Genomic DNA, 144,179 nt, shown 5'->3' on the forward strand with positions numbered 1-144,179 from the left:
GACCAGATTTGAACTCAGGTTGTCCTGACTTCAGGCCTGGTGTTCTATCCACTGTGCCATCTAGCTGCCCTGATCAACCTTTTCTTAATAGTAAAAATCACAGATTCATTTGAGTGTAAGATAATCAGTTAAGGTAAGAAAAATTAGGAGATTTTTACAAATTTGTCTGGAAACATTTTAAAAGGCATTTTTCCCATGTAAAACATTTGGCCTACTAAGTAAGATATAAAGCTATATTTAGAATAAATAAAACTCCTCTCATTTGTTTCAAAAAATTTATTCAGCAACTACAGATGAAAAAAAGCATAATTCATTGTTTTGTCTTGCTGTGATAACACCCATCCATTTATGTAGATATATAACAGGGGTCCTCAAACAATGGCCTGTGGGCCAGATGCGGCAGCTGAGAATGCTTATCCCCCTCACCCAGGGCTGTGAAGTTTCTTTATTTAAAGGGCCACAAAACAAAGTTTTTGTTTTGACTATAGTCCGGCCCTTCAACAGTCTGAGGGACAGTGAACTGGCCCCCTATTTAAAAAGTTTGAGGACCCCTGCTAGATCATGAAGCATCAATGGTTCCTTATCTGACCAGCTGCTATCAGTTATAAAATCTAACCAACTTGGTGGGGGGGGGCACTGACTGCCACTGACAATGGCTATTTGAAGTATGACAGAAACCACACTTGATAAGGTAGTGGAGGTGACAGAGCAAAGTAGGAGAGAAGGAAGAATAGATATCAGTACCTGACATTACTCTCACTTCAATCCAGGTAACACCAGGAAAACAGAGAGAAAAAGCCCCAATTTTCAAAACTATCACACAAAAATACTGGCCCAGAGCCAAAAAGTAACTCTAATTGACCACCACTCCTATTTGTAAAAGGGCCTTAAGCCACAACGCAAGCAAGTACTGGGAGTTCTGGTGCCGTTCCTTACAAGGCCTTACAACAAATGACCTTTTGGTTCCCACTTCTTGAATTCCAGTCCAGCTCTGATCAGATCAATGCCCATAGGAAGAGGCTTGGAGGCAACAAGTAATAGGCCTCTATTGTTTGTTTCCAAGCATCTCCCCTCTCCAGGCCCTTTTAATGAAACCGAACCATATCCATTCGGAATCAAGACGACATTAGTTCAAACAGTAACAGAGCCCGGAGTCATCTTTCCCTGATGTTTCACACATGTCATCAAGAGCTCTATGAACATATTTTTCTGTGTCATCAAAGTAGCCCAGCAAGCTTAAGAGTTAGGAAAGCTTTGGAGATGGGAAGCCACCGTTTATTATTAGCTAAATGGCATAAATTATAATAGCACCTATCTCCTGGAACCCAAGTGACCAGGGGAGTGTGGGAAAAGCATGATTGTGAGAGAAGTACACCTGAGTAATGACTGAGCTAAGGGAAGCCTTGGCAGAAGCCCAAAAAAACTGAAATGCCTTACTTTGCAAACGACTTAGTGCAGCTCCATGGGTCACTCAAGATTCAGAAGCTTGCTCCATCTGTCTGCATGACAGAAACAAAGCCTCAGTGCACAGATGCTACACGGAGGCTAAATAAGTTGTCTTGTCTGATATTCTGGAAAGAGCTTGGCGAAGAATGAATTTCACTTGTTAATAAGAAATGAGCGGCAACCTTGCTATAGCACAGCAGAGACAAAACTGTCTCAGAGTCAGGAAGACCGGAGTTCAGGTCCAATCTTTGCCACCCTTTTCAACATCCCAGACAGCTCTGGAAAATATAAACTGCAGAGAGGTACTAGATGGCGATGCAATGGATAGAGGATAAGGCCTGGAGAATCTGAGTTCAAATTTGATCTCAGACATTTACTAGTTGCGTGACCCTGGGCAAGTCATTTAACACTGATTGCATAAATATAATAATAATAATAACAACAACAATAACTCATTAAAAAAACAAAAGTGAAATCCTATTTTAAAAAAACAACAACAATCAAACAGGCAGTTTGGTATATTGCACCCTGGGTAAAGAAAAGATTCCAGTTTTTCACCAGCCCCAGAGCGGGCTCTGTGACTTTGGGCACATTTTTTCACCTCCCAGAGCCCCAGACTTTAAGGTTACATATCTGATCATCCCAGCTACTTTGCATGACAAGGGGTCATGCAAATATTATTTTCCCCACTTGCTAGATGATGAAGTTGAGATTTATATATGAGATTTATAAGAGTCCACATGCATCTGAAAAAAAAGAGCTAGACACAGACCTCCTAACTCAAAGTCCAGTGCTCTCTGCAGTACACACGCTGAGCTCACTACCCCCTCAGCCTTAAGAGAGAATGTTCATTGCTATTCTATTTGCTTGGCTCACTTCTCTACGACTGCTTCCTTTGATAGCTCCCTGCTTTGTGTGTGAGGCCCTGGGCATACAGGAGGTAACTAACTAAAGGAACTGGGACTGCAGGGGTGCTCTAATCCTCACTGATCCTGGCAAGGGCAGAAGAAGTAGCATTAATAAGGACGTTCTTACAAGACATACACGAAAGCATAAAGAAATACACAGAGCAAGTCGCCAGATGTGAATGCTCCAAGATTGAAGTTCTTAACCTTTGTTGTATCCTAGACCCCTATGGCAATTTGACAAAACCTAGAGAACACGTCTAAGAAAACTGTTTTTAAAATGAATAATATAAAGCACATAATATTTCCAAAGAAATAGATTATGTTGAAGTTCTGTTACCAAAATACCAAAAAAAAATACACTTCAGGTCTATAGACCTGCTAGAGATGGCCAAAGATGGGGGCAATCAATACTGGGGAAGGTTTCATGACTGTCGTAGGGCCTGAAAAACATCTAAAAATCCCAATAGAGAGGTGTAGGACTCAGGGAGCACAGGGAGAAATACATATTGGGACGTGACCAACATAAAGATTTGCACTGCTTTGTATAATTGTTGCAATGGTATGTTTTTCTTTCTTTTTCATTGAGTAGGGAGGTAAGAGCAAAAGAAGAATACTTATGAATTGAAAAAAATAAAGTATTTTTCTAAAAGAAGATTTTATAAAGGATGGACAGAATTTCAACAAGAAGAAAAAGGGGTAAGCCTACAATGAATAATGGGAGAGAAAATGGTAATGAGCATTACATTTTCAGAAACTGGTTGTAGTTAAAAGTCAAAACGGTGACAGGATGATACAGGGTATGCTCAACACTGGCCAGTTACATAATTGGAATTGAGTTTTCAACTGACGTACCAGTCATTCAAGACATCTGCCTGTGTAACACTACATGCACTCCTCTTATATTTGTCATTGCATGAAGCCAAAATTGTCCACGTGGTTCAAGTCCTTTTCCTAATCTAGGGACATATCCTTGGGGCAAGTTTTAAGATAGAGAAATTGAAGCACTATTCACTAAGGGACTGTGACAAAGATCTCAGCCTGGGACACTTCGCTTAAGCTTCCAAACTGAGATGAGTCATCTACTTTGGGGACAGAAAACAAGTAAGAGAAGAAAATTCTGTCACTCACCTCACCAAGTTTTCTGAGGACGTTGGATTGCTCAGTTGAGGTTCAGTTTTGTCATCTATAAAATGGCAATCTAGATCTAGTATTTGTATAATGTGTATCTTACACTGATATAATGTAAGTACTTAACAAATGCTCTATCATAATGTTTCCATGAATGCTCCTCTTTATCAGTATTTGTAAAGAAGTAACAAGTATTTCCTATACCATAAAACAGAATACAAGAGATATAATTGCCCAATGAGTACTTTTTTTAAACAGAGTTCACAATGTCTCTTAAACATAAGAGGAGACTGAATTTCCAGTCACCAAAAGAAACCTTCACCCATAGGTATGGGAGGGCCTGAGTGGTGTCGGGTACCATGCCAAGTTCTTTGTAGAGATGCTGACCCATTCCAATTAAAGTGAGTTTTCAGAGACATTGTTTCAATGGGATACTTATTTGACCCCTAAAGTTAAAGCAAAACATAAAAAAGAATTCTTCAGAATTGTCTGAATGCCTTCACTTGCAATTGTCTTATTGAAGTGGAAGCTATAATAGAGATAATTGTCATGAGATGCCGTACATTCACCAAAAATTGAATTAACTGGCCATTTTAGTCACTGAAGAAATACTGTTGACTTTAAGAAGCGATTCAAAAGACTAAGGACATGGAAGGGGTCGAAGATTCTTAATTCTCACTACTGAGGACTAGGAAGCCTTTAAGTTCACAATGAATAACAAAGTCAAGTTTCCAAAAAGACTGATTTAGTCCGGACCCCTAGGCTGAAGGAAAAAAAGAATAACTTCAATACTGTGATTCCAGATGACTAACGATGGAAAATTCTACCCACCTCCTGATCAAGTGGTGATGGGCTAAGTACACATAGATTTTCAGATATGGACAAAGTAGGAAATTGTTTTATTACAAGGACTTTGTCACAATAATTGGAAAAGATGAGGGAACTGAGAGTAAGATTTTAAAATGTTTGTTAATTGAAAATAAAACATTTTAAAAAGAAGTTGAATAGAAGTAAATCCAAAATCTTTCACAGGAGTTCCAAATATCAGTTTCCTAAATACAATATGGGTAAGGAGGCTTGGCAAGACAACAAATCGTCTAGAAAAGATCTGGTGAGATCATGTAATCCCAGGATTCCTGTTGAGTCATCCCAAGTATTCCAGGAATGGACCTACGAGGATGATATGGAGTCAAGGAAGCTAAAATAATCTCAGGCTTTGTTAAGAAAGGCATCATATTCAGGACAAGAAAGATCACTGTCCCATTTAGACCACATCTGAGATATTATGTTCAGTTCCGGGACCCCATTTCAAGAAGGATACCGATAAGCTGGAAAACATCCACGGCATGGGAATGCACAAAGCATTCACCAAGTGTGTCAACACATCCCAAAACAGCATTTCCACTGGCCTTTTCCCTACAGGAAAGTATCATTCAAAAGGGTACTCTTGAAATTTATGGAAACACACCAAATTCATTCCCTGCTAAAGTCCACGATCCAGAGCTATTGAAAAGTCCAGTGCCCAGGACTCAGTATATTGTCCACCAAAGAGTAAATGTTTAATAAATGTATGTTGACCTAATGGGTTATTATCAGGAGGTAGTGAATTTTCTCATTATTGGCGGTTTCCTTGAGTTTTCTGTAAAGTGAAATTTTTTCTAGATTGCTACAGAACAGCTTTTCAGTTCTGCAATTTTTTGAAATTCTGTAAAAAAAAAAATACACAAATCATATACTCAATCACGACCAGTTTGATTTGTAAAACCAAAACTTTGGAGCTTGGACTATAACATATGACATAACCAACACTCTGAGATCAGACCAGCAAATTAAAATTGCACTTAAAATGGAACATAACTGAGAATACACAAGCATACTAATACATTGTTGATGGAGTTGGGAATTGGTCCAAAATTCTGAGAGAATATTTGGAATTATGCTTTTAAAAAAAGATTAAAATGTCCATAATATCAGAAATATTGTTACCAGACCTAAAACCCAAGAAGGTCAAAACTATAGTATAGTATACTATACTAAAATATTAATTTCAGTGTTTTTTTTATGATGCCAAAAAAATAGAAACAGCAAGTACCTGTCAAGTATAAAATGGCTAAGCAAATTGTGACACATAATCATAATGAAATATACTTAAATTATGAGAATTAATGACTATGAAGAATTCAGTAGGAAAGAAGACATATCAAATAATGCACAAGAAATTAAGCAGAAAAAGGATGGCAAAATATACAATGACTACAATATAAACATTATAATAACCACACTTGGCTCTGGAGACAAGTTAAGAAATTATACCTCCTCCTCCCTTAATTGCAAAGGTGGGGGAGGTATGGGTGTGAAATATCTTGTATACTGTCAAACAGAGTTGAACATGATAAACTGTTTTGTTTTCTTTATTAATCTTTGTAACAAGGGAAGTTTTGCTGAGTAGGGGAGGGAGGAGAGATATATTCAAAAATGACAATGTTGTAAAAAGAAAAGACATCGATAAAAAATTAAACACACTATTAAAAATAAAAATAAACATAGAGGAAAAAAAGATTAAAAAAAAGAGCCAAATTCTGCACAGCATGAAAATTCAGATCCTCATCATACTGGAAGAAGGGGTCTCCAAGAACTCCATCTGACATTTCAGGAGCTTCTTCTCCAACGGACTTGAGCACACAGCAAATAACAGGAGATAACACCTTCTAGGGGAATAGAGGGCAGCATATCTCAGACTCTGGGCTAAGTCATAGTCATTACTATCATTTATTATTTACACAGAGCCTTGAGCAAAAATAGTGACTCACAAGACATGAAATAAAGGTCTCTCTCTACAGGGGCTAGCCTTGAAATTTAAAAGAAAAAAAAAAAAAAACAGTGAGCCCAGGTAATGATTAAGCAACTGGTCATAGAGGCCAGAAGAACTAATTTTCAGTAAAATTTAAGAATGATGAACTATCCAAAAGTTTCGGAGGATGAGGTAAATAAAGAGGGAAAGGAAAGGGAAGAAGAGTACAATGTCATAGAAACTCAGGCTCAGATCTCCTTTCTCCCAAAAGAAGGTAAGCTCCTTGAGGGCAGGCATTGATTTATTTTTATCTTTCTATCCCCAGAACTTAGCATGGTGACTGGGACATAGTCACTTAACAAATGCTTTTCCACTAATTTAGTCCTCCAGGAAAAATTAAGTGGCTTCTTAGAAGGAAGCCAAAGATCCCCAAATTACCCACAAAGCCTCACTGGAAGTACTCAGATTACTACGGCAAGAAGGGTACAACAAGAATATAGGTAACATCTATATTCTTGGTGGGAGCTGTCCTATGATGGGTCCTATGTAGTAAGGACACCTCAAATATCCCTCCTTTTACCACAGCTGAGGTCAATGTTGTTCAACCAAGTGAAAAGGGAGAATATAGAAGGGGCCAAGAAAACCACCGGGTCAATTCACCAAATAATAAGCATTCAATGTGGCCCTAAGATCACACAATTTTCCCAAGTGCCCCAGCCTCATGTGTTCCATTACAAATTGTAATCTCAGTTACTAGCGAAGGGTGGCCTCCCACTTGTAAGGGCAAAGGCCTCTGAAATGGACTTAAATCTAGGGATCACACCAGGAATCCCAAGCATCCTTAAGGAAGTCTGTATCTTTAACACATAGTGCAGAAAGTTTCAAATAAATTCTCACCTATTTCAAGGTATTTAATAAAAGAAGAAAAGAAAAAAGAGTAAGAGTCAAGTACAATCTCCTCCCCCTCCAAAATACAAAATCTTTTTTTCATATACTCAGAATAGCCTTCTCCCCCAAGGCAATTATGCTTAGATAAATGAGTTATGAAATATATATGACACTTCTAAGTCAATTTTCCATATACGCCATTTTTCCATGAAGAAGAAATTCTTATACATTTTGATCCCAATTTGTCAGCTAAATAGAATTGGGGAAATATGTTGATATTATTAAGCAAATGCTTTTTCATAAATACATTTACCAAATTACACTACAAATGGTCAGAGGACAGTGAGCTAAGTCATAAAGAGTAGAGATAGATATTGCTTATTAATGTCACTCTCTTCACATATATTTTAAATACCTTTGAGCCTATTACCGTCTGTGTATCTTCTACTAATGAGCTGCCGCTTTCCCCAAGAAGGTCAGTCACTTAGCATTGATTAGTTAGATGGAGACTGCTTAATTTCGAAGCCATTAATGAGGCGCTCTCTCATTAACTTGAATCTTCCTCTTGTTAGTGCTAGTAATCTATTAATGAGCCTTTAGCGAAGTCCTGGTGATACTCACTTGCAATTCTAGTCACAGTAGTCAATGCCAGATTAATTGGCAATAACATGGCACTTATACATACATATATTTTTAAAATACTGTGCTTCTGTTACAAATCACTTTCATTAAATTGGGATGAAGGCGTGGAAGGATGTGGAAGAAGACCTGCCTCCCCATTTGGCCATACTGGATCCCAGGAAAATCATTCCGACCCGCTACCCAAATCAAACTTCCTGGAACATCTGGTTTTACCTTCACTTTCAGTTTTTTAAGAATAATCTCTTCCTCTCTCTTTCCCAACAGAACCTCAATGGGACAAAGAAATCCAATAGATTGACTGGTCAGCGCCCAGTGCTAGATCAGCAACCAAGGTCATAGATTATATTTTCATGATGACCACATACTTGCAGTTGGTTTTCATGGCCACTGATGGTTAATCCAACCTTCCTGACCATTATGCCAGTGGGTACCACAGGTCATGAGGGGACTCATGTCAGAGAATCTAGTTAAATTGGAACCAATACATTCTTACCACTAGGAAAAGAACTCACAAGGCATACCCCCTTGAACTTATTCATTTTAGAAACTTTATTTTCATGAATAAAGAATGACATGTTATATTTAACATGCATGGGATTACCTGCCACCTGGGGGAAGGGGTAGGGGGAAGGAGAGGAAAAGTTGGAACAAAAGGTTTGGCAATTGTCAATGCTAAAAAATTACCCATGCATATAACTTGTGAATAAAAAGCTATAATATAATAAAAAAAGATAATAGTAAAAAAAAGGACATGTTATCTCTTTGCTAAATTTCGTCAGATGTATCTAAACAACTTCTACGAAAAAGGCCCTTCTTCCATTTTTTCATATCACACAGGTGCCCAATGAAAGCCAGTTGCCTCCACTGACAATAGCTGAACTGATATGTTACACATACACTTTTAGTTGATCATTTACTTAACAGAGCTTCTAGATGAGGACCACAAACCCTGGTGTTCCACAGATAGATTTCATGAAGTCCATGAACTTGAATAAGGAAAAAAAATAAATCTTTATTTTCACTGACCTTTATTTTTTTCATTGAAATCTATCAATTCCTTTAATTCTAAACAAAAAACGATTCTGGGAAGGACGTCATTAAGTGTCACATGAGTGCCAAAGGCATTGAAGATGCAAAGGGGTTAAGAATCTCTACTCTAAAAGGTAAAAGGCCTAATGCAACCCCACAGTACCTTTCTCCATGTCTCATTGGTTAAATCCAGTTCTCATTACAACCAGCTTAAGGTCAATTTGGCAAATCTTATACTAAAATCTGGAATATTCTTGGCCTTCTCTCTACACCCTTTCAAAGCTCTCACCAATTCAGTTGTCTGGATTACTCACTCTTGTGCCATCTGTTTTATTCCATTGTGAAAAGCTATTTTCATTAATTATCAAGTTCTTACATCTTTCTAACTTGTCTGTGATTATATCAATTGTTCTCCTGTTTTTGCTCATTTCTCTCCAAATCACTTCACACAAGATTTTCCATGTTTCTCTAGAACCATTCCTTTGGCCATATCCTACCTAATAGTATCCCTTTATCTTCACATGAGACACACGTTTTTAGACAATGCCAAAATGAGAGTTTGATGATCCATGCTTGCCAGAAGAGTTGTGTTTTCTTTTTTCTGCTCTACCTGGGGGCAGGAGGATGGGGTAGTACAGAGGTAGAAAAGAGAAAAATAAATGTGTTCAATGAAAGAACTAAATTTGATTAAAGAGAAGAATCCATTTATCACAATCATGATCATGATGATAATGATGATGATGATGATGATGATATTCCCTCTCATCCTCATTCAGTGATCCGTTAACTAAGCTAGTGAGCATATGGTGCTTCTAAGGCCTAAGCCATAAATTCTATCCTTAGGTGAGGTTATTAGCATCTACTTTCAAGGGGCCACAGGCCACATTCCTGATCGTAACCAGCTAGTGAGACTATAATCAGGAGTAAATATGGGCAAGGACATCGCAAGAACCAAACAAAGGAGTTCCAAATCCTTCCTTGTTTGCTTGAGGAGACACATATCATGGCTGGTATATCAATGTAACAGCACTAGTAGGTTCTATTGTGTATCTATAGTTCTGCTATACTGTGTGTCAAGTTCTACTGTGTATCTAATCCATAATTGAAGCAGTCTATGGCTGGGAAGCTCAGGCTTACTAATCTTGATTCCAGTCAATAAAATAGAAGCATTAAGAAATGCTCGCATTTCCTAAGTGCAGTACTGAATGCTGGGGATGCAAACACCTTTCCAGCAATGAGCTTCCATTCTAATTAAGGTGGGAGAGATGATACAACATGTACCCAGATAAGAAAATAAATGAGATATATAGAGAGTTAATATAAAGTCATTTCAAGGGGATAGGAGAGCATGAAGAACTTGATGAGATTGATCACAAAATAGAAAAATTTGATTATATCAAATTGAAAAGTTTTTGTACAAACAAAACTAATGCAGACAAGATTAGAAGGGAAGCAATAAACTGGGAAAACATTTTTACAGTGAAAGGTTCTGATAAAGGCCTCATTTCTAAAATATATAGAGAACTGACTCTAATTTATAAGAAATCAAGCCATTCTCCAATTGATAAATGGTCAAGGGATATAAACAGACAATTCTCAGACAAAGAAATTGAAACTATTTCTAGCCATATGAAAAGATGCTCCAAGTCATTATTAATCAGAGAAATGCAAATTAATCAGAGAAATGCAGAGAAATGCAAATCAACTCTGAGATACCACTACACACCTGTCAGACTGGCTAGAATGACAGGGAAAGATAATGCGGAATGTTGGAGGGATGTGGGAAAACAGGGACACTGATATATTATTGGTGGAATTGTGAATACATCCAGCCATTCTGGAGAGCAATTTGGAACTATGCTCAAAAAGCTATCAAACTGTGCATATCCTTTGATCCAGCAGTGTTTCTACTGGGCTTATATCCCAAATAGATCTTAAAGAAGGGAAAGGGACCTGTATGTGCAAGAATGTTTGTGGCAGCCTGTGATGACCGCATATTTTAAAATCAGCCAGAGTCAGGAATTCAGGTTAAGGGAAAATCTTCGATCTTTATTCTTTTTGAGGTGAAGGGGGATTGCGATAGCAATGTGAGCAGCTGCGACAAGAAGCCAGCCAGCAGTCTCTCCCCGCCTCTCTTCCTGCCCCTCTGCCTCCACCCACCAAAATCGTCATTTCCTATATAACACATCAGGACTTGCACAAAGAGTGGGCGGGGCCATTCTTTCTCCAAGCATATATATTAATAGAGTATAGCCCAATTACTATTTAGCCTCATGTGCTTGGGAGCTCAGTGCATCAACTCGAGCTTCAGCCCATTACAACAGCCCTCTTTGTAGTGGCCAGAAACTGGAAATTGAATGGATGCCCATCAATTGGAGAATGGCTGAATAAATTGTGGTATATGAATATTATTGCTCTGTAAGAAATGACCAGCAGGATGATTTCAGAAAGGCCTGGAGAGACTTGCAGGAACTGATGCTGAGTGAAATGAGCAGAACCAGGAGATCATTATATACTTCAACAACAATACTATATGATGATCAATTCTGATAGACATGGCCCTCTTCAACAATGAGATGAACCAAATCAGTTCCAATAGAGCAGTAATGAACTGAACCAGGCACACCCAGGGAAAGAACTCTGGGAGATGACTATGAACCACTACAGAGAATTCCCAATCCCTCTATTTCTGTCCACCTGCACTTTTGATTTCCTTTACAGGCTAATTGTATAATATTTCAGAGTCCGATTTTTGTACAATATTTTCATAGTCTTTTTGTCCAGCAAAATAACTGTTTGGGCATGTATACATATATTGTATTTAACTTATACTTCAACATATTTAACATGTATTGGTCAACCTGCCATCTGGGGGAAAGGGGGAAAAAGTTGGAACAAAAGGTTTTGCAATTGTCAATGCTGAAAAATTACCTATGCATATATCTTGCAAATAAAAAACTATAATAATAATAAAGAAAGAAAGAACTTGGTGGGAGGCCAAGGAATGATGGGGAAAGACTTCCTATAGGAAGTGGTACCCAGGCTCTGGTTACCTTAAAGGAAGCTGGGAAACAAAATAGGAGAGAAGAGGAAGGGCATTCCAGGCATGGAGCAAAATCTGTACAAAGACATGGAAGAAGGGGATGGAATGCTACGTTCAGGTAACAGCAAGCAGCTCATTTTGCCTGAATTATAGACTGTGTAGGGAGGAATAATGTGCAATCAGTCCAGAAAAATCGCTTGGAGCCATACAATAAAAGGCTTTAAATAAGAAGCAGAGGAGTTTGTATGTGATCCTAGAGGCAAGCAGAAATACCCGATGCTTCCTGAACAGCAGGGAGTAACATGGTCAGCAAGTACTTTAGGAAAAACAATTTGGCAGCTGTAGATTGGAAAAGAAAAAGTGTAGAGGTTGGAAGACCAATTAAGAGGGTCATTTCATAAATCCAGCCAAGAAATGATGAGGGCCTGAATTACGAGAAGTAAAAGGGTTGCTGTGTGAGTGGAGAGATAGGGGAGAGAGAGAAAGATTTCATGGAGGAAGCCCTGCTAGGATTTGACAAAAGACTGGAGGAAGGGGATAAAGAATAAGGATGACACTGAACTTGTAGAACTGGTTTCTAGAAAGATAGTGGTACCCCTGAGAGAAAGACAGAAATCTGGAGATCAGGTAGGTTTGATATAAGATATTTAAGCATTGTGCCACTCACCTGAGAAACAAACACAAGTTCCTTCTTTCCAGCACCCCACATCAATAACAACATTAATTCTGCTATTACTACCAACACCTAAGTCAATGCCATCACCAACACCAACACCCCAATGCCATCAGCAATACCCCAATGCCATCATAAACACCCCAATATCATCACCAACACCAACACCCCAGTGCCATCAGCAATATCCCAATGCCATCACAAACACACCAATACCATCACCAACACCAACACCCCAATGCCATCAGCAATACCCCAATGCCATCACAAACACCCCAATACCATCACCAACACCAAGGCCAAGGTCAATGCTGTCACCAACACCAACACCCCAATATAAACACCAACACATCAACTGAAGCAACCAATGCCAGCATCAATACTACATAAAGAACAGATGGAAAATAAGGGTCAAGGGAGAAGCAAGAGAAGTGTGAGTCAGTCTATAAATGAAGTGCAACATGAATGAGATCCCTCCAGAAAGGTAATTCCCAATTAAGAGAGTGAGGTCTTAGCTTTCTCTAGGGTGTGCAGGTAGAACAGAAGAATTCCTTCCCAAGTCTGGTAAGTTGAGTCAAGAGGTTTTTAGGGGGAATGATGAGTTCTGGTTTGGACGTACTGAATTGGAGATGCCTAAAGAACATCTAGTAGGAGGTTAAAGATGGGAGCTCAGGAGAGAAGGACTAGGACTACATTTACAGATTTGGAAGTCAAGATAAGTCATTTATTAGGCACTTTAGTAGGTGACTGAGGAGAAACAGAACATCTCCTCACATAGACCCAAGGTAGTGCCAGGTTTGATAAGTATCTTTTGCCTGATTACAAGTGACCAATTTTTGCCTATTTACTAGCAATAATTACTATTACTAAAACACTATTTACTAGTATTAACATGTACGCCTATCTTGGATGTCCTCAGAAAAGAAAGGCAAGACTTAGAAATGCTATGAAATGGAAGTAGAAACAGATGCTCCACATACTTCTTGGGGCCCGTTTCCTCATTTGCAAATAAGGAACATGGCACTTGTACTGGAACAGATCATTTCACAGAAACTCTGAGTCTGAAAGCCAACCTGCACTCTAATAAGCTCCCCTCCCCAACAAATCACCATCCAATCACTCTATTTGAAGATACCTGGGAATCTTAATCCCCTGGCAAATTAAACCACTGCTAAAAATGAAGAGAGAAAGCCCTGGAGCATAAACAAGTCAATTTCACAGTTGACCCTGCCCCTCTAACTCCTAATGGTCAACCGCTATCAGTGACTACCTGAAAATTAAATATAAATCTTGCCAAGTCATCTTTTTTTTCCTTTCCTGATTCATCTCCAGAGTAATATATAGCTCATCTTCCCATTAGCCTATTAGAAACACTAAGCATGCTTAGAAGAGTAAATGATCGATGGGGTTTGAAAGGGTGAGAGACAATAAAATGATAAACTGTACACCCTAGGGGTGACTCAGTTACGAGGATCAATTTAACTCTCAGTGCAAAGACAAGCAATCATTTCTAGAAGATCCAGCTCTGATCAGAGGAAATGGGAGGAGGAAATGGGAGGGAAGTCGTAACAACAGTCTTACCTAGGGCACTAGACTGACTATATATAACAGTAATGGCAATAACGAGAATAATAAAGTTCATGCTGAGATGGTGACTTATTGTTTACAAAACCATTTTCACAAAACGGTTTCATGGGATAAGGAGTACAAGGATGCTTACATTGGAATTTTACAAAGGAGGAAACGTGGGCTTGGAGAAGGGTGACTTGTGTACGATCACACCAAGTGGGAAGATTAGGATGTGAAGTTCTATCTTTCAATACCAAGTCCAATAATTTTTTTGAGCTAGCACAGAGATCTTGTGATGAAGAGAGCCATCTAGATCCAGAGAGAGGATTGTGGGAACTGAGTGTGGATGACAACATAGTATTTTCACTTCTTTTGTAGTGGTTTGCTTGAATTTTATTTTCTTTCACTTTTTTTCCTTTTAGATCTGATTTTTCTTGTGCAGCAAGGTAAATGTATAAATATGTACACCTATATTGGATTTACACAAATATATTTACCATGTTGAAGATATATTGGATTACCTTCCATTTAGGGGAGGGGGTAGGAGGGAAATTGGAACACAAGGTTTTGCAAGGGTCAATGGTGAAAAATTATCCTTGCGTATGTTTTGAAAATAAAAAGCTTCAATAATTTTTTAAAAAGTTAACATACAAGCAGCAGTGCACTAGGGAATTTAAATTCTTAGCAGCCCACAAGAGCCAGTTGTTACATTTTCAGTGGGAGACTTTAAACTTCAGATATTGGCAAACAACAAATCAGGGGATTGTTTACTGTTTTGCTGATTATCTAGATTTAAAAGAAAGTGATGGAGAAAATGTTAATGATGCATGTTAGATGGATTATAGGGCAGTCAGGTGGCAGAGTCAATACATTGCCAAGCTTGGAGTCAGGAAGAGAGGATTTCAAATCTGGCCTTAAAAGCGTATTGGCTAAGTAACTCTGGGCAAGCCATTTCACCCCATTGCTGGAGAAAGAAATGACAAACTGCTCCAGTTCTGGTTTTGGGGGATTTTTTTGCCAAAAATCCCCAAATGGCATCACAAAGAGTCAGCCATAACTGAACAACATGTATACAAATTTTTGAGAGCTTTCTGTTGAATACCCTCATCTCACACTTCTACTTTATTTCCCAGCACTCTCTAGCCATCTAGTAATCCACACGGTCCATCTCACCTTCAGCCTGCCATCCTTGGCCTCCCAACCTAAGTAGAACAATATGGAAAGATTTATTGGAGTTCCATCCATCAGCAAGCTGGAGTAAGCAGAATTTTTGCACTATTGTGACAATGCAAAATAAGGCTCACAATAATGATCTTCAGCTTCTGGAAAATTAAGAAATATTTTTTTGAATCTTGAAGCTAAGAGGCATTGAAAATAGTTGAGGTTATAGGCAGAAAAAACTCAGGATCCAAGAGATCTGGGTTCCAATTCTAGGTCTCAGTAGCTTTGGCCAAATGACATTTTAGAACAATATCCTCACCTGTGCAAGGTAAAAATTACACTAGATCCCACGTTCTTAAACGGTGCTTTACAATTCCATATCGGGTCTCATAATTAAATGTGAGAATGATGAATTGTGATTTATCATCAGGAAATGTTTGAATTGTGTGTGTGCATATATATAGATATATGTGTGTGTGTATGTATGTATGTGTGTGTGTGTGTGTGTGTGTGCGCGTGTGTGTGTGTGTGTGTGTTTGTGTATAAAATTTTATCTACCTTTGCGTTCAGGGTCATGTAAAAATTTCTTGAGTAAAAAGGGATTGTGTGAGAGAAAAAGTTCTAAAAGTCCTGCATTAGATGACTCCCCTCGTCCTCATTCAGACTTATCTAAACTCTAATCTTCTAAGATTATAATTCTTAGAACACTGGTAGTTTACATGTGGCACATGAAGTGTGACTACACATTAATGAGGCTGAAAGAAACAGGAGAATTTAAGCTTCAAAATGTGTGTTGTTCTTCCAAGTAGTCAGTGTGATAGGTGACAGATCATAGGATCCGAAAGCTAGACGTGTAAGGCCTTCGTTTTACAGAGAAGGAAACTGAGAGCCAGGTAGGTGAAGAAGTGAGTTGCTCAAAGTCGCATCTGTGATCAAAACATTAGAGAAGTAAGGGACCTCAGGGGTCATTTTATATATGAGGAGACTAAAACATAGCAACATGAAATAACTTGTCTAAGCACATAAGCAGTAAGCACAGAGACAATATTTGAACCATGTCCACAGCCCCCAGGTGGATCTCTATTGGGTAGAAGTCTGGAATAGGAATCCAAAAGACCCATCTTCCTGAGTTCAAATCTGACCCCAGACACGTGCTAGCTGTGTGATTCTGGGCAAGTTTGTGTCCATTTCCTCATGTTGAACATGACCTGAAGAAGGAAATGGCAAACCACTCTAATAAATAGCTCTACCCAAAATTTTTAAATTAATAAAAATACCCAAATGGAGTCATGAAGACTTCAACATGACTGAACAACCAAGAGCACCTTTCCATCCATATTTAGTATTTTTCAACTATATTATAAAATTTCTCAAATTAATTTATCAACCTCCTGACACCCTCCACCATCATCACCACTTAGGTGATCCACAGTCATTCTTCTTCCTCTAAGCTTTGTTTGTAACTAAGATGGATTTCCCATCTAGGCTACTTGACCAGATAATGAAATCTGTTTTCTCATCTCCAAAATCAAAAGAAGTAATAAACTGGATGCTAAAATGAAAGATCAGACATTTAAAAAATCTATTTGGATCAACATACACTTAAGCCAAATTGGCCCACTGACTGTTTATTAAGCCTTTATCCATTATCAAGCCTTTGTATGGGTTATACCACATGCTGAGAATATACTACCTGCTCTTCTCTCTCCAAGTTGCCTTAAAGTTCAGCTGCCATCTTTCAAGAAAGGTAGAATAGGTTAGATACACACAATACAATAAACAAGGCCTATAGTAATCTAGTACTTCATAACCCCTCAAACTCCAGCTTCTGGAATAAACAACTCGCTATTTGACAAAAATTGCTGGGGAAACTGGAAAATAATATGTCAGAAACGGCACAGATCTACATCTCTCACGCAAACCAAAATAAGGTGAAAATGGGTACATGATTTAGGCATAAAGGATGATACCATAAACAAATCAGGACAACAAGGGGTAATTAATCTAACAAACCTTTGGAGAAAGGGGGAATTTATGACCAAAGAACTAGAGAACATTATGAAAGGCAAAATGAACAACTCTGATTACATTAAATTAAAAATGTTTTGCACAAACAAAACTAACAGAAACAAGATTAAAAGAAAAAGAGAAAAAAACTCTTTATAGCCAGTGTTTCTGATAAAGGTCTCATTTCTAATATATATAAAGAACTATATCAAATTTTTAAGAATACAACCCATTCCCCTAATTGATAAATGGTCAAAGGATAGAAACGATTTTCTGGTGACAAAATTAAAGCCATCTATAGTCATATGAAAAAATGCTCTAAATCACTATTGATTAGAGAAATCCAAATTAAAACTCTGAGCTACTCTGAGGTACTACCTCACACCTCTCAGACTGGTTAAGATGAGAGGAAATGTTGGAGGGGATGTGGGAAAACTGGGACACTAATACATTGTTGGTAGAGTCGTAAACTGATCCAACCATTCTGGAGAGCAATTTGGAACTATGCCCAAAGAGTTATCAGACTGTGCATACCCTTTGATCCAGCAATGTTTCTACTGGGTCTTTATCCCAAGGAAATCTTAAAGGAGGAAAAAGACCCACATGTGAAAAAATATTTGTAGCAGCACTTTTTGTAGTGGCAAAGAACTGCAAAACGAGTAGATCCTCATCAACTGGGGAATGGCTGAATAAGTTGTGGAGATAATGGAATATTGTTCTGTAAAAATTGATGAACAGGCTGATTTTAGAAAGGCCTGGAAAGATTTACATGAACTGATGCTGAGCAAAACAAGGAGAACCAGGAATACATTGTCCACAATAACAGCAAAATGATCAACTCTGAAAGACTTGATTCTTCTTGGCGGTCCAGTGGTCCAAAGCAATTCCAATAGACTAAATAGAAAAACACCATCTGCATCCAGAAAAAGAACTAAGGAAACTGAATGTAAATCAATACATTCTAGATTCACTTCTTTTTACTGTTTTTTTTTCTCTCTCATGGTTTTTCCTTTTTGCTCTGATTTTTCTCTTTCAACATGATTCATAAAGCAACGTGTGTTAAAATAAATTTTTTTAAAAAGAAAAGGGCTAGCGAATATATGATCTAGTACCTGGAACAGAGTATGTGCTTAAATAATTAAAAATAAGATATACAGTAACCTTTTCATACTTTGATTTTTTTTCCCTGAAACTCCTCACTAATATTTTCTTTCCCATCAGACCTTGTAGTTTATAGTGCTTTGTTGCATAGGCAGATTGCTTTATTTTGAATTTCAATTTCATGTTTTCACTGAAGACGATGCAAAATCAATCTGCAATCATAGAATAACTGACTTGAAATAAATTCGCATGATAATTTAAAAAAATTGGACCGAATGCTTAATAGTCACTTTCTTCAAATATCTGAAAGGATATCACATAGAGATATGATTAAATGTATTTTCTCTTAATTCCTGAAGTGATTACTACCATCAATGGGTAGAAACAACAGGCAGATATATTTTAGCTCCATATAGGGAAAAGCCTTTAAAATTGGTTAATTCCAAAATTAAATTAAAAGGGCAGCTAGGTGACAGTGGATAGAGCACTGGCTCTGAAGTCCAGCTTCACACAATAGCAGTATGAGCTTGGGCAAGTCCCTTAACCCTCTTTGCCTCAGTTTCCTCATAGGTAAAATGATCTAAGAAGGAAATGGGAAACAATTCCAGAATCTTTACTAAGAAAATTCCAAATGGGGTCACAAAATAACCGAAAGGAATAATCAACAATTCCAAAGAAGGAATGAACTCCCTGTCAGTAAGTCTTCAAGCAAACGTCAAATGATCATCACTCAAATGTCAGAGTTTGGATAAAAGATTAGCTTAAATGGCTAATGGTCATTTCCAACCCGGAATATGAGAATCTAAAAAAAGTCCCACAATCCCATGGTTTCCTATGAGTCTCTCCTCTAAGAATGGCCACGGCCCAAAACATTTAGCTTGACTAAGGTGGCTTAAGACATCCCTGATTTATTTCACTTTGCATGACAAGTCCTGAGTTGAATTTTTTGAATGCTTGGGTCTATGTAAATTAACCTGTAATCCATGGGTTTCTAGAAAATCAACATGGTAATTAATGCAAAGTGATGCAAAATAATGTATCTCCTGAGTTATGGTGGGAAAAATCTGGTAGCCTTCCCAAGCGGACGTTCAAAGCCACATAAATAAGATAGACTGTGAACGTGGTGGGCCAGAGCAGTGACGCCTGACAAGTGGTGATGACGACTGTGCTAAAATAATGGCTATGTGGAACCCTGCCCCAAGACACTTGTGGACCGATCGGTCCGCACTGGCAAAGTCCTCAAATGCTACTGAGACAACAAGCTGTCACTGAGAGCTGGAGACAAAGGAATAAAAGGTGTCCATGGCTACACAGAAAAGAGGCCAAAAGGCAGGTCCACGAGCTGTCTCTTCTCTCCCCTGGCTCACCTGGAGGAGGAGGAGTGGCAGACCGGGTCAGACACCAGCTGGGCAGCAAATCACTTCGAAGGTAACATTTGGGCCTTGGCCAAGGAAACAAAAAAGACCCCGGCAGATAGAAAACCTAATTCCCAAACAAGTCTTATTTCTGACAACCAATGATCAAAGGCCCTAGATTGTTCCAAGTCCAACTTCCTGGCTCCAACAGGGCAATTAACTGCACCCCTGGTCACCGCCGCTCTTGGAATGGTGTACAATGCAAGGGCTCACCTTGAAATACAAAATTACGGGGGAAAGAGAAACAGTTGACTGTTGGACTTAGAATAAATACTTCCAGGGGAACCCTTTCACCATATGGGAGTTTTTCACCTTGTGTTCAATATTTAATCCAGTTTTCCACTCAGTTAAATCTCTTAAATCCTCAATTCAAATTAACAGTGTTTTCGCTCAACTATGGCATTAAGAGAAACAGAGCCAGGCCAAATCAAAGGCTTTGCCAGGGAAAGCGCAACAACAATTCCAGCCAGAAAATATCCAAAGAGAACCACAAGGCAACCAGGGTGATTGGGGATTTGGGGGGAAAGGATTCTGGGATGATAGGAATAGGAGTGAGGGGGCCTCAGAGCCAAGCAGAAGGAAGATATCAAAGCACTGAGGAACTAGGAGGAAGCAAGAGATAAAAAAAAAATATTATGGCTGTAATAAGCATTTATTAAGTACCTACTATGTATCACATGAAAAAGCAAAAATGGGTCCTGCCTTCAAGGAACATAAATTCTAATGGGGGAGACAATAGTTGCAAACCATAAAGATACAGAATGATGGAAGGTACAACTTCCACACTGTGGACAACATAAGCAAAAGTAGGGGGAAAGGTCAGACGAAAAGTAACCTCCAGCCCATCCCCAGCTGCTAGTGCTTCTCTTTCCCCAATTACCTTGGGGTTTTTTTTTTTTACCCCGTATACTTGTTCTAAGCAAGTATACAGTATCTCAGTAGTTGTATATCTACATGTTTATGTACACTCAGATGTGCACCTGGTATCCCTGCCCATAGAATGGAAGCCCTCTAAGAGGGGACAGTTTCGTTGCTGTTTCAGTATCACCAGCCCCTATCCTAGGGCAATACCTGGCACAAAAAATGTAGAAATCCTTACTGATAATCATCACATTCTACCTAGCACATCATTTGGCTTTATATTCGACCCCAGAATGAAGTACAAATCTATCCTCATAGTCCGAGGCACTTAAGATATGGCCAATTAGGCAGGATCACAGGATTTACAATCGGAAGGGATTTAAAAGGCAGCTGTTTCAATGCTCTCATTTTAACGTTGAGACTGCTAAGGCCTAAAAAGAAAAATGACTTGGCAAAGGTCATATAAACAATGGCATTGAGTAACAGAGATGCTTTAATGTGGTGAGAAGAGGAAGTGAGTTCTTAACCCTATATGGGGAAATTTCTTCCTCTGTAAAGTAAGGGGGTTAAACTAGATTTCCAATGAGGTTCCTCCCAGCTCTAGAAGCACAGTTCTATAGCACTGATGATATTAGAAATTAAGAAGCAGCAATAGGCGTAATAATAATAATAATAATATTAATAATAAGCACAAATAGGTTCTTGCCCTATGGAACAGGCAGCCCCAAAACTGAACCTTTGACCAGAGGAACAAATCCACAATAACTTCCTCCAAAGTGAACGCAGAAGATGGCTGGGGGAAGAAGACCTGAAGACCACAGATGGTTTAGACTTTATTTTCTAATAATGAAACATACAATTGTCTGATCACGAGGTTGAGAGTTGGAAGGAAGTGGAGAAGCCATTCAGTCCAAGGCAACTGGCATTTGGCTTCTTCAACTCACAGTCCTATTAAGCAGGAGCAGTTCTCCACTTGTACCATCTGACATAGTGCTACTGCTTAAAATTAAAAAAAAAGTGGGGTAAAGGAGAGAACAGCAATACAAAATTATTCTTCGTTCCAGCCTTAGAAACAATCAAAGCACGAGAGAATCTTATGGAAAAGAAGAATAATGTTCTGTAGACAGGCAGGGGACAGTCCCAGAATAGGCACTCAGCAACAGATGGCATCCATTTGTCTCTGGCCCCGTGACCTACGATGGACCCCATGATTATAAAGAGCTCCTAAGAAACTACATGGACAGCTGGCTGACAGCGAGTTTACCTTTGCAAGCCAGAGAAAGAGACCATCAGGACGAAGCTGATGGCATTACTTGCAGCCTGCTCTAAATGAGGATATGAGCAGGTTATGATGGGCTGCAATGAGAGAATCAGGGGCTCTGGAAATTGGGGCCCGGGGGCTAGAAGATCAAAAAAGGCCTACTCGAAGATCCTTGAAAAATAAGTCAATCTCCATCCTTTTTTTGGTTTAATATCAGGGCCATTTGGACAGATTCCTGCCTGCGGAGGAAGAAGGAGAAAATAACAGACACATTCTATTTACCCTGGGCTCTCTTTCTTGCTGGCATTCTCTGTTCTTTTGTGCTTTGCCACTATAGATCATGTGAGGAAATCTTCACCCTCTGAGTCTTAGAACTTCCAAACAGAGTTAAATAGTGGAGAGTTAGTAGATTAGCTGAAAAGAGTACCATTTCTAGAGGTGGTACTTAGGTAAAGTCATTTAAGCAAGTATATTTGGTCAACAGACCCAAGACCGATGATGTACACACATGTTCCTAATGAGGTGTTGTGGATAGATAGATAAAATGTTCCTGGAAGAAACAACAGCTACCCAAAATATCTCCACAAGCTAGAAGATATCGCCATGATAGGAAAGGGACTCACATGGGCAAAAATGTTTGTGGCAGCCATTTTTGTAGTGGCCAGAAACTGGAAATTGAGTGGATGCCCATCAATGGGGGAATGGCTGAATAAGTTACGGTATACGAATGTTATGGAATATTATTGTTCTATAAGAAATGATGAGCAAGATGGTTTCAGAAAGGCCTGGAGAGACTTACATGAAGTGATACTGAATGAAGTGAGCAGAACCAAGAAAACATGGTACACATTAACAATAACTCACACAGCCAGGAAGTGCCAAGTGTCTAAGGGCAGATTTGAACTCAGGTCCTCTTGATTTGAGGGCTGGTACTTTATCCACTGGGCCACCTATCTGCCCCAAAACAAAGGATTTCTATGCAATTTAGTGATCCAAGAAAATCCCCATAGACTTGAGATGGAAAATACCATCCGCCTTCAGAGAGAAAACTATAGAGAATGAATGAGGATGAAAGCATATTATTTTCATGATTTTTTAATTGTTTTTTATTTAATTTCTCCTGGTTTTTTCCTTTTCTTCTGATTTTTCTTTCACAACATAATTAATATGGAAATATGTTTAAGATGACTTTTCATGTTTAACCAATATCGATTGCTTGCTGTCTCAGAAAGGGAAGAGGTATGGAAGGGAAGGTGAAAAAAAATTGGAACTCAAACGTTACAAAAATGAATCTTTACATGTAATTGGAAAAAATTTAAAATACTATTAACCAAAATAAAATAAAATAAAAATAAATGCAGTAAAAAAAGATATCTTCATATTCTTCCATTGAAAGGCAGCAGATTAGGAAGGAGCATAAATATAGATCTCCACATTAAGTAAATGATCAATTTGTTCTATTTTTTATTTGCTTCCCCATATGGACAACAAAGAATCAAAGATAAGTTCTGAGGATCATCTACATTTAGAGTATAGAATTAAAAATAAATCTGGAAGAAAGCTTAGAAGCCATCAAACCTAGCCCCCTCATTTTAAAAATAAGGAAACTGAGGTCCAGAGAGAATAAATTATTTGACTTAAATCAGAATGTCTATGGTGTGATTTAAACCTTTGTCTTCTTAGCTGTGTGTCCAGTGCTCTATGAATATGCTATTCTCTAAGAAATGATAGTCATAGAATGGCACAGTTGGAAAGGACTCCTAAAAACATTTAGTTCAGCATTTTGTAAATGAGGAAACTGAGTCTTAGACAGAGGAAGTCACTTGCCCAAGGTCATAGGGTGTCAGGTAGAGTTAAGGTCTCCTAATACCTAGACTGATAACCCTCAACCCTATGCTACAATACCTCATCATGCCATTTAAACAGTTCTCTACTTGAAATCATTCTTTATAAAATATCAAATATTTTAATCAACTCAATTGTCTGTGAATTTTCATCCTGAAAGAACTCACTGGTTAAAGAACTTAGGCTTTTGATAACTTTTGTAAAAAAGTTTTAAATGATTATTTTATTGCTGTGTCTCTTCTTTCCAGGGCTCTTCGTTTCCCTTCCACAGGTCTTTCTTGTAATAAATATGTGAAATTAATTCAATCCAATGTGTTTTTATTAAGTACCTACTGTGTGCCAGGCAATGTGCTAGGAGGTGGGAATAAAGACACAAAAGCAAAACTGCCCTTGCCAGTTAGAAAGGAAGAGCTGGGAAACAATATTTATAGCTAGTGTTTCTATTAAAATCTTCAAAAGCCTTAAAAGAACTAACTCAAAACTATAAGAATACAAGTCATTCCCCAATTGATAAATTGAATATTTTTCAGATGAAGAAATTAAAACCATTTTATTCATAGAAAAAATATTCTAGATAATAATTGATTAGAGAAATGCAAATGAAGACAACTCTAAGGTACCACTACACACTTCTCAGACTGGCCAAAGATGACAGGAAAGGATAATGATAACTGTTGGAGGGGATGTGGGAAAAGTGGGACACTGATGCATTGTTGGTGGAGTTGTGAACTGATCCAACCATTCTAAAGAACAATTTGGCACTATGCCCAAAGAGTTCCAATAGTCTCCTTATTTGGTCTGTATTCCAAAAAGGGAAACGAATCCACATGTACAAAAATGTTTATAGCATCCCTTTTAGTAATGGCAGGAACTGGAAGTTGAGTGGATGCCCAGCACTTGGAGAATGGCAGAATAAGTTATTGTATATGAATGGAATGGAAAATTATTGTTCTAAGAGAAATGACCAACAGGCTGATATCAGAGAGACCTGGAGAGACTTACATGAACTGATGCTGAGTGAAGTGAGCAAAACCAGGAGAGATCATTGTACACGGCAACAACAAGACTATACGATAATCAATTCTGATGGATGTGTCTCTTCTCAACAACCTAGTGATTCAAAGCAATTCCAACTGACTTGGGGTGGAAAGTGCTTCTGCATCCAGAGAGAAAACTTGGAGATTGCTTGTGTATCGTTGCATAGTTAATATTTTCACTTCTGTTTGGTTGGTTGGTTTTTTCTTCTCATGGTTTTTTCCCCTTTTGGTCTAATTTTTCTTGTGCAACATGACAAATATGGAAATATGTTTAAAAGAACTGCACATATTTAACCTATGTCAAATTGTTTGCTCTCTTGGGGGGTGAAGGGAGGGAGAAAAATTTTGAACACAAAGTTTCACAAAAAATGAATGTTGAAAATTATCTTTAATAAAATCAAAACCTCCAAAGAAACTGCCCTTGCTTATGAGGAACTTACCTTCTATCAGCTAAGCAAAACAAGTCCACCCATTGATGAGATGAGCCTCATTTCGCAGCAACTGTCCAATAGCTTTCTGTTGAGAGGAGCAAGACATCTGCTTCTCTGTGCTAGCACAGAGACATCTCTGAAGTCCAGGACGCTCATGGCGCACCTCTGATTTCTCAAATTCAGCCACGGCGTTTGAGTTCTAATACTGTTCCAACATCTGCTTGGCACAATGTCCTAAAAAATCTAGTTTGATGGCTGTGGATGGGTCCATGAGTGGATGGATGGCTGGGAACACACATACGTACATCCTCCCTTCTAGTCACTAGTCTCTGAACAGTTCCCCCCTTTTCTTGTATCATGCCCACTCCCACATTTCTCTATTGGAACTAAACTAGATTATCTCTGAGGTTCCTTCCAAATATAAAATCTTATCATCTAGTATTTCTCTCAGCACGGGAGGGTTCCCTTCCCTACTCATTCAAATCTACCACAGCCTTCAAGGCCCAGCTGCAGCATCTCTCCCTCCCTAATCCCCAGCCCTATGAAGTCTTTCCTGACTATTCCGATCCATACTGTTAAGAGCCTGGGCCTCAGTTTCCCCATCTGTAAAGTGAGCGATTTAGACTAGACGGTCTCTGAGGTCCCTTCCAAATCCAGATATAGGATCTTCTGAGTGGTCTTTAGGCAAGTCATTTCCCATCCCTGGGCCTCAGTTCATCTCACATGTAAAATACAGATAAGTCGTGATGGAGAGAGAGAGAGAAGAGAGAAAATATTCTCAAGAATATTTGTTCCATGAGGACGTTAAATCACAAAGAACACAATGGATACCGCAGGAAGAATATACATTTCTACTGCAGGAACATTCTGCAAAGAGCAAAAAGCAAAACAAACACTTAATGTAAACCCATCCTACACTATTCAGCAGACCTAGAAATTAACTGGTTTGCATTTTGTAGTAAGTATGAATGTGACCTGGCCCCAGCTGCAGCCCCAGTGCTGTTTCAGCTGTTTTCTTAAGCAGACTAGATGGCTGTGCTTGTAGTACACCATGTATTATGGCTCCTTTTGTTTGCGTATCTCCTGGAATCTGGAAGGTTTCCAGCAATCAGCATAAGATTGAAAAAAAAACAATTATATTCTTTTCTAAGTCATAAAACCACAAAATTACAGCTGTAGATCTGGAAGGGACCTCAGGTCATCCCGTCTGACTCGTTTGTTTATGCAGAAGGAAACTGAGGTACAGGGAAGCTAAGTGACTTGTCCAGGGTCATACACTAAATCCAAAATCTCGAAGAGATCTCGGAGGCCATCTATTTCAACCCTCTCACTTTTCAAAGGAGGAAACTGAGTTCAAGGGAAATGAAATAACACGTCCAAGTTCCCATTGGTTCTAAGTGGGATTTGAGCCCAGTTCATTGTGCTAGCACTTGACAGGAAAGGTACACTGGCTCCTTCTTCATTCATTGCTCATCAGAACCCACAAGAATCACTAATCCTGGTTATCTCAGTGATACAGATCTCTGCTTATCAAAAAGTACCCAAAAAATCCTTCAAACAGACTTCACATGTGGCTCCAGGTAATTCTAAGTTGTGATTACCCGGATCACAATCATCACCATTATTACCGACATCATTATTAAACATTCCTCTCCCAACATCCCTCAAGTTCTCCACTCACACACAGTAGGCCATCGTCTCTCACCTCAGGTACTAGAAGAGCCTCTTAATAAGACTCCCTGCCCCAAATTGCTCCCCACCTCCATCCAGTCCCAAAGGTGCTGCTGAAGGAATTTTCCTAAAAGTACGGCTCTGACTACGTCCCCTTTCTAATCAATAAACTCTGTAGGTTCTTAATTGCCTCTAAAGAAAAAGGTCTCATCTCTGGCAATTCACCATTGTTGCAACCTGGCTCCTCCCTGCCATCTTGGACTTCTTACACCTCATTCCCCATCATAAGCACTATAATCCAGCCTCAGTGCTGACCCTTGCTTAGAACACTCTGGGTTTGAGCTCATTGCCTTTCCACTGGCTATCTCTCATGATTGGGATGCTCTAGCCCAGTGGTTCTCAAACTTTTGTTATCAGTATCTTTATATTATTAAAAATGACTGAGGATCTGTCCAGAAAGTTTTTGTTTATGTAGATTATATTTACCATATTAGAAATCAAAACTAATTTTGAATTTGTAGATCCTCCAAAAGGATTTCAGAGATTCCCAGAATTCTTTGAACCACACTTTGAGAACCACTGCTCTAACCCCTCATTACCTCATTTTATTCATTTGGCTTCCTTCAAGTCAGTGCAAATCTGACCTTCTTCAGGAGGCTTCCCTTGATCCCTTCCCTTTTCAGATTATCTCCCATCCACTTTGTACATAGAGTACCCCCACACAGAGTCAGAAGAATCATCTTCATGAGTTCAAATCCATCCTCAAACATTTATAGCTGTGTGACCCCGAGTAAGTCACTGTTTGCCTCTGTTTGCTCATCTGTAAAATGAGCTGAAGGAAATGGCAAACCATTCCAATATCTTTGTCAAGAAAACGCCAATGAGCTTGTGAAGAGTCAGCCATGATCGAAAACAACTGAACAACTCTGTACCTATCACCTGTTTGCATCCTCCATAAAACTGAGCTCCTTGAGGGCAGAAACTGAGAGCTTAGCAAAGTACTTAAACACATAAAAACCACTCAATGAATACCCTTTGATTGACTGATTATGGAATATATGACTTAGCAGAGAAAGAGACAAGACCTCCACAAAGGAAAGTTGCGTAGCAGAGAACTGGGCACAGAACCGAAAAGACCGGGGTTCAAGAACCAACTCTAACACAATTCACTTACTCTCACAGAGTTCTAGGCAACTGTCTGAGCTTAGGGTTCCTCAAAGTTTTGTGTCATTGACCTTAACAGTTTGATGAAATCTATAGACACCCTTCGAAGAACAATGTCTTTAATTAAATAAGATATCTAAGATTACAAAAAAAACCAAATATACTGAAATACAGCTGTCAAATTGTTTTTTTTTTTTTAATTCTTAAGCCCCAGCTAGAGAACTCTGGCTTGACGGCTATAATTTTCAGAGAATATCAACTTGTATTGACAGAAGCAGTCGTTCCTTTTAGCACTGAAATAACATGCCCTTATCAAGGAGAATATAGATTTGTACTTAGAGCTCTTCAACTATCTGAGGCCCAGGAACCTCCCTCTCCACTGGCCAATGTGCCATATTATTTAGTGAGAGTTTTTTATTAGATGTTATTAAACATTCTTTCAAAAAGAAAATTAACTATAACACCGCAGTTACCGAATAGCACCAATTCTCCTGTGGCACAAAGCAGAAGCGCTGGGATACAAGTGGAAGGGGTATGATGGGAGGCGGCGAATCAGAAAAGAAAGGAGAAGGGAACAAAGTGACGCTTGAAGCCAATCCATTCTCGGTAACACTCCTGGGCCTCTTTTTTTTACATCTCTAGGGCTTGGAGAAGCTGAAATTCTATAATTTCACCTCCTCTCTCTTCCCAATCATAGATATCAACAAACATCAAAAACAGGGCTTGTTAAAAGAGATTTCTTCCATGACAATTTCTATTCTGAAGGGCTGATCATTCCTCACCCCACATCCTAGTCGTAGAGAAAGGACACAACCAAAAGCCAAAGATGTTCATAAACTTTCAGAGTGATATAGCAAAAAGGGGTGCTGTGAAAGTCACCTACTTTTTAAATCATACTGGGAATTCACTCTCTTTTACCTGTTTTATAATTGCTTCTCTCCCCATAAACCTAATTTTTCCAAACTATAATCTGAGTACACGGCTGGCTACTTTAATAGGGGTGTGGAGAGTTGGGAGGAAAGGGGGAGTATATATTCTATTTGAATCCAACTACTGCAGTATAAATGGCTTTTTCAATGTTTGATTCATTTTTCCTGTCTGACACTGCCTGAACCATTAGGATATAGTCAAGTGAGAAAAATGGGATCTGGTCCAATAAGCTGTATTTGGTGGTAGATAATCTCCCCAACTGTTTTATCTCAGTGATAGTCCATTCAAAGCAAGATTAAAAGTGAAAATGTTACTAGAGGAAAGGAGGCTTGGAGTAACAGCGAAGGTTGAAAGTGATAGAGAAAAATGTATTCCCTATAATATATACAAGGAAAAATGACAATATATAAAATCAAAGATACATGTATATACGAGATGAACTACCAACTGATACTCACTCCACAAGTAGGGAGAGGGAGAAGAGGGAAAGGGTGAGGGAGAAAATGGAGAGGATGAAAAAGAGAGGAGAAAAAAGGGGAGAGGAGGGGAGAGAAGAAAGCAGAGATAGAGGGAGGGAGGGAGGGAAGGGAGGAGGGAAAAAAGAAATAGAAGAGGAGAGGAAGAAAGGGAAAATGAAAAAAGGATAGGAGGCTAGGAGAGGGATTGGGGAGAGGGATAATGAAAGGGATGAGAATTTACAGAAAGGGAAAGAGAGAGAAATGGAAAGGGAAAGGGTGAGGAAGAAATAAGAGGACATGGATAAATAGAGGGAAAGGGAGCGGGAAAATAAAGAGACAGGAAGAGATGGAGAAGAGGAAGGAGAAAAGAGTAAAAGAAAAAGAGGACAGGGAAAGAGGAAGAAAAGAGAAAGGGGGAAGGGGATAGAAGGAGGAAAGGGAAGGGGGAAAAGAGTGGGAGAGAGGGAAAGAGAAAGAGAAGGAAAAGAAGAATAAAGGGAATGGAAGAAAAAAGGAAATGAGAGGGAGAAAGAGAGGGGACAAGGAGGAAGAAAGGGACAGGGAAAGAAGAGGAAGAGAGTGAAGGAAAGGGAAAAGCGAAGAAGAAGAAAGTGAATGGGAGAAAAAAGGAGATGAGAGGGAGAAATAAAGGGAAGGAAAAGGAAAAGAGGGTGGGGGATGAAGCAAAAGAAAGGGACAAGGGAAGAGTCAAGGGGGAAGAGGAGGAGAGAAGGAGGAAAAGGGAAGGGATATTTGATAGTGCAAAGTAGCGATACAATTGTGACATCCCTAATTGCTTCCCATCTGGTAGAAGAAAAGGTTTCTGATTGTTTTAAAGCCCAAAAAGCTGCTCCAGAGGGATGTGTGCAATGCCTGCAGACCATATTAGGCTGCTTCGAGTAGTCAGGATCAAGAGATCTATGTGTGCCGCATCTGTCTTTATGTCAGTGAGCAAGTGCTACCGATCCATTACCTTACCTTTACTTCTTCAGAATCACTTGGATAGCATCTAGGTTATTAAGTCCAATATATTATCAGTTAAAAAGTAATGACACACTTCAACTATTTCAATGTCCAAGCACAAAGCAAGCTCAAAGTCCCCTCAAGCATTGATCATTTCCCAAAAATATAGACATGAACCCTCTCCGCTAGATTTTGCACTTAATCAGAAAGTCGGGAGTCATATAAATTCCTTTCTGGGAGATAGTGGACTGGGAGCCAACAGCCATCTCCCTCGGAATCATCCGTTTCCACAGAATAATACATTTCTCAACGTCTTACTAGAAAGATTACAGACAAAAAATCGATTCTTAAGTTCCCGTGTATAGTTTGTAATTATAGCTAAAATGTATAATCAAAACTGAAAGATGACATATACATTCAAGTGTTATCAAACAATGATTAAGCGTTGATTGGAATGTCTATTGACTATGGCTAATCTCTTAGCCCGACCCTGGCAGTCTGCCAGACTGCCTCATCCAGAGAAATTTTTCTTCAGGCAATTAGCTAATACTGCCTAACTCAGAAGCTTTATTTAGACTGATGCCTGTTACACATTTGGGGCAAATGTGGGGAATCAAAGCTCATTTGTATTTTTCCAAGGCTTCAATGCTTCCTAGGACTACCTCTGTTCATGAATCAACAGTCAATAGGCCAGCGTTTGTTCCCATCTGAACATTAACCTCCAACAGAGCACCTTGTCTACGTAGTCACCTTGTACATAGACAAAGACCTTGTCCAAGTCCTGTGTGTTTTGGGTAGAAGCTGTGCCCTCAAAGTTCACACGTCATATGGAGTTCCCCATGGCAACTAATTTTAGCAGAATCTCAACATATCTCACCTCAAGTGGGCCATCTGAAATTTTATTTCTCGTAGGATAGCTAGAATACAAGAACTGTTGGTTAAAGACACAATTATAGAGACCGCTTCCATTCCAGATGCTCAAACAATATCCCCAGATCAAGAATGAGCAACTTACCAGAATTCCTCTTTGATACAAACTTCAGATTTGTGCTGACTACCGAACAGATCACGAGAGCTAAGAGAATTGGTGGCTTCATCTTTCATATCCGAGGGTAGCTGAAAAAAAAAGAAAGGACATGAAGTCTGTTATCACAGCTTGTTGAGTCGCCAAAACTACAGCTATATCTTCACATTTCCAAAAGACAAGCTATATCTTAACCTAGGGGTATATAGTTTTATTTTTATGCAAAGAAGGGAAAACATGAAGAATCAAAGGAACCATTTCCGAAGAACTTATACCTCTGTACCAAACCAACACCTGATCTCCTTGCCAGGGAGATACAGCAGCCAAATGAAAGACTAGTTTAAAAAGTAAACCCATTTATAAGATCTTACAAATATCAAAGATTATGAGTAATATAACTTCCTAAAACAGCTAGGAGAAATAAGCAATTTAGCAAGAAGATTGTGCAAGGCCAAATTAAGCAAGATCATTAGACATTTAAGTATGAAACCAAAATAATAACAGAGAAACCTGAGAATGGAAGATGAGGCAGTCTGGCAGACTGCCAGGGTTGGGCTAAGAGATTAGCCATAGTCAATAGCACTCATGAGTAGCACTCATACTACTTAAGTTGGGAATATTAGTATTCTTTGCAGAGAGGCAGTCCTGTCAAAGATTTAGAGAACACATCCTTTTCTCCATCAAACAACACTGGAGCCATTACAACGGTACTCAACTTCACCATCGGTGATAAGTGGCACAAGGAAGTCAAAATGCTAAGAAATTGAGATGGGAGGGCAGTTAGACAAAACCATGTGGACACAAAGGGAGTGTGAGCTGGAGACAGCACATTTCTCCTAATAGGTGGCACTTATATAGCACTTTAAAGTTTTCAAAGCTATCTCATCTCATTTGAGTCTCAGTAAGACCCAGCAAGGTATTATCCTCCCCCATTTTACAAATGAGGAAACAGGCTGAAAAAGAAGTGATTCACCCAGGATCCCAAATGTCTAAGGCAGAATTTGAACTTGGGTCTGCCTGTCCAGGACTATCACCTAACTGCTCTAAGAACAATTTCGATTGCAGTAGCAAAGTGGTTCTCAACCGAGCAGGAATAAAGAAAGATGCTAAAAACTATAGATAGTGGAAAACCATAGATGATACCACGATGAAAGAAGGTAAAAAAGAAGACAGTGATAAGTAATGAAAAGAGATAGGGTTTTTCACTGGTCAAAATTCAGAAAAAACAGTGAATTAATTTTATGTGCTTACCTTGTATTTTGGCTCAAATATGCATAGCAAGCCAAAGAGAATCATGGGAATTTTTCATTCTAAGGTTGTTGAAGACAAAAGAACCATGATTCTCAGCTCTAATACAGAGCAAAGAAGACTGAATTCTCCTGGGAATATCCTGCCCATATCTCCATGTCTTAGATGTCCTGGTACTACAAAGACAGTTTAATGCTCTTTCATAAGAATGGAACCTAGCCCAATGACTCCTGGTTTTATGAATGTCTTTTAATCACAACTGTTGCTATTAAACAGGCTTTACAACACGCACGGAGTCCACTCTAAGAATGTGAAGTATAGGACAAAGAATACAAAGACAGAGAATTAACAATGGCATGCTAGGTGGGTGCAGTGGAAAAAGTACTGGATGTGGAGTCGGGAAAACTTGGGTTCAAATATAGCCTTAGACACAATTTGTAGGTAATACTTTATAGGGTTACTGGGTCACTCAAATGAGAATATATCTTTGCAAAGCTTAAGGTGCTTGAAAAGTGCTAGCTATTAGTACAAGTATGATACCTTTGCCCAAAAGAAAATAATATTTGTCAAATACTTTGTAAACATTAAAGTGCAACACAAATACTAGCTCTTCTTATTATTCCATTAGTGATACAATGATATACCCTAGCATTCCTAAGGAAACATTTTGGAGAACCCTTTGGAACTATACTATAAATCTATGGATATATATATATATATATATATATATATATATATATATGGATTTATATATATTGACCTCTTTCTGTAGAGGTCAAGAATTGAAAATTGAGAGGATGTCTACTGTACAAGTTGTAGTTGATGATTTTGATGTAATACTATCGAGCTATGGGAAATGAGGAACATAACGCTTTCACAAAAATCTGGAAATACTTATTTGAACCGATGCAGAATGAATGAACAAAACTAGGAGAACATTATACATAGCAACAGCAATATTGTACAATGATCAACTGTGAGTGACTTACCTATTCTCATTAATACAATGATCCGAGACCATTGCAAAGGTCACATGATGAAAAATGCTATCAGCCTCCAGAAAAAGAAATGATATAGACTGAATGTAGATCAAAGCATACTATTTTTCACCTTAATTTTGTGTGGGTTTTTTGGGTGTGTTTTCTTTCACAATTAATATGGAAATATGGTTTGTCTTATTACACATATATAAGCTTTATCAAATTGTTTGCTTCTCATGGAGAGGGGTGGGGAAGCAGAACTCCACATTTTTTAAATGAAATTTTAAAATTTACACATAATAGAGAAAAATAGAATATTATTTTTAAAAAGATGGAACCTATTTGGTACTTAATTAGTAACCTTTCTTACTATGATGATCATAGGGAATTAGCAAAAAAAAAAATTGGCAACTTTAGGAGAAATAAGTAAATGAGAACACTAGTTAACAGAGAAATACCTAGAGTAGCTCATATGTCCTCAGCTGTGAAAGCACCAAGCCCAGTAACTCCAAATGCACTCATACTACTTAAGTTGGGAATATTAGTATTCTTTGCAGAGAGGCAGTCCTGTCAGCTGAATGGGGATACCTTGAAGTCTGGGCTGAAACAGGTAACAAAGCTGATACACAGGCAGCACAGAGATGAGGCAGAGAAACATGGATGATTACTGGTGAGCCTCGGGGGACCTGCTTATGATGCTACATGTACAGGAAAGTATAACACTCTGAGACTATAGGACTGGGAGTCTTTCAAAGCTAGATATTCAATTTGATAATACAGAAAGTGATGGGGACACTCATATGAAAATTCTAATGAACTCTCATGAGGAAAGAGAGAAGGCCCTGACTTTGTGTTTGGGTTGAAGAAGCTGCCACAGCGAGATGTAATCAATGGTATGTTGCCTATGGGCCACTTTGAGACTGACTCAAGATCTCTGGATTGGGACCGCACACTACAAGGATGCTGGTAGACTTTCTAGCTTACTATTTATGGAGCTACAGCCTTCAGCTTGTCAGTCAGCAAATGTTTATTAAGCACTTACCATGGCAGGCCCAGTGGTGAGTGCTGGGGATATGCAGAAAGGCAAAAGGCAGACCCCATCCCAGAGATGCTCATGGTCCAATGGGGGAGACAATATGCAAACAGTTAAAGACAGGCTAAAATGGAGATAATCGACAGAGGGAAGGCACTAAAATGAATGGGGATTGGGAGACACTTCCTGTAGAAAGCAGGACTATAACTGGGGCTTGACAAAAGCTAGAGAAGCTAGGAAAGAGACACGAGGAGTTCAATATTCACAATGAGTACATTTGCTCCTGCAACTAAAGGTAGTGTATATGAGGAAGGAGAGCTTGATGGAAGAAAGCAAAAATGGTCTCGCAGGATTCTAAGACATCTTCGCAATATGTGGCATTAAGGTCAAACAAGAGATTACCCTGGATCACTCTGATTTCACTGCAAGAATTTGAAGGAGGTCTCCTGGAAAACAGCCTTATAAGCAAAGCTTTCCCTCCTGGAAAGGAAAGTCAAGTCAACAAAGAACAGCAATGGCAAAACACAGTAAAAGATGTCCAGCAAAGTTGCCTGAGAAGTAGAAACCATGAGGTCACATGAAGTCTAAATGGATTTTAAAAGAGAATCTGCCATTACTATATAAGAATCTATTGCCACTGAACTGGTATTGAAAAATGCTGCTGAGATGGGGTGGGGTCTCAAAAGAGCTAAGTTTTATTTTACCTACTCTTCCTTGGTCCTTTCCCTCAACCTCATTCAGTTATTCCTACATTTGAAATGTAGAATATCCCCACTGTGTTCAGGTAACAGATCCTAAATGATCCTTGTATTCTACTAATCCTATGAGAAATATTTGCAAAAGGTACTTCTTCAGTCTTTCTTTAGTAGGATTAAGCTTCTGTGAATCAGGTAAGAACTGATCATATATGGGTAACACTGTTGGGAGTTTGAAGTTACTTAAGGAAATAATGAGTACTGAAAAGAGAGATACGATGACTCTAGTATGTCCAGATATATCAAACATAACAACAACTCCAAGCTCCTCAAAGTATAAGTAAAGCTACTCAAAGCTGGCTGTAGAGAGCCAGCTAGAACACAATACCTGGATGTCCTGACAATTCATGCAAAGATCTACATGAAGACTAAAGCCAATGGTGACAAAGCATCAAAGGGACAGAGAAGTTTAATTTTAGTGAGCCTCCAGAACCTGAAGAACCAATCATTTAAGGAAAACTTAGGCAGGACTAGAACACTCTCATTGTATGAATGGGAAGTACAGGCTGGTCAAGAAGCAGTCCAACTCAATGACTCAAATCTTTTTTCAAGAGTAATCATGGGAGATTTTCCTCTGTGACTTCAGAAATCATTTGAAAGAGAAATTCACCAATGAGATCACAGAGTCCCTTCCTACTAACATTAAGTCATTTCTTTTTCATCTAGTATCAGAGGCTGAGATCAGAATACTTTATCCTAACTAACTGACTTATGGTTAGAAATTCCCAAGAGTCTATTGTGTGGACAATGCAAATGAACCTGGAACAGAAAAATGGGGTCGGGTAGAGAGCCTTAAATCCAAGACTTTATTTTATATAGATATTGAAATAGATACATTTATGATATAGATATATCTGTCAGCAGACAATTCCTCCAGCTTTAATTTTGGCAACACTATTGTCTCCCTACACTCCAGATCTGTACGACTATTTATCAGCTCTATGAATCTATAAAAGAATAACTTTCACACCTATTGATGAATAATAACTCACATAGGCACAGAGTTTTGAAATTTGCAAAGTGCTATAAAATTATTTGAATCTCTCAAAAACCTCATAAGGAGACACTATTAGTATCTCCATTTTACAGCAATGAAAACTGAAGCTCAGAAAGGTTAAGTGAAAATAAGAGAAAAAAACAACAGACCTTTAGAAATTATTTTACAACATAGCACAAAATATACACCTTTGTATTATTGGAGCTAGAAGGGACCCCAGAACAAAATCCTGCCTTGTTCAACAGCTTCATCTTACAGATGAGAAAGGTAAAATTCTGAGATATTAAAGGACTTGCCCAAGGTCACAAAGGAAACAGAACTGAAATTTGAACTCGAGCCTTTTGACTCCAAACTCAACATCTTTCACACACATAATTAACAGAAAAGTGGCCAAAATACAAGATCCCATTTATTGTTTATGGACAATTTGAAAAGGGCACTGGATTCAGGACAATAAGATGCAGACCTAAAGTCACTCTTCCAACAATCTCTCTTTCTCCTATGTATGTATTAAAATCATAAAACATTCTTTGATAGATACTACAGAGATAAGTTTGTGATTAATCCAGGCAAGATCTAAAATGAGGAACGTCTGCTAGCCAAAAGTGGCATTCAGTGTCATGGAGGATATCTTAGGAGAGAGTCCAAATAGAAGAATTTGCAATAGATAATGAGTTCCACAATTTCTCATAGAGGATGGCGTGACTTCCTTAAACCCCAGACTCCCAAATGAAATCCATTATTATTCTAAATTATTTATTTACCTCAACTGTCCACTTGGGCAAAACTAATGTGTGTCAGCAGCAAATTCCCCCACGTTGGGCATAAATTCTGGCTAGTGAGATACTTTGCTGTCTTATCAGAGTTTAACTCAAATGACTTGTAGCAAAAGTGCTATGATATGTCTGTGAATGGACAGCCCAATGACCTGACTCCTCCCTTTGATTCTCATTCTCTCTCTCTCTCTCTCTCTCTCTCTCTCTCTCTCTCTCTCTCTCTCTATATATATATATATATATATATATACATATATATAATTATATAATATATAAATATATTGCATATTATAATATATTATATATAATTAATATACAATTAATTATACATAATATGTAATTAATATGATATAACACATATATTATAAATAATATATTTTATATATAATAGAAATATATATAAATATGAGAGAGCGAGAGAAAGAGAGAGAGAGGAGACAGCCACTGAAAATGAACAATAAACTGGACCCAGAAGTAAAGATGAGGAAGACAACAAGGTGGATTATTATTATTTGGAAAATTGTGAAACACTTCCAGTGACCCCAAGCTTATTTTTAAATTATTTAAATTATTTTTAAATTCAAACAAGGGATTTTTTCAACATCAATATTTTTCTGAATGAAGATGCAAATCATGGAATATAATAATATTTAAGGAATTAAAATTGAACACCAACTGAAGGAAATCTGGTGGTGATGAATACACTATCTCAAACAACTACCAATGCACTGACAAAAGAAAGCATATATAATAATATCAAAGAAATATGCAAGATTCAGAGCATTTGGCTCAGAGCCTTTCTCCCGTAAAGGCAAAAACAAAAGCTAATGCAATCTGGGCCTGCAGGAAGAAAGGCACAGGAATGATGAGGTATCAGTTCCTCTGTGGTTTGCCCTGGTCAGTCATATTGCATCTGGAATACCATGAGAAATTCTAGATCTCAGTTGGAAAGGGACATGAATAAGTTGAAGAAAATCCAGAGAAACAAAACTATAATGGCTAAGGGAAACATGTCAATGTCATGGGATGATTGGTTGAAACAACTGTGGATCTTATTCCCATTTTACAGTTGACGAAACGGAGGCAAACTGAGGAAGAAAACTACAATGGCTAACGGTCCCAAGTCAATGTCATGCAATGATTGGTTGAAACAACTGTGGATTCTTAACCTGGAGGAAAGAAACAAGCATTTATTAGGTGCCTACTATGTGCTGGGCACTGTGTTAGCACTTTAAAATATTATCTAATTTGATCCTCACAACAATTCTGTAAGTGCTATTATTCCCATTTTACAGTTGAGGAAATGGAGGCAAACTGATGTTAAGTAACTTGCCTAGAGTCACATAGCTAGTCAGTGTCTAAGATTGGATATCAGCTGAAGTCTTGCTCATTCTATCTACTGTGCTCCATAGCTGCCTCTGTTCAGTCATTTTTCAGTTGTGTCTGACTCTCCGGGAACCCCTTTGAGGTTTTCTTGGCAAACATACTGGATTCATCTGTCAAGTCCTTTTCCAGCTTATTTTACAAGAAAACTGAGGTAAACTGGGGTAAGTCAGTTGCCCAAGGTCACACAGCTACACCCTGATTTAGAGGATCATGGTAGCCATATTCAAGGTCTTGACAAACAGTCATATGGAAGAGAAATTTGATTTTATCTTGTTGGCCCTACAGAGTAGAAATAGGAGAAATGGAAACAAGTTGCAAACAGGAAAATTTAGACTTAAAGTAAGGGGAAATTCTCTAATAGTAACAGATTTGCAAAAGTACATTAAGCTGCCTAGGGAGGTCATAAGCTCAAGCAGAGACTGGATGAGCCCTCATCCAATATATGTTAGGCTTTGTAGCCAAAGAAGTCCCTTCCAACTCTAAAATTCTGATTCTTTGATGACGTCTCCTTGCGTAGAATACATTTTAGGACATTGATCTCTTCTGAAAAGTAGCAAAAACCAAGAAAACCTAGATTTAGATTGTAAAGTCTCCTCCTTCATATTTGTGACATCCTAAATCCCAATTTCTTCTATTGTGTTTATTAAATTGTGAGACCCAATATGGGGTCTCATAGCTAAATGTGGGGATCACACAATTAGGATTTATCATGAGTAATTGTTTGATTTGTATACCTATTTTATATATTTAGGGTCACGTAAAAATTTCTCAGGCCAAAAGGGGTCTGAAATGGAAAAAGTTGAAGAAGCCCTATCATAAATAGGGTTTGCCCAGAACCCAAATCATAGAAATGTCAATGATATGCAGAGGTAAAGGAATGTTAAATATATAATTATTAGTAGAGTTCAAAAACGATTCCTACCCCCTTACCTAAATGACTTTCCATTCTTTATAAAGTTAAATACTCAACATCTGAGTCTGAACCACATAATCATCATCAAAGAAGCACACAAATTAGGCCACTTTTCTCCTCTTTAGTCTGATTAGAACTAGGGTATGTTAATTACTTTGATCTGGGTAAGCATTTCACAATACTTACTTATTATGAACTTTCCTATGTAGAAGCTTATTCACTCCAAAAATATTTTTTGAGCACCTACTGAATATTCTTTTACTATGTGAGGTGTAAACCAAATGGACCGATATTGAATTCTGCTGAATTTGTTGATCTAAAAATCGATTTGTACTATCAGGGATTTTCCTCCGCAGTCAGAGAGACAAACGATATGCATATTAGAGAGCTGAGTGCAATGCTACAGGCAATGGCAAAGTCAGAATCAAGCATTAGTGTGACACACTAACATGATGAAGAGAGGACATACAGTTCCCTTTAAATCTGGGGAAACTGTCAATACAAATTGCCAAATAGATCAATATAATCCATCTCTGAGCAACATCCATCTGAAAGTCCATCAATGGGCAAGAAAAGTAATATCTGGAACCAGAGCTGAATTGGAAGGATAAGAGCTGGATTTGGAAGCACAGAATCTGGATTCTGACTTTAGATGGCCAAGAACTGTATGACTTTGGGCAAGTCATTCAACCTCTATGGACCTCAGATTTCTCATCTGTAAGAGTGAAGGTATTGAACTGGATGGCCTCTAAGGCTCCTTCCAGTTCTAAACCCAAGATCCCAACATAAAACTCCACAAATGTTTCTAAAACTCCAAATGTCTTAAGCAAAAGTCCACCGAAACCTGCTACTTCCATTTTCTGTAGTCATGGCACTGAAAAGTTACTGCTATGCGAAGAAAGTATCTGGGAATTATGTGGAATGCTTTGATTCACTTGTTTACAAGTTCTCATCGCCTTATTTTTCCCAAAAATTATTTGCTCCTAACTTGGGCAATCGTGATAAAATGGCTCTTATTCCTGAATTCCACAATTCCACTTTGGGATTTCATGCTTTTGTTGATTCCCTCGGGTTAGCATGTTCATCCCTGAAAAACTATAGAAACATCTGAAAGGAGGCAGGCTGTGTAACAATGGCTAATGAAAGCATTAGTATTCTTTTTTTCTTCACCTCTCCTGGGAGTCCCAAATCCTGAGAGGAGTTGGGCCATCTTGACAAGAGAATTCAAAAATGTAATTGAACTAAATCTTCTGACAGATAATTGTAATGATAGTGTTATGCTTTGATGACTTGATTTTCAAGTGTAGCCTTCCAAATTACTTTCCCCATTTTACTCTTTTCAGCGATATTTATTGGTCTGGGAATGTCTGACCATTGTTTCAGTGCTGGAGTGTTTTAAGTACCCAATCTCTGGGCTCTAGAAACCCAAGCAAATTTGACTCATGTAGTGATTTTGACACAGACCTGATGGAAAAGGCCAGCCATTCTACAGGCGACAACAGGTCTGATTATCTCTTTCATAACATCGTCGGAGGCCATTATTGCTTATCAGAATTTTTATACTTAAACAATAAGAATATTTTCAATTGGCTATTCATTTCTAACTACAATAAAATCTCAGTTCGTCAGAATTTCCCCTAGTATACTCCTCCCTAAGCCCACCTGTCTACTTTACCCAGTTTTGAATTACAATGCCATCAAAACCATATCAAAATCCAAACTGCAGTTCCACGAGAGGAGGAGTTGTTTCTTTTTGGCTTCATATTCCTTCCATCTAACACTGTACATGGCACATAATAGATAATTTAAAAAAAAAAAAAAAGCTCATTCAATAATAGGGAGCTTGACAAAGAAAACAAAAAGCAACCTCTAGGGAAATCTCTATGGTCAAAATATATTCATCAAATTTTCTTCTTTAATAACTGACAGATATATAGCAATAACCAAAAATACAATAAATCAATAAACAAATATGCAATTATGCTCACTGCACTCCTCTAGTGGCCCCTCAGACATCAGGCCAGGAGGAAAGGTAGGTAGCTTCCTTTCTCTCCCACTGCCACTTGTATACCCTTGTACCATCTGTCCATATATCACCCTTTCCATAGACCTATTATCTACTTGATCTCCTAGTCATTCCCCTGTCTCTTTCTTTCCTTAATGAGTTTTCTACCTCCCTTATTATCTTTCTCTCCACTCCAATCCATTCCTTTATTAAGAATATTTACATTATCAATGTTTATTTCATTATCAATATTTACAATAATGCCCAGTCAAATGCTAAACCCACCCTGCACCCCTCATCACCCTCCAAAACATCTATGCCTTTCATCCCCACTTTAGTCTTCCACAGGGGTGATCCCATCATAGACTTCAACTTCACCACTTACTTTGAATTCTGAAATTCCCCTCTCTAATCACAATCTCCTGTCCTCCCATCTTCCCCACTATTTACTTCTATCTGTTCTTTTTCATCAAGTCAACGCCCAGTCCCCCTGATAGGATGCTACAGGAGAAATGGGAGTACATCCAAGTCAAAGCTGCTAATTATTAATTAGACCTCAGGCAACAAAGGGGACATGCTGGCAATAGTAGCTAACATTCATCTAACATTTTAGGGGTACAAAACTCTTTACATATATTTCATTTTAGCTTAACAACAACCCTGAGACCTAACTGCTATCGTGATCCCATTTTATAGATGAGAGAACTGAGGAAAACAACCTGGGTCACACCACTAATAAGTATCTGAGGTCTCATTTGAACTCAAGTCCTCCTGACCCTAAGTCAAGTCATCTATATGCTATACCATCTAGTGGTTCCTAGTAATCAGTGCAATAGTAAGGCTAAAAAACTATTCCCTTAGAAGTGTATGAAGCTTGTAGTTTGTCCTTTATTGTCAGAGAAACATGACATGACATGCAAGTGAATTGGATTTCAGTGAGGGAGGACTGAGCAAGGTCACCTGCCTCAGTTTCCCCTCAGGGGAATCTGGGTCCAGTGGCAAGATATTGATCAGGACGACTAGAGATGAACCTGGATGCAGGGGAAGATCTTGGCCTTTTTAATAGGTCTTCAACAGGTCTCAGTCTGAGGAAACCCCTCACCATTCAGTGATTAAGGCTAGGTAAGAAATGAGGAAGAGAATGGCCTCTTTGACCCAGTTAAAAAAAAAATCAATCTGGGAGAGGAAGATCACCAGGGTTTCAGGGCAAAATAGAAACAATTGTCATGCGTTCATTCTGAGCTAATCAGGGCCCAAATGACCACCTAGGAGTAAGGCCTGAGGCCTATTGTGGGTCAATCAATGAGAACCAGACCAACAAAATCACTCTGTTCGAAGGAAAGAACATAGAGTAGAGAACAAAATACGAGTAGCTAACATAGGCAGGGGAAAGGTTGTGGGAAGAGTGAGACAAGAGAGAAGGTCCTGAGCTGAATACAGATAGAAATTGTGTTTGTGACTTGGAAGAGGCTTTGAACTTGTGAACAAAGTCAGAAACTGAATTTGCCAAGAAAAATCTTAGAACTTAGGAAAAATACAGTTCAAATTCATCCTTAAAAGGAGTGAGATGGCCCTTAGAAGGAGCTGTTCTAAAATAGATAAATGGTCAAAGGGGAAAAAACCTAAGCTATCAACAATCAGACAAAAAAATGTTTCAAATCATTAATAATTAGAGCATACAAATTAAAATAGCTCTGAGAGGCCAATTCTTTGTGTACAGCAAAATAACTGTTTGGACATGTATACTTATATTGTATTTAATTTATACTTTAATATATTTAACATGTATTGGTCAACCTGCCATCTGGGGGAGGGGATGGGGCAAAGGAGAGGAAACATTGGAACAAAAGGTTTGGCAATTGTCAATGCTGTAAAATTACCCATTCATATAACTTGTAAATAAAAAGCTATATTAAAATAAATAAATAAAATAGTTCTCAGGTTGTGCTTCATGTCCATAAGACTGACAAAAAATAACAAGGAAAATGGAAATTGTGGAGGGGCTGAAGAACTAGAGCATTAACACACTGGTGACAGAGCTATGAATTGTTCTAAACATTCTGGGAAAAAGTACACCCCAAAAGTCATTAAATTATGCATACCCTTTGATCTTGTAATACCACTACAAAGCTTAGGTCCAAAGATATTTTAGCATTGTTTTTTCTGTTGTGGTAAAAAAAAAATTGAAAACAACATGATTTCCACCAAATACTGGAATGGGTGAACAAAATAAGGTTGATAAATGTGATGTAATATTACTGTGTCATAAGACACAAAGACAACTTGAGAGAAATCTGGATGTGAAATGATACAAAAACGAAGAATGAATATTACTATTTATACGATGACTCCAATGCCATAAAGGAAAAATCAGCTTTAAAGACTTAAGGATTCTGATCATGGCAATGGCCAATTATGACTCCAGAAGACTAATAATAATGGATGATTTCCATCTCTTGGAAGAGGGGTCATAAGATCATCAAATTAATACTTTAAAGTCCCTCACAGGCTACCAAGTATAACTCTTTAATTTTACAGATGAATAAATTGAGGCCTATGGTGTTGAAGTGACTTGATCACATCAAGTAATAAATATGATTGACTGTCACTGCAGAGAAACACTTATAGAATGGAAGTACTGACCAATGAGTACCCAGTCCTTAGAACATGAGCAATATGCTGTGCCTAATTAACTAACCCACATGGAAGCTTCATAAGTCTTCCACCAGGATTGCAAGATGGAGAGCTCTTTCCCTCCCACTTTCTATCCCTTTGAGTATATCTTCTACATCCTGTAAATTTATTGAACTATCACCAAAAGACTTTTTAATTGGCTGCTAAGGCAGAAGGGCTATGTGTACAAAAGGCAGACAAACTCTGATTTTCCAGGAGCTGAGAAAGAAAAGATCTGCCTTTAAGTCCCTATTTTGGGGAGGAAGTAACAGCTGCCAGAGCCTGCCACTTAATCTTTTCACCCAACCACTGAATGGGTGTTGCCTCAGTCAGACTGAGACCTTAAAAAGACCAAGATTTCCCATTTCATCCAGAGCCATGTCCAGTCACCGTGATCGCTATCTGGCCACTGGAGTCAGATGGCTCTAAAGGGGAAAGTGAGGCTGGTGACTAGTGAGCCCGCCCTCACTAAAATCCAATTCACTTGCATGTCACTTCATCACCTCCCTGATGTCACGGACCTCCTCTTTAGAACAAAGGATGAAGAACATCTTCACACACAACTTTAGTGTCTGTGGTCTTCAGTCTGGTTTCTGTTGTGTTCTTTTCTGATCTAAAGTAAAAGAGTATTGGGGACTGACTTTGTGAGCTTCAAGGGATCAGAAGAATAAGCAGCCAGAGCCAGTGGCATCTGGCCAAGGGATCTGGGCTTGATCCAGTTCAACAGCCAATTGACAGAGTCCTTGTGTTCAGCAACCAAGGAAGTCCATTGCCTCTGCCATACTCAACAGCGTACTCCAAAACCAGAAGAATACTGTTCTCTACTAGCTCCCACCTGGGTTAATACCAGAGAGTTTGGGGTATGTTCTAAGCACCAGGCCCTCATCCACCAGTCCCTCTAATACACGTACTTTCTCAGACACAAACAAGATAACATTAATTTGTTTAGCATGACTGTACTTAATTGTTACAAGAAGAGGCTTTTACTTAATTGTGGGGGAAGAGAAGGGAATAATATTAGTGATGTAAAATAAAGAAAAACATGAATCATTTTTGAAAGACAAGACAAAAGCAGAAGTACATACAAGGAAATAGACAATCACGGCAATGTTGCTATTTTATAATTTACTTTAAATTAATCTTTAATTTTTATTTAATTCAGATTTAAAATTAATATTTAAAATTGCTAGTACTGCTATCACAATTTTTCTTAAGCAAAGATATGACTTTGAAGAAGACATAGCACTTCATTCTCTAACTCAGAAAACTATAGTGACTCCCTAATAACTAGGACAAAATACTTTTGAAGCCTTTCCCACCGTGGTACCACCCTATACCTTCAAGCTCATTGGACATTACTACTCTTCCTGCATGCTCTAATCCAATTAAACTGAGAATTTCTCTATGCCATAGACAACACTTCATTTCCTAGCTTTATGCTGGCCATCCCCATGGCTGTAATGAACTCCGTCTCTCTGGATAGAATCTACCATGTCTTTTCAAGATATAATTCATGCATTTTCATTGTCTTCTATCTTAACCTGAGAATCAGTAGCCAAGCAGACCTTCTTGAGAGGTTGGCATTGAACTGATTGAAGAATCCCTGTGTTCAGCTAACAAAAAAGTGACTCATCCATTGGTTATGTCCCATTCAGCAGACAACTCCAGAAGCAGAAGAATGTTCTTCTCTACTCGCTTCCACCTGGATTGGTAGCAGAGAGCTTGGAACATATTTTTTTAAAAGCTTAGGGCCAATAACCTCCCTCCCAGACTACCCAGTACTTAACCACTCTGCATTTATTCTCTTTACATTTATTCTGCATACATATATATTTATTTGTTGTCTCCCCTGTTAAAATGTCAGCTTTTTGAGAATAGGGATATATTTCATTCTTTTTACTTATCTCTCCAGCACCTGGTACATAATAGGTATCAAATAAACACTTGTTGATTTTTTTTAAAAGATGTATGCAATAGATTCATAGTGTCATTTCCAATCCTCCTCCCGATTTTCTTTTTATATGGAAATGTTCATGCTTGTTAATGATTGTCTATGTCATGATAATTTTTTCAAGTAAGCAAGCAACTACTTGTCCTCTAAGAAAAGATAGAGAAGAATCCTAATAAGGGACAGAGAATAAAGCAAAGAACATTGGAGATAGGTGACCCTCCTCAAGGATACTGAGGCAGCTCATCTGATAAGAACAAAGAGGTGGATTTCCTTTCAGAAGCATGTAATGAAGATAGCCTCCCAAGACTTAGAAAAAGAAATCATTCCCACTCTAGTAATTCACATGTATACAAATGATAGTGCCAGAAGGAGGTTAGGAACTTTACTGCTAAAAATGAGGACTCTTAGGTAACAAATTAAAGAGACAGGGTGATCTCTGAAGGCAAGGGATCCAGAAGAGGAAAAAAATAATTACTATTACATTGGGAAGTGAATAGCTGGTTTTAACTGGTGAAGGGTAAAATTGAGATTTGTATTTCTACTCAACAGCTTAAAACATCAGGAGGTGAGATTCCTGGACAGGGACAGAATCTCCCTAACCAAGGCTGGTAAGAATATTTTTGTCTGATATCTAGCAAATCTATTCAAGAAGCATTTAAAGTGAAAAGGATGAAAGAGGAAAAGAGAAAAGAGCCATATGTAATTATCAAGAAGACTACAAATGATCACACAAAGTCATTCTCAAATTAAAACTTGGGTTTCGCCTCACTCCAAGCAAATTGGCAGATGAAAAAATTGTGGGAATAGTTAATGTTGGAAGGACTATAGAAAGATGAGTCCTTTGTTAAGGAAGTTATGAAACTGTATAACAACTTTATATTTTCTCTTTGGAATTATACAAGAAAAGTCACTAAAATGGCCATATTCTTTCACCTAATGAACTGGTCTTACATCCCAAGAAAGTTAAAAGACAGAAACAAAGGCCCAATTGTATATCAAATAGCATTTTTTTTTTGTTGTAGCAAAAAGCTGGAAACAAATGAGTACCTGTTGATTAGGACATGGCTAAATTTCATTTTAATTTTTAAAAGTAGGGTAGAGGGATATGACTATTATTATAAAATAAGAAGCAATAAATTAAGGAATTCAGAGAAGCAGAAGATTTTTATATATTAACACAAAGTAAAATTAGCCAAACTGAGAAAACAATATGTAAAATGACTCTAATACTATAAACGAAACTCTCCAAGAAAAGCAGCCAAACTCTGATAATGAAAAACCAATGAAGATCCTGGAGCAGAAATAATGAAACATCTCTCTTTTCCTCAAGAAAACAAAATGGGAGGTTCAGGGGTAACAAAGGCAAAAATTATATACATTTACATACAAAGTTTCATATCAAATGTTTTTCTTCTTTTTTTGTCCCAAATTCAGTCTGAACATGTGAAGTCAAGTAAGAAACATCTAAAGGCAAAAATTAACAATTAAAATATTTTTAATGAAAATAAATGGGATGTGAAGGAAATAATTTTGTCTTCAACAATATATATATAGTATCAGCCCCATAAGAAAAAGGAAAAAAGGGATGAGGAGTTAGAGAAACAAGTCACAAGCCTGGCACAAATGCACAGTTCACTGGTAATGAGCAACTTCAGCTATTCAGACATCACCCTGGGCCAAATACAGAATGGCTACTCATTTCCGTAGATTTCTTAATGACAAAAGCCACATTTTTAAAAGTGGGAAAAAACAACAGAATCTATGCTGGATCTTCTTTTCATGAATGGGAATAAAGTGGTTACTATAGGAGAAATAATGGAAAATATTAGAAAGGACCATTCCTACCTGGAGTTTGTGATAGAGGGAAGGAAAGTCAAACACATTCTGATATATACCCCAAAGGGTAGCTAGATAACACGGTGAATAGAGTGCTGGACTAAGAGTCAGGAAAACTCATGTTCAAATCCAGCTTCATATACTTTACTACCTATAGGACTCTGGACAAATTAAACTCAGCCTCAGTTTTCTCGTCTGTGAAACGCAGATAATAAATAAAAGCACTCACTTCACAGGATTGTTGTAAGGATCCAGTGAGATAATATATGTATGTAATCAATCACCTTGTAAATTCCAAGCTACTCCTTGACAACAAGGGCTGGTTTTTACCTGACTTTGCATCCTCATCACTTAGCACAGGGTCTGACACATAACATGTACTTAAAACTTGAAAACTTGATACCCAGAAAATTGGCAAAAAGGACAAAAGAAGGAAATAGTTTGGAGGACATGTAGAAGACTAGTATATCTTCCATACAGGCCTATATACTAAAGGCTTGATGAAACTATGAATTGGTTCAATCATCCTGGAAAAGTATTTGGAATTATACAAGAAAAGCCACCAAACTGTTTAATATTAAAGAACTTTGAAGTCTTACTTCTAAACATTTACCTTAAGGCCAATAAAAAGCTTAGAAGCAATGTGGTTGTCTATCAAAATGGCTGAATAAATTATGGCATTTGACTATAATGAATTTATTGTTCTAGAAGAAATGATCAACATGGGGAATTTAGAAAAACATGGGAAGATTTGTATGAATGATACAAAAGAAACGGAATCAGGAAAGTAACATATACAATAATGAAGGTGATGGTGGATCTGTGTCCTGTGACCAATTTTGGACGCAAAGATGAAGAAATGCAATTGTGTTGGACACAGCAAGTACAGGGAATATGGAATATTGGAAACCTCAGCCATGTGTAGTCAACATCTTGGTTGGTTTTGCCATAACTGTTTTGATTTTTTGGTATTGTTTTAAATAAGATGAGATGTCCTAGGAGGGGTTTAAAGCTATCAAAATTTAAATATTAACGTTTTGAAATTTTACCAGGAGAATGATCTCATGAGATTACAGATCAAGTATCTCACTTTTAGCTGGTGAGGGGAGAGCTAAGTCAGGAAAGATATTTAGGAAGCCACTGCAAAAGTTCAAATAATGTGAACCTGAACTAGGATGCAATCTTGTGAATGGAGAGAAGGCAACCGATATTACTTACAATCTAGGACAGGAGTTTTTAACCTAGAGTCCACAGACCACCCCTGAAGGGAACTAGGAGTAGTTTTCAGGGTTTCCATGAATTTTTTAATTTAAATATTCAAATATCTGTATTTTAGTATAATCTTTTTTCTAAAATAATTTTATTTTATGTGCTTGAAGACAGTATTCAGAGGAGTACAAAGATTTTGCCAGACTTTCAGAGACCATGAGATCACAGACACAAAAAAAGTCAAAGAACCCTATTCTTGTGGTAAAATCAAGAGGATGGATGTGGTATTAAAGGAAAGGAAAGAGTCCATGATAAATCTAACGTCATAAATATGAGTGATTAAGAAGGATGGAGTATCCTTAATAGAAATAGGAAAGTTTGGAGGAGGAATAGTTTTTGGAAGAAATATAATAAGCTCCATTTTGGATGTGGTGACCTTGACATAACTACCAAATATCATGTGGGGATGTCTGGCAGACGATTTGGACTAGAGTTCAGGAGAAAGATCAGGCCTGGATAAATGAGAGTTATCTTCAGAGTAGCTAGATGGATTCTATAAAAGAAACGGAAAAAAAAACCAGACAGAAATGAATCTAGAATTAGAGTTAGACAGAATCTCAAGGGCCATCTAGTCTCACTCATTTTATAGATGAAGAAACTGAGATTTAGGTGGAGGAAGGGACTAAATCAAGGTCAGACACAGGATCATGAATCTAAAGGTGAAAGGGATGTCAGAGGTCATGAAGTCTAACTTCCTTATTTTACAAAGAAGGAAACTGAGTGAGACTTATCCAAAATCATACAGATAGTAAACAAGAGGCAAGACTTTAAGCTAGATTCAATGACTCCAGAGGAAGTACTCTTCCCACTATATCATTCAGGGAAAGAAAAAACAAATAGATAGTCAGGGAAAGCCAGCCTAACTTCCTCCCCTGTATTCCTGCTTTTCCTCCAAGAGGGAAATGATATTGTCAGTCTTTTTCTAACAATCTTCAGGGGAAGTTAGAGCTTGCATTTTTACTGAAGTGAGTCAACACTACATTGCCAGGTTACTGTGTAGAATGCCAAAAACTCTAGGTGGTATCTCATAGCAAATGCTGACAGTTCATACTGTAACCTGGCCTCAGGTACCCACCCAATGGAGAGAGACAGGGAGTCTATGAAGAAGGAGGACATTTCTACTTCCACTTCTTGAAGGCAGTTTAAAGTTGGTTCAGCCCATACTTTCTGACTGGTCCTCCCTTCCTCTTCTTAGTCTGGAACATTCAGCCCTAATATAGTTATCTAACCTTTTCTCTCTAGCCCCATTCCAACCAGGCAATGGACCTACCAAAAAGGCATCCCCCTCAACCAAGCTGTCCCAAGATAAGCATGACATGGCTATACCAAGATTGGATCTACCCAGATCAAATCTCTAAGCCTAGAGTGGAACATATGCTGGTTCATTAAATTTGTTCTTCCTCTTGTTTGATGTTTTGCCCTTCCTTATGGACTCATAGACCTCTACTGTTTGCCCAGACTTGGAACCTCTGACCTCTTCTGATCAAAAGTACTAAGTGCCACCCCTGACCACCAACCACCACTTCTTGTTTTGGGTCTGGTTCCTGGCCGAGCTTCTCTCTTCATGGATGTCCTGGCTTTGGCTGTGACTTTTGATAGCAAGAGCCTCTACTCTGTGCTGCCAACCTAGCCTTAGCCTATCCATAAATGACTGAATGAGCATTCATTAAGCACTTGCCACAGGCCAGATCTACTTTGCTAAGGGCTAAGGATGCAAATACAGAAACGACGCAGTCCCTGCCCTCAAGGAATATACATTCTAGCAAGAGGAGACAACAGAGAAAGGAGTGATGGCCAGGGAAAGGGAATGTGCTCTAGAGAGATACAGGAATGATATGTGAAGTCCTAAGAAAATTAATTGGTATATTCTCTACAGATATAATGGCGATACTTATTTGATTACCGTGCCCTAAGCAAAAGGTAGAGGAAGAGAAGGAATTATACACAGGGTAGAGCAGACAACAAAATGACAGGGGTGAGGGGATGGATATATTAACTCCCCTAGGGAACAGAGGGCACAGTCTCTTGAAAGTCTGTTACAGATAGAACTCTTCCAAGTGGGGTGGGGAGAGATGAGAAAGCAAATTATTTTAGATGGATGGATAGGAAGCATGGTCTGGGGGCTGTTAGGTATACTAAATGAGATGAGTTTACACACTCACTCATCAATCATTACAGCTCAGCTCCAGGGCCCGCTTCCAAAGCTCAGTGGATGAACTTCCCCAGGGAACTCAGCATGGTCTCTGATGGTCTGGTTTACAGGCTACTGTTCTAGGTGGGGAGTAGGGGACCAATAGCTAACTTCTTATTCAACAGTTTCTCTTTTGTCCTTCTCCCCTCCTCCCACCCCATCATTCTGCTTCCATTTCCTTGATCACAGCTCTATAATACCCACAAGTTACTAATAGAGTGCTGGTGCTGATACAGAAATTTCTATTCACAAATGAAAGATCAACCAGGCAAGTGACCTTAATGTTTGCTTTCATTGAAAGGAGGTAGGGGGAGGGCATGATCTCTAAAGGTCTGATCCAGAGGGATTTTTTCTTCCAAGTGGGGAGGAGAAGGTTAATGGATATGATTTCTCCCTAAAACAGAAAACCCTCTTAAATTAACTTGGATAACTAATCTATTGACTCTGCATTAGTTTCCCCACCAAAAGGAGGAGACTTAGTAGTTTTACTTACTCCAGGATCGTAAAACATCGTGAGAACTTTGCCAAAAGATATGTTTTGGAAATTATCTCCATAATTTAGAAAGCATTGTAAAACTAAGGGCAGATGTTTATCTCAAAAACTGAATATACCCAAAAGCAGGTGTCCACATAATTCTTGAGGGATTCTTTTCTTGTCTCCCCCCCTAAAAAAAAAGTAAAAATGTAATCTATGGAAACAACCATCTTCAACATCACTGACTGCTTATTTACACAGTGTTTTGACAATCAGGACTCTAAGGGAATATGTGGATTTGGGCCGAATTCACATTCAAACTATGGGCTCCTGCCAGGGAGATGGGCCACTTACTGGAGTACACTCAAGTAAAGGACTTCTTTTGTTCATCCAGTTCCTTTGCCATGAATTGACAGGAAAGCACTTGTTTGGTAAATTGTTCCAAGGACAAAAGATTGCATATGCCTTATTTACAGCAAATGGCTAGCACCTGGAACAGGCCCACAAACATGGCAGAGAACGCCCAATCCTGTTGCTTCATTCTGTCAACCGTTGAGCTGCTTCTGGCCTAACTTCAAGAGCAGATTCCCACTGGCTCACTGCCAGGCCAGCTCCATTTTTAAGGACTCCAGGGAGACTACAGCAGTTTGAGATATGGCAATTGCCCCCTCTACCGGTGGGTAAGAGTCAAGATAGCCAACCTGAAGGTCAGAGGGATGACATGAAATGGCTTGTGTCAGATTGATTCTTTTGTGAAGTCAAACTAGGCCATCTTTTGCCTCAATTCTTACCCGCCTTTAATCACCAAATGAGCATTGCTTTGGACAAACTGAGTCCTGTTAAAGATCTTAGCTTAATAAGATCGAGGCCTCCCACTGCATCCAGGGCCAACTTCAGAGAGCTTGATCTATGTTTTGCCACCAGATTCAGAGAATTCCACAAAGAGTAAAGTTGATGACTTTGTACTGCCCTCCCTCACGTAAATCCAACTCACTTGCATGTTATAGCATCACCTCTCTGATATCATGTTCCTCTTCCGGGATGAAGGACAAACAAGAACTGCAATTCCCACAACTTTTTTGACCTTTTTTTCCTTTCTGGGTCCCAGGATTCCAATAAGTAAACATTTACTTCAAAGTTAGTATGTGTCGGGCACCATAGTAAGTATTGGGGATATAGAGAGAGACAAAAAACCCAGACCCCCCCTCTCAAGGAACTCATTGTCTAATGAGGGAGACAACAAGCCAACAGCTGGGCACATATTCTCTACAGATGTAAGGGCCATACTTATTTGATTACTCTGCCCCAAAAAAAGGTAGAGGAAGAAAAGGAATTATACATAGGGTAGAGAGGACAGCAAGATGGCAGGGGGTGAGAGGATGGACATATTAACTCCCCTAGGGAACAGAGGGCACAGTTCCTTGAAAATCTGTTATAAATGGAACTCTTCCAAGTAGGGTGGGGAGAGAAGAGAAAGCAAATTATTTTAGATGGATGTATAAGAGTAGATGGAAGGCAATTTCAGAAGGGGAGCACTAGCAGATAACACAAATTAAGAAAAGCTTTCTGCAGAACGAAGAGAAGAGAGAGCACTATAGGCATGGGGGAGGCAATCATTGCAAAGTTCAGAAATGGTAAATGGATTATTTTGTATAAGCAATATCAAAAAGGCCAGTGAATTGGCTCAGAGTACACGGAAAAGACTTGGGAGAAGGAAGACTGGAAATGTAGGAAGGCACTAAGTAAACTATGAGGAGTTTTAAAAGCCAAATGTAATTAGAGTGACATGGTTAGGCCTGCACTTTACCAACTAAATTGAGGATGGATTAGAGTGCGCAGAGTTTGGAGAAAGAGAAACCAATTAGAAGGGTGTTCCAGTAGCCCCAGCATGAAGTGATCAAAGCCTGTCCTAGTGTGATGGCCATGTGAGTGGAAAGAAAAGGACCAACCTATACAAGAGATCTTATGAAAGTAAAAACGATGAAATTTGAAAAGAAACTAGATTCACAGGGTGAGTTTGAGTGAAAAAAAAAATGGAAAATGACACTCAGGTTGTGAACCTGCAAGAATTATAGCGCCCACAACAGTAATAGGAAAGCTAGGATTTTGGAGGAATGATGGTAGCATACGATGGATATTCTGGAAAGCTTCCAAAAGTAGATTTGGAATTGAAGTCATGTTGGAGCAGAGATTTAAAATCTGAGAGGCCAAACATTTCATTTTACAGATGAAACAACTGAGACCCAAAGAGAGGAAGTAACTTTGATTTGCCCAAGGTCACATATAGCTTACTAGATCAAGAGCTGAAAAGGAGTTCAGAGGCCACCTACTCCAACTCCCTCAGATTGCAGAAATGGAAATTCAGACACAGAAAGAATAAGTGAATTGTTCAAGGTCATATAGGTAATAAGCATCATGGGTGGGATTTGAACCCAGATCCTGTGACTCAAAAAACAATAACCTTCCACTGAACCACACTAGATATAAGAAGTCAAAGCACTACGGAAATGGCCCAGTTAGGGGGAAGGGAGCCTCAGGCCACTGCAGCTCCTTAAAAGTGGGGAAAGCTTCCAAGCTTAGAGAATATAAAACAAATAACAAAAAGAACTAATTATACCATCCTCAGCATTGGTTAGAAACAAACAAGATAACTGTGAAAAGCTGCTTCCAGGAACTACAAAGACCAAAACAAAAGGGGCTTCTTGTGCTTAATCACCCAGAAAGTTGTCATCACCATTTGGGTTTTGTAGGATTTAGGATTCAGAGTTAGAGGAGATCTTAAAAGTAAAATAGTCTAATCTTATCATTTTTACACAGGATTTAACCAGTGACTTGGATTCTAGGCCAAGCCATCACATTCTTGGTTTTTTTGTCCTTTGTTTTCAAAGAGAACCAATGACATCATAGGCTTGGTGATGTCTAGAAATGCACATGAATTGGACTGAAGGGAGGCAGTTACACAAAGCCATCCACCTCACTCTTTCTTCCAGGGTCACAGAAGTCCAGTGGCAGGACAAAGATCAAGATGACTGGAGATAACCCAGGATGCAACAGACGAGCTGGGTATCTTCAATGTCTGAGCAATTGCTAAACAATCAACACTTGTTTATTAAGTTGTACTATGTGTGCCAGTCACTAAAGCTACAAACACAGAAAGGCAATAATCACTGCCATCAAAAGCTTTCGTTCTATGGGGAGGGGTGGGATATATACATATTGAAATATATAGAAGTAAAGGCAAGGTAATTTGGGGAGAGAAGGCACTAGTGGATGGTAGGATGAGAAGAAGTCTCAGCAATACAATTGATACATGTGCTGAAGAAAATAAGGGATTCTAAAGAGGTACAGAATATTCTAGTCCTGGGGGCCAGCCTACAGAGGAAAGTCATGAATATGAGAGATGAAAAGGCACATATAAAGAACAAACAGAAAGAAGACCAGAAAGAGAGTGGGGAAAATAATATAAAATGAGTTCAGAAGGCTATGGAGAAATATTGAAAGGAGAATAGATTTTTAAAAAGTGAAGGAAAAGAATAGATGGACACTAGAGTGTTCCATTATCTGGAAATATACAAGCACAGCAGAAGAATATTATCAAAAAATAGGCCTTACTTACAAGGCAAAGCTTGGAACTATCCATAAATTTTTTTGTCATTTCCCAAACAGAATCCAAACTGTTCTCATCTCATTCAATTCTGGCCCAAAATCATCCATTTGCAATGTCTGTACAAAACATATATACAGTGATAGATGATTTTTATAGATTAGGTCGTCCATCTAATTGCATATCATAAGACAATGGATAATCTTTATCCCACTTGGTTGATTCCAGGCTCATTGCTCTATCCATTGTGCTTCTTTGCTGCCCCATCTTCCACATAACAGTCATTCAAATACTCCAAGACAGTGATTATGTTTATCCCCACCTTCTCCTTCATCAATCTTCCCCTCTCAATGCTAAATATCACCTGTTCCTTCAAACAATTTTCATGTAACAAACTAAAATCCTTCATCATTCTGGTTGCCATCCTTAAAAATATATATATATATATATATATATATATATATATATATATATGTGTGTGTGTGTGTGTGTGTGTGTGTGTATGTATGTGTGTGTGCATACACACACATACATACATACACACACACATACATACACTATACTTTGGGGATATGTCACATAATTATCATTTAGTATTCCACCACTTAGAACATATTGTTTTTTTTTTTTAAATCATAACATTTTTCTGCTTCCCACAAGCAACAATTAAAACAAACAAAAAACCCTCAACACTTTAACAATAAACTGGCACAGATGAATAAAGAAATGCCCACACTGTAAATGTCCAAATATTTGCGATTCAGTCCCTCAGACTTGTGGTTTATCAAGATATTAATCAAAGTTCTAAAGTTTTTCCAAATTATTCTTATTCATAAATTCGCTGTTCTTTCTGCATCACATCATAGAGATTTTCCCAGTTTCCTCTAAAGCTATCTATTTTGTCATTTATTGTGGCACATTAATATTCTAAGACATTCATATGCAGCAATTTTCGTAAACATTTCCCAGTAAGTACTCACTCCCTTAGGTCCCAGTTTGGGGCTGCTATGAAAAGAGCTGCTATAAATATTTTTGGATACATGGACCCTTTTTCTCTTCCTTTGGTCTCTTTGGGGCATAGGCTCTTTGGGGCTCTAGCACACTTTAGTCAAAGGATCATACGGTTTAGAAATTTGGGATACACGGTTCCAAATTACTTTCCAAAATGGCTGTAGAATTTCACAACTCCCCCACAAATGCATTAATGTACCTCTTTTCCTGCCGCTCCTGCAGTATTAGTCATTTTCCTCCTTTGTCATCTTTGCCAATTAATTGTTGATGACTTGGAGAATTTTTATATAATTATTGATAGTCTGAATTTCTTCCCTTAAAAACTGATTGTTCATGTTCTTTGGCTTCTTCATCTTATAAACGTGAATCATTCTTTATATAAATTGGATGACACCTTTATCACAGCTACTTAATGCAAAAATATTTTTAGTTACCCATTTCCTTTCTAACTTTATTTTGTTTGTGTAGAACCTTTTAAAGTTTATATGCTCAAAAGTATCCATTTTATTTTGTGATCCTCTCTATTGCATATTTATTCATGAACCTTATCCATTTTATCTTAAAAGTAATTTCTTCTTGCTTCTCTCTTTTCCTTATGATGTCACCCTCAATGTATCCATTTGGAGTTTATCTTGGTATAAGGATATAAGATGTTGAGCCATACTCAGGGATTTACTGTTAAATATATTACAATAGGCTCTCAAAAATATGCATGATGTACTTTTGTTTTTTTATTAAACCTTTTGATTTTCAAAACAAAAGTTTAGATAATTTTCAACATTCACCCTTGTAAAACCTTGCAAATGTTTTCCTTCCCATCCCACACCCCTTCCCCTAGATGGCAAGTAATCCAATATGTGTTAAACATGTATAATTCTTCTATACATATTTCCACAATTATGTACAACATACTTTTAAGTTTAATCTAAATTGATTTTTCTCCATCACCTTCTTACAATCAAGAAAACAATAAATCAAGCTCTGAGTTATAGCATATGCTGGTTTCCAGGGTGCAAATGCTAACACTAAAAATTTAATTATCAGCTCTTATGAACTAGTTTGAGCTAGCTCCAGCATACCCCTTGGTATTCCCAATTTCTGTCAAACAGTTTTCCAGTGTTCCCAGCAGCTGTTTTCAAATAGCAGGTATCTCCAATTATTTAAGGTCATTTGTTTCTTCAAAGAATATTTCACACATGGATTCATATAGTTAGTTTCTGGATATATCTCGGAAGAAACGATGCCAAGTAATTTATTTCTTCTATAAGTATTTTGAGCAGAATTTCTTCTTCTATTTTTTCCTATTGGTTTTGTTGGTAATGTACAGGAAGGTTGATGATTTATATGAATTTATTTTATATCCGATGACTTTGCTGAATGTATTGTTTCAATTAATTTTCTGTTGGATCATTTCTCTAAGTAAATCATCATATCATCTGCAAAAGAGACTATTTTAGTTTCCTCTTTGCCTATACGTATTCCTGTTGTTTCTCTTTCTTACTTCATTACCACTGTGAGCATATCCAGCCCTATGTTAAAGAGTAGCAGTGATAATGAACATCCTTGCTTTATCCCTGACTTTATTAGAAAAGCCTCTAACTTTTCTCCATTCCAGAGAATGTTAGCTCTTGACTTTAGAAAGATATTATTCACTAAATTAAGAGGAAATGTTCATTCATTTACTACTATGTTTTCTTGTGTTTTTTTAACAGGAATGAGCACTGGATTTTGTCAAATCTTTTCAACATCTATTGATATAATAACATGCCTTTTTATTCATAATATTAGCATTATTTATACTTTAAAATCTTCCTTCTGTTGAGCCACCTTAGAATTTTTAGTTTAATTCCAATCTACTCATAGTATATTATCCAATATATTGTTGTAGTCTATTAGCTAATATTTTATTCTAAGTTTTTGCATCAGATATTTATAAGAGATAGAGGCCTATAATTTTCTTTGTTACTTTGTCTTTCACTGACTTAGTCATTAAGATAATATTTGTATCATAGAAAGATATTGAAAGAGTACTTTCTTTTCCTATTATTGCAAATAGCTTGTGTAATATAGTGAAGTTATCAAAACATTCTTTGAATGCTTGATGGAATTCACTTGTAAATCCATCTGGTAAGAGAAAATATTTTTCCCTTTGGGGAATTCATGTATGGCTGGTCCACTTTCTTTTTCTAATACTGGATTATTTAAATTGTCTGCTTTTTATTTCATTGATCTGGGTCTTTTAATTTTTTTCTACATATCCATCCATTTCCTCTAAATAATCAGTTTTGTTAGCATACAACCGAGCAAAACGCTTTCTGATACATTTATTTCCTTTTCAAATGTTGTCAATTCTCCTTTTTTTCATTTTTTATAATGAACAATTTGGTTTTTTCTCTCTTTCCTGATTGTCTTTCTTTGAACATCCTCCAACTTATAAATTTCTTTCTTGAAAGTTGCCCCCCATAATTGAAACAAACTCCAGATATGTGCATAGGATGGAATAACATAATCTTGAGGAAAGCAGGTTGCCTCTCTGTGATTTCCAATTCCTTTTATCAATGTTCACTATCCATCCCTTTATCAATTTTCTGACCACGAACTCCCTCGTCCTGAACGCTATGAGTACGCTTAGGTAGCCTAAGAATGCACTGGATTTTTTTTTATTTGTTATACTATCACTCATTTGACTTACAATCCATGAAATACCCCCCCCTCTTTTTTCCCCATCGATAAATCAGCCCACAGATCCACACACAAAGGAAAGACTAAAGGAATAAGGAATATCTGTTATCCAAATTTCAACATGCACCTCAATGGATACTTCATAGACGTTATACATAAATCAGAGACAAACAATGCAGTTGGACTATGAAATGGGCCCAAAGTTGAAAAGACAAAAGTGATCAGGAAATTTCAAAGTACTCTTACTAACCTTAAATTTCCCATAACAAAGGCCCATCTTTTTTAAAACATTTTGCCAATATTACTGCAAGCAAGATGCAGAACACTACTACCTCCAAAGATTTAAAGGTGAGTATCACACATGGATCAATGGAAAAGTAAACAGTGGGTGTAATCGGACTCCAACACATAATTGATAAGAAACTCTGAAAGACCTAAGAGTTGTCATCAAGGAATCATGACAGAAAGCAAAGATGACCACATGACAAGAAAGAGAAAAAGTGAACAACCAGTGACAAGCTGATATCCTCATGATGTCTGTAGGCAGCAAAGCAGGTTTCCAACATATTGGTTAGGCTCTTTATGGAGAACTTTTGGGAAGATGTCCCATGGGATAAATAAACCTGAATAAGTTTCAATATGCATTAGTGGAAGGAACTCCTGAATCAATGAGACCATGGATCCATTTGAGTGTCTGAAAGAAATTCAGCCCAATATGCCATCCCGTCATATTTTGAATCCTTGCTCTGTCAAACCATGTATTAGATGTCCCTCTTAGCTTTGTGTCATCTAAAAATTGATTAAGCATGCCATTTCTGCCTCCAAGTCATTGATAAAAACATTAAACAGCACAGGGCCAAGCACACTACCTGCAGCACTGCACTGGAGCCCTCCTTCCAAGATGACACTGATTAATAACCCTTCTTTGGGTTTAGTGATATAACCAACATTCAGCTACATCTCTCCATCTTGTCTACAAAAATGAGATTTGGCAATTTTTTTTGACTAAATCTTGTTAAATTACACAGTTACTCAATAACCCCCCAAAAGGAAATTCAATCAGTCTGGCATGACTTCATATTAACAAAGCCATGTGAATGCCAATTTCATTCCTAGATGTTCACTAACCACCCTTTTCTCTTAATTTTAGAAGGAGGTAAAGTCTAAATCTGTGATTTCATTAATGCAGAAAATCTCTTCCATTCATGCAGATCAGCAACTCCTCTGCAAATTAGAACCTCAGAGAATTTCTTCAAACACTGCAAGGTAAAGCAATTTGTCACACAGCAAATATGTCAGAAGCAAGATTGGAATCCAGGGCTTTCCTAATGCTAAGGCTCATCTTCTTTCTATTATGCTACGTGGCTTCCCTTGCCACCCATATTTTCTCTAATTGCATTTAAACATTTAGATTATGCGTTTTATTTTTACCTGTAGTCTCCTGTGAATTTCTAGGCAAATACTCCTATTCTTCCTACATTTCAGCTATTCTATATCCATAGATGGCGGATAGAAATTGATCATTTTCTCCCTCTATATAACTTGAATCCTTTTTTAAACATATTTACAAGATTTTAAGCAAATGTCGTTGTACCAGTCATCCATCCCTGGCTATTAATCCCCTCATGGCTGTATTGTACACCCTGATCCTGAAACCCCAATCCTGTTCCCATATACCACTTTCTTAGTCAACTGTTCTCCTCCCAAATCTACCTTCTCTCATCAGAAGCTCTACCATCAAATCAGCATTTGTGATACAAACATTAAGTCTTCGAAATCTTCAGTTCCTTCCAGGGCTTCACAATAACTAGCAATGTTTTCCAAGTTCTTTTGGGCAGTAGTCTAACCCCATATTAACTACCAGAAATAGGTAGTGGTCATCAGGTTTGGCAGTCCAATCAATCAAAAAGCATTTACTGTGCCTTAAGTACTGTGCTAAGGATACAAAGACCAAACTGAAATAGTCCCTTCACTCCAGGAATTTACATTGTTGAAGAAGATTTTATATATACATACATACATACATAAATATATATATATATATATATATATATATATATAATCTTCTTAAGGGCCTTTGCAACCTGACCCTAACCTACCTTTGAAGCCTTATTGTTTATTACTTCCATTTTCTTTGACTCTAGCCCAGTTAAAAACTAGCCTTTTTGTTGTTGGACCATATCACTTCCCATAAGGCATGTTGTCTCTCAAAGGTGGAGGCCTTTGCTTTAGCTGGCTTCCATGCCTGGAATCCACTTTCTTGCCACTATCTACCTATCTATATCTATATCTATATCTATATATATATATATATATATGTATACACACACACACACACATTATATATATATAAAGTTTATACCATATAAACATGAGACAGTTTTATGGGAGGAATCACTAGCATTTCAGGGGAGGATAAAGAAAGACTTCATGTTCTCCTTGTGGTCCTAATTCATTGTGACCCTGCTTAAGGTTTTTCTTGGCAGAGATTTGAAGGAGTTTGTTATTTCCTGCTTCAGCTCATTTTAAAGATGAGAAAACTGAGGTAAATAGGATTAAGTGGCTTGGTCTGAGTCACATAGCTAGGAAGTATCTGAGGACACATTTGAACTCAGGAAAATTAGTCTTCTTGATTTCAGCACTTGATCCACTGGAGCACCACTTAAGACTTCATGAAGTTTTAAGTAAAGAGGAAGATAGTGGCAAGAAAGTGGATTCCAGGCATGGAAGCCAGCTAAAGCAAAGGCCTCCACCTTTGAAAGACAACGTGCCTTATGGGAAGTGATATGGTCCAACAACAAAAAGGCTAGTTTTTAACTGGGCTAGAGTCAAAGAAAATGGAAGTAATAAACAATAAGGCTTCAAAGGCAGGTTAGTGTCAGGTTGCAAAGGTCCTTAAATGCCAGATGCTCCTAGAGGCAAAAGGGAGCCATTAGAGCTTAATAAAGAGGGGGATTTCACAATCAGACCTATAATTTAGGAAAATCATTTTGGCAGCTTTATTAGAAGAGGGAGGGGGGCTGGATTCAGGGGGACCAATTATGATGCTACTGTAAAAGCCAGGCAAGATATGATGAGAGCTTGAACCAAAATATTGGCTGGAAGAGAAGGGGGTGAATACAGGAAATAATATGGAGGGAAGATGTTCAGATTTGAGAATTGATTGAATGTAGATGGTCAAAGGGCTCAAACAAGGATGATGACAAAGTTGCCAACCCAGGTGATTAGAAGGGTTGTGATGCCATAGATAGAAATGGTGTCTGGAGGCAGGACAGGCTTTAAAGGTGGGAAAGTGGATACTGCCCAGAGACAGAGCTAAGGATTCACAGAGAAGCTGGAAGATGGAAGGAGGGTATCTGGAAAACTGATCACCAGGTGGAAAAGATGGAACAGATGTGTTAATCATATTCAGCTAAACTCCCCGTCAAATACTTTACCTTCAGCTAGTCATACACTCTCAGAGCCTTAATTTCCTCATCTGAAAATGGGGATAATAATGACTGCCCAGAAATCTCCCTTACAGGGGTGTTGTGAAAGATCAAATGAGATAATGGATTTAAAAGCTTTGCAAATTGTAAAGCTGAAGTAAATGTCAGTTATTATTATAGGGCTGCTATGAGACTCAAATGAGATAATGTATATAAGTGCTTTCTAACTGGAAGGGGCTCTAGAAATGTGAGTTATTCATAGGCTCAGAGATTTAGAGCTTGAGAGAACCCTAAAAGACATCGAGCCTGACCCACTTCAGTTTGCAGAGAAAGAAACTAAGACCCAGAGAGAGAAAAGGACTTGTCCAAGATTATATGTAGATCTAGGGCTGAAAGAGACTTCAGAGACCATCTTGTCTTTCTTCATTTTATAGTGGAGGAGACTGTCCCAAGGTGATGAAGTCACAAACTTAGTTCACACACAGACTCACAGATCGAGAGTCAGAAGTGATCTCAGATCATCTAAATCTAACATCACAGGTGAGGAAACTGAGGATCACAAAGGCCAAATCACTCGAGCAGCAAGCAGCAGGTCTGGGCTTCAAACCCAGATGACCTCAATAAACAGAGGTCAAAGAAGACGTGAAAAGAAACAAGTTTAGGGGATGAGGAGAATAAGTTTTGTCCTGGACAGGAAGGGCTGGCCATGCCCATTAGACATCCCAAAGAAAAGATTCTAATAGGTGACACGTACTTAGAGAGATCGGGGATACATACAGAGACTTGGGTATCACCTGTACAGAGATGATAATGTACGGTGATGAGAACCAATGAGCTCTCCAAGGTAAAACTGTAGAGACGCCACAGAAGACACAGGACAGAACCCTGTGAAAAATGCACTCTGCAGGGACAGGCCATGGAGGAGGATCCAACAAAGATGACCAAGAACAAAGAGTCAGATATAACCCAACTCTCTCTTCTCTCGCTATGTTGATGGATATGAAGAAATCGGGTGATAGTGGAGTTAGGTGGATTTGAAATTGATTGAAAGTTCTCATTATTAGACTCATCACTAACAGACACCATATTCTTAAGGCCCCTATCCCAATGTAGGCACATAGCAAATGCTGGCCCATTTCTCAGTTGTGAGTTATTGATCCTTCCTTTCTGGGTGGTCTGGGCAAAGCTCCCCTGGCCAAGTACCCTGCTGTGATTTCCCTCCCATTCTAGGTTTGTCTCCATGTACTGAACCTTAGTCGGAGCCTATTTGTACCGGCAGCACTTTTGATCTCGCCATTCCCCAGGCCCCCAATGTGATTTTGGGAACCCTCCGGAGGGCTCTGCTTTCGAGCTGCCACTTCAGTGCAGGTGTTCCAAGAAGAAAGTACTCATTAAAACAAGGCCCAGCCTCTGGGCTGTTTCCCATTGTCAGCTTCGGTGTCACAGAAACGCTAGGAAATAAATTACTGTTTTCCACAGAAAGCATGAAGTGACAACACTAATTCTTTTGTCTTTTCCGCCCAGTAGATAATGATTTATGTTCCATTGCCTTTGATGTGATTTTCCACTTTTCTGAGGCTTATAATTTTAATGAGGGTTTCCATCATCTCCCTCCTTTTCCTTTGCTCCCCACAAACTTGGCCTGCCCATTGCTGAAGGGTTCAGTTGTTTTTCCCCCTTTCTGACGATTTCTTCTCACCAAGTTTGCTTCCCAGACATGATACTAATGGGCTTCTGATCAAGGTCCCTCTATTAGCGCGCACCTCAGTCTTGTCAGTATCAAAGAAAGCATTTTGCCAAACCAAACACCCAATCTCATCTCATCCCGACTCCGACACTCCCCACGTACTCTCCCCCGACTCCCCACCCCCCGTCGCTCTCCAGTACTCTTTAGTGTTGTGAATCATGCACGCAGTTCTATTTGGAGGGCATCCAGTAACTGAGGTTTCACTTTTTTTTGCCTGATTAATTCATTGGGTGTCTTGAAGATATTAACCAAGCTCTTTATGTGGTTTTAGACATACTAATTCTATAGATGGCTGCTGTGTTGGAATAGGGGCTTAGGTAATGATAAGGGGGTGAGAAAAGAGGGGGGGTTTTGGTGGCAAGGTGGGGATAGAGCCACAAATGAAAAGCTTCTCTAGTTCTCCAATGGTAAGATACCTCATGGATTTGGAAGTTGTCCCTGGGGATGCAAATTACAATTGAATAGAAGGAAGAGAAGTAGTTTGAACTGCACTGTGGAAATTGTGGCATATTTTCCCATATCCCGAGGTATAAGCGGACACTAAAACCCAACTTCTGAAGCCCTATACGCTTCTCAGCACCGCCATATGGCAGAATATCACTCGGTCCTCCAAAGAAGACCGCATGGGAGCAAGAGCGAGACAAATGATTGCAATCTATTCATTAAATGATTTTTCACATTTTTAAGTTAGAAAAATACAATATTCCTTTCATACCTAGCTTTCTTTGTGTGTCTTTGATGGGACTCGTGACTTTTTCATCTCTGAAATATTTTACAAGCAAAGTAGCAACTGGCAGAAAGATACAAATGGACTTCCAATCATGCTTTGCACCTGCTAAGTGACATAAAAGACATTGTGAAAGACATGGAAAAGGAGGCATGCCAGTGCCACAACTAAATCCAAGAGTACCTGGCCTATGGGTTACAATGCTACCGACAAAGTATTAAAAGTCCTAGACCAGCAGCTCCCATCCTTTTTGAGGGTGAGGACCTCGTTTTATTATCTAAATGTTTTGCAGATTATCTGAGAAAATGGACCATGGCAAACAGCTACTCAGAATGCAGGAAGACTTTGAAAAGATTTATATTTACTTAATCATAATAGCATCGACACCTGCTTGAAAAATAGTCCAAAATGTCTGAAACATCTTATTGATTGGGTCTGCAGAAGGTATGTTTATTTTATTTTTTGCCAAGACCATGGAAAGAATGTCATTGACAACTTACTGGAATTAGTTCAGAAATAATTTTTAATGAAAGGAAAATCAAGATACCCTACTAATCGCTTTCTAACACTTAGTCAATTTAATATTTCACTCTTTCAATATTTTCCAGTTAGAAAAACAATTTGGAGGACCACGGTATTGAGTCCATACTTTGGGGGATAGAGGCAGATACAAAGTTGAACAAGAAAGCGGCTAAATTTCCATTCAGCTCTAAAATTGTGATCTCACCAAATACTTGGGCATGTATTTCGAAAGACTAAATTGTTTTAATCTATATGTAAATCCAGTTTAAGTGTATTCAGATACTATTTCTTTTTTATTAGTATTTTACTGATAATAGAGATGATATTCACAATTCTATGCTGAGCCAAAGGAAAAATTACTACTATGTAAATAGGTCTTTATTTTTTCTTTTTTTTTCTTTTGGTCTCATGATTTTATCCAGACAGGAAATTCTAAGTAAAAAAAAAAAAAAAAAAGATGATGTATTAATACCAAGCTCTAACAAATTGCTTAGAGGGAGGGGGTTAACAGAGATTAAGGGATTGAAGATTAAGGGACTTATCCAAAGTCACACAACCAATATATGTGAGAGGAAAGACTTGAACCAAGGTGCTCTTGATTCAGAGGCTGTCCTTCTATCCACTATTTTTGTTAGGCTACACCTATTTCTGATTCCATCATTACAGGAAACCTCTCACTCTGGAAATTCCCACCACTAGTGCAGACTAGTCCCTATCTTGCATATTAATATCTCAGAGAGTTGCTAGGCCATCAAGGGGTTAACATGGCTTATCTAGTTGCTATGCTGTTTTTAAAATAATGCAGAAGGATAATTGTGGAAATATGTATAGAAAAATCGCACATGTTTAACATATATGAAATTACTTGCTGTCTAAGGGAGGGAGTGGGAGAAAGAGAAAAAGAAAAAAATTAGGAACACAAAGTTTCGCGAGGGTGAATCTTGAAAACTATGCATGTACTTTGAAAATAAAAAGCCAAAAATAAAAGAAAAGAAAAAGCTAAAAAAATAAAATTAACCAAAATGAAAAAGTCACATGTCATTTCAGAGACAAAAAAACTAGATATGAAAGAAAAACTTTATTTCTCTCTTTAACTTAAAAGTATAGAAAATGGTTTAATAAATAGATTCCAATGTTCAGTAAGCACTCAAGAACTTTCTTTGTCAGTATAAACTGTTCAATACGTGCTCTGTGTTCACTGGCAAGACTGGAATACAGACTAAATAGTCTGGTTCTGGGAAGTGAGCAATAGTGGATTTGAAATCCTAAGTCCTGTATTTAAATCCTACTTCTTGGGCCAAATTTGAGCAACTCACTCACTTTGGATCTTCATTTTCTCCCCTAAAAAGGAGGCAGGGGTCTACACTAGATGGCCTCAGAGGTCACTGTCAGTTTTAACTCTGGGATCCTAGGTGAGATCTTGGGGAAGGCTTTTTTCCCTTCTCTGGGTCTCAATTTTCTTATCTGAAAAATGTAAATGTAAATTAACAAGCCTATAAGATAAAGGATGGATACAGTATCAGAACTCTGATCCAGAGCTCTTTCTCCCGTACCATGAAAATATCAAACTTCTTCACACATATTTTTAGAATTCATCTAATCCAATTCTCATATTTTCAAATAAGGAAACCAAACTCAGAGAAGTTTCATCTCATGGTATCACCTATTTGAAGTTGTAAGGCTCTAAGAGGTTAATTAATGATTTGGTCAAGGTGGTATAACAATAATGAATAAGCATTTCTGTAGAAGCTACTAAGTGCTAGCTCTGTACTAAGCATCTTTTTTTAAACAAATATTATCATGTGGAAGAACTGCATATGTTTAACTTATATTGGATTATTTCCTGCTAGAGGAGGAGACAAGAGGAGGGAAGGAGAAAAATTTGGAACACAAGGTTTTGCAAGGGTAAATATTGAAAACATATATTTGGATTTTTCTATGCATATTTCTACATTTATCATGCTGCACAAGAAAAATCAGATCAAAACTGAAAAACAATGAAAATGAATAAAAGCAAGGAAACGACAACAAAATAAGTGAAAATGCTATGTTGTGATCCACATTCAGTGGGTTCTGCTCTCTCTAGAGAGAGTGGATGGCTCCCTTCATCACAAGACCATTGGAATTGCCCTGAATCACCTCATTGTTGAAAACAGCCACGTCCCTCAGAATTGAACATCGTATAATCTTCTTGTTCTCTTGGTTCTATTCACTTCACTTGGCATCAGTTCATGTAAGTCTCTACAAGCCTTTCTGAAAACATCCTGCTGGTCATTTCTTATAGAATAATAATATTCCATAACATTCATATACTATAACGTATTCAACCATTCCCCAACTGATGGGCATCCATTCAGTTTCCAGTTCCTTTTTATTTCCTTTTTATCATTATAAAAAAGAAAGAATAAACATTAAAGAAAGAAATAAAAAACTCTTGAAAAAAATATTATCTCATTTGATCCTCACAACAACCCTGAAAAGTAGGTGTTATTATTATCTTCATTTTACATCTGAGGAAACTGAGGGAAACAAATGTTAAATAACTTGCCCAGAGTCACACAGCTAGTGAGTGTCTGAGACCAAATTTGAACTCAAGACTTTTTGATTCCAGCACACTGTATATTATCACCAACTGCTTCTGATGATAATGATGATGATTAAAAAAAAGAGAAATGCAAATTACCAAGCAAACTGACAAGGATAACAAATGGTAAGAATAGTAAAGTCAAGTATAACTGGTGAAGCTGTGAATTTCTCCAACTGAGCTAGAAAGAATTTTGGAATTATATTAAGAAAGTGATTAAAATTTCCTATCTTTTGACATAGAGATTTCTCTCATTGCTAGGTAGAAACAAACCCAAGTCAGGTCAATCATTAAAAGAAAAATCCCATGGATATGAAGTATATCAATAGCAACACTTTTGGTAGGAGCGTTTTTGTTGGAGTTTATGCTGCTGACTGGGAAACAGACAAACAGTTGTAATATAGAATCTAGAGGATATCATGGCACTTTAAGTGAATTGTAAATATGACTACTGGGAAGCAAAGAAAAGCTTTTCATCAACCGATACACAGTGTTGTTAAGCAGAAACAACAAAAACAACATACACAACGATTATGATAGTAAATGGATTTAGAAACTCTGATCAACACAATGATCAACCATGATTCCCAAGGACCCATGATGAAACCTGCTGCCCACCTCCAGACAGAGATGTAAGGGACTCAGGCGGGGACAGGCTCAGGCATAATTTTTTAGGGCATGGCTAATGTGGAAATTGGTTTTGCTCCACTTCAGATGTTTGCAACAGATTTGTTTTTCTTGCTTTCTCAATCGGTGGGGAATAGGGTGTAGATAAGAGAGAATCCACAATTGAAAATAAAATAAAATTGAATTTTAGAAGGAAAAAAAAGGACAAAACAAAAATTGAAAGTGGGTGGAATAAAATTATAATGACCAGACTTGATCTTGAAAAAGAAGTAAGAATGTATCTTCCCTGGCTGCTCCTTGGCAGTGTTTAGGGTAGGAACAATGGGGTGAAAAACTGCTTATAAGGTCAGACTTTTTAATGTGTTGGTTGGTTTTGCTGAATGTTTTGTTTTTCCTCCTCTCTTTTTATTCTTTGTTATGAGGGATGATTCTGGTTTGAACCGGAAAAGGTGAAGAGAGACATTGGGAAATGCAGAAGATTAAAAAAATATTTTAAAAAATAATAAGCCACTGAAGGGCAGCAAGGTGGTGCTGCGAGGAATAGCGCACTAAGCCTCAAGTCAGAAGGCTCATCTTCCTGAGTTCAAATCTGAACGCAAACACTAGCTGTGTGACTTTGGACAAGTCATGTTACCCTGTTTCCCTCAGTTTCTTCATCTGTAAAAAGAGATGGAGAAGGAAATGGCAAAACATTCCAATACCTCTGTCAAGAAAATTCCTAATGGGCTCAGAGAGACAGACACAACTAAAATGACACAATAATAAAGCTGCTGGATCTGCTAGTGATTTTTTTAAATTAATTATTTGGGTAAGAGAATGTAAGGACTTCAAAATTGGAGACTTAATGAAAGACTATAAAGATCGTTTCTCCTTGCTGTCACTATTATGATCTCCATCTATCAAGAGCACTGCAGCTGGTCACATATACTCTTTGATTTCAATGGGGATTTTCTCTAGATTTCAAGAACAATTCATGGTTTTACACACATTTCTGGTTAATTCTTTCCTCAAATCAATGCAGCGGCTTTGTCTGAATGTAAGAGAAATGTCTCTGTAATATATTAAATGAACATTTTTATTTAATATCTTTAAAAATGGGATTTGTCTGATGACTGTAGCACTTCTCACAGATACTTAGATCATCAATTTAGAGCTAGAAAGGATCCAAGTAGCCATCTAGTTGCAATGCCCTCATCAGTCAAGAAACTGAGGATCACAGTTACACATGAGGTCACAAACTGAAGCTGGAAGACACCTCAGGAACCAAGTGGTCCAAGCCCCTCATTTTACACAAGAGGAAATTTAGACTCAGGGATGGAAAGGGTCTTGTCCAAGGTCACTCAAGTAATAAAGTGGCAAGGTCAGTGTTTGAACCCTTGTTCTCTGATTCTATAGTTGATGTTCTCACCACAGTACCACACTGCCTAAATATCCATGGAACATTTCAAATATTCCTATCTCAAATCTCTCCCCATTCCAATCCATCCACCATATTCTCCTCCACGTACCACAGCTGTAAAAGTGATTTCGCCTGAAAGGAAAGCTGATAATATCACATCCCTACTCAAACTCCAGTGGCTCCCAGTAGTGGATCCCTACTCAAGATCCAGTGAATCTGGGATTCAATACAAACTTCTCTGTTTAGTTTTCAACGTTCTTTACAACCTGGCCCCAATCTATCTTTCCACCTTCATCAACATTACTCTCCTTTTCATTAGTCCAGTCTAAGTGAACTGCTCCCCAGCCCTCACCCAGGACAGCTCCAAATCCAAATTGAGAGCAACTCCATAGATTTGTATGGGGCTCCTCAGCCACATGTCAAAAAAAAAAACACTCCTTCCTCTCATCCACTGGGAAGACTTGAACATAACTGAAACAACTAACAGCAAGCTTTTAAGAAAGGAAAGATAATAAAGAAAGTTTAAATGAGGTAAAAAAAATTATCAATATAAATTTATTTTTAAATAGAATCCCTGCCCTAAATAAGGAATTTTTTTTAAAAAGGCACCAATATATATTAATAAAGGAAATGTCTTCATCTAGCCCTATATTAATGAAATTATAGGTAATTTCCCTATCCAATCCCTATCTCCTACATACTTGTATAGCTTTAGGCTGTCTCCTGCAACAGAACGGGAACTCCTGTCAGAAGGAAGAACAGAAAAAAAGCTTAATTTGAGGCAAGATCACTGATTAAGAGCTTTGAAGAACTTTTGTGATTGCCATTCAATCCACTCAATCTTGTTTGATTTTTCATGACTCCTATTGGGTTTTTCCTTGGAAAGGACACTGGAGTATTCACTTTATTAGATGAGGAAACTGAGGCAAACAGGATTAAGTGACTTATCCAGAAGCACACAGCTAGGGAGTATCTAAAGACAGATTTGAACTCAGGAGGATGAGCGTTCCTGATTCCAAGCCACTAATCATTTTGCCAGTCACTTAAGATTCTTATTGGATCACTAAAGTCCAAACCTCTGATCTTCCAGATGAGGAGCCCAAGGCCTTCATAGGGAAGTATACTTGACCAAATTCAGCCAGGTAGTAAACAAGAGATCTGAGATTCAAAGGCAGGCCCTCTGACTTCAGGTCCAAAGTTCTTTCCACCACACTAGGCCACCTGGGAAATCTAAGCAGAGATTTCTTAGAGGCAGTTGGAGATGCAGAGATGGAGCTTAAAAAGAGGAGTCAGGAATAGAGATTTTGATCTCGGAGTCCTCAGCGACTAGTGACATGAGGTGATATAGCAGGGCTGTGGAAGAAATGACATTAAATCCAGCCTTGGTCATCTCCTGATAGATCACTTTACCTCTCTCAGTCTTTACGGATGAGGAACATCTATAAGATGATGATAATAATAGCCCCTCCATAATGGAGAGGAGAAAAAAAAGATGTCTGTAAAGTACTTTACAAAACATAAAAGACTGACATAATGAGATGCTAACTATGCATAAAGATGATAACTGACATGGGAATAGGGGAGATCACATGGGAGAGAGTGTATTGAGTGTCTCCAGCCAGGCACAGAAGCCATGTTTTCTCTGGACTACCTCTCCCTAAAGAAGGGATGCTGATGTACGCTCACTGCCTGATGCGACGGCACATCCCAGCATCCTCAAAGAGACTACTAACTGGAGCTGCTGGGGAATTAGCAGGATAAATCCCTAGATGAGGACAATGAGCAGAAGCTAATGAGGAAGCTTAAGACTTGCTTGTTGATGATAAGAGTGACTTGAGGACAAAATGGGAACACCAAAAAACAAAACATCATCCAAGAGGAATGAGGATGATTTCCTCAGCATTGATAGCACGCCTTTCCGTGGCTGCTTGAGTATGTAGACAAGACTACAATCCCACCAGTGAAAGCACTCAGTATAGGAAAATACAAGTCTTTCCGGGTACAAACTCTGGCTCATCAACCAAGGAGCTCTTGGAGTCTCGGAGAGGCAGCATGGTACAATAGAAAAGATGATTCGAGTTGGATGGCAGAGGACCTGAGCAAAATCCTGCCTTTGGCACACATTCTATATGTCAAAGCTTCTTAAACCATGAACCATAACCTTATGTGGGGTATCATAACTGAATGTAGGGGTTGTAAAATTATGATTTGTTAACAGTAAATGATTGATTTGTATACCTACTTTTTATACCTATATACCTGGGGCCATGTAAAAGTTTCTTGGGTAGAAAAAGATCATATAGAGAAAAAGTTTAAGAAGGCCTGATAAATGTGACCTTGGACAATAAACTCTTTCTGTTCCTTTGCTTCAGTTTCTCACTCTGTTAAATTAGGAGATTGCTCCAAATCACTAATAATTAGAGAAATTCCCATTAAAACAATGCTGAGTTCCACCTCACCCCATACCCATCTATTTGACATAAACGTCAAAAGGGTAAATGACCAAATGGTCGCAAGGGCTATGGGAAAAAAAAAACAGTCACACTAAGGCAACATTGATGGAGCTGGGAATGGCCCTTGACCATTTTGAAAAATTTGGTTTTTGAAACCAGTTTGAAAAACAATTTGAAATGGCGCTCACTGATGGTTGTTCCCAAGCTATGTATCGCCTTTGGCCTAATTACGCCAGTACCAAGTCTACTCCCCCAAAGAGATCAAAGGAAGAAGAAAAGGGTCCATATATTTAAAAATGTACCATATATTCAAAAATATTTATAGCAGCTCTTTGCAAGGTAATCTCAAACTGGGAACAGGGGGTAACCATTTATTAGGAGATGGCTAAATAAGGTATGATCCAGGAACATAATGGAAAATTATCGTGCTGCAAGAAATGATGAAAGGGAAAGTTTCAGAGGAAATTGGGAAGATCTTTATGATCTAATGTAGAGAAAAGTGAGCAAAATTAGGAGAACAATTTCTATAATGACAATATAGAGAAAAGCCAACCTTGAAAGGCTTTAGAACTCTGATTAATGCCACAAGAAATCATGAGGCCAGAGGACTGAGGATGAATCATACCTCCCACCGCCTGCGAGAGTTGGTGATGCTTAAAATGCAGAATGAGACAAGCATGCATAGCTGGATGTGGCCAATGTGTTTTGTGGGACTATCTGCATTTATTTTTTGGGAACACTTTATAAAAATGGAGAGGGGGGGCAGAGACAGTGGAAAGAAAAAGTAATATATATATATATATATATATATATATATATATATATTCATAAAGAAATAAATGAGGGACTTGAACTAGGGACCCTGAGGTTCCTTCCAGCTGTTGATCTATGATCCTATGTGTAATCTTAGGCAAGTCACCTCCCTTCCCTGAGTGTCAGTTTCCTCTTCTAAAAAATGAGAAAGTTAGAAAAATAGGGCCTTGGAAGTTCATTGAAGCTCTAGGCCTAGAGTCAGGAAGACATGAGTTCAAATCTGGACCCAGATACTATGTGACCTCAGGCAAGTGACTTTACCTCTATCTGCCTTGATTTCCTCAACTATAAAATGAGACTAATAACCCCCAGGGTTATCATGAGGAAGAAGTGAGATAGTATTTGTGGCAATTAATACAGTACCTTTTAGTCAGACTTCCCTGAGAAATTGAGAGGTTGACTTCTCCTACAAGGGAACTCACTGTAGACACTGTAGACACCTTAGAGACCATTTGGCCCAATCCCTTCATTTTGCAGATGAGGAAACTTCCCAGAGGAGGGGAACTGAGTAGAGCCAAAGAAACACAGAGGGTCCTAGATCTAGAACTAGAAAGAAGCTCATTATTGTTGTTTTAGTCATTTTCCAGTCATGTCCAACTCTTCACGACTCCATTTGGGTTTGCTTGGCCGATATACTAGAGTGGTTTGCCATTTCTTTTTCCAGCTCATTTTACAGATGAGGATATGGCGGTAAACAGGGTAAAATGATTTTCCCAGGGTCACATGGCTAAGAATCGTCTAAGGTCACATTTGAACTTGGGTCATCTTGACTCCCTAACAAGGCTAAATCTACTGCAGTGTCACTGAGCTGTTTGAAGGGACCTCAGAAGAAATTTAATCCAATCCCTTCATTTAACAGGGAACAGAAAGAACTTTTCTGCACAATTTGCAATTGAGTGACTTGGCCAGGGTCACACAGTGTTAAGTGTCTGAAGCAGTTTCTGAACTCAATTTCTCCTGACTCCAGGGCCGGTGCTTTATCCACTGTGCCATCAAGCTGACCAGAGAAGAAAGGACTTGGCAAAGGTCACACGGAGGCCTGCGTCATTCGAATCCAGGCCTTCTAATTAATGTCAAAGTAGCACATATATATGGGTTCACATCAATAAAGCTTCTAGCCAGCTTCTTTCAGTTTTCTCCTTCAGAGGTCAGGCCAGAGCTTGCCTTTCTCTGTACTTTTCCAAGATACCAGGTATCTGACACCATCACAGGACCATTACAAAGTATTCCTGAGACTAACTTCACCTGTGAAACAACCGTGGCCAGTTCTGCTCCTAGCAGAAGGATGGATGGATGAATGGAAGGGCCCTTCTGTGGCTCCCAGATACACCCGAGCCCTTTCCTGTTCTTCCTGCCCTCCCTCCCCAGGTAAGTCACCCCCGCGGTATGCTGACAAGCCAATATGAGCAACTCTCCACAAGTCAATATTTGAGCAAAAAGCAGCATGTCTTGCTCAGATAATACAATATGGGGCACAATTAACTGAGGAGCAGTGAGAACATGCTAACTACAAGTAGCCCTATCTTCTCCATCATCCAAACCTCAGCTTTCTACAAGGAAATTAGCTCAGTTTAGTAGACCTACTAAATGCTTACTCTGTGGCCAGTTCAGTTCAGCAAGCAACTCATCACATACTAAATACTATAATGGAAAATCAAGACCCTCCCTGCATTCATGTTAAACTGGGGTGGGGAGAAGAACTTAAACATAAATAAGAGTATACAAGATACATTGCCCAGTCTTTTTTTGAGTCTTGGAAAACTCTCCCTGACCCCATTTGGGTCTTCTTGGCAAAGATACTAGAATTGTTCGTCTTTTTTTTCTCTAACTCATTTTACAGATGAGAAAACTGAGGCTAAGAGTTAAGTGACCCATTCAGAGTCACACATCCAAGACCAGAATTTGAATTCACAAATAAGAGTCTTTCTGATTCCAGGTTTGTCGTTCTATCTATTCACTGTAGCACCACCTAGCTTGCCCAGATCACTCCCTTCACTTTGCAACAACCACAAGAGAATACAAAGTAGTTACAGGGATGGAACTGAGAACAGGGGAAGGGTTTGTTGGAGGAGGTGAAGATGGAGCTGGAGCTCCCCAACCTCTGTGGTTGAAGCTGAAGAAGAGGGGATGGGGAATGGAATAGCTGTGAGAAGGTAAACTGAAGTTCATATGGGAGAGGAGGGGGAGAAAAAAGGAGTCTGCAACAGATGGTCACAATTTTGTCATCGAAGCATAATTTGAGGTTCTCTGATGAACAGGAGATGGAAGAACATGTTGCAGATGGCTTGAAGACAGAAGATATTTGGAACAGACATGATAGGAGTACAATAGAGCCCCAATCAGAGAAGAGTAAATGAATTGGCGTGCAGCAATTAAGACCCAGTTGAAATTTCATAGCTATTCTAGATGTTGGGAGGAATACCAAGGAAGCTGACTAATCCCTATCCCCAAGGTACTCACAGTGTGGGTAGGGAAACCAAACCAACAGAGGGGCTAGAGAGCGATTTTAGTGAAACTGCTGACACCGTCTGAAGTGGTACTGGCTACTCATAGATGGGGAAAGGGGGGTGAGGAGAAGGGCCAGAGATCATTAGCTTCTGCTTGATCCTCTGCTCTCCCGGGCCATCCAGATGGGAATGGTCAATAAGTCTTTGGAACTTGGGAGAGAGATGTCAAGAGGCAACAAGGAGCCTGCCACTAAGTGATGCTAAGTGGAAATAGTTTGAGAATACAGAAAAGCTACACAAGGGAGAGTGGGTAAAGTAGCAAAGTGGGGAGAACCTAAGACAACCTTGTAGAATATGCTCCCTTAAGGACAAGAAGAGGAAAACATTAAAGGAGAGCCAGCGAAGAAGAGTTGCAAATTGAAAGGAGGGGGCAACAGTGTCAGATGCTGCTGAGAACTGGGCCAGGACTCTTGGCCTGACAGCTAGAAGGCCACTGCTGATATCTGAGAACAGAGTTTTCATTAAGGAAGAGAGGTGAAAAGCCAGGGGCAAGGACTTAAAACAAGGATGATTAGCGTGGAAGTCCAGACAGAGAGCAAAGAGAAAAAACTGACCAATCAATAAGCATCTATTTCTATGAATTTGTTATATTTTGAGTTCTGTTTCCCTCTGTCCCAATGCCACATTACAGAAGGCCAAAATTTGATACAGATAACATATTTCTACTCATATATACATATATATACTCATGCACACACACATATATACATACATCATATACATTTATATATATATGTATATATATATATATATATATAAATGAATATGTAGTCATACAATACATATATTCATATATCAGTTCTTTCTCTGGAGGTGGATAACATCTTTGTAACTTCGTCATTCCTACTTACTTTTTGAACATTATTACTGTTACTGTGTACAATGTTTTCTTGGTTCTGCTCCTTTCACTCTCCTTTATTTCATATAAGTCTTTGCATGTTTTTTCTAAACCAACCTGTTCATCATTTTTGTAGCATGGTAGTATTCTATCACAACCATATATCACAATTTATTCAATCATTCTCCAATTGATGGGCATCCCTTCGATTTGCAGTTCTTTACCAGCCCCAAGAGAGATGCTATAAATATTTTAAAGTATATAAGCTTACTTCCTTTTTTTTTGGTCACCTTGGGAAACAGGCCTAATAGTGGTATTACTAGGTCAAAGCTAATACACAATTTAATAACTCTGGGAATAACTCCAAGTTGTCCACCAAAATAGCTGAATCACTTTGTGATAATGTTATTAGTGTCCTATGAGTTTCCCTATCTTCTCCAGCATTTGTTATTTTCCTTTTCTATCATTTTTAGCCCAATAGGTATGAGAAAGCATACCATAGTCGTTTTAATTGGCATTTCTCTGGTCAATAATGATTTAAAACATTTCCATAGGATTGTAGACTATATGCCATATGACTATAGATAACTATGATTTCTTCTTCCAAAAACTGCCTGTTGATACCATTTTTCATTGATTTGTTTTCATTTTTTTCAATTTTTAAAATCATTTTTCAATTAGAGAATGAAGCCATCTATAAAAAATGTTTCCCAATTAATATCTTTTGGCCATTTTTCAATTAAAGAATTTCAAGAAGCTGTCTATAAAAAAATTTTTCCCAACTGATATCCTTTGACCATTTTTTCATTAGAGAATGAAAAGAAGCTGTCTATAAAATTTTTTTCCAATTTTCTCCTTCCCTTCTACTGTCATCTGCATTGGTTTTATTTGCACAAAACTTTTTAATTTAACATAATCCAAATTATCCATTTAACATCCCACAATGCTATCTCTTGTTTATTCATAAATTCTCCACTCTTATCCATAAATGTGACAAGTAATACGTTCCACCCTTCTTTAACTTACTTCTATATTACCTTTTATGTCTAGGTCATGTATCCATTTTGACTGTATGTTGATACGTTTCTGCCAAATGCTTTCCACTTTTCACAGCAAATTTTATTCAATATTGAGTTCTTATAACAAAAACTTATATCTTTACATTATCAATCATGAAGTTACTATAAATATATATATATATATGCATATTTATATATATATACACACACACTCACTGCTGTGTATTGTACACCTAATCTATTTTACTGATCCACCATTCTATTTCTTAGCCACTGATCCATCATTCTATTTCTTAGCCAGCACCAGATAATTTTGATAATTACCACCTTATAGTACAGTTCAAGATGTGGTACTGCTAGACTTCCTTCCTTTACATTTTTTTAATGAATTCCCTTAATATTCTTTACCTTTTGTTCTTCCTATTTTTCTAGCTCAATAAAATAATTTTATAAATATATATTAAGCACCTACAGATGACAAGCACTGTACTAAGTGCTAGAGATACAAAAAGAGACAAAAAGTCTCTCAAGAAGCTCAGTATAAAGGAGAAGACAACATGCAAAAATTTTGTACATACAAGCTAAAGAAAGGATGTGTTGCAATCAATCAATGGAGGGAAGGCACTAGAATTAAGGAGACCCCAATCAAAAATCATTTAATTATGTTCTATTTGTCAGGTTTATCAGCGCTAAGTGATGGGAGAGGGGGGGGGCAAAGAAAATGCAAAAGTTGCCCTTGCCATCAAGCTGACATTCTAATGAAGACACAAAATGACATAAAGATATATACAGGGTACAGTAGAAGTAGAACTGGAAAGGACGTCAGATGTCAACTTGTCCAACTCCCTTTTTATAGAAGAGTAAAGTGAAATCCAGGGAGCAGAAGTGATTTCTCCAAGGCCAGACAGGTAAAAAGCATCAGTGGTGGAATTTGAACTCAAGTCTTCTGATTCCAGGGGCGCTATTCTTTCTGATGGACCACGCTGCCTCCCCAATATCTGTTTGTATATAATCCAGAGAAGGCTGGCGAATTGAGAGGTATGCCGTGGAGCTGGGAAAGGAACGTGTGTCTGAGAGGATTCAAGCTCAAACAGTTTTCATATTGTGCTTTTCCCATTTGCTGCACCTCTGTTTCCCTGCATCCAAATAGAGCGGCAACAGAGAGTTAATTACAGTCCTGCCTCCAAATGGGACTATTTTTCCCCCCAGAGACTTTCCCGGCCACAAGGGAAGCTCTCAAAAAAATATCACCAGATAATAGAGGAGACTGGCATAATGGTTAGGAAGCCAGTCCCCCAGTCAGGAAGAGCTAAACAGTCCCATCTCTTACACACCGGTAATGGGACCTACTCCTGGCATGTAACTGTGCCCATTCACGAGCCAAGCCACTCTCCGAGAGCATAAGTCGCTGTGCAGCTGCTGACCCACACTGGTGGAGGAGTGTCCTTGCCAAAAGTTCCCTATATCAGTGAAATCCCAAGTCCCATCCAAAAAAGAATAAAACCCACATGCTTCCAAAACTTTGGGGCCTGCCTAAACGCCATGTCTCCTAAAGAACTCGGGCTCCATGGAGGAATAAATGACAGGACTAAGGGGACAAAGATTTGGAGCACAGAACTGCACTTCAGTCTTTGAAGGCTGGCCCTTGTCTTGGCTTCCTCCCTAGCATAAATAAGACATCCGCTCAGATCCTATTAAGTCATCCCTACAAACATATTGCAGATAAGGGGAACCCACTTCATAATTGAAGTGCAGCTACGGTTCTATTTTGATATTATCATAAAGAAATTACTTTTGTTCACAGTGTTATCTGACCTTCATGCAGGAGCTGATTAAAAGGGTTCTTTTGCTTCTGACAAAGACAACTGTGAAATGAAATACACAGCAGAGCATCCCCGGTTTACAAAACCTCCGCAAGAACTGGGAAGCTGAGAAGGCTCATTTCTTCTTTCAAAAACCAAGCCACTTTGCCTCTTATACAAAGGTTAGTCCATCATTCATGACAGTGACTTGTCACTTCCAGGGACAGGCTCTGAAGGAAGGGTGGCTGAGCATCTTCGACAGTTTATTCATACAGTAATTACTTGGGATTTACTACCAGGACTCATTTGCAAACACCATCACCAAAAGAACCCCAGAGAAAACAGAATCCAGAGAAAATGGGAGTGTGGCAGAGTGGCCGAAGAGGCAGAAGCTCCAGAGTCTAGCCTGACCCCTTCCAGAAACTACCTGGCGACTCGAGGTACTTTGTCACTATATTTGCTAGGTTTCTGTACTACTGACCTCACAGGCCTGGTGTCACAGAGCCCAGGTTACAGGCCTGAATCTCAGAGAGAGAGAGAGAAACAGAGAGAGAAACAGAGAGAGAGAGAGAGAAATATGAGATTTTATATAATGTATAAAATCTCATGTATCTATATATAGATGAGATTATATATTATATATAATATATATTATATATATATATATATATATATATATATATATATATAAAAATGGAAAAGCTTTTGGCTCTTGTCCAACCTTCTCATCAAGACTCAGAGACAGTGACTTGGTGAAGGTTACCTATAAAGGACACAGGATCACAGCTCTAGAGCTGGAAGGATACACCTAGTGCAATTCCTTCCTTTTCAAGGGAACAAAAAGGAGGTTCAGGGAACTAAAGCAAAGTGCCTGAAGTCACATAGATTGGAATCCAGGGCTTCTGACTATGGAGTCAATGCACTTTCTGCTGTACCATGCACTTTTTTTTTTCCTGAGATGATTGGGGTTAAGTGACTTGCCCAATGTCACACAGCTAGGAAATGTTAAGTGTCTGACACCAGATTTGAACTCAGGTCCTCCTGACTTCAGGGCTGATGCTCTATCCACCACCTAGCCACCCCTGTACCACCCACATTAGTGCAAGTGATTGACTTATAGTCCCTGTTGATTGGTTGATGGTTGTCCTTGGTTCTCCAAGGGGACCGAAATGACATCACTATGTTAGAGTTCAGTTAGAGTATGTTCAGCTGTGGCCAATCAGACCAATATGAGCTCGGAATGCTCTGCCACAGGTAGGGGACAAACAGTCCCTATGAATATTGGGGTGCTTCTCTAACTTTGCACATCTCACGTTTCTTCTGGGCTAATTGAATTCTGCTTTGCTCACTGAGCACGGCACCTTCTCTGATGAGGGCACGCAGTGCTGGGCCGTCTTGGGCCAGTGTCTTCCATGTCATGCAATTGATTCTAAAGTTCTTAAGAGAGACCTTGAGAGTATCTTTGTATTGCTTTTTCTGACAAAGTTATGAACACTTGCCCTGTGTGAGTTCTCCATAAAATATATTTTTTTGGCAAGTACACATTTAGCATTCAAAATAGTGTGGGCAGCCCAACAGAATTGTGCTCTCTGCAGTAGAGTTGGAATTCTGGGTAGCTGAGTTTGAGAAAGGACCTCAGTGTCTGGTATCTTATCCTGCCAGGTGATCTTCAGAATGTCCTAAGACAATTCTGCGTAGCTGCATAGGGATGGGGAAGAGAAAAATCACTTCTGATCCTCAATGATTTCTTGTGGAAAATGTGGAAATTTGACGTTATGACTGTCAAAGTCGCCATCAGCTCAGGCCCTCCAATATGATTCTTATTCTTCAATAGCAAAAACCATGTAAAAGGGGGAAACAACCAATTACCCCTAGAAACTTCCTAAGATTTTCTGTTGTATCTCTAGAAAGACAAGTGCTTAAAACAACTCTAGGGCAAAGAAATCTGAATTTTCTAGTTTTTTTAAAGTGGTTTCAGACAAAAGATTCTTCTTGAGCTTTAACACAAAGAATTTTTAGTAACTGTTCATTTTTTATTTTTATCACTTCAAGGATGGGCCTGAACACATCTAAGGACCATGAGAAAATCCAATAGGATGATGAGCATCCTGTATATGTTTACTTGTCAACAGGCTGAAGTTTGACCCCCAATGATGGGAAAAGAGACTAAGAGAACGTTGATGGTTTCAAAAGAGTAAAAAGAGCAGAAGACTAAGGAGAGCTTAATAGTATTTCAAAACAACTACAAAAAGGAACTCCTAGCTCTAAGAAAGAAAATTAACAGGTGTGGTATCAGTGGCTAGGAATAAAGCAGGAGCTGAAGATGTTAGGTTTATTCTATGGGAATCGATCAATAAGCATTGGGAGAATTGAGGAAAGAAAACTGGCTTTGAAGTCAAAGGACCTCTGCTGATCACCATCTATGTGACCTTGGGCCAGTCACACCACATCCCCAAGGTCTCAGTTTTCTCCTCTGTAAATTGCAAGCCAGTCTTGTTATTCTGGCTCAGACTGTACCCTTAACCTCCATTAATGAGCAAATTTTAGCTATATTTGAAAAGGCCAGGAGGTGGGAGTTGAGAACAATCCATCCTTGCAATTTGGAAAACGAGGTACGTGCTAATTCTCTGTGGCAGGTTTGCTGTAATAGATGAACCTGAATAGATTGGGGGACAGATGGAGGTTAGGGTTACTGAAGTGGCAGGGAATGCTAATAAGACACCCCCTGGGAGAAATGTGCTTTGGACAATTCCAGAGCTGTTCGGTACTAACCATGTGCTCCATTCCCAAAACCTGGCCTAGTACAGACACATAGAGGGTTATGGAGGAATTATATATAATAATATTATATATAATGTTGATATAATTTATAATTATAAAATATATAATTATATCTATTATAATTATACATAATGTATAATATATATTTTATACAACAATATAATAGAAATTATAATATATTATATATAACATGTGTATATATGTAAATATATATATATATATATATATAGATTCTCACCCAGCATTAATCCAAGAAAGAAAGTAAAAGAAATCATGGGAGGAAAGGAAGGTAGACGAAGGTGTTGGGCAAATAGCTCAGCTTCTATGCTGAAGGAGAAAGGAATGAGAAAAAAAATTTTCTTTACAAAGAAAAAAAATCATTCCAGAGAAAAGGAGCTCACACTCCTGAAAATTTCAAAGCCAAGCGAGAAGGAAGCCCTCACAAGACGCGGCAGCAAGCTGCTTTTGGTCAAATTAAAGCACCGCAAATTAATGCTTACACAAGAAATCAGATGCTTGACTCTACAGCATGGAGAAAGTCCCCGTGGAGCTTCAGATAAGAAGATTGCCATCTGACAGCTGCTTATTATTACAGGAAATGAAATCGCACTGTCTGAAATCCCAGTGATTTCAAAAATATGGAAGGAAGGAGAGGAACCATGTCAGTTGCCTTCAGCATAAAGCCGAGATAAAAACTGGGGTATGGAGATAGGACCTTCGGTCCAGACCTTCAGCTTTGGCCCTCAAGCACTCTGGAGACCTTCTGGGTTCTCTGTAGACCCTTTGAAGACTCTTCGAAGGGGTTTTCCTCACCCAGACAAAGGAATATTCCACACCATCCTCCCACACACATCTTACCCTGGCCAATATTGCTGTGAGCATGATGTCTCAGGGATGACTCTGTTTGACAGCTCAAAATCCTGGCTTTAATACCTCATTTCCAGGAGAGTGCTGTTGCTTTCAATACTCCAACCTGCAGAAAACTGTTTTGGTTTTAAATTCAGAAAAAGAATGGGGAAGATGGGAGAGAACATTTTTAAAATGGAACGGGGTGGGATCAGTTAAATTTCAGAGCTACGATCGGAGGGGTCACACTCCAGGCTGCTCCCAGCTGCCTTACTATTCCAATCATTTTGCCATACATATCCAAATGTCCTCCAAGATCACCATGGTTTGATCGTAAGATCATAGGCTTAGAACCAGAAATTACCTCAGGGTCCCAGAGGAGGAAACTCATACTCAGAAGTGAAGTGATTGGTCAAAGATCACACATAGGCTCATACATCTAGATTTAGAAGAGGTCCCAGAGAATTCCCGGAGTTCATGGAACAGCAGAAAGAATTTGTAGACTGGTCCAAAGGGGAAATAAAAGATTAAGAAGAAATCTTAAGAAAGATATTATATCAGTAATCAGAGCTCTACAAGCAGTATTTAAAAACCCGAAGAGCAAATACATGATGGAAAATCTCTAAAAAGAAATAACAAGCATGGATGAGTTTTAGAAGCACGGGATTACATAAACTGATGTTTAATTAAAGAAAACCAGGGGGAAAAAATAACGCACAACAATGTCAACAGAACAAAAACAAAAATGAACACCTCAATAATTATAACGACAGAGTTCAGACATGGAGAAGAGTTAAAGAAAAATAGATTCCCCTCTTTTCATTGAAGAGGTAGGGGATTTGAGATGTGTGATGTTGGGTATATTGTCAAAAACAGAGATGGATTAGATGATTTTTCTAAATTGGTTTTTTTTCTCCTTCTCTTCAGATTTTTACCACAGAGGATTGCTTATTCTGTAGTGGAGGCAGAGAGATATATTAGGAAACATGATGCAAAAGCAAAAGGATATCAATAAAAATAAGTTTTTTTCCTAATCCACATCTATTCTTTTCTGAATGTAGATGGCTCCTCAGGCCACCAAAAATGCCAAAGACAACATAAAAGCGAGATTGTCAGACAAAGAAAGTTCACGTCAGTTGATGTGATTTCCCCATTTGGGAGGCAACCGAAGGGTTATGTATTTGGCTGTTAATGGTAATTAACTTCTAAAAGAAGTTAAATTGATATAAAGAGTAAAATTGATTTATATAAAAAGGACTAGGGTGAGAAACCCGTGTTTAGGACCCCAAATGGGAATTACAAAATTTTCAGCCTTACCTGCCAACCCTGGACATGGATTCATCATGACAACCCTAACTTCAATGCTTTTTTTCTGCTTTGAGCATTTAACAAAATGAGTTATTTTAAATGTGCTCAGCAATAACTAGTCATGTAACTTGAAGCAAATCTCAGCCTGTATCCAATTTATCACTAGTCATAGATTAAGACCATCTGAAAAACAAAAGGGAACCAAGGAAGATACTTAGTCCCAACCAAGCCTGAGCAGTCAGCCCTTTGATGGCACACCCCTACCCCCAGTCCTTATTTGGGGGAAGTTTTTTCTTACGTTCCATGTAGTCTCAGTTGGCTTCTCTGAAACTTCAACCCATTTCCCTTAGTTGTGCCCTCTAGGATTAAGCAGGGCAAGTAGCATCTCCTCTCCCCTTGATAGCCCTTCAGATGGGAATAAGATGCTCTGCTCAGTCTTACTCAATGAACTGTCCAGACTTTCATCAGAGACAACAGATGGGTGGGAGCCTTTGAAAGTTTTCAAGAGAAATATGCAAATGCAAATGAGTGTTTTATTCCTAATGAATCTCTAAGCCTAATCAAGACCTTGCATGTATTCTCTGCAGCCAAAGAAATGGGTTTCTTCCCTTAGATTTCCAGATTAGTCTCCAGACTTTCATTTTTGCCCTGTTGTGCATTTCAGAAACAACAGGATCAAGATGCCCAAATTATGGTTTTTATTAAATAGGTACTGAACTATCAAGATGCTGTGCATATTCTGCACTAATGCCAGTTTTTTCAATGCTATGTGGGTCCCCTGAATAGCGAATAATACAAAGACTAATAAAAATGATAGGAGATTTGAAAGTGAGCAAAATTAGATTAAATTTCAATCTATAAAGTGCAAAATGGATTTTTTTTGCATACTTTCCTATAAGTCCCTAATCTCTTCCACATCGTCTATAGAGCAGCTATTTAGTTTAACAGGTTGGGACATGGGACTAATATTGTGAGCTATTTGAAAATTCAGCTGGCTTTCTTCTTTTAAAAAGATCTACCCTTGTAAAAATGACCAAGATGGAGAACAAAACCTGCCAAGGCCAGGAGCTTTGCAATAGGTTTTCTTTTGCTGTAGCAAGCTTGTCGTGGTGGTAGTGTTGATGGTAGTGTTGGTGGTGGTGGTTTTTTAATTCACTTTGAAGGAAACGTTTCAGCCTTGTCCACTCCAAATAAATGATGCGGTGGACATCTCTCTCCTCTTCCTGGGCACACATATTTTGTTGCTTTATCCAACTCCAAAGGAAGAGAGAGAGAGAAACAGACACAGAAAGACAGTAATAGGCAGTGAGAGAGAAGAGAAGAGAGAAAGAGAGATGGAGGGAGAGAGAAAGAAAAAGAAGAAAGGAGAGAGACAAAGAGTCAGAGAGAAAGATATATAGACAGAGACAAACAGATTCAGAGACAGAGAGACAGAAAGAGGGAGGTACACAGAGAAAGAAGAAGGAAAAGAGAAACAGACAGAATCAGAGACAGAGAGACAGAGAAACGGAGGAGAGACAGAGACACAGAAAGAGAGACAAAGAGCCAGAGACAGAAACAGTGAGAGACACTGAGACAGCGAGATTCAGTGAGAGACAGAGACAAAAAAAGAGAGATAGTGAAAGACAGAGAAGCAGGAAGAGACAGTGAAAGACAGAGAATGAGACAATGAGGCAGAGACAAAAAGGTCAGAGACACAGAGACAGTGAGAGACATAGATGAAAAGAGAGACAAAGAGACAGATCAAAGGGTAGCCCAGACAGCTGTGGTTCATTAGGAGACCAAAAAAAAAAAAAAAATAGTTCACGCTTAATTAAAGGAAAACCACAATAGGTTTATATACTTGAAAAGTACCAAGTTTCTCCCAAACACCCCCCCCCCCAGCAGCAGGTGAGCCCTTTGGGGCCCATCAGAAGTGGCTGTAGTGGAGAAGCTGTTTGCCATTTCTATGTGCATGCATAAAGCAGGACTTCCTCCCTAGCTCCCAGGGGTGGATGGGGGGGGGGGGGAAGGGGGAGCTTTTTTCAATGGTCCATGAAGACATAATGCACTTTCTCCAAACTCTGCAGCCAAGCAACATGAAATTTTTTCTCTTCCCGACATCCATTTCTTATTTGATTAGCCAATCGCCACATAGGCCCGGTCATTAAACTAGAAGGACCAGATGCGTCAATTGACAAGAACATTTTATAATTTTACTTCACAATAAAAACACCCAGCCTCCTATTTCCTTTGCCTTTTAAATTAAAAAAAAATTGCACCGAGTCACTCACAGCTTAAATTCCGGTCTTTACAGTGTTAAGAGGGAGCCACAAAGCTGATCAATCACTTCCTGATCTCCTCCCACCCACCCCCAACTCCCCAGAAATCTCGAGAGCTTATTTGGAAAAACTGGACCACCAGCCTCTTTTAGAATTAATTGTCCCTCAAGCCCTGCTCTTTTTCTGTACCACGTTCCCATCTGTCACCTGGATGTGCAATCAAGAAGCCACGGAATGAATACAGCTAGGTCCCCATTAGCTGGGATAATGAATCCCCTGAAGTGGTCACGTTATTCGAATTCACACTGCCTTATTTCCATTGGGCTGGAACCAATTACCATATTCTATATAATTATAATTTCGAATGATACGAGTTTGGATATCTGTGACCATGGGATTTATTATTCGCACTAATGAAAGAGCCATAACCAAGTCAAAAAAAGGGACAGACATCAGAGACCAGCTAAAGAGATGCCCATTTTCGAGAGCACAATCCCTCATCTGGTTAAGAATTCTCCCAATAACCCTCATTGTGAAAGGCTCCTCTTTCCGTTCTCTTGTTTTGTTTGGTTTTTTGTTTGTTTGTTTTTTAATGAAATGACATTTTTGTCCATTGCGCCCAACTGGATTGCATTGTGGGATACAGAGTAAAATAATGAGTTACGGCGGACAGAATTACTTCATCTCAGGCCTTAGTTGCCTCATCTGTAAACCGAAAGCCTTGAAACTCTAATATCCCTTCTCACTCTGGCCTGATGATTCCTTGTTAAGCAAACCTTCATTTCTACCACTGCTTTCCAGTTTTTCCAGCAGTTCTGGGCAAACAGGGAGCCCTTAGCCTTAATGGTTTGTGATGGAATGTTTATCCAAAACCAGCCTGCTTCGGAGCCTTGCTCATCTAGTCTGTTCCACTGAGCAACCTTTACAATTTTTAACCAGTACCGAACAGCTTTTATGATTACGCCTTTATAATACAGTTTGAGATACAGTAACACTAGGCCCCTTTTCATTCCTACTTTATTTCCCTTGAGATTCTTGACCTTTTGGTTCCTCTTGATGAATTTTGTTATTATTTTGTCCAGTTCTATAAAGTAACCCCTTGGCAGTTTAGGATGGCACTAACTCTATAAATTAATGCAGGTAGTATCATTTTTTTTATTATATTGGCAGGGCCCAGCCAATAACAATGGACATCTCTCCAATTCTGTCTCCCTTTATCTGTATCTGGAAGGGCTGTTTTGTAGTTGTTTTCATCATATAAGATTTTTGATTGGGGAAAAAGGAAGGAAACTCCAAGCACCAGACCTGGAATTAAATACTCATTAAAAGAAGAGTCCACATATGGTAATTCCTTGCCAAAGTCAAGCCCAGTTTTCATGAATCCTTAATTTGGGAGACATTTCCAGGGACATCATTGGCTATGATGTCCTGGATGCAACGACCTCAGATACAAATTGGCTGCATTTGCATCTCTATCCTCCAAAATCATAGCCAACTGTCCCCTAATGAGAAAATGACTGAAACACTGGCCTTTCCCATTCCTGAATACTACAAGGACAATTCACCAAATGCCTCCCTGTACCAAAGTCTGCCCACTGCCAGACATGACTATCATCAGAGTTATTCTTTTGGTACTGAATCACTCTCTATGTGCACATTTATTGCCCAGGAGAAGCAAAATCAACTTGAACAGAGCCATTATAATCCTTTTCAATCTCTGTTCAAAAACTTTAGTTAAAAAATGATCACAAGATTTAATTCCGTGTTGCGAATCTGATTTTTGTCATGATCGTTCAGTCATTTCCATTGCGTGTGACTTTTCATGACTCCATTTGGCGTTGTCTTGGCAGAGATCTGAAAGTGGTTTTGCCATCTTCCTTCTCCAACTCATTTTACAAATGAGGAAATTGAGTGACTTACCCAGGGTCACACAGCTAATAAGTGTCTGAGGCTGGATTTGAACTCAGAAGATGAATCTTCCTGCCTCCGGGGCCAGAACTCTATCCACTGCAGCACCACCTCCAGGCAATCAATCAATCAACAAGTCCTTAATAAGTGATTACTTTCTGCCAGGTACTGGGCTAAACACTAGAGATACCAAGAAAAGCAAAAAACAATCGTCCCTACTCTCAAAGTTGGAATCAATAAGCACATAGAAAGATACACATACTACAAACAAAATGAATTCAAGGTAGTTTAGGGAGGGAGTGCACCAGTAAATGGTATAATTAGGAAGAATCCAAAAGGATGCCCATAAGGTCAGGGCTTGCATCTACAGTCTCTTGAATCAAAACTAAAGTATCATAAGATCATAGAATTATATATCAGGAAGGGATCTTTGGGCTCATATAGTGCAATTCCCTTATTTTAATAAATTAAATAAACTGAAACTCAGAGGAATTCACTTACTTTCCAAAAGTAATATAGTTACTTAGTTGCATGGCTGAGAATAAATTCTTTCTTCCAGTACCAATCCTCTCTGATTAAGGTTAATAAGCATCTTAATTTTATCTTTTCCAGCCATTAACCTCTTGCTCTGATTATTTTAACCATCTCCAGATCCTAAATAAAATTCTTTTACCCCACACTTCAGACTCACAAAACTAACAAAGATGATAAAATACGGAAACAGTCAATGGTGGAGGAACTGGGGAAAGATACACTTGAGGGACCATGAATTGTTCCAATCATTCTGGAAAACAATAGAATTGAGAGAAGGAGGAAGGCAGGAAGATAGATGTCCACATCACTTGACCCAGAGATCCCACTTTTAGACAAATTTTCCAAAGAGGTCAAAGACAGAAAGGTCCCATACAGACCAAAATATTTATAGCAGCCCTTTGGGGCCAGCTACAAAATGGAAAAAACTGTACGCCCATCGATTGATGAAGGCATATGAATATAATAGATTCTAGTACTATAAGAAATTATATATCTGAAGAATACAGAGAAGCATTGGAAGACTGTCTGTGTACCTTTCATGCAGATCCCTTGGTTATTATGTGTTCTCTGAATGTATTTTCTCTCCTCAGTAGTGGTACAGTAACTCTTTGGAAAGGGTCCCAAGTGGATATTGTGCAATTGTTTATTTTATAAGTGATGCTGTCTCATCAGATATATTTTGTTTTGGATTCGAATTAGTTGTTAAAATATACACATCAGTGAACTTCACCAAGATTTAGAGTTTTGAGTTGGAGCTAACTCCAGTAAGTCAAACCCATGGTAGTTTTTCCATTTCTTTCTCAGTCCTGAAAACAGAGTCAACCTCCCTTTCCTTTGTCACCACTTGCTCTCTCGCAGGGAATTTAATAAATAACCTCACAAGTAGAAGACTGAACATTGAATTCACATTATATAGGAAGCATTTGAAAGACACAGGAAAGGACTGTCATTATGAAGAAGGATTAGGCTTGTTCAATTTGAATCCAGGAAGCAGAAGCATGAATAATGGACATAAGACTCAGATTGATAAATTTTCACTTGATATCACGAAAAATTTCCAGAAAAAATCAGAGCTGTACCAAAAAATATAATAGGCCACTGAGAGGAACAATGGTCTCCCCATTATTAAGTCTCCAATGACCATTTGTTTGATGTATTATTGTAGGGATTCTTTTTGGGTATGGGTTGGATGAACTAAATGGCCTCTCAAGTCCCTTCTAGCTCTGAAATTCTGGGATTCTGTGAATTTACAGATTTAGTGCTACTGCAATCAAACCACCGAGGGATTACTCTAGAAACCAGACAAAATAATAACAAAATTCATCTAAAGTTACAAAAGGGCTAGAATCTCATGGGAAATAATGAAAATTAGTGGAAACAGCACTTCCAGACCTTAAACTATATTGTAAATCAATAATCAGCACAACTCTTTGGTCGGGACGGGGATAAAGATTAGATCTATGATTTCATTAGTAAAGAACACCAGGTAAAGAAACTTCCTCTACAACTTAAAGTCAGAGAGAGGTATCTAGAATATAGTGAAGTTAAAAGACTTGGCTAAGGTCATACAGCCAGTATGTGTCAGAGATGGATTTGAACTTAGATATTCCTGGCTTTGATGTTGCCTCTCTGCTTGGTCCTGGTAAAAATAAAGAAAAATAGGTCAGAAACACAGACTAAATAAACGAGAGTTGGAAAATCAAACTCTTTGGCCCCTGTGCTCAATAAAGAACATAACTTTATTGTTATCAATAGATAACATAAACTACTTGGGAAAGGATTAATTCAACAACTAATGGGACAACTGTAAACCAATTTGACAGAACAAGTCTAGCATCTTAAGTCATATTCTACAATAAGCTCCAAATGTATACATTAAAGATAAAAGTCCACATCATAACTATAGGCATCTAGTTGGCATCCCGGATGAAGTACTGAGCTCAGAAATTAGGAAGATCTAGCTCAGATTTTGGCCTCAAACACTAGCTGCAGGTCCCTTTACAAGTCACATATCCTTTGATTCATTTTCCTTGCCTGAAAAATGATGATTATAAAACCATCTACCTTTGTGATGATGAAAATAGTTATTTGTATTCTTATTACTCTTTAACATTTCTTCTGGTTTTGCCATGAATTTACCTTGCTCATTTGCCATTTTACTGATTTGATTTTCTACTCTCTTATTTTTAGTCAGAGATTAGCTAAGGATTTGTAGTTTTATTAATCTTTTAAAGCACCAGATTTTAGTGTTATTTATCATTTCTGTGGAATTTTTCAATTCCAATTTAGCTATTTCCTCTCCAATTATTAGCCAAGGATTTAACAGTTTTATTAATCTTCTAAAGAACCAGCTCTTAGTTTATCATTTCCATGGTTTTTTGGTTTCCAATTTATCTTTTTCTCCTCTAATTATTAATATCTTCTCTTTAGTGTTATTTAGGTTTATTTGTTCATTTTCTAATTTTTAATGTATGTTTCATTCATTAACCCGCTCTTTTTCTAATTTATTCATGTATAATTATAAGGACATGATTTTCTCCTGAAGAATGCTGTAGCTGAGTCACAGAAATGTTGATATGTTGTTGCATCATTTTCATTTTCTTTTACACAATTGATTGTTTATATGATTTGTCCAGTGGTCCATTCATTATTTAAAATTTCACCATTAAGTTCCCATTTGGGTCTATGTTTTGTTTGTGGTCCTTGAATCAATTTCTATTTTTATTTGTAGTCTAGTCTATAAAGGATGTATTGACTATTTCTGTCTTTTTCACTTGTTTGCAATATCTCTGTACCCTAGTCTGTGGTCAATATTGGTAAAAGTTCCATGTAGTACAGAGAAATAGATATATTCTGCTGCTGTCCTATTTAAAAGATGCCATAAATCTTTTAATTCTAGTTTCTCCAGAAATTTGTTCAGTTTCATATTTTCCCTGTTATCTGTTAGACTTATCCAAAACTGAGACAGGGATATTATAATGTCCCCTTTCACTATTGTGTTAGAACCCATGTCTTCTTGAAGCTCAGTTTTCCTTTAAGTATTTGGATGCTAACTCATTGGGAGCACATAAATTTATTATTAATATTGGTTTGTTGTCTATGATTCCTTTCAACATGATATAGATTCTCTCCCTTTTAGTTTTCTGAATGTTTGCTTTTGCTTTGTTTGACAGCATGTCAACAACTCTTGCTTTTTTGTATTGAGATGATATGTGCATGGTACATTTCTTTTCCATTCCCTCAGTTTTATTTTGTATGTCTTTGTTTTTTAAATGTGTTTCTTCTAATCAACAGATTCAGGGATCTGTCACTCAGGTTTTATTTTATTGGATTATTTAATCCAATTTAAAGTTAAAAGGGTTAAGTTTTACTTTCCTCCATCAGTCTGTAAAATTGGGTTTTTTTTTCCCAAGTTATTATTTTTTTTCCTCTTCTGCTGTAAACACAGTATTATGTTCCTTTAGTTACTTACTTTAATCTCTTTTTTTAAGATGACACTGTTCCCACTGGCTCTCTGACTCTCACCCCTGATCCCCTCTCTCATTTATTATCTTTTTCCCTTTAGGATTTTTTTTATTAGTTCCTCTCTCCTGCTTTTATCTGGACATGTATTTCTTTCTCCTCTTTTTTCCTCAGTCAAGTAGATTCCCCACCCCCCCCCCCATCTACTTCTTCTCTCCTCTTCAGCTAGTACAGTACTGTCATTTTAATTTCATTTTTGTACCCTTTCCAAAAAAGATCTCTTTCATTTTGCTCTGGATCCTAATTCTCCGATTCATGACTTATAATCTCCTATCTCGGTCTTTTTGCTGTATTCTTCATACAGTCAACTCTTCCAAGGGATCCATTCTAGGGTCTGTCTTATTTCTTTCTGCCATTTCCTAGTAGGGAATTACCCCCAAGAACTTGCCTTTTTCACTGTATCTCACTCTCAGAACAATTCCAATTATTGCAGATATCAAAAAGGAAGGAGACCGATTCATGCTAGGGCTCCTTCCCCCTCCAAACCTCTCTCTTAATGATCTTTTATTTCTGCATTTGCCTGGAAATCTCCTTCCTGCATCCAAACTTTCCACTCCTTCATTTGCCAGTTACTCCTAAGGGTTCTAATTCTTCCCTATCCCCCCCAAGACAAGTAGATTTTTCAGGCACCAAGTTTCCAGGTTCCATTCAGTCAGTAAAAGATCCGCATCTGCCTTCAGCCATAAAAGCATTCATCAGTGGAATCCACTCCCACCTCCAAAGTATGGCTGCCTCCCTTCCCCTCCCTATTCAATCTTTCCCCCTTCTCCCCATTCCCCTGTAGGCTCTTCTCTGAGACTGCAGAGATCACCTTCTCTCATAGTTACATCAGGATTTGACCCTAGGACATCACTCACCCCTCTATGTTCCAATATTGTCCCTCTCTCCCCTTTAATGTCTTTTCCCATGCTGTAATATAGCTCCACAAAAGAAGCCTTTACCTGTAGGCCGCATCACCAGGTTCTATCATGGATGTCCCCCGTCTCTGCCTTCTCACTGTTACTTCTACCAAATCTCCATCTTCACTTCTGAATCCTCTTGGGCATTTAGAAAGAAGTCTCTTACTAATCTTTCTTTTGTCAAGCTATTCCTGTTTGCATTTATTCACTCCCGCAGTTCTCTTGTTTGGGGTATGTGACAAGCAAATAATCTCTTCAATTCTTGTTTTCTTTCAAAAAAATATCACAAACACAACATCATAAGAACCACCACAACAAATATTTATATGGCATTTACTGTGTGCCAGGTACGGTGCTAACTACTTTACAATTTGGTCTTCAATTCAATAAATATTTATGAAGTGCCTACTATGTGTCAGGCTAATGCCTGATATGAAAAAGGATATGAAAAAGGGATATGAAAAGGGATAAAAACATAGTCCATATCATCAAAGAATATATAATCTAAGGAGGGAGACTCACAAATATAAACAGAGCAAACTATATACAGGCTTAATTGGAAATAATTAAAAGGAAAGCATTGGAATTAAGAGGGGTTAGAGAAGGTCATTTTCTATAGAAAATTTCTATACAAATTTCTAAAGAAAAAGGAATTTTAGGTGGGACTTGAAGGAAGCCAGAGAAGTTAGTCAAGCTTAGGAGGTAGATTTTTAACCTCATTTTGCAGATGAGGAAACTGAGGCAAACACAGGTTAAGTGTCTTGCCCAGAGTCACGTATACAGGAAATTATCAGAGACAAGATTTGAACTCACGTTTTCCTGACTCTGAGCCTGGCATTCTATCCAAGCTCTCAATTTATTATTAATGTCTATCTTTCATCTTGCATGATTAAGCTCAGATTTGCAGGATAGGTCACACTGTGCTACAACACCCAGAATTTCTGTGTTCTTTGAAACGTAGAATTCTATTCCCTCTTTTTTCTAGATGAAACAGGATAGTTTTGCTTCATTTGAATATGCTTTCCCTTGTATTTGAAGGTCTTTCTCCTAAGCAGGTGGCTTGCAGAACTTATTATTTCTAAATTGAACTGTTAAATTTAACTGCTATGTGTCATGGAGTTTGCAGTCTTGGGGGATTTCTTGAAAAGAAAAGTTTTTTTTTGGTTGCTGTTATTGTTTTTCTGGAGACAATCTATGAATTCTTTCCATTGGAATTTCATTTTCTATTCACAAGTTCTAGGAAATTTTTTCCTATTATTTCCTTCATTATGATAGTATTATGGAATTTGTTCTATTCTGTTTTTCTGATAGATCCATGATCCTTAGATTGCCTCTACATATCCTGTTTGCAAGATTCATAAGTTTTGCTTGCATATTGAGCACACATTCTCTTAATGCTCTTGCTTTTTTGGTTCACTTCTTCTAGGTTGTTCTTTTCGCCACTTTTGGAGAGTTTTGAGAAATCATGAGATCAGAGAAAATGTCTCATCTGCCATCTTGTTTCTCACCAAAATCATATTTGTAAAGTGCTTTGCACTACATAAATGCAAGCTATTATATTAAAAATTAAAAGAGAATGGAATCAAGAAACAGAGTTTAAGAAGGGTCCTCAGAAGTCATTGGAGTTTACTCTGTCATTTTAAAAGTGAGAAAACCAAAGGTCAAAGATGATATAATTTACCAAAGTCACATGGATTATAAGCATCCGAAGGGAGATTTAAACCCATGCTTTGACTTTCGAGCCAGAACCCTTTCCATCTTTCACAACTATAGCTAAGGAGCATATTCTTTTTGTTTTTGTTTTGTTTTGTTTTTCCTTTTTTAAAAACTCATTTAATATTTTCCCTAGTCACATTCAAAATAATTTTAAAGCTTTTTATTTTCAAAACATATGCATGGATAATTTTTCAACACTGACCCTTCCATAGCCTTGTGTTTCAGATTTTCCCCTCCCTCCACTCCCTCCCCTAGATGGCAAACAATCCAATATATGTTATACACGTTAAAATATGTTAAATCCAGTATGTGTAAACATATTTATACAATTCTCTTGGTGCACAAGAAAAATCAGAACAAAAAGGAAAGCGAATGAGTAAGAAAACAAGACACAAGCGAACAACATCAAAAAGAGTAAGAAAGCAAACATTTTTTTTACATTTGCTTCTAAGATTTTTGAGTTCTAGGTTCTCTCCCTTATCGCCACCCACAATTAAGAAATTATGTGAAGTTAGGCAAAAGATTTCCAGAAAAGTCAAAGTGCGAAAGAAAACATAGATCTCCAACCCCAGTGAAAATAAAAACCCTCAAGAAAAACGAAGTTAAAAATAAAGGGAGAGAGAGAGCAATGATCTACATTCAGACTTGATCAGTTCCTTCTCTGGGAATGGAAAGGATTTTTCATCCTAAATCCTTCAGAGTAGATATGGATGATTGTATCACACCTTGAGAATAACAAAGTTGTTTACAGCTGTTCATCCTAGAACATTGTTATCACTTTGGATACAACGTATTTCACTTTGTTCATGGAGGACTTTCCAAGTGTTTGTTTTACCCTGAGAGCATCCTGCTCAACATTTTCCAAAGAATAATAACATTCCATCAGAGAAACTTGGTTCAAATTTTTTTTTACAATTATTATTGCCAATTGTATCCCCCCCCCCATTTATTCTCTCCTTTAACCCTGTCCCTCCTCAAAAGTATCTTGTTACTGGCCACTCCTTCTCCCAATATGTTCTCTCTTTTATCACCCTAGCAGGGAGTATTTTTAACCAAACAAAAGGTGAATGTGGGAGTAGAGAAAGTAGATAAGTTTGGCTATGTAAGACGTGAAAGCTTTTATATAAGTAAAATCAATGTATCTAGGATTAGAAGCTTTTATATAAGTAAAACCAATGTATCTAGGATTAGAAGCTTTTATATAAGTAAAACCAATGTATCTAGGATTAGAAGGTTATCAGTTGATTGAGGGGAAAAAAATCTATATAGAAAATATTTCTGATAAGGGTTCCTCTTTAAGATGTATTGAGAATTAGCATAGAAAGAAGACCAAAAGACAATCCCCAATGAACACAGTTTTTAAAAGATAAAAATCACACACTGCAGCAAAAAAAAAAAAAAAATAGAAATAAAATAGATGTCCATTAATTTAGAGAATGGCTGAACAAAGTTTTGGTACTTTGATATTAATGAAATATTATCGTGCCATAATAAATGACAAATGAGAGAAAACAGCCTGTTGAGTGATTGATATTCATGGTAAAGAAAGAAACGTGGGCCTTTTTAATTCTAGCTCAAGCTTCATTTCCATGCCATTCAAAAATGATCTTGGGGGAAGGTAGATTCTAACACATCTCCCATTCCCTACCCTCTCCATACAAGTCCTCTGGATAGTTTGGGGATCTGGGGGCATTAATCAAGACTAAAGAGAGGTTACAAAGAATTTTCAGACAGATGGCTATTGGAAACCATAGATTTGGATAAATATTGGCATAGATAGGTAGGTTGTGCAGTGGATAGAACACGGTCTGGAACCAAGTGAGACTTTAGCTGTATGACCCTGAGCAATTCACTTACCCAGTGTTTATTTCAACTTTCTTATCTGTAAAATTGAGAGAGAGAGGCAGCAAAGCAGGAGATTGCCATTCAGGCTGATGTGCAGTAAAGGGAATGGGTGAGCTCTGACCACTATGGTAGCTACAGAAGCCTGGCAGATACTTTAAAAGGCTGACAAATTGGGCTCTGGAGCTACTATTGACAGGATTCAGAGCCCAGTTAGTACATGGTAACTGCTCCTAAGAATACTTTAGGACCTGACCACTACAAAGGCTAAATCGTGCCTAATCATTCAATAGATTCAAGACATGAACTCTTTCATTATGTGGCATGGTTCCATGGGCAATATCAGCAAGAACTCAACCAACGATCATGTCAAGGAATGTTAGGGAAAATGGCGGAGTCCGGCGAATCTGCTTACAGAAATACAGAGGTTTATCCTAACAACAAGAGACCAGTAGAAAATCTAGCGCCAGTAGAAATTACAGAAGAGCCATTCCTCAGGAGCCCAGATGTATTGATGGCTAAAAGTTACATAAGCAAATAAGGCCTTATGCAACAAATCACGGCAGAGGGGAAAAATGTTTCTGTTTAGTCGCTTTTAACTCTCTGTGACCCTGTGGACTAATGCGCACTAATGCTGTCTATAGGGATTCTGTGGCAAAGACAGTGGAACTGTTTGCCATTTCCTTCTCCAGTGGATTATGGCAAACAGAGTTTAAGTGACTTATTCAGAGGCATACAGCTAATGAGTACCTGAGGCTGAATTTAAACTCTTCTTGACTTGACTTGACTAGAGTCTTCCTGACTCTAGGCCCAGGACTCTAACTACTGAGCCATCTAGCTGTGTCTATAATATAAATCCAAACCTCAAAATATCCTTAAGAAATCAATAAATAAACCGTGCTGGAAACATAGCATTATCACAAGCAGCAACGGTTGTTGCTGGCGATGGCTGACCTATCAAAATTCAAGAATAATATTTGTAATAGATGCTGTTCTACCAAATTCTCATAACCTCCAAACTGTGTGTAATGTTAAGCTTTTAAAATATAGATACCTAATGGAAGAAATCAAAACCATGTGGGAATAGGATGAGTACGTATCCTCCCCATCATCCTGTCTTCTACTGGATTTTTCCCAAAGATGCTTTCAGTGAGCCTATAAAAGATGAGCTTACAGCCCAATACTTATAGCCAATTACAAAAAGCAATAATTTTATACACTCGCAAGTAGTCCATTAAATATAAAAGAATAATATCAGAACACTGATCTGTCACAGAATTGTTTCCATCTAAACTCCTCTGAACTAAATGGGAATAACAATATAATAACAATAATAACAATAACAATCTTTACAGCCAGGCATTACCATGGAGACGCCATCCAGATAGTTCTGGTAAGGTATTTTTTAAAAGAAAAAATTGGAAAGTGAAAAGGGAGGAAGCCGTTTTGGAGGTAGGGTTCTGTTCTCCATCTTGACACCATGGAGGAAATCGTCAGGTAGTTATGCATTTTGGTCCCCAAGAGATTATAAGAGACCACTAAGATTTCAGGCCACTGAAATCAAGGACAATGTTTACTGAACTGTAAAGAACAAGGATTGGTGAGATAGCCTGTGTTAATTTCTCTCTTAACTCTGAACTGGAGTACTTAGCACAATGCCTGGCACAAAGTAGGTGCTTTAAAAATAAATGCAATTGTCAGTGGAGTTGTGAAATGATCCGACTCTTGTGGACAGCAATTTGGAACTATGCCCAAAGGACTATCAAACTATGCTTTGATCCAGCAATGTTTCTAGTGGGCCTGTATCCCAAAGAAGGAAAGAGAGCCCCATGTGGAAAGATGTTTGTGGCAGCCCTTTTTGTAGTGACTAGAAACTGGAAAATGAGTGGATGCCCATCAATCGGAGAATGGCTGAATAAATTGTGGTATATGAATATTATGGAATATTATTGTTCTATAAGAAACGATCAGCAGGAGGATTTCAAAGAGGCCTGGAGAGACCTACATGCATTGATGCTAAGTGAAGTGAACAGAACCAAGAAAACATGGTACACATTAAGAACAATATTCTAAGATGATCAACTGTAATGAAGTTGGTTCTTCTCATCAATATGATGCTTCAATTCCAATAGACTTGAGTTGGAAAATTCTATCCATATCCAGAGAGAGAGCTATGGAGACTGAATGTGGATTGAAACATAGTATTTTCACCTTTTTTATTTGTTTCTTTGATTGTTTTTTTTCCTCATGGGTTCCCCCTTCCTTGGTCTGATTTTTCTTGCACAACATGACAAATATGGAAATGTGTTTAAAAGGACTGCACATATTTAACCTATATCAAATTACTGGCTGTATTGAGGAGGAGAGAGATAAGGAAGGGAGAGAAAAACTTGGAACACAAAATCTTACAAAAAAATGAATGCTGAAAACTCTTTTTACGTGTATTTGGAAAAGATAAAATACTACTGAGAAAGATGATATGAACATAAAATAAAGGACCTGATTTTTGATAATAAATAAATAAATGCAAGCTGACTTCCTGACCCTATCCTTCCAAGAAACTTCTTTGAGGGCTCTTTCTTCTTTCTTTCCACAAAGGAAAAAAAAATCTAAGCAGAATAACCATTTCTATTCTTATAGTAAGAAATGCCTGGTGTTAACCACTGTTACATAGCTGACAAAACTATCACATTTTACCCTTTTGCTCTGTCCTATTATGTTATCTATTGCCCTTTATAGGACAGAAATTAGTGATCACTAATAAGCTTTGTTGCATATTCAATGGGAGCATCACAGATAAAGGCTGGACAAACTGGTCAGTCTGGGAGAAGTGGAAAGACATGCCCAATTTCTAGTGAGAGAGGCGTGGCGGGAGGGAGGCAGTAGAGTAATGATTTCTGCCCTAGGAGACCACAAAGTTTTCCAGTCACTCAGTACTCATATTCATCAGCCAGCTCAAACTTGATTTATAGGAAAGTATAAACAGAGAGATGAATAACCTGACATAAATAAAAAATCCCCCAAGCTAGAGAAGTTAAGCTCCTCAGGGCAGACGAGCCAGACAGAGACAAAGAAAGAAGAAAGGATTGCCGTTTGGCTCCAGCGTACAGATCCTTTTGTGGGCTCTTTGGTTGTTGGTATGGTGTGGCTCCCCAAAGCCTTACATCCCCTTTTCAGCATCTTATTAGTGGGTAAGGATAATATTCAGAATGAGAGACTCCCCTAAGCCTCTTCACTTATCATCAGCCTATTTACACTCTAAACTTGCTGTTGTTTTTCAGTTGTTTTCAGTCATATCCAATTCTTTGTGACCTCATTTGGGGTTTTCTTGGCAAAGATACTGAAGTGATTTGCCATTTCTTTCTCTGTGTCATTTTACAGATGTGGAAACGGAGGCAAACAGGGTAAAGTGACTTGCCCAAGTTCACATAGCTACTAAGCATCTTAGGACACATTTGAATTCAGGAAGAATATTCTTCCTGTCTCCAGGGCCAGAACTGTATTTGCTATATACCATCAGGCCGCCCCTCCGCTTCTTAAACAGCACCTCTTTCTATGTATATACATGCAGAGGCTACCTCATATGGAGTTTAAAAATTATACTCTCCAATGGAGACCTTCATTCTGTGATTAACAATAACAACAATAATAATAATCTCATTTTCTCTAGGTTCTCAAAAATGATCTTTAGGACTGCCCCAGACACAGAGTATAAAAACCTAGCAAGAAAACAAACTGCAGCTGTGTCTGTCAAGAAGCTTACTGGCATCCTGAAGCCAAAGCACGACAGAAAGAGAACATGAAATACAACTAAAGCACATAGGATATGCATCCTGATGCCCAGGTTTGTAACTGTAAAATCGATCATTTCACAGGAAAGTATGTTAATAAAACTATATAATATTAACCAAGCACAGAGCCATAACTCTAAGACACCCATGGAAAGATTAACTCCTCCTCTACAGAAAGAACCTGGAAACTGAGTGGAGCCCATCAGTTGGAGAATGGCTGAATAAATTATGGAATATGAAGGTTATGGAATATTATTGTTCTATAAGAAATGATCAGCAGGAGGATTTCAGAGAGGGAGAAAGACTTATATGCGCTGATGCTGAGTGAAGTGAACAGAACCAAGAAAACATGGAACACGTTAAGAACAACATTCTGTGATGATCAAAAAGTATTCATGGATGTCCTCAGGGAATAAAATAAGTAAGTTAAAAACCTACAGCAATATTTTGGACTAAACTAATTTTACTTCACCACAGACAACTGCAAGGTGACACATCAAAAAGACACATCCCTGAACTTGTCAAACGGAACAGTGATATGCCTCTTGACAAAATCAATTAAAAGAAAAACAACTAAGATTCAAGAATGGAGTCAAAAGGATCTCCAATTATAACATCCACATGAACTCAACCAATGATATGTTAACAAGGAAGAGCACTTCCTGTACAAATGGTGGCGTCCCATGGTATGTTTCTAGAAACAGAGGGAATTAGGATGGCAATCCATGACCAGGACATCAAGTAGCAGAAAAGCACAGAAAGGTCTTCCTTAAGGATTTCGGATTGATCAATGCAGATTATTTAAGGAAGTAGGAGAAATCATGGAATACATCCCTCCAAGCTGCAAAAACCGAGCCCCCACCCAACATCTAACAAGATACAACCCAATAGCTAGGATTAGACATCAGAAGCTCACTATCTTTCATAAGCAGACAATAAATCCCTGTACAAATACAAAGCTCCAAATATCCTAGAGAATTCAACAAACCATACTGAAACTGGCCCACTCTTACCAACAAAACTGGTGCCCAGCATCAGCCAGGTATAACCTCAATTAATAAAAAATGAATGTTTTTCATAGATATTCCCATACAAAATACTCAACCTCTAAACTAAAGGAAGGAAAAGCTTTCAAAATAGAAGAAATCAGAATTATGTGGGAAGACAATGAATAAGCAAATGAATGAAAAGGAAGTTAATGCTTCTACATGTCAGGAGCTGTACTGTGGATGCAAACATAAATATAGTAAATATATATATGTAACTATATAATAAATATATGTATAAATACATAATAAAAACAAATAAATGTAATAATTATAAGAATACAAATACAAAAAAGCCCATACTGATGGGGAAGGCAACACATATAGGAGCCATTAAATAGCACTGCAGTAGATAATTGGAAGACTCATCTTCCTGACTTCAATTCTGGCCTCAGACACTTAGTAGCTGTGTGACTTTGGACAAGTCACAGAATTCTGTTTGCCTCAGTTTCCTCAAGTGTAAAATGAACTTAAGAACCTAAGAAGGAAAACGGCAAAACCACTTCAGTATCTTTGCCAAGAACAGTCCCAAAGTACTCATGAAGAGTGGGGCATGACTGAAAAATGACTCAACAACAACACGTATAGGGAAATGATGGCCAGGGAAAGAGAGATGAAAGCAAAGAGGACAAACTATAAGATAGATGGTAAGAGGGCCTGGGTGGACAACTGGATGGAACATCACGGTGAAGTATGATCCGGTACCCGGAGACAGACAGTCAATACAGTGGACTAAGAGGGCACATGCATCATCTTGATTGAGCCCAGTACACATGAACTTACAAACTATTACTTTTGTTCAACTTCCAAAACCAGTTTTTTTCCACCTGTGCAATAATCCTCAGAATATTATATGTAATAGAATATTAATGCAAGGTCTGTCCTGTGACCTAGACAAGACAGGGATCATTATTTCCATTTTACAGATAATGAAGTTGACACTCAGAGAGGTGATTCAACTGATCCAAGGAAACATAACTAATAAGTTGCAAAGGCAGGTCTGCAAATCCTAAAGTATACCTGGCTACTTAAAATGTACACTCTAGGGACAGCTAAGTGGCACAGTGGATAGAGTGCCCGCCCTGAAGTCAGGAAGACTCGAGTTCAAATCCACCTAGCTGTGTGACCCTGGGCAAGTCACTTAATCCAAATTGCCTGAGCCCAAAAAAAAAAAAAATACACCACATTCTGTAGATGGCCCTACTGGTACTCATTAGTGATTCGACACTTTTGAGTTTGGCACTAAAGTTGCCATGGGAATGGCCTTGCACTGAGCCTTCTGTATTCCCTATCCTCCATGCCTTTGCAGGACTCAATGTGCCAAAGGCCAAGGTTAAAGGCATAGTCTCCCAGTTCACAGGAGTTAACTGGTCCATGAGGGTACTGGTATACCAGTGTCCAACCAATACCCTTGGTCTCATTTGAACTTGTCTTTCCCATGAGGCCACAGGTGAATTAAAACTAATATGCTAATTAAAGGGCTGGTTCCTCAAAGTCAAAACCCCAATTTTTTTTAAATGCAAATGGTTGTAGCCAGAAGCACTGAAGAAAAAAAAAACCAACTATCATCCCAGCAGGTGTCTTGATTTCAAATTCAAATTCACACCAACATTCCACCCAGTAGGGGTAACCATTCCATACTTGAAGACTTTGGCAAAACAAATCAGGGGATGAATGGGGGTTTATGCAAAAGCTCCAATTAGCCGGGAGCCTAGAGATCAACCCAGCGTCCCACCCTCTCATTTTACAAAGGAGGAAGTTGAGCCACAAAAAGGGGAAGTGACTTGACAAAAGTCACACAGAAAAGATCCCAGATCTAGAGCTGGACCTCAACCTTATTTATTTGTGTCATGGACTTTCCCTTCCCTTCTCTCAGGTGATCTAGTGGAACCTATGGATGGACTCCTTCCCAGAATCCCAGTATTTTTAGATGCATAAAAGAAAATACACAGAATTACAAAGGGCAGAGATTACACATCAAAATATGAATAACAAGTCTATGGATTTCAGGTTCGAGCCCTTAGAAGGTGCTTCAGAAACTATCTAGTCACAGGGTCACAGATCTGGAGGGAGAAGAAATCTTAGAGGCTCTAAAGTTCAACTCTCATTTTACAGAGGAGGAAACCAAGCCAGCGGAAGTCCAAGGTCACACAGGTAGTGAGACAAAAAAGATGAAAACCCGGGTCCTCTAACTTCAAATCCCGAGTTATTTCACTGTACCACAGTCCAAACCCCCATTTTACAGAGGGGGAAACTGAGGCCCCAAAAAGAGAAAAGTACTTGCTCCCACCACTCATTGACAGCAGCCCCACAACAAGAACATAATTTTTTTCCTCTTCATCAGGTGTTCTCTCTGCTACCTAGCCAGCGGCTCTTCCTTGAACAACAGATACCAGTGGGACCCCTACTGGTAGAGCTTAATTACCATAGGCTCAAAGCATCTTAGATTTCAAGCTGGAAGGGATCCCATCCAACCTTCTCATTAGACAGATGAGGAAAATAAACCCAAAGAAATTAAATTAGATGCAGAAGGTTACACAGCTACTATGTATGGGGGGGGGGGGGGGTAAGATTTGAACCCAAAGCATCCTAAGCATTCTAGTTGAATCTCAGGTTCCAAGAAATAATTCCCCAGATGCAGCTGAATGGCCTTTTTCCTGTGGTTTCACCAGGAGTCTCACCCCCCCCCCATTGGAATAACAAACAAGACATCCCCAGCTCAGAGGCTCGAGCTAATGAGCTGCTCGAGGGGCTCAGAAGCTGGCCCCTCCTCGCAGTAAATTAGCCACCAGATCCCCCACTGGGATCCCATCTTGCATCTGGCTCCCGCTTTGCCCCTCTCCTTCCTTCCCAAGAAAACTGGCTTGTTCTGACCCGCCCCGAACTCCCTCTTCTCCGGAGACTGGAGACTCAGCAGAATGGTGACTTGCTCTCCCAGGCGCTCGCTCCCCACATCCCTGACACTCCCGAGGCGCCCAGAAGGGTGGGGAAAGGATGAGGTGCGAACCCAGTTGGGATTTGGGGATGGGGAAGGGGAGGTATTAACAAATAAAGGGCTGCGTCTGTGCGTCTCTGAACAGCCTCGGCCACTTCCCAAACCCCAAGAGCACAGCAGAGGAGGACCTGGCAGGGCTGAGGAAGGGGAGGCCACAGCTCCTCCCTTTTGCTTCACCCAGGCTGCCTCCCCTTGCCCCAGATCCCCGGCTGAAGACCTAGCTGAGGTGCCATCTCCTACAGAAGGGTAAGCCTGGTCCTTCGCAGTTTGCCAGCTCCCCCATCCCCAAAATGTTGCAGCTCCTGCATAATTTCCTAGTTCTTTATCCAGGGACATGTAGTTTCCCTTCTACTGAACACAAGTCTTCCAGAACAAGACCAACAGGTCCCTTTCTGTCTCTATCCCCAGAATCTCTCACAGCAGCTGGTACACAGTACAGCTTAATAAATGCTCAGGGAAATAAGAAAAGGAGCCTGAAATCCAAACCCAGAGCACCTGACGTTGTTTTCCCCTACAAAGCGGAGCACCCTTAAGGGCCAGAGACCGTTCCTTTGTCTTTATTTCACCAGCACCTGGTACCACTCATGGTACATACTGCGCCCTAATAAAATGCTTAGTGTTCCATGTATTTCCCCCAATAAATTACAAGTTCTTGGAAGACAGAAGGCGTTTCCTTTCAGTCTCCCTCCCCCCGGCAGCGAGCACAGCACCCCAATAGCCAGGGCCCCTCATAAATGTTTGCCAAATAAAAGGATATTCATCAGCACCTAATCCTTATGTAACATTTTTGCTTACTCTGCCCTCCAAAAGGAATAGGATTTGGAAATTCAGGGCTACCGGGGCAGTTTCCTCCAAGTTATCAGGAAGAAGGTCCCAATTGGCCTTAGGGTGCCCCGCCCCCTCAGGGGGTAACTCGGGAGACAAGAATAGCCCAGGTGAACCAGATGTGCCCGATCAGCTGCATTAATAGGAGCCAAGGGAGTAGCTGATTTTTTTTTTTTTTTGGAAGCAGAGAGCACTGGTATTTGGTTTGACACTGGACCAACTGTCAATTTGTCACCGATCCCAACACCCCACCCCACCCCCAAGGACAGCCAGCATTAGAATCGGAGGGCATTTAACATCATATACCCACAATGGATTATGGCCACATCCCCGGCCCAAACACAGGCCAGTCCTTGGAGCCGAATGAAGCTGTCTCCCTACTTGGAAACACGGAAAGAGGAGCTCAAGTAGGGTTCCCCGACGATTCCAGCCCCGATTCCAACCATTAAGAGTCCAGGCTGGTCCAAGCAAGGGGCCCCTCCCAGAGGCTCATGGTCCAGGCAAGTGACCCAGAGGCGCCCCTCCTAGAGGCTCGTGGGCCCCGAGAATTGGGCACTGGGGCAATTCTAGAGAAATCTCGGTTTTTTAAAAGTCCGAACATTTGATCTTTTCAGGGGGAGGTGGGGAGGGGGAACTCCCTCAATCAATTCAGACCTGCAACTCTTCAGGGAGAGCTGTCAGGGCACCGAGCAGTGGAGAGAATAGCCCCAAGGTCACACAGCCAGGATGCAGCAGAAGCAGCCCTTGAGCCCAGATTTTCCCAGGCTCCAGATCCGGCCCCTCAAGCTGAAAAGGGACTTTATCTTGGCTGAAGGGAACTCTCAATTTCTAGCCCTCTCTACCAGGCACAAGTTGCACGGCAAAGGCAGCTTCTTCTAATTAAGGTGTGCTCCTGCCCCGTCCCCTGCTCAGCGACATCCCAAACCTCAAAGCTGGGGGGGGGGGTTGAGACAGTTGCTGTACATCACAGAAAGGAGCCGGAGAGCTGCTTCCCTTCCAGCCACAGACTCCTGAGCAAAGGAGAGCCAAAGGCTTTCGAAGAAAGGGCTTGTGGGGGGCCGGAAAATCTCCGGGCGGCTTTGCCATGGAGTCTGTTGACAAAGGCTTTCCCAACCCGAAAACTGCCATGTTGGCAGTGGAGACTTGGCAATATCCAAAGAAGGCAGCACGGTGCAATAAAAAAATAAAATAAAAATAAAAATAAATAAGAATAATTAAAAAAAAAAAGAAAGAAAGAAAAGAACTAGCCCTGGAGTGGGGAAATAGGTTCGAATCTCATCTCTGCCACTTAGTACTGTAAAATGAGGGGGTGGGCTAGATTAGCGGGGTCCAACTCAAATGGAAAGCCACATAAGGAGTCCTTGGGCAGGGGGGTTGGGGGGGTTGATTTAGACTGTTTTGTTGTATTTGCATTCATTTTGTTCAGTATTTCCCGATTGGATTTTAATGTGGTTCAGGCTGCACTCCCAAGTGCTGCATGTTTTGGTATCTCTAGGCTATCCAGCCTCTAATTTCTAAGTTCCTATGTGTGACTCTGGGATAGTTCATTTTCTCTCCCTGGGCCTCAGTTTCCCCTTCTCTAAAATGAGGATTAGATCGGCTGGGAGGTTCTTCCCAGCCCTAGATCCACGTTCAATCGGCCTGGGCTGCCTCTGAGATGGAGGCTGACCAGAAAAAAGGACACTTTGCTCCCACCCTGGACGCCAGTCCTTTTCCTTATCCCTGCCTGAAAGGGAGCAGAGAAGGGCGGCCACCCCTTCCCCACGCCTGCCTCCCCGAGCCCCCCAGGAAAGTGAGCCTCCCATTGTCTGAGGCGGATTTTGGTGAAGAGGGAAAGGCGATCTAGAGGGGCTGGGAGCTAACCAAGCAAGGTAAAGAAAGCCAGTGGAGACAACCTGCCAGAGGGGCAGGGCTGGCCAGCGACAGCCCCGGGAGAGAGGGGAAAGCGCTCCCTCCCCATGCAGACCGGGGCAGCCAGCCCTGCCGGAGCGGCCCTTCCGCCGCCCTCAGCTCGCTGCTGGACGCGGTGGGGGGGACAACGGCTTCCAAGCGCTCAGTTCCGGGGACCCCCGCGCTCCCCATGGTCCCTCGGTGTTGCCCCCTAGGCTCTGTCCCCTTTTTTTTTGCAGGGGCGCCAGGGGCGCTTGACTGCAAACACCTCCACCCCACCCCTGCTCCTGGGTGTGTATACACACACTCTCCATCTCACTATTTCCATTTCTCTCTGTGTCTCTCTCCCTCTCCCCATTTCTCTCTCCCAATCCCGGAACTGTAAAGTGGTGGAAGAGGGCGGCAAGAATAGGGAGAAACGGCAAAACACCTAGAGAGGGGAAGAGTTGTTCCGACAAATCGCTACCCGACTGGATACAGTGATGGGCTGGAGCGCACACTCACTGTGTGACCTTGGGCAAGTCTAGTTAATGGCTCTCTGCCTCGGTTTCCTCGACTGTAAAAATAAGAGGGTTTGAGCTAGATGGCTTGAGATCCCATTTCAGCTTTAGTTCTCTGACCTCCCCTTTCCAGAAGGGCTCCAAATCTTTATGGTAAAAAATACACTTCCCCTCAAAAGAGAGAAAGTGAGGAAAGAAGCCAGGCAGCTAGACAGAGGGAGGGACTGCTCCCTAGTTATCCCCGTTTCGGCCAGAAGACGCTTAAGTCAGTTTAGCGCGAATCCCCGGCTCGAGGGCCCAGGCTCGGGGAGGGCAGGGGGAGAACCCGAAAGAAATCCACAAGGCTGAAATGGTCCGGTGTGCCGGGGCACACCCCCACCTCCATTCCCAGGCTCTGCGCTTGCCAAGCAATCTCCGAGGGCCGGAGGACTGGGGAGTACGCGCTACATCCCACCACCGTTCCACATCGCTCTCCTGGAAGCCCCAAGTTTGGGGAAATCGAGGCTTGGGTTCCACCCAGAACCTAGGCTTTCCCCTTATCTCTCCCCGCTAAGACCCTTCGGTGAAGGTAAAAACGAAAGAAGGGGAGCGCGCCCCGAAGATTCCCCCGCAAGGCTCAACTGCCCACTCCCAAAGGCTGGCACAGGGGAAAACGCACCGACTTAGGAGTCGGAGGATCCGAGTGCCAATCCTGCCTCAGCCTTACCTCCTCTGGGACCTCGGGCAAGGCTCTTCCCTTCTGGAGACCTCGATTTCTTCACCTGTAAAAGGGGGGCGGCGTGCTCACTAACCTCAGAGTCCCTGACGGCCGGGAACGGGCGAAAGGAAGCGGAATGTCTACAAGGCGGGCACCCCTAGCTTCAGTCCCAGCTCGCAAACTTTCCGCTGGGGTAGAATGGAGCCACGCAAGCTTTCCCAGATTAGGGAACCCAAAAGCACCCCTCTTGGGGGGGGACTCAGAGTGCTCGCAAAGTTCCCGGCCCCGGACACCCCCACCCCCGCCCCCGCCGGGTCTCAAGCACCAACGCCCCTGGCCGGTGCAAGGAGCCCAGCAGCCCCTGTGGGGTGGCCCGCGAGCTTTACCTGTTTCGGACTGAACAGCTGGCTCAGCAAGAGGGAGTTTCCGCCGCATCCGATTCCATTTCCAGAGTCCCGCGGGTTCGAGTTTGCCGAGGCCGAGCGGGAGGGCTGGGGCTCCGGGCCCCCGGCGCGGCCGCTCGCTCGGGGTCTGCTCCCCAGAGCGCGCGGCGCAGTTCGCACCTCGTCCCTTCTCTCCCGGTGACGGGGCCCGAGGCCGGGAACGGAGGCGTCCCGAGACCTCCTCCGGGGGCAGTTCTTGGAAATAAAGGGGAGATCGGGGGGAACTAAGCGGGGGAGCAGATGGGGAGCGGAGGGAGTCCCCTCAATCCTCTGGCCGGAGCGCAGGCTTCGCTCCGTCGGCGGCGATGAACAAGTGCTTGGGCGAGCGGCCCCGGACCCCCCCCCCCTCAGGGGCGCCCGGACCCCCGAGCGGCCGAGCCCCGCGCCGATCTCAGGCCAAGTCCCGTCCGCCCGCCGGGGGCTCGCTGGGGAGCCTGGGGCCGGCCCGGGGAGAGGGGCTCCGCGAGCCGCACAGGTGCCCCGGCAGGTGTGCCCGGGCTACCCGTGGGAGCGGGCGGGCGCCCTTGGGTGGGCGAGCGGCCCGGCTCTCCCGGGCGCCCGCCCCGGTCCGCTCGCGGCCGGCGGCTTGTCTCGGGGAGCGCCCTCAGAAAGGACTGGAGGAAGTCCCCGAGAGCCGCGTCCTCCGCCTCGCTCTCCTCGCCCACAGTTTGGCGCCTCGGGGCAGGCGGACTGCGTTGGGGAAGGGGGTGGGGACTACCCGCCCGAGCCCGGGAGCGTCACTGGGCGGACCGGTACCCCGCCCCCGCCCCCTCTCCGCCCCCTCTGCCTGCGGGCCGGGGCTGGGGAGTACCGGGGCGGGGGGGGCGGAGCGGGGGGGGGAGGAAGGCAGGGAGCGGCCGGCCTTCGGGTCCCACCCCCCGCCCCCGTCCCTGGCTTGGACCCAAACCAAAAACGACCGAAAACCAAAGCCAGCAACCCCAAACCCAAAGCCCGAAGCACTCCTTGCCTCACCTTTCCGAGCGGGAAGCGTGACGCTGCAGCGACGTCTCGTGGCCGGATGGGAGAACACCCACGGTGTTCGTACCTCTGCCTGGTCCAGGGAAGGCATTTAGGAGAGAAAGCCCCAGCGGGCGTCCACTTTGACCTCCCGGGGAGGCTGTGGCCTCCTCGTCCTCGGGGCTCATCCCAAAGGCTCCCGGTCACCCACCCGGCACTATTGGTTTGTGCTTCAAGCTCAGGCGGGGATGCTGATCCTGGCCAGGGGGTCGGAGTCATCGAAGGGACCGAGTGCCAGGCCCTTCCTCTCTGTGTCCTAGGGACGACGAGGTGACTGAGACAGACCTACAGGGACCAGCATGGCCCTCCAACAAGACTTGGGTGCAAATACAGCCCTTCCGGCTCCTTCCAGCTGTGTGACCTCAGGCCAGCCGCCCAACCTCTCATTTTCCTCTCTGCAAAGTCATGGATTTGTACCATCTTTTGGCTGATCCTTGGGAAGTCTGGGGAAGCCTATGGATCCCCGTGCTAGAATCCTGTTTGTAAATGCCCAGAATGCAACGTCTAGGACAAAGGGAACTCATGATATTAAACACGGTTATCCAAATAGTTTTAAGAACCAGATCACAGACTATTCAAGAATCCCTGAACCGTATGTAGCCTCTGAGGTCTCTTCCAGTTCTGGACCTAGAATCCTAGGTGTGACCTTGGGCAACTCACTCCCCTCAATGGGAGTTTCCTCTTTTGTAAAATGGAGGCGTTGGGCTGGTGGCCTCAAACATCCCTTCCAACTCTTTAATCTAGGATCTTGGGAACATAGGAACATGCTCATCAACTCGGGGGTCTTTTGGGCACCAAGAGGGTGGAAAGGAAGGAAGCAAAAAACTTCAAATGGCTTTCCCTCTGCTAGCCCCCATCCTGTATTTTCTGCACATTCATTGTTTTCAACATCCTACTACCACTCTCAGATGAAGATCTGGCAATAGACAGGTCAAAGGGGGCAGTTTCCCTTTACCCTCCCCCTACTTCCATGAGTATGGCAGGGAAAGAGCATTTGCTTGTGGAAGAAGAATGAAACCTGGAAGGAACCAACAGAGGGGAAAGCTGAGAGGTGCAAAGCGAAAGGGTAATTGGGAATTGATTCAGCAACATGAGTAAGGAGTTAAGTTGGGATTTGATTATCTGACAAGATATCCATAATGCTCTTTTTTTATTTAATTAGCATTTTCCCCCAATTTTACATGTGTAAAGATAGTTTTCAACATTCATTTTTGTAAGATTTGGGGCTACAATTTTTTGCCCTCTTTCCCTCCCCCCTTCCAAGACAGCAAGCAATCTGGTATAGGTTACACATGTATAACCGTATTAATCATGTTTCCACACTAGCCATGTTGGGAAAGAAAAATCAGAATAAAAGGGAAAAACCTCCAAAAAAGTGAAAATACGATCTACGTTGAGACATCATGATTCTTTCTATGGATGTGCTCAACATTTTCCATCAGGAGCCCCTTGGAATTATTTGGATCATTGTCTTCCTGTGAAGAGCTAAACCTGCCCTAGCTGATCATCCCACAATATTGCTATTACTGGGTACAGTGTTCTGGTTCTGCTCACTTCACTCAGCATCAGTTCGTGTAAGTCTTTCCAAGCTTTTCTGAAATTAGCTGCTCATTGTTGTTATAATATACCAGAACTTATTCAGCCATTCCCCAGTTGATGGGCATCTCCTCATTTTCCAATTCTCTGCCACCCCAAGAAGAGCTACTACAAATATTTTTGCACACGTGGGTCATTTTCCCTATTTTATGATCTCTTTAGGATACAGACCCAGTAGAGATACTGCTCTGATCAAAGGGTATACAGAGTTTTTTAGCCTTTTGGGCATAGTTCCAAACTGCTGTCCAGAATGGTTGGATCAGTTCACAACTCCACCAACAATGCATAAGTGTCCCAATTTTCCCACATCTTCTCCACCATGTATCATTTGTCTTTTCTGTCATATTAGCCAATCTGATAGATGTGAGATGGTACCTCAGAGTTGTTTTAATTTGCATTTTTTCAATCCATAGTGATTTAGAGCATTTTTCATAAGACTACAGATAGCTCTAATTTCTCCATCTGAAAGTTGCCTGTTCATATTATCATCTGGGCCATGATTTATATTCTGATAAAGTTGATTCAGTTCTTTATTTTAGAAATGAGGCCTTTCTTATATTCCAAAGAGATCTTAAAGGAGGGAAGGGGACCCACATGTGCAAAAATGTTTGTGGCAGCCCTTTTTGTACTTTCAAGGAATTGTAAACTTGAGTGGCTGTCCATCAGTTGAAGAATGGTTGAGTAAATTGTGGTACATGAATGTTATGGAATATTATTGTTCTGTAAGAAATGACCAGCAGGAGGATTTCAGAGAGGCCTGGAGAGACTTATGCGAACTGATGCTGAGTGAAATGAGCAGAACCAGGAGACCATTGTACACGGCAACAACAAGACTATATGATGATCAATTCTAATGGACCTCTTCAACACTGAGATAATTCAAACCACCTTCAATTGTTCAGTGGTGAAAAGAGGCATCTATACCCAGAGAGAGGACTGTGGGAACTAAGGGTATTCACAACAGCATTCTCATTCTTTTCGTTGTTGCTTGCTTGCATTTTATACTGCTGCTTCTTTATTTTACTGTTTGATTGGATTTTTCTTGTGTAGCACAATAATTGTATAAATCTATATGCATATATTGGATTTATCATATATTTCTACTATATTTAAGATATATTGGACTACTTGCCATCTAGGGAAAGGCATGGGGAAAGGGAGGGAAAATTGGAACACAAGGTTTTGCAAGGGCTAATGTTAAAGAATTGTCCGTGCATGTGTTTTGAAAAATAAAAAGCTTTAATCGAAAAATTAATTAATTGATTTTAAAAAGAAATGAGGTCTTTAACAGAAATGCTTGCTGTAAAAATTATTTCCCATCTTTCTGCTTTCCTTCTTATCTTGATTGCATTGGTTTTGTTTGTGCAGAAATTTTTAAATTTGATGTAATTAAAATTATCCATTTTATATTTCATAATGTTCTCTATCCCTTGTCATAAATTCTTCTCTTCTCCACAGATCTTGCAGGGAAACTATTCCTTGCTCTCCTAATTTGCTATGGTAGCATCTTTTATGTCTAAATCATGTATCCATTTTGACCTCATCTTGGTACAGGGTCATAATTCTCTTCCTTTTTTTTCCCATACAGTAGTATTTTATTTTTCCAATTACATGTAAAGATAGCTTTCAATATTCATTTTTGTAAGATTTTGAGTTCCAAATTTTTTCCCTCCTCTTTCCAAGACGCAAGCAATCCAATACATATAATACATGTATAATTATTTTAAACATATTTCCATATTAGCCATGTTGTAAAAGAAAAATCAGAACAAAAGGGAAAACTACAGGAAAGAAAAAGCAAACACATTTTTTAAAAGGTGAAAATAGTATCATTCAATCTGCATTCAGTATTCATAATTCTCTCTCTAGATGCAGATGGCATTTTCCATCTCAAGTCTATCGGAATTCTCTTGGATCAATGTATCAATAATGCTCTTTCACAGAATCCTAGCAGTCACCTACTCTGCCCCATACGAAAAAAAAATTCATATTATAATATACCCTACAATTGGCCAGAGGAAGCTAGGTAGTGCTACAGTAGATACAGCCACCTGGCCCAGAGTCAGGAAGACTCATCTTGCTGAGTTCAAACCTGGCCTCAAACACTTACTGTGTCACCTTGGACAAGTTATTTCATTATGTTGAGCTGGAGAAGGAAAAGGCAAAACACTCCATTTTGGGGGCAGCTAGGTGGTGTAGTAGAGAGAGCATCAGCCCTGAAATCAGGAGGACTTGAGTTCAAATCTGATCCCCGACACTTAGCACTTTCTAGCTGTGTGACCCTGGGCAAGTCACTTAACCCCAATTGCCTCAGCCAAAAAAAAAAAAAAAAAAAAAAAAAAAAAAAAAAAAAAAAAAAAAACTCCAGTCTCTTTGCCAAGAAAACCCCAAATTAGGGTCACAAAGAGTTGGGCAGGACTGAAAATGACTCAACAATAGGAAAGAACAGACTCTCCAGCCCTTGTTTAAATACCCTCCAACAAGGGGGAAGCCACCACCTCCAAAAGCAACCCATTCCACTGTGGGGCACTTCTATATGATGTTAGGAATCTCCTCCTGATAGCACGCCTGTATCTTCCTCTTTGCAACCTTCCCCCATTGCTGCTCCCAGTTCTGCCCTCTGGAGCCAAATGGAACATCTGATCACCATTCCACATGTCAGCCCTTCAGCTACTCAAGTATGATGTCCCCTCTAAGTCTTCTCTTCTCCAGACTAAAGATTCTCGGGTCCTTTGTGTGGTCCACAAAAGCTTTTGGCTAATTTCATGCACTTAAAGCTTTGGAAAACCATCACCACTATTTAATTGTTTTGTGGTTCTTTCCGTAACGTGTGATGGGGGTGAGGGTAGAAGTGAACCAGGGAGCAGGGATCCGCTTTTCCTGGCCTGACCTCATCCCCATGCCAGTTAATGAGCATCAAGATGGCACCCCCTAACCACTAACCTTGCCGAACTGGTTGAGAGATGATACATGGAACCCAAGAAGAGTCACTATCAGTGTCAATACCCATTGGGGAGGCAATTAGTGGCCTCTGCTGCCCTGTCTTTTGTGCAAGACCTCTTAAAGGCAGGAACCTTTAACATTAGATGAAGAAAAGCTCAGAATCCAAGGCCAGGAACACCTATCTAATTGTGGTAGTGAAGAATTGGGACATGTGAAATCTAGGAGCCAGATAAGATAGACCCAATTGTCTAGATTTCCCTTTGGTTCCTCCTAGCAAATGGGGGAGGGAACAAGGAGTGTATGGGCAAACTTAGTCCACTGGAGATATACCTCAAATCATCTTCCTATATGAAAAAATATATACTATTGCCCAGCAAACTCGATATAATCTACAAATTGACGTCAAGAGAGAATGAGGTTTAATGAGATGCTTAGAAAATGAGGTACAAACACCCTCAAAGAAGACTAAAAATCTCCTTAAGTATGGAGAGAAAGGAAAAGTTGGCAGTAATGTGTGAGATATTTGGATTTCCCCATATCACTCCTCAAAGAAAAGCTGAAGGGATTTGGAGGAACCAGTTCTCCACAGGATGTATCAGAGAAAGCTCTAGCTGAAAATGCCCATTGTTAAATTTTCAGAGGTAATATTTATACCTCAGATATTGGCAGTTACTACAAACCACCTTCATTTATTGTTTTGTTGATTGCCTAGAATCAAGAAAGTGTTAATAATTGGAATTAAATTGAAAAGCAAGTGCCACCATTCTACCCCACCCAAGCCATTGTGAAATATTTACCAGCCAGCTTCTGTATTGCTCTATAAATGTTGCTTATGCTCAGGAAGGGACTAGTAGAGGGTTTAAGGAATGAAGTTATCCCCAGGTTAGAAACCTGGTGACAAGAGGCTACCAACAAGAGCATCTCAAGAGCATTTTACGGTTTGCAAAGTACTTTACATTCATTATTTCATTTGAGTCTCATCATACCACTGGGAACAGCTTGGGAACAGACTAACCTAGAAGAAAAAGAAATAAATAAAATAGAAAACAAAAAAACTATAGAAATGACAAGACTAAGCTTCTTTTCAAAAGATTTAATAAAATTGATATACCTAAGCAGAATAACTGGGTGGTGGCCCAATAGCTAGAGTGCTGGACCTAGCATCGGGAAAATCTGAGTTCAAATCTACCTAAAACACAAACTGTATGACTCTGAAAAAATCACTTAACTTCTTATTGCCTTAGTTTCCTCATTTAGAAAATAGAGATGATAATAATACCTACCTTGGAAAGTGGTTGTGAGGCTCAAATGAGATAATATAGTATACAGATAGACAGATAGATAGATATAGATATAGATAGATAATATAGTAAATATATTCTTACAAATATATATATATATATGCATATCCTGAATTTCTTTACAAGATAAAATTAAAATCAAATGACCAAAAATAAGATAAAATGAAAGATAAACAAGAAATTGCAGCAAACAGAGAAATAAAAAGAATTACCAGGACCTGCCATATATAATATGTTACAAAACCTGAAAAGTAAAGGAAGTAATTAGCTCCAAAAATACAGAATGTGCAAATTAACAGAACACAAAATAAAGATCTTTGTTGCCCCGGTGTCCAAAAGAACGAAATGTAACAAGCCATAAAGGAACTGCCGAGGGGTACAGAGCACTGTGGGTCAGATAAATTTACTAGTGAATTTATTCAAACATTTGAAGATTAATTCATTCTTATGCTACACAGACTATTATCAAAAAGTGAAGGAATCTCCAGCAAACTCCCTTTATGAAATAAGAAATGGTTCTAATACTTAAACCAGAAAAAGCTGAAGCAAAGACATAAAAGTATAGACTAATATCACTAAATATTAATGGCAAAATGAATAAAATCCCTAGAACCCTAAGTAATAGTCAAATGCATACTGGGGACCTAGCCCCAAGAAGGTGAACGGGAATTAGAGAAGTAGCCCAAGAGGGAGATGCTATATAAGGAGGGGTCTACATTAAGATAACAACTAATATAATTAATAATATTAAAAATTAAAACATACCAAGCCAATTCTTGTATCAATAGATACAAGAAACAACGTTTTATAGTACAACACTCAGAATTTTTAAAAATTAATCCCTACAATGCACGGAAGGGAATTTTGATAAAATATAATATATGTGTATATATTATAAATGATATGATGGTAGGTATAGAAAACTTCAGAGAATCAACAAATAAAGTAATTGAAATAATAACTTCAAGAAAGTAGCAAGATGTAGAATAAATCTACAAAATAAATTTTCATTTCTATAAAGCAATAACAAAAGTCAGGAAGAAATAATGGAAAGAAATTCCATTCAAAATAAGTACCAAATGCATAAACCACCCAACATTCCATCTACCAAGACCCAATTACAAAATGTTAATTAAGAAGGAATTAAGTAATTATTGGAACAAGCATTGTTCATGGTTATAAGAAAATGATGATACTACCTAAATTAATTTAAGGAATTATTGCCATACCAATCAAACTACTAAGGGATAATTATAAAGACCTAGGCTTCATTTGAAAGAAAAAAATCTAATATTTTAAAGGAATTTATAAAAAATAAGGAAGAATGAGGAATAGAACTTTCAACTCTCAAAAATATTATAAAGCAGAAATCATCAAAACTATTTGGGGCCAGATAAAAAGGAGAAAAGTAGATCACTGGTACAGATTATATAAACATGAATTCAATAATCCAGCATTTGATATGCCCAGGAACATAAAGTCCTTCAGGAAGAACTCCCTATTTGATAAGAACTGCTGAGGGAAATGAAAAGGAGGTTGGTGAAAAAATAAGAGTAGGACCAGCAACTTATATCATATGCCAAAATAAATTCCATTTGATTCTTAATATATTATTTTTAATTGTATACTCAAATACATCATTAAAATTGGATGGAAATTGCAGAAAATGTATCCTTCAAAATTATTGGTAGAGAATTTTTAATTAAATGAGAAACAAAAGAGGTCACAAAAGATGAAACAGATCATTTTAAATACTATATCGAAAAGCTTTTGCACCTACAAAATAAACAAAGCTGGAATAAGAAGAAAAACTGGTGAGGGGGCAAGGAGAATCCTTGTATAAATATCTCTGATTTGGGTTTGATATCTAAGATATAAAAGGAATTCACCCAAACATAAAAAGACAAAAGCCATTTCCAATAGATAAGTGATCAAAGGATATGAACTAACATTTCTTGAAAGAAAAATTGCAAACTACTGACAACCATATAAAAATCACTTATTAACATAGGATATTGTCTGGAAGAATTCAGACCCCCTTCACTTTGGCAGGTTGGGTACCAGAGCTCTCATGGATACAAGTCCCTTCAGAGTATAGGGGTATCCCTGAAGACTCAGCTCATACTGTAGACCCGGCCTTCAACCACTGTTGTCCAAGGATTCCCGAGGGGGACTCCCAAAGACAATGCTAGGACACTTTGGGGAAATCTAAAAATGCAAAATCCTCAAGATTCTCTGAAGCTTTAAAAATCGTACTCTGACCAACAAAGCTCTCTTCTCTCCAATTCTCACCATCAAGGGAATACTTCTCAGGGGATTAACTTGGAAATGTTTCTAAGCTTTCAGAAGCTCAATTCTCCTGACTCCAAACCAACAGCTGGTTGTATACAAGCACCCCAGGATGTGACCAAGTCCCTTCAACTCATCTGAAAAGACTTCCTGTGTGGAATCATTTCACTTTGTTTAATGGCTTTAGAGGACTTTTTATTTAGTTTTTTTTAAGAGGACTGGAAATCTTTGATCAGCTACAAAGAAGTGTTTAAGTCTTGTTCACACCTGTGCTTTTTTATTGATTTAATCATAATGTGATCTCACATGATAAAGATATCAGGGTTAGCATCTATCTCTTACTTTAAGTAGAGTAATTTGATTGATTTATATAGTTGACCTCCACCTTTGCACTAATAATAATAGAAATGCAAATCAAAGCAACTGTGAAATTTTATTTTACATGTAGAAAACTGGCAAAGATGAGAAAAGGTGGAAATTAAAAATGTTGAAGGGCTTGTGGGAAGACAGACACACTAAGAAGTTGTTGGGTTACTTGGTAAATTAATCCTATCATTCTGGAAAGCAATTTGGAACTATGCTAAGAAAGTGACTATACTTTCTATACCTTTCTGACCCAGAGGTCTCACTGCTTAGAGATATCAATCGAGAAGGGCAAAGACAAAAAGCTCTCATATACATAAAAATATTAGTTGTAGCACTTTTATAAAAGCAAAAATCTGGATATGAAATGAATGCCCATTAATTTGGGTGTGTCAAAACAAATGTCATGGAATGTTATTACTGTAGAAAAAAATGAATACAAAGCATTTGGAAAAAAATTGGAAGACATATGGCATGATAACAAGTAAATAGAATCAGGGAAACAATATATACAATAACCACAATACTATAAATGAAAACAATGAAATAACAAAGATAAAAAAAGCATAGGCTCAAAAAGGAAAGATACATATAGATATATATTGACTAAGACTATAAAAATTGGAATCTGGGCAGACCTGTTTCATCTGGACAAAGGAAATGGAAGCCATGATAGTTTGACACACAAACGCTACCCCCAGGAGAAAAACAGAAAAGCAGGACTTCCTTCTGTTACAACAGTGGATAGCCATATATTCCTAAAGAGAATGTTATTCACCAGAGGGGTTCTTAATCTGGGGCCCAGAGACTTGCTTTTTCACATTTTGATCATTGTATTTCATTTTAATTGGTTTCATTTGTAATTCTTTGTATTTTATATAATGCAAATTATATTTTGCATTATATTGATAATGTCTATTATATATTAGTGTCTTCCATATCACATAAAATACATTATTTCATATGAAATTACATTACTTAATATTAAATATATATTTGTATATTATTTCTTTATTTGCTATTAGAGAGAAGAGGTTCATAAACTTTATCAGACTTTCAAAGGAGTCTGACTCAAGAAAGGTTAAGTCCTCTTGTTCTAGTGGTATCAAAGCTTAGGGCTACAGGACCAATTTGGGGAAAGGAGATGAGGCCTGAGAAGGGAGTTACTTTGGCCCCTGCAAACAATGAACATGACCTCGAAATCGATTCCACCTGGTCTTAAAGACCTCTGAAAGTGGTCACAATAATGAATGAAGATGTGGGTTTCACTGCTATTCTGGAAAGCTAAGCACAAATGACCACTGTACTCTGGCCAGTTTCTAAGACATTTGAAGAAAGTAAATGTAATCCCTCTAAAAAGATTTCTGTGCTGCTTGAATAACAAAAACTACCAATGCTTGTGATAAAATGCCAGAAAATTTAGAAAAAGCTGTCCTATGCCAAGGTATCAGGATGGCACAAATGACTTACATAAAATGTCAAACAGGATACTCTCATTTAGCATATAGGACATTTTTGTTGTTCAGTTGTTTTTCGATCGTGTCCTACTCTTTGTGATAAGCATCTACAAATAAAGTAGTCAAAGTACAATTGGCAGGGTTTCCCATCCCCTGCATCCCCACATATCAGGATTATGTCCTGATAATAATCATCATAAACATTCGTAATTCTCATAATAAATAATAAATAAAACATTCGTAATTTACACAATATTATAATTTTTTTTTTTTTTTTTTTTTTTGGTGAAAGGAGGAAGAAGGACATGGTCGTAATAACATCAAAACTTCTATTGGGCCAAGCCTCAAAAGTCACCTATTGCAAGTATAATAGGACAAAACTCCATTGATTTTGTTTGGTTCCAGACAAATGTTCTCAATAATTATTAGAACAGCCAAGTCATGTATCCAAACTTCACATATTCAAGAGGCACCATAGCCAGGACATGATTTAACAGTTGAGAAATTTTCCCATTCCGAGGGGAAATAGAATCAAGGGAATCCTGCTATTACCTTCAGAAGGCCAGCCCTTCAACCTTTCCAGCAATGTACATTTCTGGCTGTCTAGAACATTTGGAGGTCTGAGATGATGCTCCCTGTGGGTAGTTCTTGGCTTCTTCCGCTGCATGGTAGATTACTGACTCTGAAGTAGCATAAGCTTTTACTTGGATTCAAAGTCAAATCAAATTAGAGTTAACAGTGTCAAAAGGTTCTACTACACTCAGCAAGTTCCACTGCTTATAACCTAAAGTGCATTATAGTTATTTCTAAAATTAATATTAATGCCAACAAGTTCATAGTTTTGGAATAATACTTAACAGTCACTGGAAACATCAATCTTTTGTTCTCATCAAACTTATATGGTATTTTTTTCCTAAAAACTTTTAGCACTTTTCCTTGCTTTCTACATATTCTGATACAAATATCAATCATCACAAGAATAAAACAATCTCTTCTCCCCTCCTCTCCTTACATATGGGGAGTGCCATTGCATGGCACTTGTAACAGTTGGCATCAGTAGTTAAATAACCCACCACCTAAATTATTTCTGTAGGGCATGAGCATTTCCCAACCCTTAACACAACTTAAGGAATTGTCGTAGAATTATCTTCCTTGAATTTGAAAAAGGAAGGAAGGGTCAGGAATGTGTCACCTAACAACCAGTACGTTGAAATGACCTTGGGATATTCCAGAGAAATTGCTAACGTTAACAGGGTAGTAGCCTCTCGCACTCTGCTGCATCCAGATTCACCACACGTCAATGGAGTGTTGGTCCCAAATGGAATCAATTTCAGTCTAACCTCATTCAAGATACCGGCAGACTACTGCAAACAAATTGGGGACCAATACCTGGGCTTGAACCATTATGTGGAATGTCCAGAAGCAGACTGGAGAATAAAGTGACTGGCTCAAAAGTAGATCCAGTGAACTTTTACTTTGGGGATTCCCCAGTGGAAAGATCAGTTCGTACTCAGTGCGTCCTCACTCCGTGAGTGGGATGTGAAATGTGCTCCAGAAGTAGCTCAAAATATCTAGCTCACCTACTCCCAACTGTTCAGAGAACAATATGGAAAAATCCCTTTGTCTATTATGGGCAACCTCGGAAACCGTCTCAAGAACCCAGTAATTAAATGTGTCATCACAGAATATAACAGTCCGTATAACCACCTCTAAGTGGCAAAGTAGAACAGAAAGATCAAAATGTATGTAGACTTTGAATAAAAGAAGAAAAATGGACTAGTATACCATGCCAATAGTCAGGATGTTCTGAACTGTCGGGCAGCCAGTAGTTTACAGTTTATTATATTATATATATATATATATATATATATATATATATATATTATATCATATGATATTATGCTATATATATATAATATTATCATATTGCTATATTCCTATGGTGGAGGAAGACAAGAAAACTGCTTTCAAATGCTCAGGCTTGTGGGCATGCCGCATGGCATCTCAAGGGCACCTGCCACTTTCCAAAGATGTCACTGGAGGTCGGAATGATGTATAGGTATCTGTGTACCTTAATGATGTCATTGGCATTTTGGAAGGGCCTGGAAGAAAATAAGAGTGCACTGATAAAAGCCTACTATCTTCAACTAACAAAGATCAGTTTTGTAGAACTTCTGTCGAGTGTGTGGGTCTATGTATCTAAGAATATATGTTTATGGATATATGTACTTAACAGGATATAAGCACTTCCTAGAGAAGAGGAAAGCACTCCTTACTCAGCCACAAAGTCCTTCAAGATGGAAGAGCTTTTCTAGGATTTGAATGTTAGTAGAATGTATTTGACTTATTAGAAGGTCTTTGGTTACTGCTAAACCATTGGATGACCTAACTCAAGCAGATACGATTGAAGAAGCAGACACCGAGATTGATGGATAGGTAGAGGTAAACAAACTCTTGGGGCTCGAGAGGTTCTCTTACACATGCACTAGTGTTGATCTCTTCCAGTTGGGAGGGCTCAAACAAGCTTTTTGCCCTGCATAGACGTGATAACTTGAAGGACTCAGGATTAGGCTCGCACAATAAGAACCGTGGTTGCCAGAAGTCAGTTTTATTTGCCACTGAGTCACTGAGATTTGTTTCTCCATGTAAAAGCTTAAGTTCTTGCCTTTGAAGTGAGCTGTCACCGAAAAATACAAAGACTTGTAATTATTAAAATTAACAATTAATTAGTTGATAATTAATAATTATTAGATTATTAAAATTATATATGCACATATATAATTTAAAGTGTAGAGTGATTGATAACAATCAACTGATAGATTCTGGCCATTGCCACGTTAAATTTTGCTTAGCTGAGATGGATCTGCTTTGGATTGAATATATCTTAGCAGCTAGGGAAAACTAATGTAGATGCAGATGCCCTCTCTCAGAGGCTACATAACACCAAAGCTGTGGTAAGGCCTAAAAAAGGAGACAGTTATATGTGACTCTCAAGGAGCTGAATTGCAAGCAGATGGAAGTACAGCTCAAAATTTGGGACTTCCACCAGCAGTGTGTATGACCCTTGCTTCATTGAACCAATGTTCTCTGCCTCAATTGTCTCTGGATGCCTGGCAAAGAGAGCAGATGGCTCCTGAAGGTCTAAGAGAAGCTATACAAGCCAAGAAACCAGGTAGTGATGCAAAAGAACTCAAGTGCCAGTCCCCTAAAGGCACCTTACTGTCAGGACAATGACAGAAGCAGGAAATGTGCGATGGAGTACCGTAGGAAACGCTAACTGATCTCACGCCTAGTGCCAGGAAGCAGTTGGTGCCCCTCAGAGCACATTGGACTATGGCCATGAAAAAGCTTCGTGATGATTTTTGGACATATGGGTCAATAAAGAACCCTAGAAATAGGAAGAACAGACTTCACTGGTCCAAGATGGCCACAGATGTTACCAATAAGTGTGAGACTTGTGTGTGTTGTGAACAAAACACCACCAAATCCCGCTGCGTGTTTGGAGGGCATAAGTACTGGCAAACACTAGGCACTTGCCCGCATTGACTTCCTATCTCGCGAAGAATAAAGCAAAAATATAAACCATATATTCCCCCGACAGACCAATTTACAAGGCATACATAGGCGTACATCCTGAATCAACAACGAGAAAGCTTCCATGACTTCTAGAGCATTGTGGGAAAGTGTTTCTTGGTGTTTAGATTTTCCTGCTAGGTTCCATTTAGACCAAAGTGGACTCTGAAAGAATTCTGCATCCAGACTTGGCCGGAATTATGGAGTCTAGAGTGATACTTTGTCAACCTCAAGTGGACTCACAAAGCAAATACTTTAACCATACACGGCTGAACGTGCTAAGGACACCGCGATCAGAACAAAAATTCCAGTAAGACCAATATGGGGCTTTGTAAGTACATATATACAACTCCACCAGTAAGAAGACCGATGACTTTCCATCCTAATTGTTAATATTTGGACATGAATTGCTCCTTCTTATTGACTTGTGGTTTGGAGATGTGAGATAGAGAGATGGTGGACACACTGGCTGAGGGAGAAGATTTCCACCTACTTACTTCAGCCCAGAGGAACAATGAAAGAAATAAATGACCATACAATTGAGAAGACCTTCAATAAGGTGCCAGGGTTTTTGCTAGAAGTCTTGGCATTCGTGGGACATGAAAGTTAACTATTGGTGGAAACCTACTCCATACCTAGCTATAGAGCAAGTGGCTAACTTGCCTGTTTACAAAGTAGCCCCAAATCCTTCTGGGAGTAGAGGAAAGATAATTCACTGAAACCACTTATTACATTTAAGTAAGTTAGTCGGACTCCCTGGTGAGGGAGAATGTAAAGACTGATGGGAACTCACCTCGATGACCGGAAGATTGAGGAAGTCTCTATATAACTGGCCATTGTGTGTTAGAAACAGACATTTCAAGTGAAGAAAATTCTGTGTATTGTTACCTAGTAACCAGTTCAAATGATGGGAGGAGACCAAAGCAAAAGGCGATGCCTTTTCTGCCTAGGACTTTAGCTGGAGAGATTCCTGGAATAGAGACACATCTCACAGAGTGTCACAACACTGCTAGCCTGCCTGGGCCCTCTGCATATTCAAGTTTAAAAAGGCAAGAGTGCTCTGATGAGGAATGAGATTGGCTCATAACATCAACTACTTCAGGTATAGGACCCAGACAGGTCAGCTGGCTGCCAGAGACATAACTATTTTCGTACATATGGACCCTTCTTCTTCTTTCATCTCTGAGACACTGATCCAAAAGTGGTATCACTGAGTCAAAAGGAATGCAAACATTAATAGCTTATGGGGCACAGTTCCAAATTGCTTTGTAGAATGGTTGGACCCAATCCATAGCTCCACCAACAATGTACCTATTTTTCCACAACCCCTCAAGCATTTGTTATTTTCCTTTGCTGTCAAATTTGCCAATCTGATACATATAAGAAATGCAGTCTGGTGGGTCTTTCTATGCTGGGAGGTATGAAGTGATTGGGAACGGGAAGGATATGGGCAATGATAAGATTCAAAGATAAAAGTTAGCATGATAGAAACAGTATGATGACAGAATAGAAGCGAAAGGAAGGGAGAGGGAGAGGGGGAGAAGGAAGAAGGGAAAGAAGAAGAAGAAGAAGAAGAAGAAGAAGAAGAAGAAGAAGAAGAAGAAGAAGAAGAAGAAGAAAAAGAAGAGAGAGAGAACTCTAGATTTCTCTATTTCTTTAAGGTGTTCATAATTTCTGTTTTTCATAATGACTTAAAAGCCATTTTTATTGATTATAAAATAATGATTTATTTTGTTCTTAATTATGAACAGTAGGGCTATAAATCAGTGTGGTTAGTACAGAGAAAAAGAGGCAGAGAACTGAAACTCCATTTTGATGTGTTGGGGGCTTGGGCTACATGAAAGATCTCTTTATGAATTTTTATGTTTTCTTTAAATTAATAACTCAATAGCTCTTAAAAACTTTCCAGTAGCAGAGACAACTAAGCAATGAGGATTCAGGTCTTCCATTTTCTTTTCTACTAGATCAAAACTACAAAATAGGAGCCACTGCAACTTGATAAGATGGAAGCAGGCCAGGGATCCACATTATCTTTCCTGTCATGTTCTCCCCTACAAGAAAGTAGGTTCACCTGGTGGGAGCAGGAAGATATAGTTTGAAAAGAGAGACTATTTCCACTTTCCAAAGATCTAGAGGGGAGATGGAATATCTCTCCTTTTTGTTTTCATTTTCTACCTTAAACTTCCAAACCCTGACAGACATTGCCACCTAGTGGTTACACTTGAACCTTACCAGCATACTCCACTATATAATCTTTTTTGAAACTCTGGACTCCTGTGCTCTCCAGACCTATAAAACTGCTCATTCTCCAAAATAATAATAGCTACCATTTATATATAGTTTTGATGTTTGCAAAGCATTATATATATATATATATATATATATATATGTGTGTGTGTGTGTGTGTATGTATGTATGTATGTATATAGATATATAGATATAGATATAATCTCAATTGATCCTCCCACAACTCTATAAGTGCTATTATTATCCTTATTTTATAGATGAGAAAACTGAGATATAGGGAGGTTAAGTGACTTGTCCAAAGTGACAAATTTAGTAAGACAGAATTTGAACTCAGGTCTTCAAGAAATTCTTTACTCTATCCACTAGGGCAGTTAGGTGGCACACTGGATAAAGAACCTGATCTAGAGTCAGAAAAATTCATCCTCAGACAGGTAGAAGTTGTATGACCCTGGGCAAGTCACTTCATCCTGTTTGCCTTAGTTTCTTCATATGTAAAAATGAGCTGGAGAAGGAAATAGCAAACCACTCTAAGAAAATCCCCCTATGGAGTCAAGAAGAATAGGACACAACTGAAAAACTGAATGTGCTACCCAATGAGCCACCTAGCTGCCTCTTTCCAAGAGAACTCACTACCATGTGATGTGATTGATCTGAACTTGGTGACTTGAACTTACCAAGGGGCCACTGTCTTGCACGATGCACGGTGTGAAAGGAAGAGAGTGATAGTGGGTGGATGAATCTCTTTGGCACATCCTTTGGGTCATGAGCGCCTTCAAGGTCCCTTCCTGCTCCAGATCAATGATCTGTGAGCCTATGATTCTCTTCTCCAGAGCCACGTAGGGGATGCTTCACCATCTCATTGGACAGCATCCTAATGATGAGTCTGTGGTTCCAGAACTCCCGATAGTCACCTAGAAGCAGTAAAGTCATATCTAAGCGTGATTTTTAGGAAAGGTAGGGGGTGTCCTTCACTACATAATGTTAGGCTGAGAGTTCATTAGGGAGACAGAGTGATATACTTAGGAATTAATGTAATATTTTCAAAAATGCAGGAACAAAATGGTTTTTGAAATTGTTTGAAAATGTTTCTGAACCTCAGAAAGACCCAGTAGGAGGTGCTGACCCTGGGCACACTGCCCAAACCCTAAGGAAGGGAAGAGATTAATTGGAGCAATTCACATTAACATGTTCAGGACTCAGAAATAATTGTTGAATGAGTGGAAAAGAGAGACTTTTGCTTGAACAGGGCAAGTAAAGAAATTGCCAGAGCACCTGAGAAGGTCCTTTGTGGAGAGCAGGAGAATGGGGAACACTAAGGAAATAACAAAGTAGTTATTCCTTCTACAACATAACTTTTCCCATCGAGGTTTCCATATATCTTGGTGAGCATATGAAATTAAATGGGAATTTGGGGGGGGAATAATGAGGAAGCCACAGACAACATGTAAATTCTAGCAGATGACATAGAGCCTTTGACCACATACTTAGCCCAAATTTTACGATAAGGTACTGGAAACACTCCATAAAAGAAAAAGAAAAAAATCCAGACTTCTCTGGTATGAAGGGAGGGCCAAATTTTTTTTTTGCATGCATGCATTTTCGAGATCACAGGGGAGCCAAGGCCTATAACCCCCATCTGTGGAAGAGACAATTGTAAATGGCCCAGAGTTATTCTAATCTATGTGAAATTATCCCTAACACTTAAACAACACTTTAATGATTGCAATATTTATACATATTTATATACAATATAATAATAAATATAATGTACATTATCTCATTTGATCCTAGAGAGATTGTCGTTATTATATTTTTATGTTATATATGCTACATGTATATTATGTATATGTTTGTGTATATGTATATGTTATTATTATTCTACTTATAAGATTAGGAAACAGAGGTTGCAAGAAGGTAAGTCATTTGCCCAAGTTCACACTGCAACCATGGCCAGAAAGGCCAAGGACCCCCATTGAAAATGGGTGAGCAAAGCCGCAAAGCTTGTTGATGGGAGAGGGAAGTTTGCATGGCAGGGAGCCAGGAAAGCTAACACAAACTGAAAGAAGCAGCATCTGAGTAAGGGATAAGCTGATAAGGGAGAGAGCCCACAGCCCCTACACTGGACAGTGAAGTATGAAGCCTTTCCTTACCCCTTCTGGGGCTCCATTCAGAATAGAAATCCATGGAAGTCTCCGGGAGTGCATTAGCCCTTCACAAAGGAAGGAGAAAGAACTTGACATTGTAGGAACTTTGGCTTCTTTCCCTTTGTTGTTCCCCTCTCTCTTCTGAAGGATAATTAGTTCTTGGGGAGAAAGAGGAAGGTTGGAACCCACTGGAAAATACTTCTTGACTCTCTGGTCTCTAAGATGTGTCCTTCGTAGCCTTTCCCTGTGTAAATAAGTCATTTCTATGAGTGACATCTTATGAACCCTTGTGGGTAGTGTCTCCCCAAAATCTCCATGCGCTAGCCTTGAGAACACTAGGCTACCTGGCGACTAGAGTTAAATTGAGCAGTGATTCAGAACAGTTCAATGTTGATGAATAAAGTATCTCCTTATATTTAAGTGTTTGTATTTTTTAAATGTTGCTCTAAATTGTGAATCAGCTATTTAAATATGATAATTATCAATTCTAGTAAATATATTTTGCTGTTGTAATAATGGGTTCTATTTTTACAGAAAAAAAGCAGAATGAGTGGAAAACATACCTTATTAGCAGACTCTGCCTAGTTGCTTAGCCACAGGATTGCTCAACAATCAATCAGCAAGCATGAATTAAATACCTTCTGCATGCCGGCACAGTGCTAGGCACTGGAGATGCAAGCATAAAGAAACAACCCCTACTCTCAGAGAGCTTACTTTCCAATAGCTTTTTATTTTTTCCAAATACATACAAAGATAGTTTTCACAATTCACCCGTGTAAAACTTTGTGTTCCAAATTTTTCTCCTTCCCCTCCCCACCTCCTTCCCTAGACAGCAAACAATCCAATATAGATTAAACATGCATAATTCTTCTAAACATATTTCCACATTCATCGTGCTGTGCAAAAGGTGAAAGAAAAAAGACAAGGGAAAAAACGAAGCCAATTGTAAAGGGCTGAAACTCTTGAATCCTTGCACTGAGGTCGTTCAAGCACTTAGGGCTAATTACCGATTGGCCAATACTCTATGGGCATATGCTTGGAAAATGGCCCTTCCCACTATCCTGTGCTGGCTCGATAATTGGTGTATACAGAGAATTGTAGTAGGGACTAGGAGGTGATATAAGACTAGCCAGAGTCACTTTGGTGGTAGATGAGGAAGAAGGAGGTCGCACAGATTCTGCTTCCATCCTGTTCACTCGGTCTACCCCTAAAGACCAAGAATAATGACTAAAGACTTTTGCTTATCCTGACTCCAGCTGATTCTAAGGTGTTCAGGGTGGTAGTGCAGTCGTCATAGCCAACAACAACGATAAAGTGAAAATCCTTTGCTTTGATCCACATTCAGTCTCCATAGTTCTCTCTCTGGATGTGGATGGCTCTTTCCATTCCAAGTCTATTGGAACTGGCCTGAATCACCTCATTATTGAAAAGAGCCAAGTCCATCACAGTTGATCATCACATTGTCTTGCTGCTGTGTGCAATATTCTCTTGGTTCTGCTCACTTCACTTGAGATTACGTTCTAAAGTGGAAGACAAATATATACAAAAAAGATACTGCACAAGTGTAAAGTGAATATAAATGTATACAAAGTAGTTCATAAAATATATGATGGTTTGGCATTAAGGACTTTAGGATTTATGAGGGATCAGGAAATTTTCCATAGATGAAATAGTGCTTGAGGTGAAGGAAAAAGAGATTCTATGAGACAAAGGCAAGGATGGATTGCCAGTACAAAAGCATGGAGATGAGAGATGGAGTATAAGGAAGAGAGAGACCTGAATCCTAGAGTGCAGGAGGAAAAGCAATGTCTAATCAGGTAGAAAGGTAGATTGGGGCCGAGTTGTGAAGAATTTTAAAAGCTAAACAGAAGGGTTGATATTTGTTTCAACAGGCAATAGAAAGTCACTGGTGTTTATTGAATAGGTCAGATCTGAGTTTAAAGAAAATCAACTTGGCAGGAATGAGTAGGACGAAATGGAGTAGCGAGGGACTTAAGGCAAGGATATCGATCAGGAAGCCATTGCCATAATCTAAGCAAAAGGTGATGAGGGACTGAACTAAGGTGAATAGCTGTGTGAGTGGAGAGACAAGTCAGATGCAAGAGATTTGAAGGCAGAAAAGACATGATTTGGCACTCGTAGTTAACTAACATAATTAGACGGTATGAAAGGGAATGGCTGAATTAAGGATAATGCTTTGGTTACAAAACTGGAAAGCTTATGGTCTTAAATGGCCAAATTAGGCTTTTAGACAAGCCCGAAATGGTACCTTGGAAAGATCAGGAATCTTAGCATCCTTAGAAATCTTATATTAAAGACCTACCTCTGTGAGTTACTAGTCATGTGACCTTAGGTAAGTAATTTAACTTTCTGAGCTTCAGTTTTCTTCTCTGTGAAATGCGGCTATTAATTCTTGACCATCTTCCCTAATAAAAGACGATCTGAAGATTACATGAGATGATGAATATTAAAAAATGCTTTCCAAATCTTAACATGAAAGCTACTGTTATTGTATAGTAGAGCACTTTATTTATCTAAGTTGCCAAAGAATACTGTTAAATGAATGGACCTGAAAGATCATTTAAACCAAATCTGTATTCTGGGAAGCTCATACTGCTATTCAGAGAGAGCATTATTACTTGGAATGCAAATAAACGTCTTTATTTTCAGTTTCCAAAAAATTGAGACGCTTGGAAGGATGGTAATTCCTTCTACAGAAATAGAGAAGTTTGGAAGAGGGGAGAGTTTAGGGGAAAAGATGAATTAGGTTAAAAATATATTGATTTTGCGACGTCTCTGGAAAATTGAGTATGAAGTGTCTAACAGACAAGTGATGATAAAGCAATGAAGCTTGGAGTTGGATTGTAACCCATCTCTGCTTGTTCATTTTTGGGTGACTGGCATCTATATTTTCCCTGACATTCACCATAGGGAAACTACCCTATGCTTTGTAGACCTTTTTCACGTTTTCCCGATATGGAAAAGGTAGCATCAGAACACTCTAGCTCTCCACTGGTCATCCCTTGTCCTTGTTGTGTGACCATCCCATCTTTTCCTTTTGTTATGTGTTTCCTTGATCTTCCTTCCTGTCCTTCAGAGTTCCGTTTTGGTTTTATGTAGCAACTCGCTCACACTTAGCATGTAGCTCTCCATTGTCTTCTATGTTATAGAAGAACATATATAGAACATGTTATATTCTAGAGTTTTAGTTTTTCAGAAATGGTTGTGTTCCAGGTCTTGATACATGGAACAAAGAGATGTATGTATTACAAGTCCTTTTCATTTTTAGTTTAAAGATGATCCAATTAAGACTCAGAGGGATGAAAGTACTTGCCTACTACAATCTAAGTATCAGAGGACGGAGGCAAGTATTGGTTGACTCCAGGTCTTTCCTCAATGCTACAATCACTCTCTGCCAAAGTATCCTTATATCTTATCCAAATCTCGTTGCCTTTGTTTGATTCCTCAGAGAAATGTGTAACTATTCCCTCTGCCTAGGTTTCAGGAAAATCTCTGTCTCCCTCAAAGAAAAGAAATCAATATTTATTTATTTTGATAATCACCCAGAAAAGCCCTGTCAAAAGAAAGTCAGATATCACTAAGCATCAGCACATTTCCGGGAAAGGGTAAAAGTCAGTTTAAATGGCCTTCCAAATCCATTGATTAGAATTTGGACTTTTATCACTAAAGCAAGAAAATCCTCTGCATTATAATGAAAGAACAACCCAAACAGAAAGCCCAAAGCAACTACCCAGAGCTTAAATAAGCATAAATGTTGGAGAGAGTCAGCTTAGTCTTAAAAGGAGAAAGAGCTTACTAGTGCCAGTTAACTATTGCAGTATCTTTTGGGGGAGACAATTGTGGTTAAATAGCAAGAAAACCAACTGCAGAGTCCACAAACGATCCCATCTCTGCCACTTATTTTCTGTGTGGCCATGGGTAAATCACTTCAGCTTCAATCTCTTCATCTGAAAAATGGGGATGTCAACACTTCCACTATCTATACCATCAGCTTCTAGGTTGTGAAGACCCAATGAGAGTATCTACTTGAAATATGGCAAGAAGCTGGTAGAACATAACTAGAACCCAACTCTCTTGTTTAATTGGTCTGGTATTCTTTTTGTTTGTTTGTTTGTTTATTTTTGGCTGAAGCAATTGGGGTTAAGTGACTTGCCCAGGGTCACATAACAAGGAAATGTTAAGTGTCTAAGATCAAATTTGAACTCAGGTCCTCCTGATTTCAGGGCTGGTGTTCTATCCACTGCGCCACCTAGCTGTCCTGGTCTGGTATTCTTACACTTAATTTCTTCGTCTTTTTGGTAACAGCCACTCCATCTTAATCTACAGATTTTGATTCCAGGCTCCCTTGAATAAAATCTCCTTAGATGGTAGCCAAAAATCCTACAGATATATGTCTGTGTCTTTAACCCACATGAAGTCATGGTATAGTGGCAGGATCACAGAGAATCTATCAGATCCCACCTTTAACCCTGACATGATGTTGCGCCACTCCCTTCCTTCTCCAGTTTCCTCTGGGACTGAGAAGATTAGACTTAGATAATCTCTGAAGTTCCTTCTCCCCAGCTCCTGATGTCATTTCCTGCGATTCTAGTTCAAGAATTCATGCCCGGATCAACACATCCCTGCCGTGTTTGTATCTTCTAAAGCTTTCAAGTAGAAATAATAAAGGAATATCCAATGGACCCTTCTCTCCTCCATACCCAAACTAAGTCCAAGAATACTAATTTAGCAATTTAGAACCTCTGACAACTTAGATTGGCTTTCCCATCTCTCAGAGTGATTATGGCATAAGCGTATTCTATTTTAAATTATTTATCATGTCACCTCTTAGAATCATCTTCAGGGGTTTTTTTTTAGCTGAATTAAGAGATTAGGAGCATTGAAATAAAATATACCATAGACTTTGAAATACACAGTAAGGTGAAATTATATTTCATGATATCTTTGATTTATACTTTAATTTTAAATGCGCAGATAAAGCAATATCATTAAACATACTTTAACTTTTTATAATAAATCAATTGTACCTTAATTATTATGTTATAAAGTAAGGACACATGCATTATTCAGATATATCCGTGGCAAATTGAATTTTTAAAACCATATTCTAGTCTCATCTGAGTCACTAGTAGAAAATAGTACATTTCACAGCCACTGCTAATGTGACACACTTTACTCAGAAGAGACTGGAGGGGGGGGGAGTTGAATGAAAAGAGAAATGTCAATGTGCTGGAATACAGGACTGGTGAGAGTGTACTGCTGGGGAAAATGAGCATTTCAATTCAGACAGAAGATGAGATGTCTCTTTCCAGTAGCCTTCAGGGAGTTTCAGTTCCCTACTCTGGGTGTGTGTGTGTGTGTGTGTGTGTGTGTGTGTGTGTGCGTATGGGGGGGTGGGATCGTTTTGTTTGATCTCATTCAGGCACCCATGGCACCCAAGGGGCATCCCAGTTGCTCCTGCGTATTTGCCTTGTTCCCTTCCTCAGCTAGCAGCTCGCTATACCCAGAGCTCTCACCCCGTGCCCAGTTATATGTGAAGAACGAGCAAGGGTATGGGTCAGCGCCAGGTTCAGGATTCCGGAAAGCTGCCAGTGACTCTGGGTTGAGTCCTGTGGAGGTCATTCTTTAGCGTGACATTCTGAAGCAGGGATGCAGGGATGCAGGGAGGTCCCACTGGAAAGCTTTGATGGCTTTCTAAAAATAATGACTGTTAAGGAGAAAAGGTCAATATGTGCCTTTTGCCAATGGCCTTTTGAGATAGCGATGGGGGATCCCCTTGTGATCTAACCCTACAAACTGACTCTGAGAGTGGAAAGCTCACCCCAAACGGAAGCTAGGCAGTGCCATGGGGGATGATGAGAGAACTATGCTGACACATGCAGACTGATTTTTCTTCCAAGTCTGCCCTTGCTGCGGATGCAATGGGCACCTTGATGCCAAGGGCTTTGACCACGTTGTCAATCGTAAACCTGAGATGGCTCACGTTCCTATGGGCCTTTAAGATTTACACACTCTTTTTCTAACAAAAACCCTTAAGGATTAATATGCCCATTTGACAGACAGGAAATCGAGGCACAGATGTGTCAAGTGATGTTCCCAAGGATAAGAGAGTTTGTATTAGAGTCAATGCTCAACTCTGTTCTACCTCTTAATTGGTGGCAGTCATAGCTGTCACTGTGCCTAGTGCCTAGGGCCTACCGAAAAATGATCTGAGGCTCTTACCTAATTCTCGAGGCAACTTTCCCAAGATCACAGAGGTAATATGTAGCAGAGCAAGGATTCACAGTCAGGTTCTTTGACTTCAGATCCTCTTAATCTTAGGATTTGGAAATTTTAGGACAGGGACTTTCAATGTTAATTAGCCATATTTTCTCTTTTTGAAACCAGAGTTTGTTGTAGGAAGATGGAGGTATTAGAGAGACCTCATACATTCATATAAATATGGATCATGGATTTAAATTTAGAACCAGAAGGGGCCTTAGAATTCATCATATCTAACACTCTTATATGAGGAAATCATGGCTGAGATAAGTTAAGTGACTTGTCCAAGGTTGCATAGCTAGTATATGTGACTCTCTTTTGCACCCTATCTACTATATGGTGCTGACTCTTATCTGTGTGTGTGTGTGTGTGTGCGCGCACACAGTGTAAAAGGAGAAAATGTGGCTAATTAGCATTGAAGGTCCCTGCCCTAAAAGTTCCAGTTTTTCATATTTTTCATAAAGTATAAGAAATTAATATGGGAAACAGAATTTTTAGATTAAAAATGAGATAAACTCATAAGAGCACTTTTACCAAATGGTCCACAGAATAAGAGTGCTCAGGACCCAAAAGGGCTTTAATGTGTCCCTTCTTAGAAATTAAGACTCACTCTTCTACAGCCCATAGAAGTTCTAAGGATTCTTATCCCAACTCCTTAGAGCAAGATTCCATTTCCCCATCAGGATTCTGGGGAAGCCCCAAGAGGTCAAAGTGATTCTCTAATGCCATTGGCTCATTAGCCCATTGGTCAGCTTCCTCCCAAGATTACCAGTTGAGAGTAATTGAGTCAATCACCCTTAAATAGCTTTTGGAAAACAGTATTTACTAAGGTGTAGGAACTTTCGGTACAAAATGTGCCCCCAACATCTGCAACCTACTCTTCCACAAGTACAAACAGAATCTTGGGGAAAGTGGACTTAATCTTATAGGGCACATGGAACAAAGCTGAAATACAGCTTTTAGGTGCTGAAAGTCCTTTTTTCCCATTCATAGAATCATTCATGAAATTCCCTTTAAGTGTGAGGAAATTGTGTCCATCCATGCTGGGTCCTGATGCAGATATTTCCATCGGCTGATCCAATGGCTCTCAAAGGATACCAATGGGAAGATGGGAAGTCCAAAATCTTCCAGACCTTCTAAAGTCCACAAGATCTTCCTCCAGCCAAAGAACCAAAGTTGAAGCCGAGGCCTCTACTTCCATGAAATGCATTTTTCCCAGGAGATTCAGGTAGAACTCCATGTTGGTTTCAATTTCCAATCCAAATGAAAGCTCCTTTTTCATCATCTTGTGACCCTCCTTCCATCCTTGTTGTCAAGTACTTGGTGATTTGTAAATGAACATATATTAGGATCACAGATTTAGAACTAGAATGGATCTTAGAGGCTATCTAGTCAACTCTCCCATTTTATGGATAAGAAAACTGAGGCACACAGAGGTTGGGCAACTTCCCCAAGATCATAGAGGTAATAAGTAGCAGAACAAGGATTCACAGTCAGTTTCTTTGACTTTAAATCCAGTGCTCTGAATCTTAGGATTTGGAACTTTTAGGACAGGAACCTTCAATGTTAATTAGCCATAGTTTCTCCTTTTAGGAGAGAGGAAATCAGAGTTCACTTTGGGAACTCACTATGTAATTTCCTTTTTGCAAAACAAAAATTACAAATGAGGAAATGAATAGCTGTTTAAGAAGATGACGTCTTAGACCCAGATTTGGATTTCTGTAGCAAAGCTTGAATTATAAGAATTAATAGGCTTCTGGCTAGGGAATGGAATGTACCTAACCAAAGCAAATAAGAATGTTTCTTGAAAACTGGAAACTGAGTGGATGCCCATCATTTGGAGAATGGTTGGGTAAATTGTGGTATATGAATGTTATGGAATATTATTGTTCTGTAAGAAACGATGAGGAGGAGGATTTCAGAGAGGACTGGGGAGACTTACATGAAAATGCTAAGTAAAATGAGGAGAACCAAGAGCACATTGTATGTGACAACAACAAGACTATACGACGATCAATTCTGATGGACGTGACTCTCTTCAACAAAGAGAAGATTCAGACCAGTTCCAATTGTTCAGTGATGAAGAAAGCCTTCTACAATGAGAGAGAGGACTATGGGAACTGAGTGTGGACTACAACACAGCATTCTCACTCTCTCTGTTGTTGTTTGCTTGTATTTTGTTTTCTTTAGCAGTTTTTTTCCTTCTTGATGTGATTTTTCTTGTGCAGCAAGATAACTGTATAAATATGTATCCATATATTGGATTTAACATATACTTTAACATATTTAACATGTATGGGACTGCCTGCCATCTAGGGGAGCAGGTGGAGGGAAAGAGGGGAAAAGTTGGAACAGAAGGTTTTGCAACAATCAATGTTGAAAAATTATCCATGCATATGTTTTGTCAATAAAAAGCTTTAATAAAATAAAAAATCTTAGAAAAAAAAAAGAATGTTTCTTGAAATACCGGCTATCTTGCAAATCTAGTATAAAAAAAGTCTTTAAAATTAAAGGTTTGAGGAGGAAGAAGACTACCTCTTATATGCACCAAGCTAAATCTCTTAGAGAATAACTAGAATAAATAGGAAGAAAAATGGTAAGAGGGGTAGTCACAAAGCCTCAGGAGACTAAGATAGGAATAAATAGTAAAAGTCATCACCCCACCTGCTTAAACGCAGATGAACAAAACAGAGACAACGAGGAGGAAAACTAGAATTCCCAATGTAAGAGAAGCAAATTTGACTTCATAGGATCCACTGCAAATGGGTGGCAATTAACTGAGAAAAGGCTCTAGACTCTTTATTTAAGGGAAGTCAGACCAGGAGAGATAGAAGCCTCTCAAGACTGAAATTTTTAAGGTAAAAAGAGAAACAATTCCAATAGGAGGAAAAAGAGGATTTGCCTTAATATGCACGGGGAACTTCTCAACTAATGCAGGTATTAGAAAGCTATGAACAGAAGATGGAAGCAAGGATAGTAAGAAGGGAACAAATACAAAAGCTTGTACATACTCTTCACATAAAAGTTCTGTAGAATAGTGTCAGGAATGCTAATGTTCAGAATGAGCTAAAGCTGTCAGGGAAAGCTAAATCCAACACAAAGGGTGGGGTGCTGACTGAGAGGGGAGCCACTCTTGATGCAGAATGACACATGCATTTTTGTACATGGCTAAAATGGGACTTTGCTTGCCTCTGGATAAGTTATTTTGTTCCCTTTTCTTTTTCTTTTGTTGAACTGGGGGGTGGCAGGTGAGACAGGAAAAAGTGAAAATTTTATTTTCAGAACAAGTTTTATGTGTGTGTGTGTGTGTGTGTGCTTTAGAAATGGGAAGGGAAGGAGGATAAAAGAAGGGATGCCTGAGTAGAACAGAATGATAATCATTGACAACAAAGAAAAGGCAGAGCTATTAAATACTTACTTTGCTACTATTTTTTCAGTTGAGTAAAAATACCATTAGACTGGAAATTACAGAAAAAAAAAAAACAGGCTATGTGAGTGGGGCTATATCATGATGTAGGCTCTGTGTTTTTCCAGATATGGTCAGAGATGGAACCCCTATTGAAATGAACAGGGAACCGACACCAATAAGTTAGGGGATAAGAAAAGTGAAGTTAGCTGCCTTTGATGAATTCGAGTTATATGATCTGGGTGAACACCAATCTCAGCACTAAAAGATTGGCAGATATAAGTGAATTTGAAAGATTGAAAGAATGGAAGATGTATCACAAGAGTGGAAAAGGGGAAAAATCCCAATTTTTACAAGGCAGAAGATGAAATCTAAAAGCCTGTGAGTATGACTTTAATTCCCAAGGAGATTCTAGAACGTATTGAGAAAGAACTACTTAGTGAATATCTAGGTAGAAAAAAGAAGTAGTAATCACAAAGAGCTACCATAAATTCATCATGAAAAATCCCTTATTTTCCTTTTTCAATAGGACTACCAAATTTCCAGATAAGGGACATGCTGCCGGTATAACTTATTTAAATTTTAGCAAAGCATTTGATAATCTCTCTTGCTCTGCTTGTAGAAAAGATGGAGAGATGCCAGCTAAATGATAATAAAAGTTAATAGATCCAGAACCAGCTGAATGGCTGGACTTTAAGAGTAGTCATTCAATGTCAACGTGGAAAGAGGTCTCCAATAGAGTACCCCGAGAATTTGTTTTGGCACTGTGCTGTTTGACATTCTGACCAGTAGCTTAGATAAAGAAAGAGATGGGACACTTAAGAGATTTATAGCTAACATAAGGCTGGAAGGGCCAACTAATACTCTAAGTAACAGAGTCAGGATCCAAAAAGACCCCAATAGATTAGAATATTGGGTTGGTGATGATGGTGGTCCATTTTTGGAAGAGGATCAATGACATCATGAAGGTGATGTCTGGACTGAGGAACAAATTGGATTCAAATGAGGCAGAATCGCACATAGTCTCTCTCTTCCAGAGTCATTTGAGTCCAGTGGCAAAACAAAAGTAAAGATGACCGATGATGGACTGCGATACCTTCGCATCTTTGATGTCTGACCAAGTTCTAAGTGTTTCACTTCATCCTCCCTCAGGAGCATTGGAATATATTGTTCTCATCCACCCATTCCATTGGGGAAGTCTTTACATGGTTGGTTATATATGATTATAATTAAATAGCAGGTTTGAGGCCTGTGGTTACCCTCAACCTGGTTTAGCTTATCAACTGGGGTGTGGCTGATGCAAGTGCTACAACTTCTTGGAGCCACAGGTGAGGGTTGGGAAACAGGTGGACAAAAAGGTGGGTTAGCAGCCCTGAAAAGGGTTCAGAAAGTCTTCACACCAGAAGGGCCAGTCCTCCCAAATGTTCCCCACTCCAGAACATCGGACTAAACTTAATAAGATGAATTCTAACAGTCATGAACATCAAATATTATACTTGGTTTTTAAAACTTTTACTTCACAAATACAAGCTAGAAGAAGTGTTGCTAGAGGGCAGTTGTCTAAGAAAGAAATATCTGAGCATTTTATTTTTAAATTTTTATTTTAATAATATTTTATTTTTCCAAATACATGCAAAGATAGTTTTCATCCTTCACCTTTGCAAAACCTTGTGTTCCAATTTTTTTCTCTCTCTTCTTTCCCTTCTCTCCTCCCCAAGACAGCAAGCAATCCAACATAGGTTAAACATGTACAATTCTTCTAAACATTTATTTCCATATTCAACATGGTGTGCAAAAAATCAGATCAAAAGAGAAAAAATAGGAAAAAAAACAAGCAAACAAAAACAACAAAAAGATGAAAATCCTATGCTTTGAGCCACATTTCATCTCCACAGCTCACTTGCGCTTGTTCTCTCTCTCTCTCTCTCTCTCTCTCTCTCTCTCTCTCTCTCTCTCTGCAGATGGTTCTTTCCATCCTAAATCTATTGGAATTGCCTTGAGTCACTGCATTGCTGAGAAGAGCCAAGTCCATCACAGTTGATCGTCACTAAAGCTTGTTACTGTGTACAATGTTCTCTTGGTTCTGCTCACTTCACTCAACATCAGTTCATGTAGATCTTTCCAGGCTTTTCTGAAATTAGCCTGCTCATCCTTTCTTAGAGAACAATAATATTCCATTACATCCTATATTATAGATTGAGCATTTTAGAGAATTGCAAGCGCTACAAGAATCAATAGCTTCATATGGTGGTTTTTTAAAAATAAGTGTATTCTTGGCCACATTAAATGAAAAATTGTTTCTAGGAATATGGAGTCAATAATCCTGCTGTGTTCTGCGCAGGGAAGACCATATTTGTAGTATTTTGTTAATCTTGGGGCATTAACAATAGCTAAGACTTATAGAGCACTTTGTGAACTGCTTTACAAATATTACCTAATTTAGGGACTTGTATTATCCCCATTTTACAGATGAAGAACCTGAGACAGTTGACCATTGCCCAGGATTACAAAGGTAGTGAAGTTGGAGGCAGGATTTAAACTCAACTTTTCCTTACTCTAGATCCCCCATTTTCACCACCTAGAAAATACTGAGGAAGGATTTTGGTAAGCTAGAAAGTATCCAGAGAAGAGCAATTAAAAATGTGAAGGACGTGAGCGTAAGCGATAAGAGAATTGGCTGAAGGAACTAGGAACGTTCCAACTGAGAACAGAAAATTCAACATCAATGTGAGCGTCTTCAAATATCTGAGAAGTTGTTCTGTCTATAGGGCAGCTTGGTGGCACTGCAGTAGATAGTGCACTAGCCCTGGACTCGGAAAGACTCATTGTTCTGAGTTCAAATCTAGCCTCAAATACCGTTAGCTGTATGACCCTAGGCAAGTCACTTCCCTCTGTTTACCTCAGTTTCCTCATCTGTAAAATGAACTGCAGAAATGGCAAACTACTCCAGGAAACTGTAGAAATACATATAGAAGAATTGCACATGTTGAACATATATTGGATTACTTGCCATCTAGGGGAAAGGGTGGGAGGAAAGGGGGAGGAAAAATTTGGAACCCAAGGTTTTACAAAGGTGAATGTTGAAAATTATCTATGCCTATGTTTTGAAAATAAACAGCTTATATAAAAAAATGTTTATATTGAGCTAGAATGGACTGACCTAAGCCTCCAAACCACTTACTTAGGCTAGCAGAACAAATAGTCAGGGCAGCATGATAGGGTATCCCAAGGGGGACATGGAGAGATACCAGGAGGGATGAAGGAGCATGGGGATAAACTTTCCCTATTTCCCAGGTTGCTTCAGGGTAGATATTGGGGTTTGGGGGAAATCTGATAGCTCCTGCACAGTCTTCATTTGTCTCGCTTTTGAGCCTTCATTTACCTCTTAGGCCTTTATCACATACTCCTTTGCCTTAGAGTTATTTGTGCGTGTCTCACATTTCTTCCCCTTCGACTGTGAGCTCCCGGAAGGCAGAAGCATTTTATTTCTCTATGTATGTACAGCCTTTTCAGCAGTTCCTAATAAATCTTCCTCTGAATGTTGGACACAGATACTTCCCCAAAGTTAGTGAGTATAATAAGCAAATCAAATAGTATTCTCTATTTTTACAGCATTTCACCTTCCCAAAATGACTTTGCGATTCATTCTCTCATGTGATCCTAAGACGAACTCCCAGAAAGCAGGCAGAAAAGGGGCTGTCATCTATATTTCCCAGATGAAAAAACTTCTCCTCTGACTTGCCCAAGATTTCACGGCTAGAAAGTCTAGAGAAGTCACACATAGGTCTCCTGACTCCCAATCCTTCCAGAATTCTGTCCACTCATCTTATTATCCCTATATGGGCATTTGAATTAATATTGAAGAATGGAGGAAGTAGAGAAGCCATGGAGAGTTTCTAATGGCAGTTTCATCAGTTCCTGGAGGCTTGAGTGTAAAACAGAGGAAGTCGTGTCAGTGATGGAAGAGACAAGGGAACAAGTTAGCCCGATTTAAGACCATCCCAAAGTGGGGAGATGGATTTGGTCTTCCCTGTCCTCCAAAATGGGAAGGGAAGGGGGGGACCCCAGCCCAATCCTACCCTATTCTGCTGATCCTGGGATGCACGTGAGGAAATCTTCAGCAAACCTCTCTGAAAATCAATTTTTCATACACTAAGCCAAGCACTAGGTAGCTATCAGAAAAGAAAGTCTTTCAAAATGAGTTTTAATAGGACAGAAAGGATGAACAATACAATGAAGTCATTTCACTCTGCTATCAAATTCCAGGGGAAGATAATCAGATGCCAAATTGGCTAAAACCCAGAGTAATCCGGTGACCTGGAAGGGAATAGCAAAGGCACAAAAAGTGGAAACCAGGCCAAATCCCGAAGGAAGAACAGAAAGAAATAACATGAGACATAAAAGCTAGCGGAACAACACTCCTCGATTACATAAGGCAAAGCAGATGGACCCAGGAAAACTAACGCTCTCTGATGGGTGAAAGGAGAGGCCACAGGAGAGGTCGGGAAGGAGGCTGGTCACAGAGGGGAGTCAAATCCTTTACTTTGTTTGGGTTCTCTGTGTCACTTTTGGCCTCTATGTTTTTTTTTCCATCTTAATGGAGGTCTTTGAGCCCAGAAAACGTCTCAGAAAGGGAGACAAGGCAGAATTTTTGAGTCACACCTTTGGAAATGAGACCGCCCTGATTCTCTCTAGGACACAGGGGAAACCGTGGAAGCTATCCTATGCCAAGTGCACTCTGGGACGGGAAGCCAGGAAACAAGAGTCGAGGGGTATTATCAGAATTTAGTCCCCTTCACCCTTTCCCTCTTTTCTCTTCTCTCTTGGTGCTTTCTCATCACTCTTTTTCTGACCTTGCAGCAGGAACTTCCTCAAAGGTGGCAGCCCTGGAGCTGAGACCAAAGCCAGAGACACATGATTGGCATTGTGACTGGATGCCAGCTGGAGCAGAATGAACAACCCAAACAGTGAGAAGCAGAGCCGTGATCAGCATGGCTCCGAAGCAACTGAGGTCTGGCAGATGACATTACATCTGTCTGTGTGCCTACAGGTGAGTGAGCTGGGGAGAAATGTGACATCACCTGCTTCCCCGTGGTAGTTCTTCATTTTCGGACGCACACTCCTCGCACTCGCTTGCATACCCCTTGCACTCATTTCTTTCTGTCATTGGCAAATTTATATAATCAAGCTTCTTTACCCTTCTTACCTGAAAATCGAAGAAGGCATTAGAAGGAAAACTGTGAGAATTAGGGACAAATGTCTACACAGGAGTTTTTGGTCTATTTGTGTCATTGGCACATGTAAATGTCTAATTCTATGATGCAACAGGCACTTCAGTGAGAAAGTAGAACCCGGAAGGAGTGGGAGCTCTGAGCTAAGTAGGTAGCAGATTTCCTATTTTAATCTTTTGAACAATATTCTATTTCATCCCTAGATTTTGGGCCCAGACGGTAAAGGGAAATCAAAAATGGTTAAGACTTCATTTCAGAAGATTTGGGGGGTGGAGAATGGGAAAAGGAGACAGCCTAGATTTATACAGGCTGCGGTCATCAGTGAAAACACTGCATCTTCTTAAGAGCTATCTTGGACATGTACCAGAGAAATTAATTTCTAAGACTAGAAGACTTAGACTAAATCTTAGAAGACTAAGAAGACTAAGACTGCTCATGCAGAGCACGACTTCGTGGGCAACTCTGATATACTTTCTCTCTGGATAATTAAACCAGTGACATGTTATGTTTCTGTAGACTTAAGGAAGGACTTAAGTCGCACGAGCAAAAAGCCAGTGTCGTATCTGTCTCGTTGTTTTGGTTTTTAATGAAAGTGTTCAACTATGATCTGGTATCAGAAGAAAGGATCGGAAAAGGAGAAATGGGGAGCAGAGAACAGTCAGGGAAATAATTGACAGGGATTTAGCATATACCTAGATAAATTCAAGGGGCAGCACTGCAGCAGATGGAATGTTGGTCCTGGAATCAGAAAGATTCATCTTTCTGATTTAAAAATCTAGCCAGAGACATTTACTGCCTCTGTGACCCTGAGTAAGTCATTTTATCCTGC

General features: G+C 39.2%; 1 protein-coding gene across 1 annotated transcript; it reads right to left on the reverse strand.

Moving 5' to 3' along the window:
- Positions 1 to 28,540: 28,540 nt before the first annotated feature.
- LOC116420353 (translation initiation factor IF-2-like) lies at positions 28,541 to 110,646 on the reverse strand. The gene is made up of 5 exons (XM_031945051.1): positions 110,474 to 110,646; positions 110,104 to 110,191; positions 109,445 to 109,999; positions 31,438 to 31,538; positions 28,541 to 28,562 (listed from the first exon to the last, which is right to left on the reverse strand). Exons 1-5 carry the CDS (start codon positions 110,644 to 110,646, stop codon positions 28,541 to 28,543), a joined length of 939 nt encoding a protein of 312 aa, XP_031800911.1.
- Between the last annotated feature and the right edge of the window lie 33,533 nt (positions 110,647 to 144,179).

Source organism: Sarcophilus harrisii, chromosome X (genome assembly GCF_902635505.1).
Source record: "Sarcophilus harrisii chromosome X, mSarHar1.11, whole genome shotgun sequence".
Classification (NCBI taxonomy): Eukaryota; Metazoa; Chordata; class Mammalia; order Dasyuromorphia; family Dasyuridae; genus Sarcophilus; species Sarcophilus harrisii.

What these genes read in the sequence shown, in the direction of transcription:
- LOC116420353 (XM_031945051.1), bottom strand. Translation starts at nt 110,646, where the DNA reads ATGAGCCCCGAGGACGAGGAGGCCACAGCCTCCCCGGGAGGTCAAAGT. An exon ending in TCCTCCAGTCCTTTCTGAGG is followed by an intron (nt 110,000 to 110,103) that starts GCGCTCCCCGAG and finishes TCCCACGGGTAG; the next exon opens with CCCGGGCACACCTGCCGGGG. An exon ending in TGTATCAAAGAGGAATTCTG is followed by an intron (nt 28,563 to 31,437) that starts GTAAGTTGCTCA and finishes TTTGTGCCACAG; the next exon opens with GAGAATTGGTGCTATTCGGT.